The 101,608-nt window shown below is 33.0% G+C and overlaps 9 protein-coding genes and 1 pseudogene across 11 annotated transcripts in view; 6 read left to right on the top strand and 4 right to left on the bottom strand.

Moving 5' to 3' along the window:
• Positions 1 to 3,051: 3,051 nt before the first annotated feature.
• On the bottom strand, positions 3,052 to 6,590 carry LOC142529938 (uncharacterized). Its single transcript, XM_075635660.1, has 6 exons — positions 6,209 to 6,590; positions 5,445 to 5,537; positions 4,837 to 5,070; positions 4,485 to 4,587; positions 3,885 to 4,114; positions 3,052 to 3,580 (listed from the first exon to the last, which is right to left on the bottom strand). The coding sequence occupies exons 1-6, from the start codon at positions 6,553 to 6,555 to the stop codon at positions 3,358 to 3,360; spliced, it is 1,230 nt and encodes a 409-aa protein (XP_075491775.1). The 5' UTR covers positions 6,556 to 6,590; the 3' UTR covers positions 3,052 to 3,357.
• A 1,747-nt stretch (positions 6,591 to 8,337) lies between these two features.
• Positions 8,338 to 10,731, bottom strand: LOC142528477 (uncharacterized; annotated as a pseudogene).
• An 11,213-nt stretch (positions 10,732 to 21,944) lies between these two features.
• LOC142529972 (putative auxin efflux carrier component 1c) lies at positions 21,945 to 25,923 on the bottom strand. The gene is made up of 5 exons (XM_075635705.1): positions 24,465 to 25,923; positions 23,113 to 23,383; positions 22,808 to 22,893; positions 22,477 to 22,711; positions 21,945 to 22,381 (listed from the first exon to the last, which is right to left on the bottom strand). Exons 1-5 carry the CDS (start codon positions 25,585 to 25,587, stop codon positions 22,315 to 22,317), a joined length of 1,782 nt encoding a protein of 593 aa, XP_075491820.1. The 5' UTR covers positions 25,588 to 25,923; the 3' UTR covers positions 21,945 to 22,314.
• A 15,490-nt stretch (positions 25,924 to 41,413) lies between these two features.
• LOC142529678 (putative mediator of RNA polymerase II transcription subunit 26b) lies at positions 41,414 to 45,167 on the top strand. Its single transcript, XM_075635287.1, has 9 exons — positions 41,414 to 42,207; positions 42,469 to 42,537; positions 42,619 to 42,701; positions 43,196 to 43,251; positions 43,325 to 43,449; positions 43,563 to 43,590; positions 43,707 to 44,119; positions 44,203 to 44,293; positions 44,605 to 45,167. The coding sequence occupies exons 1-9, from the start codon at positions 41,734 to 41,736 to the stop codon at positions 44,730 to 44,732; spliced, it is 1,467 nt and encodes a 488-aa protein (XP_075491402.1). The 5' UTR covers positions 41,414 to 41,733; the 3' UTR covers positions 44,733 to 45,167.
• A 7,222-nt stretch (positions 45,168 to 52,389) lies between these two features.
• LOC142529584 (transcription factor MYBC1-like) lies at positions 52,390 to 54,186 on the top strand. 2 transcript variants are annotated; one of them, XM_075635152.1, is made up of 2 exons: positions 52,390 to 52,597; positions 52,926 to 54,186. In XM_075635152.1, the coding sequence occupies exon 2, from the start codon at positions 52,972 to 52,974 to the stop codon at positions 53,857 to 53,859; it is 888 nt and encodes a 295-aa protein (XP_075491267.1). In that variant the 5' UTR covers positions 52,390 to 52,597; positions 52,926 to 52,971; the 3' UTR covers positions 53,860 to 54,186. The 2 variants fall into 2 exon arrangements, with proteins under 2 accessions (XP_075491267.1, XP_075491268.1); XM_075635153.1 differs by having other exon boundaries at positions 52,430 to 52,597; positions 52,921 to 54,186.
• Positions 54,187 to 61,733: 7,547 nt separating this feature from the next.
• On the bottom strand, positions 61,734 to 65,828 carry LOC142528749 (uncharacterized). Its single transcript, XM_075633890.1, has 4 exons — positions 65,557 to 65,828; positions 63,323 to 63,941; positions 62,786 to 63,062; positions 61,734 to 61,909 (listed from the first exon to the last, which is right to left on the bottom strand). Exons 1-4 carry the CDS (start codon positions 65,696 to 65,698, stop codon positions 61,859 to 61,861), a joined length of 1,089 nt encoding a protein of 362 aa, XP_075490005.1. The 5' UTR covers positions 65,699 to 65,828; the 3' UTR covers positions 61,734 to 61,858.
• Positions 65,829 to 78,682: 12,854 nt separating this feature from the next.
• On the top strand, positions 78,683 to 81,925 carry LOC142528926 (bZIP transcription factor 17-like). Its single transcript, XM_075634216.1, has 2 exons — positions 78,683 to 80,652; positions 81,248 to 81,925. The coding sequence occupies exons 1-2, from the start codon at positions 78,720 to 78,722 to the stop codon at positions 81,697 to 81,699; spliced, it is 2,385 nt and encodes a 794-aa protein (XP_075490331.1). The 5' UTR covers positions 78,683 to 78,719; the 3' UTR covers positions 81,700 to 81,925.
• Positions 81,926 to 83,308: 1,383 nt separating this feature from the next.
• Positions 83,309 to 86,880, top strand: LOC142529372 (exocyst complex component SEC15A-like). Its single transcript, XM_075634897.1, has 3 exons — positions 83,309 to 83,567; positions 83,605 to 83,658; positions 84,197 to 86,880. Exon 3 carries the CDS (start codon positions 84,221 to 84,223, stop codon positions 86,585 to 86,587), a length of 2,367 nt encoding a protein of 788 aa, XP_075491012.1. The 5' UTR covers positions 83,309 to 83,567; positions 83,605 to 83,658; positions 84,197 to 84,220; the 3' UTR covers positions 86,588 to 86,880.
• A 1,115-nt stretch (positions 86,881 to 87,995) lies between these two features.
• Positions 87,996 to 93,015, top strand: LOC142528475 (uncharacterized). The gene is made up of 11 exons (XM_075633526.1): positions 87,996 to 88,088; positions 88,935 to 89,537; positions 89,763 to 90,131; positions 90,195 to 90,225; positions 90,528 to 90,612; positions 90,795 to 90,958; positions 91,238 to 91,385; positions 91,493 to 91,889; positions 92,032 to 92,149; positions 92,203 to 92,479; positions 92,643 to 93,015. The coding sequence occupies exons 1-11, from the start codon at positions 87,996 to 87,998 to the stop codon at positions 93,013 to 93,015; spliced, it is 2,658 nt and encodes an 885-aa protein (XP_075489641.1).
• A 5,039-nt stretch (positions 93,016 to 98,054) lies between these two features.
• LOC142529062 (protein NRT1/ PTR FAMILY 3.1-like) overlaps positions 98,055 to 101,608 on the top strand; it is a 6,836-nt gene continuing 3,282 nt past the window's right edge. The window contains exons 1-2 of one of the 2 annotated variants that reach the window (XM_075634443.1): positions 98,055 to 98,235; positions 99,322 to 99,539. In XM_075634443.1, the coding sequence (XP_075490558.1) occupies positions 98,124 to 98,235; positions 99,322 to 99,539 (330 nt within the window). In that variant the 5' untranslated portion in view covers positions 98,055 to 98,123. The remainder of the gene's footprint in view (positions 98,236 to 99,321; positions 99,540 to 101,608) is intronic. The other variant, XM_075634444.1, reaches the window with a different exon arrangement.

The following is a 101,608-nucleotide window of genomic DNA, read 5'->3' as shown; positions in this document are numbered from 1 at the left end:
GTTAAGTGGATTATCAGGTATTTGAAAGGTACTGCTAGTTGTTCTTTATGCTTCAGGAGGTCAAAATTGGGCTTACAGGGTTTTATCGATGTCGATATGGGTGGTGACCTGGATGGCAGGAAAAGTACTACTGGATATGTGTTCACATTAGGTGGTACAGTTGTAAGCTGGGTGTCTAAGCTGCAAAAGATTGTTGCGTTTTCGACTACTGAGGCTGAGTATGTAGCAGTTACAGAAGCTAGCAAGGAGATGATATGGTTGAGATCCTTTCTGGAAGAATTGGGTCAGAAGCTTGAAGATAGCACGTTACACTGTGACAGTCAGAGTGCTATTCATTTAGCAAAAAATCCTGTTTATCATGCTAGGACAAAGCATATACAGGTTAGGTACCATTTCATCAGATCAGTGCTGGAAGATGGAATCTTGATGCTGGAGAAGATTCCTGGAAGTAAGAACCCAGCCGATATGCTCACAAAGACAGTAACCATTGACAAACTGAAGTTGTGTTCAACTTCAGTCGGACTGCAAGTATGAATGGAGATATATGAGCTGCTGCAATGATGATGTGAAGACATGATTGAAATCAAGTCTTCAAGTGAGAGAATTGTTAGGTGAGTTTTTAATGAGGTGGGGCACACGTCAAATAAAATATTCAGAAATTGGAATCCCACATCGAAAACATTACAAAAATGATTGAGGGTTTTAGTTATAAATATAGCTCAATTCCTTCAGTTATTGTATCCCAAAATCAAAAGTTTTTCAGCTTTGATAAAAAGAGAGTGCATAGAAAAAAAGAGTATTTTTTTCTTGAGTGCGTGAATTCTCTTGTGTGAGTTAGAGAAATTATTTTCTCGGTATACTCGGGTTTGGGAGTGTGAGATATTTAGTGTATTGGTGTATACACTTGTTGTAATATTTCTTCTGGTTATAAAAGTTGCAGTGCTCCGTGGACGTAGCCTATCTTGGGTGAACCACGTAAATCTTTGTGTCCTTGTTGATTATTTTATTCCGCAATTTTTCGGCACTATATTATCATCGTGGTTGGCATCGCTTCGGGGTAATTTCCCAACAGCTGCCCGCCGGAGCACGACAATGATTGTGCTCGTCACACCTACATAAAATCGGGATCATATCTACATGTTCATATATTAACACATCAAATCCAATTTAATTAGAAAATTATTCCACAAAAATCTTATATATGTATAGTCTAGGTCTTTTATGCGACGATCTCACAAATCTTTATATGTGAGACGGGTCAATCCTATCGATAGTCACAATAAAAAGTAATACTCTTAGCATAAAAAGTAATATTTTTTCATAGATGATCCAAATAAGATATCCATCTCACAAAATATTACTCATGAGATCTTCTTACACAAGTTTTTGTCATATGTATATAAACACACACAAATTTCTACGTTGAATATCAAATCATCACAAATATGGAAACAAATCCCGATTGTCGGGAAAGTTATCTTAACAAATTTCAGGCTACACGAGGTAATTTGTCTCATCTGCATAGATGTCTAGGTATCGTCTCTAATTTTCATTTAGATACAATCTTTTCCAGTTATGACTTGTTTTTGCACTTTCTGACCATTTTTGATTTAAGTATGGGAAAGATTACGTCGAAAAACAAGCATGCCACTCTTGTAACCACTTTTTCATTTGTATATACCCTTTTCACCCGAAGCAATTTGACTCTACCCGACCCACGTCTAAAGCAAGTCCATTGGGAGTTGAAGATCCTTGCTTGCCGGATCGGCCCTACACATATCTGAGGTTTCAAAACAATTGACATTTCACCGCTTTTGGATATAAAAGGACTCATAATTTATTGACTTGTATGTATCTTAGGGTCTCAGTTGACCCTGATCGATATAAAACATACACTAAAAAATTTATTTTTGCTTCTAATTTTAGCAATTTTTGGAAGCAATAAATCTCTTTTGATTATTGTAACAAAATTTAAAGTAGCATAAAAGCATCATAGTCAGCATGATCACAATTTAAAGGATCGAAGACAAAGTGTAAAATAAACTTATATTTTCAAAAATAACAATTAATTTGTAAGTTTTTTTTTTTTTGTTATTTCATTGAGAAGGTTTGCCTTTATTCACGAAATGTCGATGATGAATATGGGTTCTGGTCAGGAAAAGAGATGGGTATTGGGTAGTTTACTTGTTGGTGATTAGGTTAATTTGAACAATTACAATGTTAATTAATGGTAGTTGATTTAAATAGTCATGTTATATTACTAAATAATTATTATACATCGCAAGAATCGGCACGCTTGCATATTTTTATGAGACTCGAACTCGTAACCACTATCATTCGGTGTGTGTTGGGTAAGTCCTAAATTGAAGATGTGCATGCATGACTTTAAGATCGATTTTTTCGTCGTGTGTATAATTTATCTAACTTGAAGATAAATCAACGTTTGTTCAGTTTTTTGAGTCTTGATTAATCCAAATGATGGATTGAACACTCACAAAACGTACTCCTCCCTGTTGCATCTATTCTTCCAACATGACAAAATAACCTCACGAAAGTCCTCACATGGCGGTGATGAAGTGGTGCATTTGTCCACCTTGGAAATCTTGATGGCATAATTCTGTTCAAATCCTCCCAGCCATTATTCTACTTCATGACGTTCTTTTGCGTATAGATATCGTGATTCTAGAATTCAAGCGATATGGTGTTGAATCGCGATGGAAGAAAGTGTCGATTTTTAGGAAAGACGATACCGAGACAGGCGATCAGGCGGTCGGGTTCTATGGTGGAAGAATTAGGAAGCTTTGCAAGAATGAAGAGATTGAAAAATGGAGACACCTTTGGCCAGACTGCACTTTGGAATAATAGTGATCAACTTTAGACTAGTTCACAGTGTAAATTCGGGCACTCTAGGATAGGGAGCGGGCCTAAGATTTATCAATTGCAGGGGTGACTCGATGAAATTAATACGAGTTTTTTAGAAATTTAATATTAAATTTCATTTTCTTTTTGGCTGAAGTTAATATCAATGTCAGTTCGGTGCTGCTCGACCAGTAGCAAACTATTGGTTATATTCATCGAAAATTCATTGGTTGATGCCGTCAGAAGCACAGAATTGGAAGGGAAAAAAAATTGAAACAAGCACATTCTTAGCTGATACAATTCCATTCAAGTCCCTTAAAAGCCGCCGCCGCAGCACCTCCAAGAACATCTTTGCCTTCTAAGTCATGATTTACTCGCTCAGAATCGCTGTATCGTTCATTTATAGCAGTAGAAACCTCCTTACACTGCATGGTGAGACGTTGAGACCAGCACGAGTAAACAATTCAGATAAAATCCACAATCTGCTAACTCAAAGAATCAGCATTCTTCTCCATCCTTGGTGTAAACAGGAATTTGCCACGTCTTCGTATTCTTTTTCGGATCATCTGTAAGGCTGAGATCCGAATCTTCTTCTTTATATGTTTTAATGTTCGTTTTAGCTCCCATTATGACAAGCCTTTCAACCATGAACAATTGGTAATTGTTCTCAATCAATGGATCTAACAGGCTGCTATAGTTCGATGAATAGGCTAATTTGTACCTGCCGATAGATGATATAAGAATCAAGATAGTAAAACAAAATAGTTTACATGCATATAAGTGCTAGTCTGTGTATAGAGGTTACCTTTAAAAAACAATTAAATTAATTACGACCTTTTTAAGTGTTTTTCTTTAAAAAAGTAAGGAGTAATTTTGCCTGAGCATGTAATAGTAATCTATTTTTGTATGTTGAAGAAAAAGCTTAAGAACCATATTTTTTGAATTCTAAATTTCACATTTTAAAGACTTCATTAAAAATTAAAGTCCAACAAACATCATATTCTAAAGGCGTTTAAGTCACAAACCTCAAAGCCAAAGGTGAAAAGAAGCCCGGAGTCCTTTCATTGGAGGCGATGAAAATGGTTCGTCCAACAGGAACCCATTTCGCAATTCGACAAAGGATAAACTCGGGACGTGTATCTCTGTCGATACGAGGATGTAAGGTCCTCTCAATCCCTAATCTGTCCTTTCTAGTTTTCAATATATCACCTCGGCGAACATGGATAGCATCGTAGTCTCCAAGAAGGGACTTGATCTGCATGAACATGCATCCGAAGTTGATAGCATGAAGTATAAAGCATCCTAATAGTAAAATCACATGACAAAAATGTAAATAAATGTAACATAACGAGCAGAGTTGTAACATCCTGATTAGTGACTGGCAAATGGCTTCATTGACAGCATAACATAATCTCAGTCATGGAAAAGGTTTTTCAGCATCTAGTTACCAATATTACTTACGTAGATCTTGATTTATTTTCTTCTCTGGGATAAGCAATTTTCCTCGCAATATCTGGCACATTTTATGATCTTTCTTCAAAAAAATTCCGTTTCCATAGCTAATGAAAGCAATTGGCGTCCACAAAAGTTGATAGACAGCAAAAGCACTAAGGCGTTTTAATTACCTTTTCTGCTGCATCTCGTAACTTTTTTGCTGCCATTGAAGGAAGAAATGAATATGGCAGTAAAACTGAGCTACGATTATTCCGATCCTTGCACTCCATGAACCTGAATGAGTATCATGATTAATACCTACACGAAAGCTATCAAGATTCAAGAACTTATCAAGTATTGAAGGAAACACGGGTTAATGCCAAACAAAATTTTTCCAATACGGGTTGAAAATTTGAGTTTTTATAGTTGATTTAAGTTGTTGCCAATTTAATTAGCCAAGGGAAAATAATTATGAATACTCGTAGAGCCGAATAACAGGAAAAGAAGAACGCGGATAGATGAAACTATAAATAGCATACTTGCCATGATAGAGGATTTGCAGACCGATTTACAAGCAAAAGATTTGAATACAAACTTTTGTCTCTGAGATCAGTCCGGCTGACTCCTTGTACATGTGATATCCCTCTAGAACCCAATTTCATGCTTGTTGTAAGGACATGATGCCAAGATTTTGAATTATCCAAAATCACAGGTACTGTAACAGATATGAGATCCAAATCATACAAAGAGTCCATAGCAGATGTGTTAGCATCCCACCTAGCAAACGAAAACAAATCATTTAAAATAACCAGTGGCAGCTACAAACCAATGCCGAGTCCTTGTATTTTTGCTATCTCGGCTAAAAAATTTAGTAGATTTCTTTTCCCGTATTATTTAAAAGCCCAAACAAAAATCATCGACTTTCACATCAAATAACAAGAATTTTGCATGTGTTCGATTCAGAGAGTGGAAAATATAAAAATGCATCCAATTAAGAACTTATCAGTCCCAATGATATTTGAACCAACAATACTCAAACAAAATCTGATCAAAATACTTGAGAACAATTTCAATACACAATCTACACGTCGAAACAGTGGTATACTGCTCTGTACAATGTAGTATCTGTAGCAGAATAGGAAAAAACTAACTTGTCCTCTGCAACCATATCTCCAGACTGGTGAAGAATCCCTTTCTTGTTGTGTATTGGATTTATACAAATCCTAGAAGGCATTACAAAAGTCCTGCAACCAGGATCAGAAATGTGCAAAGATAAATAATTCTGATAAAACTTAAAGCAAGTACAAATTAAAATTGAAATAGGAATATCAGTTCGCAATAAGTTGTATAAAATCTAACTCTCATACACGTGATAGCCAAATGTCTGAGATTTGAATCTTAAAAACCATGACCCGAGCCCAAGACAATTCATTTTGTCTAAAAAAGAAATGGAAGAGATGAGCCAAAACTATTTTTTTCTGGTTACCGGAGCACAAAGTCGCAGCCAATTGTGGATAATGGATTAAACTCAAAAATCACAAATACCACGACATTAGAATTATAACATGGATTTCTGACATCCACGTAAATAACTATAATTTAATTACCGTTCACAGCCTCCTCCCATTAAATCCCAGATCAAAATTCACATCTTCGTATTGCCAGATTTGCAGGGAAAAAAAAAGGTCATGTTTAAATACACTAAAAAACAGAACTTCCAAGAATTAGCAAATCTCGCTAGTTTCACAGCATACCTAAGATAGAGTTACAAGCGCTATTACCAGTTACTTCCACAAAACAATCAAAAAATTTATAATCTGCTACAATACCCACCATTCCAAATAATAAAAAGGTTCAATCTTGTTGCCACATATCCATAGAAGATTAATGAAGGGATGTATATCATATTACATACCTTTTCAGAAACAAGGCTTCTTCAATTGCACACCTCAGACTGGATTCCTGATGACCCAAACCCGCACAAGTGTCGCAGTGTTTTCCAGGGCAATCGATTCTGCTTCCCCAGTACAAATATTTATCGTGCATATTGTGACGATCATTGGGGTTATTTACAATGTTCTGCGAGCTTCTAGAAGAGGAGAAGGAGAACCCATCAGTGGAGACTAGAGATGAAGCAAGGTACAACAACGCAATGCATGCGATTGAAGCTGTGAATACGAGGATTGGAGATCTGGGCTTTGTTGATTTTGCTTTCTGATGGGTTTTTTGGATCGCCATGGGAGGAGTTGGGGTTTTTAGCATTTTCAATTTATTGGGGAAGGCTCGTCAAGGAAATAGATTTCTTTTTTATTTTAATTTGTATATGCTTTTCTTAATACTTTTATATTAAATAACTTTTGCCGGAGTCTATTCGAACTCGACTTAATTTAAATTTTATAAATTACAAATCGATTAAATATTTAATTTCAAGTTCGAATTCGACAAGTGAAAATTTCGAGTTACTTGAGTTCGTGATTAAAAAACTCGAAAATATTTGTAGCATAATTTTAAGGTTAAAATTGTGTATTTATGTTAACAAAAACTCTTTATTTTATAAATCTTCTGTTGAATAGATATCATATAGTTGTTACTCAAGTAAAAACTATTAAAACGAGCTTGGACAAATGATAAACTCGACGGTCATGAGATACTAATGAGTTAGTTTGACTCGCTTGCATCATTATTTGAACAGAAACAACATGTACTTGGAATCCGCAAATCTGGTATCTATGTCAGTTATAAAAAAATAAAGAAAATAATAATGTCAGTCTTTTACATTTGTATTTTTGTGATTTTGATCATTTGTATTGTTAAATTTTAATTTTAATATTTCTATCCTTTTAAACATCGATGGCATACGTTAAAACCACGTCAGGAAAAAAATTACTAAAAATTAAAGATAACGAGTTACATGACATCATATATGACAAAAATTAGGACAATTCTCAATTTAATCTCTCGTTTTATGTATGAATCCCGATTTCGTCTCCTATTTTTCAATTGACTCGATTTATTTTAATGAAGAACCTTCATGACTTGAAGACAGGGAAGAATGCTGAAGTCCACTATATATGAACAAGTGTAGAGGCTGATTGACGAAATTTTTTTAAAAAAACCAAACCAGTTCCATCAAGAACCGGTCCAGACTAAGTCTAATAACATTTTTAATGTCAAACCGATCTGACCGGTTCACCTCTTTAAAAAAAATTATAATATGATTATTTTCTTATTTTTAACAAATATATATAATTATTTAGATTTTGAATTCTTTTATTATAAATATTTTTTTAATAATATCAGATATTATTTTGATTTAATTTTTTCCTAAAAAAGCTAGATATAATTATATTTGATTATATGGATACTATTTAGATTATAAACATTGATAAATATATCTTTTTATTATAATTGATATATACATTTAATATATTTAGAATTTAAAATATATTATATTATTATTTTATATGATATAAAAGTTTTTAGATCTGATCGGTCGAATTATTTTGTTAAAATATATCGATTCGATCACTGATCCGATTGTGAAAAACATGAATAGTGACTTTTTCTATAGCGTGAAACTCGATTTTTCCACCTCGTGATATTTGGGTCCTAAAGTCTTCCTCGGCTGAGTTGGCTTCTGATTTCACGATGTGCAACCATTTAGTTTGTTGTATCTAAAATTTTCATCTGTTGGTTAATTAGGAGTGTTTTGAATCGATCATTTGGTCCACTGGTGACCTTAACAACCACAACTAAATCTGAATAATACAGTTAATATTTTACTATTTTTCAAATTAAACCACAAACTAGAATAGAATGCTACAAGAAATTAACAGTAAAACCAAATATACTTCATAATGTTTTGCGAATTTAATTGGAATATTTTCATAAAAAAGAAAAAAAAAATAGCTTCGACGGTTTAACAAGAAAAATTTATAAAATAATATTAATCAACTATTTATTTAAAAAAATGACATCATCAACCAGGGACGGAGTTAGAATTTTAATTCAGTGTAGGCTATGATATGCTATAAGTAATAAAACAAAAAAATCTTTTAATCATAAAACATCACAAAATAACTACCTTACAATTGTTCTTTTCGAGTCTTCATATTTTGAAACCTTTCTACAATAAATTCACTATCAACAGTCAGAAATATATCTTTCTCTACATAGACAATGAGACTATCATTCATCCAATCATCACTCATTCGATTGCGCAACCTGTCTTTCACAATTCTCATGGCAGAAAACACCCTCTCTACTGTCGCCGTTGCAACTGGTAGAATTAATGTCAATGTCAAAAGCTTATAAACCAATGGGTACACCATATTTTTCTTTGACATAACTAACTTCTCTGAAAGATCACCAAGTCCTTTCAATCCTTGAAATGCTTTGTTAGAACGCATATCATATATATAAGTTTCAAGTTGATCATCAAGTGCGAGGAGATCAAATCTTGAAAAATCTTGTGGATAAAATTCAGCTAGTTGCATTAATTTTTTCTTGTCAAAAGCATAAAACAAGTTTTGTGGACACAAACAAGCTACACAAAGGAGTAACTTTGTACATGCCTCTGAGAAACGATCATTTAACTCTTGAAGTTGCATGTCGATAACACCATAGAATAAATCCACACGATAATGATGCAAATTTGTCATTTCTGGTGGATTACAATGGGGACGACCACGTGGTGCCCAACGTGTGAACATATCATCCATTTTGAGAGCATCAATGTAATGTTGCTCTCAAAACCGGTGAACCTTTTTTAAAAATGAATCCCAACCATGATCTCTCATTTTTGGAGTCGGTGTTTCCATATTTGTTCCAAATCCATTGCATTCACAATGTCCTGATCTTTTTTTTTCAATGATGTCGACAATTCACTCGAAATTCCTAAGACATGTTTCACCAAGTGTAGATTGAATGCAAAATCAAATAAAAGTACTGACTCCAATAAATTAAATGCTTCGGTTTTTTTATCAGGAGAACTGGAATCATCTTCTGAAATTATTTCAAGCACATCAATGACAGCAGAGAACATGGAAATCTAGCTTATCAAAGAATTTTAATGTGACCCCCAACGTGTATCCCCAGCACTTTGAAGGGTAGTTTCTTGATTAAGTCCCCGGCCACTTGAAATCTCACCCTCTCCAATGCCTCGACAATAAAATCTGAATATTTCTCTCGAAGAAGATCAGAACTTTTGCAAGATGCTCCAACAATATTTAACACATCACCAACAACACGAAAGAAATTAGAAATCGGAAGATTTTTCTTGGCCACAGCTATAAGAGCTAGTTGAAGCTGATGGGCAAAACAATGTATGTAAAATGCACATGTGTTCTTCTTTAAAATGAGTGCTTTTAAACCATTAAATTTACCCTGCATATTACTTGCTCCATCAAAACCTTGTACTCTCAACTTAGACATGCTCAAATTATATCTAGAAAACATCTTATCAATAACAGCTTTAAGTGAGAGTGATGTAGTACTGGTAAGATGTTCAATCCCGATAAAACGTTCATTTACATGTCCACTACTATCCACATAACGGATAACAACTGACATTTGCTCCTTTGTTGAAACATCACGAGATTCATCAACTAAAATAGAGAACAACGAATCATCATCATCTCTGATAATAACATTAATCGTTTCAGTGGCACAAGCACTCACTATGTTGTTCTGAATATCAGGTGATGTCAACTTGCAATTTTTAGGAGCATTTTTCAATATCACATCATTAATCTCTTTATTATGAGCACCTAAAAATTACAATTGGATAAGAAAGTTACCTGGATTAAGAGAACTTTCAGTTTCATCGTGACCTCGAAATGAATGCCCTTGTCGCAACAAAACTCTAATACAATCAATTGAAGCATTGAGACGGATATGATAATCATTCCGTATTTGCTTTGACTGTTTGTACAAAACTGATTAAATGTGCTCATCTTGATTCATCAAAGCTTCACAATTCATTCGAACTTTATGATATTCGCTGTCATGCTGGCCAACATGAATATTTAACATATCTTTACACTTCTAATTTGTGAATCCTTCATTAACAAAAGCCTCCCCTTCCGCTTGTTTTCCCTTAGTTGTCTTGAAGAAATAACAATACAAACAATATGCAGCATCTTTTTCTACACTATACTCCAACCAATCACCAAATTCATTAAACCATGAAGGATTGAACCGTCTACATTGGCTTACTCCAAATTTTCTCTTTGGAAATTCATAGCTTGAAGGTTGACATGGACCTTTTTGCAAATATGCTCTTCGAACTTGATCCCTAATATTAACATTATATTCACAAATTGGAGTCCTAAGTCCAGGATCTGCTGGTAGTTGTGAGAAATCGAATTCTTCAACCCTAACATCTCCAATGTTTTGTACTTCTGGTTCTGGATCTTTTCTTTTAAAAAATCTATGCATGGTAAATATTGATTTCCTCATAAAATAAAAAAAAATTATAATATGTTTAGCTATATATATATATTTATAAAACAACTCACATTGATTTTTTTTTAAAAGTCGTTACATTTTTTTATGTAATGTTTTTCTAGTTTAATACTTCACAAAATGTGCCAAGATGATGGGAAAATACAATGTTGAAACAATTACAAAGCTATCAACATATAAATCATAATCAATATCTATCACCATAGTATTAAATAACAACCAATAGATTACATAAAAGTGTTAGAGGCGCAAATTAGGAACAAATGGAACACACTAAATAGGGGAAAAACAACATCGAACAAATATTAAGATAACAAACAACATTTTTGAAATTATAAGAAAATAAAATGAAATTAAAGCATAAAATTAAAAGTTCTGAATTTATACCTAACTCCACGTAATTAAAGCTAATCAATTATTGAAGCGTTCTTCGCCCCTAGCATTTGTTGTCTCCTGCCATCTGCTTTGACCCAAATCCAAGACTTTTTCAGTTTTCTCGACAGTATAATTCTAGGCTTCTAGCCGAAGGAACTGTATGTTTTCAATTAATTGTTTAGAGGGCTTTTTTTAAAAAAATTGACCCACTAATATTTATAAATACTATTTTTTTTTTTTGCCCAATGTGGGGCATCCCACATTTATAAATGCTATTAATTTTTTTTGGTCCAGTGTGGGCAGCCTTAATAAGCTTCACCCTTGTCATCAACCAAAGTTATTTCATGAACAATAATGTACCGATATGAATATTCAAGAAGGAGCGTTTCCCAACATATTCATCAATATTAACCAAATGAAAATCGATTCTTTCATAACTTTCATGAGTGTGTTTGGGAAGGGATGAATAGAGCTTAGGATTTCCAAATGAAAATCGATTTTGGGAAATAAAATAAGATGGCTTCTATGGTAGCACGGGTAAACAAAATTCATGTGATTATCACATGCCTCCATTCTGTCTATTTTAATAACAAATTTGACACTATGAGAGGAATAAATCGGGTCAATTGAAAAAACGGGGAAACGAAATCAGGACTAAGAAGGCTGTTGTTGATAAAATAAAAAAAAACGAACAGAAAATAAATTATGATGTGTGTATCATAAGTTATTGTTGTGTTCTGGTGTTGTTAACATCAGCACACAACATGCAGCGAAAATTAATTATTTAGCATACACGTAAACTTTAATAACCAGAACAAGATGGATTAAATTATGCACAAGTACGAATATTTGTACAATTGCTCATGACAAAAATTCACTATAAAATATGTAAATTGTTTACATAAAACAATACTAATGAAATAAACAAAACCAAATTCCTTAACAATCCCAAGGAATTAAAATGCATCAAAAACTCAAACCAAATACTAGATACATAAAACAAAAAACGTATTGCTTAAAACCAGATGAAACCATTCTTCACCCAACACTCCATCCACTGTTGTTCTTTGAATGTCGTCAACACCAATCAGCAATACAACAATTATGTGAATCAATCACACAAACTCTTCACATGAAAATCTTCAGCCCTGAACTCTATATATGCTCAGAAAAACTCCAGCAACTGCACAAAGTGATGAACCGATCACACGAAAAACTTCATAGCAAATATATGTTGAAATCTCGTAATTTCTACTCTACGAAAAGCTCTTCTATCGAACCCCCTCACGCGGTCGTGAAGCACTCCATATTTATATGCAATGCTTGACCTAAAAACAATTTCATAAAAGAGTCCTATAAAATATGGAAACAAGATTTCATTAAGGATAAAATTCTTTTAAACAAGGATAAAATATCTTAGAGATAAATATCATATTAAAAACAAATCCTATAATATCTATAGATAAATCAAGCAATATCTTATCATCTAGAAATAAACCAAGCAACATCTTATCATCTAGAAAGGTAAAATCTTAAATTGGTAATATGAATTTAGAAAATTAATAAAGGAATCTTCAAGGACGAAGACATAAAGCGAGAGACTAAATTGAGAATTATTTTTATAAAATTACAATTAAAAATACTATAATTTTGAATAATGTATTTGCAATTTGTTAGGATCGTAAATGAGTTTAGATAGAAGAATATACTTTTGAAGTTCCTTTCAAAATATTTAAGTTTGATATACATATCAAATCGGATTCAACAATTGTTAACTGTAAAAGTCTTTTTGTCAATGAACAAATGCGGCATGACCACTTAAAATGTTTTTTTTCAAATTGTAGAATGGTCCGACTAGATTTGAATAATGATATAATTAACATATTAAGTTTTTAACAAGATGAAGCGGATAAAGATAAGTGTGGTAATTAAAGCAACATGGAAAATTTTATGGAAGTTCGAATGTTAGATCTTTTTATGTTTCTTCTTCTTTCACTTAGAAATAAATGTACTAGAAGACTTTGGTTTACAATGGTTTGTACAATCCATTTCAATTTAGGACTTATCTCTTATCGAAATTGAAACTCCTAATTTCGCTTAAATAACTATATAACAACTTTAAGTAAATAAATCTTATATTCAAAACAATTATCGGCAGTAATTAAACAGCGGTTTGAGAAGTTGCAAGAAGGCCTAATTTGATCTTTGATAATCTGTAATGAACATGAATGAGGGGGATCGTGGGCGAATAAAGATCAATTCAAATAAGTGTGCTCGGAAAACTTGAGAAATTTGAGGGATTGAAAGGTTGTAATTTGTTCATTGATCTTCCAATAAATGAAGGCACTCTCAATTTTTAGTTGATATTGATTCTAATGCTCCATACTTTGCAACATTCTAATTCTTTTGCTGCAAAAATAACTTAATCTCCATTCATTCTTGAATCATAATACATTATATTTAATAATTTATTGGCGCCCTGCCAAAAATAGTGACCGATGGCTATGTAAAATTGATCTCATGAGATAAAAGACCGGAACACCTTTCTGTCTCATCGATAGACATTCTCTGGTTAAGGGATTGTGTTTGTTTCTTGTGGCTGATTGGTCAAGAAGTAGTAGGTAGGATATATTTGGAATTTATGAAGTTCTGTTCTAATCCAAAAGCACCGAAACATGCAGCGTCCGGTTGAACCGGATAATATCATGTTGTAGCACAAAGTAATCTAGTTCGGTTGAACTGTGATTCAATCTTGAAAGATCCAGTTGTAAACAATTCGATTGGACTACTTGAGCTTTGGTCCACGGCTTCTGGATCCTTTAACAACAAAGCATTTTTTGTTATCACCAAAATAAAGAATTACAACTCAACACAATTATTTTATTTGGAAGCTGTCGATCCAAATTGCAGCTGTCAAACCAGGCGACCCTTGTTCCCCGCCAAAAACCCGCCATTTAGCATGGTGGGCCGGTGGGATAGAAATCCCCAACGCAACCCAACCCAAGGTGGGTTGCGTGTTAGGCGGGACTGCCCACAAAAATTAAATAAATAAAAAATTATTATAATTAATTAAAAGTTCATTTCATTTCATAAATAAATATTTATAAAAATATCAATAAAATTTATAATTATCGATTTCACACGTGTATGTTTTATACAAAGTAATTAATACAAAACAATCACAATATTAATTAAAATATACATATATCAATATATATCTATAATGTAAAAAAATCTTTCTGGGCCTGCGAGCCAACCCAAGCCCGCTTGTGCCCACTAACCGCATGAGTTGACCCATCTAGATATGTCTCTTTAAATGGATTGAAAAAATTTGAACCCAACCCACTTAAATTGCGGGGCGGGGCGGGGCGGACTGAACTGACGAGCCCAACCTAAATTGACGACTCTAATCCAAATATGATTGATCATATACTCTATTTGGAAGGATGTATTGATTTTAGTTTTATAAGCCTAAATTCCATAGCCCAAATCCAAATATATTTGTGGCTACAAAAAAATTAAAAATTTTGATGTTCATCTTTTACGTCTATAATATTTAATTTTTAAATGCACTTGAAATTGTTATAAAAATTATTTATTGAAATAGGTGTATTTTTATTTTTATATAATTTGATTTAAAATATAATGTGAAAATTAAATTAATCCCTCCAAACTTAACCTCGAGAGATGGACAAGTATAGAAAACCGAGGCATCAAGCAAATATATGACGAACAATGTGTAAATTACGAGATATGGGCTTCATTGATTGCACTCATGTATGGGCTTGTTTTATGAGTACTGGGCTTTTGAATTGGGCCTTCAATTATTGAATGGCCTAAATGATAAATACCTGGTAAGAAGATTATGCAATGATATATATTTCATAAAAGTATTTATATTTATTTTCATAACATAAAATGTGTGTCGATAAATTACATGTCGTAAATCTAAATTATCCTTGTAGCCTGTAAACCAAGAATAAATTGTCAAACCTAACACATAACTTGAGACCAAAAGGAGTGAACTGGAATGGAAAAATATTACTTTTTATGCTAAGAGTATTATTGTTTATTATTAATATCGGTAAGGTTACATGTCTCACAGATAAAAATTCGTTAAACCGTCTCGACCTACTCATTTTTTCGAATTTTAAAAAGGTCACGTGGTGAGCCACACTAGTTTTATATTACAACTTAATAAACTACGAGACAATATTGGCGCGAAGCACGACCCGACAATTGACTGAATGCGCGTCGCCTACATCCTGACCCGCCCGCCTGCCTACGTACGCTACTTTGTCCCCTCTTTAATTCTGGAGATTGGGGATCTAAAGAATCCACTCATTATTCAAGTAGATATTATAAAATTAAAACTTTTTTTATGATGCAAAACTTTTATTTTTACAATTTCTTTAATAAACATTTTAATAAAAAAACTCATATAAAATTGTTATATATTTCTCCAACCTTATTTGATTAAGAAAAAATATTATTTTTATGTTAAAAATATTACTTTTTACTGTATGTATGGATCAAATCGTCCAGTCTCACATGAGACATAATATAATCAAAATTTAATTATATGCGAAACATATTACTACCTCGCTCCAGTTATATAGATTTATTTATTTTTCACATGTATTACTAAATTCATTAGAAATATTAATTAACAAACAATTTTTGAGTCTTATTCATATTTAATGATTGTTTATATAAATTAGTTTTTACATTCAATAGTTATTTGATTACAAGATCTCAAATTAACTACGGATATATTAGCCAAAAAAATAGAAGGAATTTGTTAAATACGGATATATATTTGGGAACAAAAAAAAGAAATATGACATACTCTTTCCATTTCAAATATAAAAATCATAATTTGTTCGTTCATCCTAAATATAACAAAAACTTGTGTGAGACGATATCACATGTCGTATTTTGTAAGACGGATCTCTTATTTGGGACATTCATGAAAAGTATTACTTTTTATACTAAGAATATTACTTTTTATTGTGAATATCGATAGGGTTGACTCGTCTCACCGTAAAGATTCGTGAGACCGTCTCACAAGAGACATACGCCCTAAATATATGATTCAATTTTCATATTTGATATTGTTTTATATTCTCTTTTTTCATTATACCACATCATTAAATTAGTTAATTACTTTCAATAAGTTTTTATTGTATTAAAATATTCATTAAATAAAAATAAAATATGAAATTTTTTTCCTAAAATTTACTTTTCAAGTACTGGGATGGAGTGAGTGTTATTATTAAGCCTAGTCATGATTTGTACGTTTAACTCCTAACATTTTAAATTCCGACACAAACATCAATATACCATTTTAAAATAAATTTTTCATTGAAAATTTGTACGAAAATGCAAGATAATTTTTTTTATCAATAAATATGATTCATCCCTTCACTTTTTGTTTTCTTCATTTCATTGACCAAATAAAATTATGTTTGAACAGTTAAATATAAAGAAAACTTAGCTTGAATTTGGACAGGATTTCAATTATATTGTTAACAATAAAACATTTTATAAAATCCTAAATTCATATTTTATTTATTTATACAATTGTAAAACAAAGCAGAATGAATTTCACATTCATTATTGAGAAAAGAAATCAGTCCTAACTAACACTAAACATTATATAAATAATTAAGATGTGTATTTAAAGTTTTTTATATTCATTCTCTGAGCTACAAAAATATATTTGAAATCCATGAATTTGAAATCAATCAATCCAAACATGACCTTGTTTTTTTACATTTACGAACATAAATTTGAAATAAATGATGATTTTTTTAAAAAAATTTGTTTTCCACGATAACTTTTATGGATTGTGTTTGAATATGCCGCAATAATCATATGATTAGCCAACAAATCACATCAAAGTTCGATTACATTCTGCGAAGTACTACGTACGATCCGTGAAAAACATGAACATAATTAAAGTTAAGCACTTGGATTAATGTCAATTAAAGACATAAGCCATTTGTCTTCTTTGATTAAGACAGTTGTAATCAATTTGATTCCCACTAATGATTACCTTTATTTTCAGAATATTCTATTTTAATTTCTATAGATGATAATTAGTTTTATTATTATTATTATTATTATTTATATGAGTTAAATTTGTTTGGATTGCTAGAAAATAATTTTGAACGAGTTACTTTTATTCGTATATGATGATATAAAAAATTTCATGTAACTTGATTTTGGTTTGGTGAGCTAAATACTTTCATCTTTCTTGTAGTTTTAATATTATCTAAGTAGAGACGTCTATATCGAGAGGTGACCGACCTGAATAAGGCCGAGCTAACAGTGGCTGAGCTAAATCGCGTGCAAATGAAAAAATGTTAGAGGACACCAAAAGTGTTTCCGGTGTAAACATTCTACCTTAGTCCTGATTGTCTTATCATGGACCAATCACTTTGATTAAAGGCTACAACACTCCAAGTCGGGTTGGATTTAGGGTCGTATCGATATCAAATAACATAACATAAGTTCATCTCAACCAAAAACTCTATTTTAAAGCAACTCTATTTTAAAATAGTGCAATTTTTGCACTAAATACAATATTTATCTCGAACTCATCTACTTCAAATCTTACTCTAAAAAAAATATTCTCGAAATATTCTTTTTATTTGATTTATTTAATTTTTTTCTTATTAGTTATTAAATGTGTATTTTTCAATTTAGTGATATAATTATAATTACAATTTATATTTGATATAATTAATATTATATTATTAATAATTTCGATAATATTACTAAAATGATTAATTTAATTATTTTAAATATATTATAGAAAACTATATTATACGAATTGAAAAAAAAAATTAAAATCGTTGAAATAAAATTAATATATGACATTATATTAAATAATATATTACAAATACACCTTCAAATATTTGAACGACTATATTCATCTCATAAATTATCAATTAAAACATTTCGTAATGCATAGTGAACGTCTTTGTCTTTTATTTTTTTTATATCGAGCGAGAAATTCTCGAAATATGATATGCTCATTGACAGTTATTTCTACCATTGAATTTCGTGCTTCCCTAGCATCTTGAATTGGTGCACTAAGATCACGTTCATCTTTGATTATCATATTGTGTATTATAATACATGCTTTTATTATATTATTCAAATGATTTTTTTTCCAACCACATGCTGGAGATGCCACAATCGCAAATCGTGATTGAAGAATGCCAAATGCATGCTCCACATCGTTCCTCCTATTGTTTCTTTGGATCATGTGAATCATGGATAGTTTGCACAATAGTTAACCATTTCGGATAAATACTACCAGCTAAATAATATCCAGTATCATATTCTTTTGTTCCAATAGTATAATGAGCTGGAGAAGCAATTCCTTGCGCAAGATTGAAAAATAAACTGGAAGACTCTAAAATATTTATATCATTATTGATTCCATGTATACCTAAATATGCATGTCATATCCAAATATTGTAATAACCTACCGCTTCTACATGATTGTTGAAGAACCACTATAACCTGCATATTGTCCCGCCCAAGTCATGGACCAATTTTTCTACCTCCAATGAATACAGTCGAGACTTCCTAACATTCCAGAAAAAACTCGTTGTTTGCCAATGTAGATAAGTCTAGCAACATCATTAGAAGTAGATGATCTCAATTACTGCTCCGCAAAAACTTCCACTATAGCTCGATGAAAGAGACGATACATTGAATTGCAGTAGATTCTCCTATTTAAATGTATCCATCATTATCATCCGCAGGTAAGCCATATGCTAGAATTCTCAATGAAGCAGTTGCTTTTTGACTAGTCGATAGCCTGAGCCATCCAAAACTATCACTTCTTTGTATGAAATAAACATCGTGATTCCTTTACATATCCGAAGACAAAGATTTCGAGACATTCGAAATCTTCGTCGGAGCATTGCTTCATTATAGACCAGATTCTCAGCAAAATAGTCGTTAAACAACTTATGATCAGCAATTTCACGTTCGCTTCGGATGACTATGTGACCTGGAATTGATCATCCTTGTGTGACTTCTTGTTCTTGTTGGATGATGTAAGCAGCAACTAAATCTTGTTCTCGAGCTATAAGTTGACAGTATTGCTCTTCTTCTATTTTCAAATTTTTCAACAAATTGAATATCATTTTTATTATCTGACAATGAAGATGAGCTAAATGAATTTGCATCAAATAGAGAATACAGATTCATTTTTAATTTATAAAGAATGTAAAATATATATGAAAGTATGATACTATAGTTGCATTGTATGGATGTGTCTTTGATTGGTAGATGAGTGTGATTTTGGTATATGAGTTTGGTATATGCATTTTGGACGGGTAGATGAGTTTGGAATGGTATATACGTTATTTACTAGTATGCGAGTTTGAAATATGTGTGTGAGTTTGGTAGATGCATTTTGGACTGGTAGATGAATTTGGTAGATATGATTTTGACTGATAGATGAGTTTGTACTGGTAAATGCGCTTATAACTAATAGGTCACCTTTCCAATATAAATAAACTTTTTGTTGGTTTATTAAATCATAAATATTACAATCTACAACCAAAAAATCTCATTGTTCAAAGAAATTCAATGGACTCCACTTTCCGAACAACTAATTACGCTATTGAAAAAGATAAACTCATGTGTCATGTGTATTTTGACGTTTCGCAAAATCTTATCATCGGTATAAACCAATCCAGAAAACGATTTTGGAGTCGGATTGAAGAAGCTTTCAATGCCGGCAAATGGAATAACATGCAATTACGCAATATCAGTTTATCGTAATGTCGCATGCAAGTTATCCGCCGTGCTGTTAGAAAACTTTAAGTCTATTTTTATACGCATCTGAAGAAGATATTGTGAGTTTATTATTATATTTACATGAATACTCTAATTCTATTTTTATACGAGTAAGATATTTATGTGCAGTTGAAAATGACAAAGGATTTGAAGATGCAAGATAAAAATTTCACTAAATGATTTAAGTTTGATCATGTTTGGCCTATAATGAAAGATATGGAGAAATTTTCGGCCAATGACAGTGCAGCTATGCCAGTATCCAAACAACATGTCACAAATTTGGATTATCACAGTCAGATACTCAAGAACCATAATCTTCAATATCAGGTTCCCCTGCAGTAAATTCATTTTCAATTAATTTAAGATTTGATGAGAATGTATGTGAAACTTCATCTCAACGACCTCTTAGAGTGAACAATCAAATTTTTTTTTTTAAAAAAAAAAGCAAATGTTTCAGAATTAATTTCTATGACGAAGAAAGAAAATCGCGAGCTTATTAATGTATTGCAAAAGAGATCTACGGATATGCAACAAAATTATGATATTAAGCTGTTAGCATTGCAAAATTAGCAAAAAAGACTATAAATTCGTCAACAACAAATAAAATTAGCTAAAATTCAGGAGGAGAATAAAGTTTTATACATGGATCTAAGCGCAATTGACGATCCAGAAATGTGTCAAATTGTTCAAAACGAACGAGAAAGAATTATGCAAAAAAGAGATAAAAAACGTCGTCGACATGAGGGAGCGCATTTGGAAAATATTTTGGTGATTTTGGAAGATGTGGATCTGGATCTGATTTTTCAAATTATTGATGATTTAGTTGGTTTATCTTTTATTATATTTGCATTTAAATTATCTTAATTCGAACTCGTATTTTTATTTTAGTTATGTGCTTGAATGTTTAAATATTATTCAATATATTTGTGTGGTAGATGTTATAAATTATTTGAAAATATATTTATTAATTTTTATAATTAAATATTTTAATTTTTATGATTAAATATCTATTTATTAAAATAATATAATAAATATTATACTATTATTTAAATATATCTAATTATTAAAATAATATAACAATATCATATTATTATTTAAATAATATTAATAATCTTTAATATAAATATTTATAATAAATAAAAACAAAAAATTTTAAAAAATAAAGGGGAGTTCTGAGCCAAATTTGACGCAGAGGAAACCAAGAGTCGTTGGAGATGTCCTAAATAGACATATACATTTGTAATATCTATTTTAAATGAAAATCTATTGTGATAATATTCTATATGTACAATTATTCATGACAAATAATGTGATTTTTTTAATATTATTAATGTAATTACTCATCGATACCGAAACCGTGAAGAAAACAAAACTTTACCTAAAAACCGGTTCTGAAATTATGGAAAATATTGTGTGTGGTGTCTCCACTATCTACTTTGTTAATTAATATAATAATAATAATAATATCATTAAAATCCAATTATATTGGGTGGGAGGAGGCTTTTTAAGTGTCGATATGTTTGACTTCTGTAATCTTTTATATTTCTTTACGTAGTATTAATTTATGCTTTCATCAAAAGAGATTAGGTTAAGTGGATTTACAATAGCGTTGTCATGAAGTTATTGTTATTTTTCTTTTCTTTTTTTTTAAAAAAAAGTCATAAAAAGGAAAGGAAAAATATATTTCAGTATGGAAAATAAAATAAATGCATTTTAACTGTATGAAGCTTAATTGTATATTTCTTTTTAAATAAATTGCATAATGATTCATTTTACTTCTAATAATTTGTAAATGTATTTCTTTTCGTATATTCCTTTTATTTTAACATATTATATATGATAATGAGATGTTATTTATAAAATACTTCTTAAAAGATACATTTAATCGTATATTTAAAAATTTTATTTTTTTATTATAAATATAAACGTTCTTCGACATTCTTAATAGTTAAAAATTTTTGAGTCCCCACCCTTTTTGAAAAAAGTAATAAAAATATAGTGGGATTCTCAACACAATAAACAAGCTTCACTTTTCTTCGTGAAAAAAGGAACAAAAAGTAAATAAAGGGCACAAATAATGACAATAAACAAGAAATTCAACTGCAAGGACTATAAATTACTACAGCACCAGCCGCTGGTTCTTTTTTCCTTCTTAATTTCTTTTTTCGTTTTAGTTTTAAACCAATATGGGAATCTGGTCGAAGACTAATGCTGCATGGCCTCTTTAGATTTACTTTTCTGCGAGATTGCTGATACTTTTGAGTTAGAATCCCGAAAAAATAGCATTGAGCAAAAGGGGTTAGCTCACTCATGATTTATATTAATTGTTGTGCTGCTGCTGTGCTGGCTGCTTCTTCAGAGTCCTAGCAAGATGTAGTAGACGAGAGTGATCGGGAGGGCGATTAACATCCCGAATATGACCCTGTAACATTAGCAATGCAGATGCGTTAGACATCTCTTGAATTGTTTGGATAATGGATGTGCATTGGTGTTGCAAACAAGCATATTTGTACCGACCCTGTGCTCAATATGTCTGGATGGACGTTGTATTCCTTGGCGAAAACGAAGGGAACTATTCCTTGAGGAAGAGCTGCCTGAACAATTGCAATGTGCAGCAAAACCCCTCGGAGGCCAACAGCAATCGAAGCGGCAGCCATAACTGCTGGCCCTGTCAGGAACCGAATTGCCATGGAGAAGGCAGCCACCGATTTTCCACAAGCAATCATTCTCGGCTGCAATGCCATAAACAGTCCTAGAAATCCCATTTTACATTAGTATTTTAGTCTTTATCATTAACAATCTAGTTGAACGGAAAACAATGCATGTATGAACGCTCGTTGTAACGTACCGAGACTGAACATTGCCATTCCAAGACCAGCATCAGATAAAATGGAGATCGACTTGGCAATTATTGCTGGCATCTCAACGTGCCATCTGCGAGAATTACAAATTTTAATGTGTTTACCAACGAAAACAAGGGTACATAAAAACCGATGGCTTAGCCAGAGGTGGAAGGGGAAGGCGGAGCAGTGACCAGTTCTGCTAATATAGATTTATATGAATATATGTGTATATGTGCCAAATTATGATTTTGCTTATCATGCAAAAATTCTGGCTTCACCATCATAAGACAAAGGATGTTAGTGCATATACTTGAATGAGACCAAAGACCAAGAGAGTCCAAAGAGGCTCGAATAAGTGTTGGGATTCCGAATGAGCTTTCGCCAAACCATGATCAGTATGAGCCTTGTCATCACATTGGCTGGCGGCATTGCAGTTGGCTTCGCATCCACAATCGTTTTTGGGTTAAGCTCAATAGTGGAGCTCGAACCAAGCTTGGAAAGAACAGGCCCTTCACGATCAGGACCATTCGGACCACGTTTGTTCCCAAAACTAAATTCATCGTGGCCGAAATCGTCGTAATCTAAATCATCAACCATGCACATCAAAATGGGTCGATAAGAACTAGTTCGGTACTAAGGCTTGTTTGCAGATGATTTTCATGAACAAAAATAATATATAATATCATATAAAAATGAATGGGAAGCACGTGATAACAGATGACAAATAAACCAAAATTTGAGGGACGTTGCAGTTTTGTTGACAAACAAAGAACAGAAGACCCATCCTAGAAGGAAATTCATACGGAAAAATACAACAAGAAGCTAATAATAGTAAAAGATATAGAAATACAAGAGCATCTCTCCCTAAATGACAAAAGCAGTTGCATTAAAAAATGTACTCAACATAGTTCCAACAAGAAGCATTAAATTTCATGCACTGTTTCTGTTAGATAAAATTACTAAAAACAGTAGCGTAGAAACCAACTTGTAGAGATAAAACAATAATCGAAACAAGTGTGATGTTTGCAGTATGACTATTGTGAAAGAAAACAAAACCAAACCGAGGCATGTAGCATGTACAGTTTCCTTAAAACAGATTCGTCCCCTCCTGTATGTGCTTCGAGGATCGTCTTGGACGTCTGTTTCCCAGGATACAACGGAACAAACAGCAGTGACTTAGCACGTGACACTACTACAACGAACTGAAAACGTACATTTCCTTTATCACCGAGATTTAACGGAAGCCAAATGAAAAGCTAACAACATGAAATGCAAGAGAATTCAGAAAAGATTATCATGTGTATGAAATGAAGAAATGAACTCATCATATATAAGCTCAAAATACACACCAAGAGTCAAATCTTCCCATTAACTCAAGAATATGAAGAACCAAAGGTCTTCAAGTATCTCAAAAAATGTGGAAAGACAAAAGACAATCCACAATAACGAGCCACAACCAACTCAAGAATTAGGAGAGTCAAAAGACACTCCCACGTTCATGAGTATAACTTTCGTTCAAACTCTAAATTTTATTAAAATTTCCAACCGTTTCATTTTCAAAATCAAAGAAATTAACTCAAACCATTAAAAAACTTGAGATTCAACTGTAGTAATCTGACCAAGAAAAAAAAGGGTCCAAATATTTTTTTTAAAACAATATACCTTTGGGATGTGCTCCAACATTAAGTTCGTTTCCATAATCGCCTCCTCTAAAAACATGAATCCCTCCTTCAGAAACTGGTGAAGCACTTGAACTCCACACAAACATGTGAAGATCTTTACCACCAACACCACCACCTTCAGTACCATTAGCCTTCTTCTTTCCTCCACCTCCGGCCGCAGCCGGAGAGAATATTCCAGCGCTGGCAGGAGCAGGATACCCCCCATTACACTTGCCTTGATTCATATGTCCACTCTCCTCTTCAAAACCACCCAAGTTCCCGAAATTTGATTGCCTTGGACTACTATTCTTACCATTCACCATTGAGTAAAAATCGGTATGATTAAAACTCGAGCCCCTGGGAGTAGGATTTCTTGAAGATTGCAGAGAGTAAATCTCTGCATTGGTTAAGTTAGACGGTCTTGGAGTTAAAGAAACACCACCAGAGTGTGGGCCACCAAGGGATCTCCTTGAAAAGATGTCTGATCTTGAACTTGTTGATTTCCTCACAGTAACATGAATCTTCCCATCTTCTCCGACCTCTGCCTCAGTCTGCAAAGGCTCTTTCCCATCTAAAGAAATTATATCAGAATCAACTCTGAACGAAATAATGGAGCCTGCAGTGTCGGGAAACTGCTCTGAAATGAGCATTCTTGCTCCTCTATACTCGAACAAAAACAGCATCAAAGTGTACCAGATTATGCACTGTAACACAACAATCTGAACCATTAAACTCCCTGAGAAATCGCCATACATTCCCTTTAACAAAGGGATTCCCATTACAAGGGTGTTAGGCAACGTGGAGACTGAAAAAAGAGTAATAGACCACTCCAAGGATCCTCTGGCGCTGGTTTTCGACCATATGGCAAGAACAGAGAGTACAATTATTTTCTGCAGAGAGTCTGCGGCAATGAATCTGTAGTTCATTTCGTAAGGATTGTTGGAGGCGATGAAGTGAAAAGAGAGAAGCGGGACAGCGAATAGCGCCACAAATCTGTTGATTCCTGAACATTGGTCCGGCGTGAATATTTTCCACCATTTTACCGAACCATAAGCCAAGATCATGGCCACATAGAGAGGAACCACAGCTGTAAGAACATGGTAGAGGTCTGTGATTGTGATCATTTTTTCCCAACTTTTTTTTCCAAAAGGGTGTTGAGAAACTATCAAGCTTGGATTTTTAGCCCAGAAGTTGCAAAACCCTTCTCAGATTTTAGAAAGACAACCACTTGGAGATTTTGAAACAACAACGAATATGGAAAATGGAGCAGCAGGAACTTGAGCTGAGTATGCTCTTTTTAATGGTTTTATGATAGAAAATGGAATGGTGGGGGATCAAGAAAACAGTGGTGTGACCAGATTTTCTGGCTCAGTTTGGGAGAGAGGGACAGAAGAAGCGATGTGAAATTATTTAATGGGAAATAAATGGCAGACAAAGAAAATAAAAGCAGAGGTCCTTTCATGGAAAAGCGAAAGAAAGGGGCCAACTCTTACACATTCAGAGACATTTATGCATGCAGAATCATAGCGTGTGTAAAATAATAATTAGATACACTATTATTATTATTATTATTATTATTATTATTTCTATATGCTAAAAATAGAATGTTTAAAAAATTGTTTAAAAGCTAAACAAACATCTTACTTAACTATCAATTTGTAGGAGATTTTGACATTTTAAGGAATATAAAAATTTGTGTGAGACGGTTTCATGGGTCGTATTTTGTGATACGGATATCTTATTCGGTCATATATGAAAAAATATTACTTTTTATTGTGAATATCGATAGGGTTGACTCGTCTTATATATAAAGATTCGTGAGATCGTCTCATAAAAAACCTACTCTTCAAGAAATATTAAATTGACTTGGTTGATGGTTTTTTATTATTAATTTAAAATATATATAATTTCAAAAATAATGTTGATGGTAGTGTTTTGCAAGATTACTGCAAACCCATCGGTAAGCGTCCGCTGTCACTGGTTTTCATTAAATTATATGAATTAAATTAAATATTGCACTAAAATTTATATTATGATTAAAAAAAATTGTAATATTGTACCAATTAAATAATATAATCCACTAAAATTTCATAAGTAAGATTTATATATTTTCGAATTATATGAAATATTCATTTTATTTTTAAAAAGTCAAATACAATATTTTTGTATATAAACAACTAAAATTTAATATTTAACGTGAATAGATGATTGATATTGATTTTATTTTGAAGAAGTTAAAAAAAATTATATCATATAAAAAAATATCATTTGTATCATTGTACCAATTAAATTATATATTACACTAAAATTTCATAATTAAGATTTATATATTTTTTGAATTATTTAAAATATCAATTTTGTTTTTTAAAATAAAATAAAATAAAATAAAATACAATACTTTTGTATATCAACAACTAAAATTTAATACTTAACACGAGGAGATTATTGATATTGATTTTATTTTGAAGAAGTTTAAAAAAAAATTAAATCATATTAAAAAATATCATTTGTACCATTGTATCAATTAAATTATATATTGTATTAAAATTTCATTACTAAGAGTAATATATTTTCGAATTATATAAAATATTAATTTTATTTTTTGAAAAATAGAAGAAACAAAAATATATATTATTTAAGGGGTTAATATACAATATAATCAGAGCTATAGGCAGCGTCCACTGTGCCACTGATGGCTGATGCTGCCACTAACAAAATTCTTTTTGAAATTTTATATTTTTTAAAAAAATTTAATTAAAAAATTGATAAATTGCTAGCTTGAATTCTGGTACGTTCGTCGCGTTCGATGCATTTATTGCAATGAAACAAATTATGTTATGAAGAAGTACATAATGAAATTCACCATTTGTTTATGTTAAAAGTACGTGAGCTACAAGCCTACAACCAATGAAGACCATGAAAACCGCATCACCTTTTTTTAAGTTCAAAAACTTTATTAGATAAACAATAAATTATATATTCCTCGCATTTTTTTACGAAGAAAGTTGTATTCAATGTAGAAGATGGTAAAATTTGTCTTAAACGATCTCACGGATCGTATGTTGTGTGACAGATATCTTATTTGGGTCATCCATGAAAACGTATTGCCTTTTATGCCAAGAGTATTACTTTTTATTGTGAATATCGGTAGGGAGGGTTGATCCGTTTCACAGATAAATATTTATGAGACCATCTTACAAGAGATCTATTTGTATGAGATTTATTGATTTTTAAAGATTCTTATAGATTTTAAAAGTCTAGATGTATTCAATTAAGACTTTTACATACTCTATAAAAAATTAGTAGTATTCAAAATAGACTTTCATAGAGTTTTAAAAAGTCAAGTGATATTCAACATCGACTTTTAAAAACTCTATAAAAGTTTAGAGATATTCAAATTTTCAATAAACTTTTAATAACTTTATGGAATTTATTAACATACAAACATTAAAACTTAATGTACAACTATAAATTGTCAATAATTGTATTTGGTTCAAACCAAATATTTGGATGGATTTTTAAAAATTCTAACTCATATACGAGCTATTTATTTCTCTCTTTGTCCCTTCACATCACATCTCTTCTTATCTTCTGTCCTATCATCTATCTCTATCATTTTCTCAAATTTTCGAATTTTATCTCTATATATATTTTCATCTTTCATTTTTAAATTTTTCATTTTTTGGCTGATTGTTCATTTAATATTTTTTATTTTAATATCATAGGAAATTTTAAATTCTAGAATTGATTTTGTGATTTTAAATTTATGATTTATACGAAGTAATGTAATATTTAATAATAATAAAAAGATGATCCAAAAAAATGTCGCTTAATTCTTAATAATTGAATAGCCTCCCAACAACTATGATTTTTAAAATTCTTTTTAGTATTTTTCAATTAATATGTAAGCTATGATATTTTTACACAAAATTATATCCACACAATGCTGAATTATATTCTTTTCACATGTATATTATCAATTCAAAAACAAGGTTACAGATTAACCAATTGATTATTTTAAAAAATGTACAAATATGCATACAAACCCACATATATATAAATGTAAAGATTAAATGATTTAATTTTTAATTAAGTAAATTTAATAAATATTGAAAAACTATTTCAAACTGAATATGTTATGTATCTCAATTAATTATTGGTTCAAAAAAAATAATATGTTATAATTAAGTACAAAATTTATAAAATTCTATTAAAAACAAATTTCACAAAAGTCTATAGAAAATCTTGAAAAAAATCTACATGAATCCATATAAATCTGTGAGATTCTGTAAAAATCCATAAAAGTCTATCAAATCCATAAAAATCTATCATTTGAAAAATCATTAAAAATCATCAAAACTCTGAATTGAATACACCCCATTAAAATTGATATATTTTGTGGACTATCTACCTGCCTTAATTTGTACTTTTATTTTATTTTAGTTGGAAGTTTGAGTTAATTATAATTGATCTCGAAATAGAGATTTCGTATCAGATCTAGGACATTGGTGTCATATGAGAAGGTAACTCGTCCGCAAAATGTCATAATAGTTTATATAGTACATAATCATATGTTTTTTTTTTTTTAAAAAAAAATTTACTAATAAAAAGAAAAGACATAAAACGAGGAGCATCATCACAAGTATTTCATTTTCATGAAAGGAAAAGCACCCAAGGAGCATGAGGAAGAATATACCAATTTCTAATTACTCACGAGTCAATTTTAAAAGACATATATTTTATTTCGATCATTAAAAAAAATTATTATTATTTATTGTAAATGTAAGTAGATTTAACCGATCTTATGAGTAAAAATTCGTAAAATCATTTCACAGGACATCTGCTCGATGAAAAAATAAAAAGGAGAAGTGATGAGAGATAAAGAAGGGAAACAGAAGAAGCGGAGAAGGATGCCAAGGGAGTGTGTTTGAGAAAGGAGCAATACACGGAAGATTCTCTCGACTTTTTCATGTAATTTATTTATGTTTTATTTTTCATCATTTTAGGTCGCCTTTACGGTACCACGTATATTATCAATATATTTTATCCCCTTTTTTCCATAGTCCGACCAAGGTTTATTTTGTATGGGTCGATTTTAAATCGAAAAATAGTGGTCATAAGTTTTTTTTCGTCTAAAAAAAATAAAATAGATAGTAATAAATATATAGATAGTAATAAATATATTTGAGTATATCATTTTTTTATTTAAAAAACGGTTGACCAAAGTTATTTTACGGATTTTGTCAATAAATTTGTGTTTGACAATTTTTTTTTGAAATATTAATTTAGATTTATAAATTAGAATTTTTATAAGGGAAAATATGGTATTCTTTTCTGGAAAATGATATATATAAACGAAAACAAATCACTCTGTTTGTATATTTTTTAACTTTCACACTTTGCTAAAATCATCTCCAACATATTTTATTTATTTCACATCTGTCTTTTTTCTAAATATTTTTTACATGTATTTAATTTATAAATATAGCATACTCAGAAAATAAAATTATATTTTTAAAAAATAAAATTAAATAATATTTATTAATACCAAATTGAGTTATTTAAAAAAAAAATGTGAGTTTTGTTCTTGATAAAAAATATTATTGCTTTCCAACTGGACAACCACGAAAAAAAATCTTTGTTTGAACACAAACAATATCTCTATAAATATTTTAAGCTTATTATAAGCATGTCAATTTTTTGAATTTGTTTAAATTACACGAATAATTATATATGGTGACCAAACAAGACGGGCTGGGCATGAAATTATAAACATTTTGAGTCCTATACTCCTATGGATGGGTTTGCGTCTCGAGATGAATTACTTGATCGAGCTCGAGCTCCATCAGACAAAATTTAAATTGAGCCGATTTCGATTCGGTTCGTTGCAGTCTTCGCAAAATGTTGTAATAATGGTATTCATATAAAAAGGGCATTGATTGTTAGTTGTCTCACATCGGTTAGATAAAATACATGTGAGTTGTATATATGATCTTGGACAATCACCCCCCCTTGAGCTAGTTTTTGAGCTTGAGTTAGGTCCAAGTTCCAATCTTCACATGGTATCAGAGCTCAGGTTCCACCGTTATGTGTTGAACTACCCATAATTGGGTCACCCGTTCTGTCAATAATTGGGTCATTTGTAAAAACTTCACGCTCCAGATGTTCATTCTTGGACGTGACGGGGGTGTTTTAATTGTCTCACATCAGTTGGATAAAATACATGGAAACTGTATATATGGTCTTTGACAATCCTCACCCGTAGAGCTAGCTTTTGAGGTTGAGTTAGATCCAAATTACAATTTTAACATGATGCTTGGACGTGGGCCCAGTGGCACCTAATATTTGGACTATTCCATTTCCTTTTTTTAAGAAGACCATTCCATTTCTTACTAAGAATCAAAAGACATATTTTCTGTCCATAATTTATAGTTTTCTAAAACCAATTTCAATATCTGATTATAATAAATCTCTCAAGCTCAAAAAAAAATGTTTCCACTAAAAAATAATTTAAAATTAATATGTATACCATAAAAGATTAAGGTTGGGTACAATAAAATGAAAGAATAAAAGAAAAAAGATGGATAGGGACAGGGCATGGAAGATGGAAAGGAAAAGGGAATAAAATCCTAAAATGCTGGAATAATAATGATTAGGGCGAACATAGCTCATGGGGAATCTCTGTCACACTCGACTTTCACTCCGGACATTAGGCACGTGTCACCACCCCTTGTAATCATTTCACATCATATGATATATATATCATATACATACATGTTTTTACAAACAAATATCGGCACGTGTGATATAATGTTATTTAATTTTAGATTTTTGAAAAAAAATCGATTTTTGTTAGAAAATAGCTTTTTTTTCTTTCTTTATGAAAGTTGGTTTTCTATAATTTATATTTTTGGGAAAAAAAAATATTTTTATTGGAAAATAGATTTTTATCTTTTTTCATGATGGTTAGTTTTCTATAATTATAGATTTTTGGAAAAAATTGATTTTTGTTGGAACATAGCTTTTTATATTTTTTTCATGTTGGTTAGTTTTCTATATTTTATTGTTAATATTTGCATCCGTTTAGTTGAAATAAAATAAAATAAAAATCTTTAAATTTAGTTTGATGTCACATTCACGTACCAAGTCGAATATTATGAATCATTCGGATTTAATTAATTGTATAGATATGTATTATATAATAATGGAAGCATTTGAAGTTCTTTATACTTTTTTATAATTAACTTGTAATTAAATATGATATAAATTTAATTTTTTTTATATTATTTCATTACTAACAATAAAATTATTATCGAAATTTCAAATTCATATCCTCAAATAATTGTCATACATATTTGAAGTAAACTTGTGTATTAATTAATATAGCATGCTGCCCATTACATGTGGGCTTTCTAAACATAACGAGATATGGGTTTTATTGCCTGATTCAATATGAAGCAAAAGCCCACATTTGCCAAATTTCAGACGCACAATTAATTACATTATTTTTATTTCTGAAAATAATTTATCTAATTCCATCCTTAATTATATGAAGGCATTATTTCCAATTTTTCATACAAAAATTCATGTCATTAAGCAAGTGTAATTTTTTCAGTGTTCTAAACGACGATAGGACGGACGGGGTGGGCAGTCCACCCACCACCGTGACTTTTACAAAGATGTTGCATAATTTTGTTTCGTTATTTGTTTAAAAAACATTTAGTTATTTTATAATTGAAGGATTACATTACAATAAGATGTAAGAATTTTTATTTTGAACAAAATTAACCGAGGACGTATATAGTACTTGATTAATAACAATATATTTTAAAATAATATTAATATAAATATCCCTATTTATTCTAGAAAACGTTTTGTGATTATATTTATAAAAAAATTCAATTTTTTTTTTGTTTACAAAAAGTCACAATTGAAAAATAAGATATGTGATGGAAAATAAAGAAAAATGAAATATCAGATAAAGTGATATAATTAAAATATAAAACATAAATTAAGTTAAAATAAAAATAATAATATCGATGACCGATGGTCTATCTAGAATCAATGTCTCAAATTTGAGACGAACTATTACTAGATCTAAGTATATGCTTAGCAAGGTCAAATTAATAGGTATAACAACTTCTTGACCGAAAGGATGAGAATGATGAACAAATTCAAAAAGTAAGTGAAATGAATTTCACCATCACGTTATAAGCATTGTACTTTAATATTATTTTCTCCTCAAAAATTATTTTCACTTATATCTATAATGTAATAATTATATATTATGTTTTTTTCTTTCAAAAAAATGCATGAATTTGATATAAAATGGTAATTTTGTAACAAGAAATGCAACAAATTAAGGATTTGGATTGTTGTGTGTATGAGCGAAGATTATTTTAATTTGGAGTCATATGTTTCGACGACCACTCAAATAATTTAAACAAAAAATTGTGTGAGACGGTCTCACGGGTCGTATTTGTGAGACATGTCTATTATTTGGATTATACATGAAAAAATATTACTTTTTATTGTGAATATCGGTAGGGTTGACCCATCTCACATATAAAGATCCGTGAGACAGTCTCACAAAAGACCTACTCAATAATTTATACGTCACATGTTATTTCTATATAGTTAAGAAATATCAGACAACTAAACAAACAGACAAAATCGATCGATACATGGCATGTTTACGACACTTTGTTAATATAAAAAATATAATATATGGACATTATATCTTATTTTTCAATCAAATAATAATAGCAGAATTCACCTCAGTTGAGATCTTCAGCAGAATGGTTCTGAGGATAAAGCAAAACATATCAAAAAAAGATTTACATGAAGAAAGAAACAAAAATGTTCAGTTCAGTTCTTGATCATAATAATTAAAATCAAGAAGATATTGTACTGCTGTAGATCTTATCTATTATGCAGAGGATTTGCTCCTGAGAAAACCCTCCTCTTCTCATCGCCAAAAAGATCGTCTCCAGTAATAGTATTCTGCTTTTGATCTCCATTCTTATGCACCAATTTTGGGCCATGTGCATGGATTCTTGCAGAACCATAACCAGTCCCGCTGCTTCTGAATTCTCCATTCGCCGGTAAAAATAATAAAAGTAGTAGGAAAAAACACGAGCAGATTAATCTTCTCCCTAATCCCATGTGAAAATTCTTCTTTTTTAAAAAGCAGAAATCATGGCTTCGATCCCAATATAGTAGTGGTAAAGATTATTTCTTGAACCAATTTCTTTTAGAGAAAAGTTGGAGGACTTTTTTGTTTGGCTTTTCTTTGTTTAAGATATTGGTTTGGTGTCAAAATGGTGGGGGGGAGGGTGTCTTCTTGGGAACTTCCCTTTTTGTGTGTGTGATTTCAGAGCCAAAATTTATGCACAATCTTTAAGGAGAGGGAAGATTGGACGTTACTTAAATTATATATAACCAAAAACAAATCGATAAATCGTCAATCTTATTGTCGGTTTTGACTTTACATGCTACATTTTGAAGGTTGCATTAATTTTTTTAATGTATATTATTTCTATGTGTCAAGTAAGTTTTAGGGTATGACAAAAACTTTTGTAAAACGGTCTCACATGTCGTATTTTGTGAGACGAATCTCTTATTTGGGTAATCCGTGAAAAATATTACTTTTTATGCTAAGAATATTACTTTTTATTGTGAATATCGGTAGGATTGACCCGTCTCACGGATAAAGATTCTTGAGACCGTCTCACAAATGACCTACTCTTTAGCTAAAAAATTTAGAGATTAGAGTAACATTTAAAACGTTAAATAAGATTTCGAAAATCAGTTTGAACAATTATTTAACAAGATGTGGGGTATTTTGTGATGATTCCGTAACACCAAGGTGATTTAATCTACGAGCTTCATCTGTTATGTTGGCTCTCATTTCATACATCACAACAAATAACGTGAGACGGTTTCACGAGTCAATTTTATGATGATCTTTCGTTCATTTATAGAGCGGATAGATGTGTATGGTTGAGTTTATAATTTTATGTGTTATTTAATATATGAGTTGAACAATCAATAAATATTTTATTAGCCAAACCAAAGCAAACTGAGCATCGTATTTATTTTCAGCATTTTTAGTACAATATCATTATTCCCAACCATTATGGCTATCTCAAGTTGATTTAATGATTTATTTGTAGTTGTTTAAAAAGATGTCCTAGTTTTTACCAACGGTCAGGAGTTCGATTTCTCATGCCAACATATTCATAGGGGTAGTCTATCGCAAAAAATTTGTGCAAGGCAGTTTATCTAATTAGTATCATTTGGAAATTACTGTATTAATGCATGTGTTTATTCAGTACACACAAAAATAATGAACTGTGTGTCCAGAGAATATTTATGTTTCCCTATTCCAATTTGTACATTTCCTCCAGTCTACAACAATGTTGTAACTTGTATTGCTCTTCCCAAAATTAAATTATTAACATAATTATACCCTAAAGTGTGTGTGTATATATATATATATGATGTGATCTCGCTGAAATGGGTGAGCCGGGTTAGGAGCTCAAATAGATCAAATCAACAATTTATAGTGTATGTGAATTTTGAGTGAAGATAATGGCTGTGATAGCACCTGCAAACAATGAGAAGAACTCGTGAATAGACGCCGGATGGGTGTCCGGCGTGGCCACTCCGATGCTAAAGTCAGCAGGTTTTCTGATGAACACAAGCAATATTTGAGAGAAAATATGTAAGTGATTTAGAGTTCAAAGATTTCAGAATCATTAAATGACATTAATACCTGCTATTTATAGTAGAAAATGGGATAGATACCTCGATTCTCTTGTCACCTAATAAGTATGGTAAGTCGGTTGCCCATACTAGCTTCTGATGACTTACAGGACACTCCAAGTCCAAGTAGTTCAGACAGATTAGACGGCCTGTATCAATCATACTCGAGTGTGGTGCAATTCTCGAGGTGGCCTGGGTAGTAGGTTACCCGGGTACTTGTATGAGAGCCCGAGCTATGATGACTGCCCGGGAAGAGGAGAAGTGTCCGGTGTATTGACTCCGATTCGGGCGGTCCAATTAATATTCCGGGTCATTGACCCGGTTCCTTATGGAGGTATCAATATATATATATATATATATATATATATATATATATATATATATATAAAATAGATCTTTAGTTTTTCATAAACAAAAAAAAAAAAAAAGAAAGAGATGTGTGCTGCTAAAAACATATAAAGTGGGGGACTACATTCACAAACACGTACATTACTTCAAGAAAAAAATTCAATTTGTCTTCAAAACCTCATTCAAATTGACTCTAACTACCTCCAATAATTTAGTCAAAAAAGTATGACAAGATTTCGTACATCATTCGTAGTAGAAATTAGTATGACAATGGCCTCAAGTTTTTATAAAAGAATTTCATTGATTCATGTAAAATTTACATAGTTGTTAGCATTGTTTTTAAAATCAGACCGATCGATCAATTCTAATCGGAACCGACCAAAATTGGTCAAGAATATGGTGGATCGGTCGTGAACCGATTAGAAATCGGTCCGATCAGTTCATCATTTTTTTTGACTTTTTAGAATTTAAATATTTTTTTATATTTTAAATTTTATTTTTAGTTATATATATGATTATTTGAATTTTGTTAAAAATATTATTTTATTAGTATTAGGACGTAAGATTCTATATAAAGTCATTAATGGTCCCTTAATTCGAAGTTAAAGTAAGATTAGGGCCCTAAATTGATTTGGGAATATCATCATTTATGGGAAGACTATCACAAATAAGGGTTTAATAATCAATGGGTCACAAAGATGGGATATGAATATCATAATTTATTTATAATAATATTATACAAACAACTTTCTTGATAGAAATGATGTTGTCTCCATATATAGCCCTTTCCTCATGCTCAAAGTCTACTTTCTTATATTTTTTCTTATTTTTCAATTACAAATTATAAACCCATCAAATTATTATAAACAAATTTAAAAATTTCGATGATCAAGATATCGTTGGTATGACTAATAATGACCGATGACTTATAGTCAATCTGACACAAAATCTCAAATTTAGGACAAAAACTTACAGATTAAGTATCTTGTGAGACGGTCTCACGAATCTTTATCTGTGAGATGGGTTAACCCTACCGATATTCACAATAAAAAGTAATACTCTTAGCATAAAAAGTAATACTCTTAGCATAAAAAGTAATATTTTTTCATGAATGACACAATAAGAGACCCGTTTAATAAAATGCGATCCATGAGACCGTCTCACGCAAGATTTTATCAAACTTACATCTGATACTCAATTATAATCTTTAATTCTTTTTTATTTTTATCTTACAGGAGATAAATATTTTTAAAAAAATTATATTTTCAGATGATAATAAATTAGGGTGATTATTTATATATAAAAACCAAGAAAAAGAGTGGTGAATATTTATGTTGGGTTGGCCCACTATATCTCATGATCCCAAAGAATGTTTGTCGAGGTTGTAATACCAATGGCTGGAAACTAGCTAGCATACCAAGTGCCAAATGCCTTTAATTGAATACCAAAAACACCATAATTTGAAGCAAAGAACTTGAATATCATTGCTCTACATGAATCTACTAAGGTTTCTCTTCATTTCTAACAGTTTTCTTTCCAAGACGACCTAAACAATTTCGATAAACGAACGAACTTATAAAATTTTGGCTCGAGTTTATGTTTTTTTGTAGGAAAAAAAATCCCATATCAAATTAAATTTTATATTTCATTAATTGGGTCAAAGCAATAGTGTGAGCATCATTAGAACATCAGTTCTACGTGAAATTTCCCATCACGGGCTTCTTTTATATTACTTGATCGGTCACCAATGTGAAATCATTTCGGATTTCGAAATATCCTATTTGATGGACCCCTTTCACATTTCTTTTCCTCTTACTTAAATTAATAATGGGCCATCATGGCATAAGGCACCCACATTGATTTGTTAATGGGTGTTAATAACATCCATTAATTTGTGGGCGCAAGAATTAATAATCTTGGCTGACATGGCAGCCAAAAAATTCATCAGAATGAACGGCGTTATTTCGAACTTTGCGACAATTTTTCGTAAACCGTCGCAAAGTGAAAAGCGTCTGTTTTTTTAAAAAAAAGGTCGTTATTTGCGACGGTTTTTTAACACCCGTCGCTATGTGCGACGGTTTTTGAAAAACCGTCGCTAATTATCACCAACGGCTATTTTCAAACGGCAAAATTATGCACCAACGGCTATATTCGATTATCGTAATTCGTTTTCTTTGTATTTTGTGTTTTTTTTAAAGAAATTGTGTTGAATAATATTTTAAATAAAAGAGTCCAATTTTTTTTTCATTTCTTAATAATATTTTAATGAATATTGGAATTAAGTTATTTTTAAAATAATAATACTATTTATTTTTAGTAATATTTGTTGTAAAATTTTAAAAATATTAGAAAGATATTGAAATATTAAAAATAAAAAAAAATGAGTAAGTGGACAGTGGGACCCATAACTAATGAAAGTTGAAATTAAATGAATGTGGGTGTGTGTTAATAATGGGAAAGTGTTAATGTAATGAATATGTGGCTCGTGGACCCCATCATTTTTGATGAGATGGAGAGTTATTAACATGGATTAATTCCGACGGATGCGGATGCCCTAGGGGCACTCATCAATTCGTTTGCTTTCATCTATTTTTTAATAGTATTTGACCAAGTAATATAAAAAATTTATAAAATAAGACATATATATTATCACAAAAACTCTTACGAGATCGTCTCACATATTAATTTTATGAGAATAATCTTCTACCTTATATGAATTATTAAAATTTATTATTATTTATGCTAAAAATATTAATTTAGACTTCAAATATAGACCGGTCGATTCGTCTATCCAATATAAATATGTGAGACCGTCTCAGAGACTTACTCATTATTATTATTATATATATATACTGCACAAGTATCGTGCATGCTTATGTGAACACCGTTGATGTGTCACTCACCTATTGGATGCGTAATTTTTGTATGTTTTATCACATCAAATAAATTACTGATACATCATCGATACTCACATAAGTGTGTACGATAGATATGCAACTATACATATTATATCACTTGTCATTAGATATTGTTCGAAAAACTTTGTATTTCATTTTTGTACAAAAAATATATATAAAACGTCAATTTTTCATAAAATTTATTGATTGATCATTTACATATACACCATAATATGAAGAATATCTTCATCATCCTGTTTTTCTCCTTGTGTTCCACCTGAGTTCAAGGGTACTACCAAACTATATTTGGGCCCGTTGTGGATCGGGCATGATTTCCTGGGCTATTATCTGCTTTTTGTGTTGGGCTCATGATACATCTGCTATGGTATTAAAAATGGGCCGGAGTCTCTTGAAAAAACATTTAAGCTCTATAATGGAAACTACAACAAAAATATACTTTTTTGCTGATTATTTATTTATATTTGGGAAATGATAATAAAATGTTTGGTGTGACATGCATGTATAAACACGTGATGATTATTTGAATAAAAAATTATTTTATCTAATAACTTAATTATAATTAAGCAAACTAATTAATATCTAACAATTTATTTGATAGTACTATAATTAAGTAAGAACATGATTTAATAAAAATAGTTTTACATTTTTATTTTATTTTTATGGGAACGTAGATAAACGTATTAATCATGTAACATCTACTTCGTATTCGTCGTCGTTGTACGAAAATGATTAAATCAAATTGCTACAGAACTCTATTGTAACTATTCATAAGTTATTTTAAAACTTTATTTATTTTTTCTCACGTGAGACAAGTGCATTACATCTTCCACCTTGTTCTGAAGATCATTTGGAATATGTGAGTAAAACTTAATCTTTACATTTATTTGTTTCAACTTGAGAATATTGGTTACATTTTATGTTGTTTACATGCTTGGTCCGATAGGAAAAATGTAGGGGGTATTAATTTGGGTTGGGTAATTTAGGTCCTGGCTCGACCTAAACCCGATCGAGTAGAAAAAAATTGTGTTTTTTCTCGAGTATGAGTAGAACCCGACGTAAGTATATCGAGTCGGGTATTGGGTAGTAAATCTCAACCTGGTAATAATTTTTTTATTTTTAAGTGTACATATATTTTAATTAATTAAAAACCTACAAGTTCAATTTAAAATCTATTTTTTAAAAATCAGATAATAACCGACGTTAGCCTGAACTTGAAAAAAAACCCGAAACCGAAAAACCCACTAGACATAGTTTTGCGTTAAAGAGAATTCTGGGCTTGGGAGGAATTTGTATTTTTGCCCAATGTTAAAATATTTAAATTCGTAATTAATTATAGAAATTGATTAATGATTGACACTTTTGAATTTAGACTTTCTAGTTGGCTAAATATTATTCCTAAGCTAGATCTACATATTCTTTGTGGTCAGATTTGGACATAGCAAATTATGTTGCTGTGTCTTAACGGATTGAATCGATATAGAATCGAGCCGAACTTTGTTCGATTTAATTCAGTTCAATCCAGAGTCAATATAATTAGTTCCAAGTTGAATCGAATTCAACACCAATATTAAATTTTACTGAGTTACTTCAAAATGAATTTGAAATAATTTTAGTTCAATTCGTTTGAATCCGATACCATAACTAGTTCAAAATTCGTTTCACATACAACTATATTCGATAGCATGTATACTAAACACACAAATATATAAAAAAATTCATAAATAAATTATTTAGATACAAAATTATTTAGAAAAATGATTTGAATTTGGTCCCAATCCGGTTTAATCCGATTTCATTTCATTCGATTTTCGGTTTTGGATTCAATCAAAATCCAAATTCGATATCGTACAAGATTGGTTCAGTTTCAATAGCCGGTAATTCGGAATTGTTTTAATCCGGTCCAACCATGTAACATGTCTAGATGTAACTTTATAACATGTTATGAGATTAGAATATTTTTAATATAAAAAATGCTAAATGCTTAAAAATTATTACTCCGTTTTTCGTAATATTTGCTCGATAGTTCGAATTTTAAAAATGGAAAAATCTTTTAAAATCTATTATTTTCGATACGTTTTCTCCATTTCTATTTTAATTTTGTATATTAAATAACCAAATAAACATATTTAAATGGTTGCTTTTGAGTTGGTCTCCTTTTTTACTCTTTTCGCCTTCGGGGTATGGAAATTTATTTCAAAAAATAAAAATTTGTGTGAGACGGTTTCACATGTCGTATTTAATGAGACAAATATCTTATTTGGGTATCGATAAGATTGACTCATCTCACAGATAAAAATTCATGAGACTGTATCACAAAAGAACTGTTATATTCAAAAATTTGTCGAAACAAGTGGGTCCCGATTGATTATGAGTGGACACCATTTGCTCCAGATGTCACAGGTGCGTTAATTTAGTGTTGTCCAAATAAAATCGAGTCGCCGAGTATCTATCCGAATGGGACGGTCTCGTTGCATGCCTAATTGTTGATAGAATCAAGATTTAAAACAAAAAAACAACCCAAAAGAAAAAAATAAAAAAATAAATTGATTTTATATTCAGTCGACATAAATTTTTTTTCCTCGGTTAATTTTATGAAATAAACTTTCAATTCGACTCAATTAATAAAAACAGATAATATTTTTTATTCTAAAATTATTAATTTTAAATATGAATATATATGCGAGATCATCTCGTGACAGATCTAATCTTCAATCGATCTCATAAAATAAAACTAAAAGTTAAACCAAGAATAAAAAATCAAATTTCCTACTTTTCAGTTTGACATTGTTGAGAATTTAAGAAGAGATTTGTGTAATCCAAGAACCATATTAATTACACCAAATCAAGTCTGTCTGTGGGTGAATTTATCACAAATATTTGTCTTAAAAGAGGGATACAAAGAGTTATCTTTGTGCACATCACCTGCCCATTTCTTCATTTTTTTCGATCTTTAAGCCCACAGAAAATATTCCTTCTTTTATCCAAGTAATACCTTCTGTATATACGGTGTTCGAGTTCAAGAGAGTGATATATGATAGATGGATAACGGAATTCTCTCCATCGGGCAAATGACTTTATGTTGAGTTGTTCTTTTTTATTGGGATTTGTGGGAGTTCTTTATTCTTGAATGGAAGAATTTGTGTTGGATACCTTATCTGTGATGAAGAATCGATTTTCTTTATCTGGGTAGTTGAAAAAAATTAGTTTCGAACTGAATTTAGTCTTCAAAATTTCACCATGGGTGATGCATCAGTGAGTCTTGATAATTGGAGGGATTATTTCAGAAGTTCAAATTCAGATATCTTTAATGTGATCGAGCATGCAATAATGGTTGCCGCCTGTGATTACCCTTACGACTTCAAATTGAAGAGGGATCGCATTGCTGAGATGTTATTCGTGAGTAAAATGACCAAGTGTTTTGGCTGCGACAGGACTGAACTTTTCGTCACAAATTGTGATGGTGTGGAGAACAATGGTAATAACGCTAAAAGTAGGACTGGAGAGAGCAAAGATACAGAAGAAAGCAAGGTGAACAATAACAGAGGTGGTGGTGATTATGAAAATAGAAGGGCGATTAAGGCGAATTGGAATCATGTTAGCAATTGCAGTTTTGGAGATGCTGAAGCATTGACTGATGAAATTGATGAAGAATTTAAGGTTTTTGAGGAGGTTTTGAGGATCAAAGAAATTTTGGATAACAAGGATGAAGAGGTTGGTTTGTTTCTGTTTCCTTACGGTTCATTCTGGTTCAATCCATGTATTAAATTTTGCTACAATTTTTGCATTTTTATCTAGCAGATAGAGTTCTATTTTTGTTGTTGTTTTATCTGTTGAACTGATGAATGGGATTCTTTTACTTGTTTTTCATTTGGTTTATGTAGCTGTTCTTTGTATAATTGTTGGTTCTTAGTTTAGCTGACGGCTGTTTGTTTTAGTTATGGTTTTGATTGTTGCCTTGTTTTTCTTGAGCAGTCAGTTGAGGTATTGTTTGATTCATTGAGGCGGCTTCAGCTGATGCATGTCTCTTTAGAGACACTGAAGGTTCGGCTCGAATCCTTGTTTAGGATTTTTTTTTTCTGGGACATTTTGTTTTTAATCTTGTTTCAAATGATCTTATCTCAGGTTACAGATATTGGAAAGTCCGTTAAGGTTTTGCAAAAGCACGCATCAAAGGACATTCAGAATCTTGTTACAGCATTAATGGAGTATGGACTGCATCTATCGCCTTGTTATGATACTCGTGGTTTTGTTTCTCCTTGGAGTATAGTTTGTGTTGGCCTAAAAAGAAAGAACCCAATTCCACTGAAAGTGTCAATACATCGTTACATATCTCTCTTATCTGGTATGTTAGATGGTGGCAGAGCTTAAAGACAGAGTAGTGGAGAGGAGTGAAACTAGAAGTTGAAATATTTTGAGAAAGTGAAACTATATTTCATTGTATATAGAATGTATAAAATTTTAAAATTCTGCAAGAGGAGCCGTCCTCTGCCGACTCAACTCCATTTGGCTCCCCCACTTTTGTTTGTTCTTTTGATGCCATACCACAAAATCTAATCAATCAGCTGGTTGAGTCGATAGTTATTACTTATATTTCGAATAGTGGCTATTGTTGTGTTAGTGAACTAACAATCTAGAAAGTTTTTATGGCGCTTTTAAATCTGTTAATGAACGTTTGTTTCTTGTCTGTTTGAAAATTCAGGGATTGGAGAATTATGATTGATGCATGGGTGAAAGCTACAGCAGCCATTACAGGGAGTTAGTCACGGAAGATTTTCTCATGATCTAATCGTTGTGTTTCTTAACCGAGGATAATGAATTATTTTCTTAGGTGGAGAAGCTGAAACAGAATCAGTGAAAATGAGTACAGCTGAAGAAGAAGAGGGAGGGCTTCCGTCTCCCCCGCTAGATGAAGGAGCTTTCTTTACTACTACGGCTTCAATGGAGCTGTCAAAGGTGTCGTATCTCCTCATTTTGATGTTAAAGTTCTGCAAATCGTGATTATTTTCTTTCTGATTTTATGACATGGTCAACTTATCTTGATTTTTTCTCTTTCATGATTCCTTAAGTTCTTTGATGGCATGGATGATGATGGAAGTGAGTTTCTCCCTTTAACGCTTCTTATGTTATATTACAATTTAGCTATTCGGCTCTTTAATAAGAATTGGCCTCTTAAAAAGAATAAAGACTCATGCTTTTGGTTACGGTTTCAGACCTGGGAAACATTGCGACCTTTAACAAGAACCAAGAAAATAGCAGAAAGCTGAACTTTCCAAAGTCGAAGCTCAAGAATCCCGGTAATTCAAGCATTCCTCCGAATTGCAGGAAGGTTGAAAAGGAAAAAAATCAGGAAGTTACATTGAAGAAGCAAATCCTTGAACCAAATAGGCTTCAAAATGGTGAATCTCAACTAGCCAAACCAAAACCACACTATATTGAATCTCGACTAGCAAAACCAAAACCACACTATATTGAAAATCGGCTAGCTAGACAAAACCCTCCGAACAATCAATCTAGTCCCATGAGACCAAAACCAGCCATGCAGCCGAGGGTTAAGAGTAATGTTAAGATTCAGCAGAAAGCAGACACAGGCACAATTCAGAAGAAACCAATGCCTCCCAAACAGGTGAGTGGTGCAAGTACAGGAAGGTATCAATGTGAACCTGTTGGCTCAATTACTATCTTATGTCTCAAGTTTTCTTGTATCAGAAGTTGGATTTTAACAATGAGGCTTCGCTTCAGATGAAATTAGAGGTTGCAAAAAGAAAGCTACAAGAGTGTTATCAAGCAGCTGAAAACGGTTAGTTTGCCTACTTTTCAATTGTTTAGCACTTGTGTTATACATTACATTGTGTCACACCTCAGAGCATAGATCATACAGGAACAAGGTCGTAAACAAGACTCTATGAAGTGAATCCTGATAGCAAATGTATTGCGTTTTTTGTTATCTGGCGAAATGATTGACCCGACTTGCAATATAAGTCTATTACTTAGGTTACATCACGCTGCAAAACTTATTGTACAAATCAATATAAGTTTCTATATATCTAGTGTGAAACTTGTAAATCATATGATCTATCATCTAACATTAATCATCACATATCTCAACAGCCAAGAAGAAAAGAACAATACAAGTGGTGGAGCTTCATGATCTTCCCAAAAGGAGTTTTGCGCAGAGGAATAATCAGCACAGGAAGACCGGCTTATCCAACAAGAATTGGCCAAAATTACGCCGCTAGCTACCGTTCTGTGAATATCAAATTTGATTTCACTAATCTTCCAGAATCTAGGAAAATCACCATTATATCAAGTAGAACGGTCTTGCCATTCACTAACTCCGCGGCATATTTTACACAAGTCGGTTGACAGCTGGAGAGTTGGCTTTTTATCCATGATATCTTACATTATCGGATGTAGCGTGGACCTATTAGTCGAGCATTTAGGACAAGAGAACATACCCTTCAATTCGGCTGAACTCTCTTTTTAGAAAAAAGGATCCTGGATCGTGTCATCCAAGCCATGAATTATTCCTTTAATGTCCATTTTTCTGTAACTTACTCTAGATTGTGGAGGAACACAAGGCGTGTCTTGTCTTGTTTTATGTCTCTGATATTGCTCATCATATTGAAGCCTTTGAACTTCAATGGTATTTTTCTTCTGCCTAAAAAATTATGAAAAGAAGTTTATAAAAATTTTTGGCCTTATAATACAAACCTAGCTACTAACTTCACTTGAGCAAAGCTCAAGCAATCTTTTTAGGTATTTTTTTTTTACTGTAGAAATCATGTATTTTTCTGTGAGAATGTATAATTGCGCCCTTTATCTTTGGATTGATTATGGCTTGTGCGATATGGTACTGGTGCAATAATTTGATTCCACCTTCATATAATTTAATTAAAAAAATTTAACATGCTCGATTTTACGATTGATATCATATTCAAAGATCATACATCTAATTTTCATAAATCGAGTGTAGTTATTTGAAGAGTTCTATTTGATCCAACGATGATGTTGTGCACTGTAAAAGATGCTTGTGCTTTTTTTTTTTTGTAATACAATAAAAAGTTATAACTTGTATTTTTCGTGATGGCTGCTCGATCCCACACATTGTATTATTTTTATTAAATGCTATTAATTTGAAGCATAAAATTTTGATTTAATAGTTGGTAAATTATGTTGATTTTTGTCACGTTGTAATTTAGGTATGGAGCAATATTTGGCTGCTGTCTACAGGTATTAGTTTATATCGGAGAACTATTGGTAACAAAAGTCAAAGAACTTACCCGAGAAAATTGTGATTTTAGATTTTAAGTTGATATGTTTTAGATTTTATTCTTGTAATTTGTCTAAGTTTGGTCTAATTTTATCTCTTACTTGGGAATTTTTTTTAAACATTTTTTTGGCCAGAAATCACTAAATCGAACGATTATCGTTTACTTGTCACCAAAACTCTAGCACGTGACTCATGTGACGATAATAAAACATGTATTACACATTTAAAATTTACCTAAACAAAAATAAAAGAAAACGACAAGATTTTTTTATTTTTATTTTGAAATATTGGGTGACGCTTTTTTAGATAGATTTTAATATGTGTAACATGAATATTATTTGCATTATATGAGAATGTATGACAATGTCATATGAGAAATATTTGATTAGTTTAGTGGCTTCCGACGAAAAAAATAACCCAAAAAACAATCCAAATTACTGAACAAAAACCAAAATTTTACATTACTAAAATATAAAACAAATCAACTTACTGCGACTAAAATTCAGTTTTCTCACTTAAATATAATATAAACTAGCTGTTGTTTGTCAACTAATCAAACTTATTTCTGAACAAAACAACCTGATCAACTTTTTAATCTCAAAAAAATAAAACTAATGGAATAAAATACAAAAAAATAGAAAAATTCCCACTTCCAACCTAATTTTTTGCACACCGAACAATACTGCAAAAATAATAAAACGCGATGACTTTATGTGTCATTCTACAGAAAACTTATATTTTTTTCCCTATAATTTGTATTGTTTCCAATTTTGGTATTTAAACATGAATGTGTATTTTTAGTTTTATAACTTGCACTTTTTTTTTTCATTTTTCCTTACTAATGATAAGTTTGAATCAAGAAGAAATGTTGAGGATCAAATTCCGGAAGCTTTGACATGCGATGATATCAAGATCATCGGGATTTATGATGCACAAGGAATTGGAAAGATGAGGATGGCTACCCGAGATGGAGAAATGGTTTGAAGGAAGGAAGATCAAATTTCGGAGTTATAATGACATGTGTCGGACCTCCCGCATGCTCTGGAGGTCTCAGTCATGATGGGAAGTTCAGCTATGGATATACAAGTTCTCCAGATAGAAGTTCATATTGGACTATGTACATTTGGGTCTATTGGGTTTTTTTTTTCTTAAAAAAAAATTTGAATGGAAATGGGATACTTTATGACTTTTTAAGTGGATGATAAATGTGGAACGAAAAATGTCTCACGTATGAAAATAATCTTAGCATGAGTGAAGTTATATTGAGTTACACTTTGTGAATGTATAAGAATGATTGGTCAAGATACTCTCTCTTGCACGCGCAAGCGCATGGGGTGAAAATTAAGGACCTGATTTGTACTAGAAAAGTCTTGATTTGTGTGCAAGTGTACGAGTGCGACCTGAGTGCGTCGGTCGGACTGATCAAGACTTTTGTTATTTTCCTGAATTTTTATTTTTGAAAATTCACTACAAATCTTTCTGGATTGTGACCTCTACCTACCTGACTTTTGGTGCTCCAGCTGAGCAACCTTTGGCCTTTCGAATGGCTAGTCTGTGACTGTCTATATGGAACCTAAGTGTCTATATGTATAGAAGCTGCCTTGAGTTCTTCAAGCACATCTCACACTCACATATTATTTCGACTCTATTCTTTTCCAGGCCTCTTGCTGCCTGGCAACTTTGTTCCTTCTCGTGATAAAGTTTAGATACTTCTTCAGTTCGTCAATGTTGCACCTTCATGCTAGGTTATTGTTTATTGTCCTGTTGTATCGGGGGAAACATTCATCCATCTTGATCATCGAAGCACATACCAGATGTGACAAATCTGTTTTAATGATAATATAATCCGTACAGACATCGACTTCCTTTACTGTTTCAGTTGTACATAATGTATTTTCTCACGACATCGTTCTTTGGTTTCTGTTCGGCTTTGAGTATTTTAAAAGTTTACAATATTTTATTTCTCTTTCAAGATATACGATATTGAATACCAACATTAAAACGTATATGATATACTAATTACATGCTTTCTTTCAAATGTGGCTTCTGAAACGAACGTACAAAGGGAAACTGGTCCTGTTGTCTCTCATGTCACTGTTCTTGTTATACCTCAAGTCGTTTCTCTTGTTTCCCCACATGCTGCTGTAATTGTTGTGTCAGCCGGTCACGGAGAAAAACCAGAGAAATTCACTGGTGTAGACTTCAAGAGGTGGCGGAAAAAAATGCTATTTACTTGACGACGCTGAACCTAGCCAGATTCATATATGAGGATGCTCCTAAACTCAAAGAGGGTGAGAGAGGGAATGTTGAATCAATCTGGATGCGTGGAATCATTCTGATTCCCTATGCTGAAATTATGTACTGAATGGATGAGCCGATTTGCTCTACAATGTGTTTTGCAAAAAGAAAATGACTAAAGAGTTATGAGAATCTCTTGACAAAAATTTCCAATCCGAGGATGCCGGTGCCAAGTGAATTATTGTGCTAAAAAATAATAACATTTTAATTTAAACACATAATAACAAAATCTCTCTTATATATATGATTTAAATTTAAAAGTCTAATTGTAGAAAAATAAAGTATATTTACTAAATTAAATAAACAATTGTTTAAAAATAAAAAATGTACAAAATAAATATTAAATTATAAAAATATATTATATAAACATACAATAAATATTTTTCAGACATACAATATATAAAAAAGTAGGTAATATTTATTAAAAAAATTTTTAAAAAAAAACCCGAACACGACCCAACCAGATCATTTGTTCCCGGGCAGCTATCGGGTCTAACCCGAACCCGAAAACCTCAAACCCAAATATGATTTTTTTCAGGTTGAACCAAGTCGGGTTGGTGGGTCGGATTTGATTTTTACACCCTTAATTCAATAAATGATTGCACATCTTTCTAATACTTAGTTAATAAGGATATATTAATAATAAAAAAAGAAGAAGAAATACCAGTAAATATAGAAATTTGACTATATAACTGGACAACCGAAAAAGGAAAAAAAATCTGTATTTTTGAGAGAAAGGTAATAAATTTTATCACGGTGAACTTATGTTGGTTTTATTTCCATCTTCAGATTTAGTTAAAACCAAGCTATTTATATTATCAAATTTGGGATATAATATATTAAAAATCGTATCGTTGTTTCCAACGTTGGTATTCAAAAAAAAAAGGCAGATAAATCAAAATATATGTAAATTAAGAAAATAAAACATTAACATGTATCTTGGCATGTCGATTTTTTTTATTAATAATTTTCTTTTTTGATGTAAAATTTAGCCCAATTTTGGGTCTCCCCGTGTTCAACCCACGTAGCCTAAATTTGTACGTTGTTGAGGGCACCATAGTCAACGTTTTCTTTTCGTTTTATCAAAGATTATGTGATTGCTGCTTCTTCATTCAAGTCATGGACTTCTCTGAGCATGTGGAATGTCAGCTTGTTGGATATATAAATTTCCAGAAGAAAATACAGTAGTTCATTACAGACAAGTTTCAAAATCAATATTGCTTCCTTTACGCTATTATTAACAGGTAGTTTTTGAAGTTCCCAAGGTTTCCTGGGAAGATGTCGGTGGCCAGATGGAGGTTAAGATGCAATCAATGGAAGCTGTGGAGTGGATATCTATGAAACTCGTTAGGACGGTTCGATCGACGACTATTGTGAAGATATATTCCACGCCCATTTGCGCCGAATGCCATGTAGTTATGATGTTTGCATCAGTGAGCTCTCTCTTCTATCTCAGTTATCTGCCGTGAAGCAGCAATGACTGCTATTGAAGTAGGCAGTACGTACATGGCTTTTAGTTTAGACCGCTCAACATATTACTTTTTTCTTATTCAATAGTCTTTAATAATTGAGAACCGTATCAGCATCAGAAATCACGATGGAGCACTTAAAAGCTGGAATTAACCAAGTGCAGCCATCTGATGTGCAGATATTATATGCAAAATTGCCATTGAGGTTTCACAAAGGTTCTTTCTTCCTTTCACCTCGAGTCTTTTGACTTATTGCTACTGTTATCTTTTCCTTCAGAATCTTTTAGTCTCTTTCAATTGGGACTTTAAAAACGGGAAAAGCATCTCTAGTCCCATGGAAAAGGAATTCTGTGATGAAGTAAAAGTGAATGGCTCCTTTTCGAAACTCGGTCTTATTTACCATGTTGATGAATATATGATTTCTTGTGTGTCTGTGAGTGCTTTTCTTTAATCGGCTCCGATTGCTTCTTCAATCGCAAAGATGTTTCCTACGGCCAGTACATGTAGCATTATCTTCTTCGATGCTGGTTGTGATATTTCTCCTGTAAATTATACAGAAAAGAACATAATATTACGACCATTATATTTCTGGGTACTACTAAATCCGACAAAGAACCATTTTCTTTGGCCAGTCTGGTTCATGTCATTGCCTTGGATCTTGTAGACCTATATGTTCACTTCCTACGTATACCTATTTTCATGTCATTCTTGGACGTTTGTCAACTAAGATAATATAAGAAATGAAATATTCTTTGGGTCGAATTTTTATATATAGCATTTGAGTAGATACATTGCTTGGGTTATTCAGTATGGAACCAGGACTGTATTTTGTGCTAAGCAGAATATCAGTGGGCTAAATTTTCATATTCTTAAATTAGTAGTTTTAATCTCTAAGATTATGCTTGGATTCGTTGATTCAAGAGTATGAATTTCAAATTCATACTCTTATTTGTACGGACAAAATAGAAATTGAGTAGGTCTCTTGTGAGACGGTGTCACGAATCTTTATATGTAAGACGGGTCAACCCTACCAATATTCACAATAAAAATTAATAGTCTTAGCATAAAAAGTAATATTTTTTTATGGATGACTCAAATAAGAGATCATCTCACAAAATACGACCCGTAAGACCGTCTCACACAAGGTTTTGCCATAGAAATTTAAATGATGTTATTCAATTTTAATATTAGTTAGGGTGAATTTCAAATCATTGATGTAATTTGAAATACATCCATTAAATCTTTAATTTTTAACTAAATTAAACCCATCAATTCTGAGATAATAAATAACGAATTTTTGTTTCAAAAGGGCATCGATTTTGATAGTGAAAATTTTAATAAAAATTTGAAGGTACGAGAAATTTGATTTTAATTTAGAAAAATTATGAATATTCTTGACAGTCTTTTTTAACTTGTACGTATGTATGTAGCTGAGATATATTATTTTTACACCAAAACTAATGTGAGATGGTCTCACGAGTCAATTTGTGATACAAATATTCTATTACATTACACATGAAAAATTATTACGTTTTACGTCAGAATCATTACTTTTTATTTATTTTATTTAGTTCGTATAAATTAAGAATATTATTGGAAAAACCATTCACATACACAAAAATCCTATGTTATCATTATTTAAAATACTATTTATGTATTTAATAAAATGAGAATCTTAGGTTAAAAAAATGAAGGAATACTACAACATTAAATTCCTATATATTATTGTGGGAATCAAATATTTAATTTTTAAAAGCTATTTTATATGTTTATATATTATAAAAGGAACTTTACTAAGCATTTTCTTCAAACTTTTCCCACTCGGGAATTTTCAAAGTCCAAACCGACAAACAAAGTACAAATATAATCTTATATACAAATAATAAGTGCCATAAATGCACAACTCTAGCTCAAAGACAGCACATAGGAGCGTGCATTACAATCGCCATATCATTGCTCCAATTTCTAAGACCAACCTCTTTGATTTGCCATTTTTTTTTTATTAAAAAAAACAAATTATAATATTCCTATAGTTGAATTGAATTTATTTCTTTCAACATATATTTCCTAAATTCAGACTCTGTTTAGTAGTAGAATTCAAAATTCTCATCACTCGAAGCAATAATTGACATCCTTAATTTCTACAAAAATATCATTACATTTTGGGTCCCAATTTTATTTTCACGTATCTTTCATGTTTATTTTCATTGATTCTCTAAATTAATGTTGACAAAAACTTGCGTGAGACGGTCTCACAGGTCGTGTTTTGTGAAACAGATCTCTTATTTTGGTCATCCATGAAAAAATATTATTTTTTATGTTAAGAATATTACTTTTTATTGTGAATATCGGTAAGGTTGATATGTCTTACAGATAAAGATTCGTGAGACTGTCTCATAAGAGACCAACTCATTAATGTTCATCCGTTTGCACAAACCTATGAGAAAACAAACTAGTCCCCCGAGTTTCTCCGTAAGACAATACCCTATTATTTTGTTTAAATCGATAATTTTCAAATTCATGAATTTTAAATATATTTTTATTATTTAATCATATTAATATAATATTTCATGTTAAATAAGATTAATTTCAAGTTCACCCAATAATTATATTATTTAAAATTATTTTACTTTGTATTATTAATGCATAAATAAATAATATGAAGATGTAATAATTGATATATTATTTTATTATAAACAATAAAATTACAATCGAAATTTATTGATTTCAAATACATCGTTGGAAGTACAATTTAATGATATATTTAACGATAAACATTTTTCCGTGATAAAAATCTACCCTTGAATAAACACATGAAGCATCTCTTTAGATTACATATAATATAGATATACAAGAATCCCGGAAAATATAATGTATATATAGATATACAAAATTGTGTGGAAAACGAAAACCAGAGTACCCTTTCCCCACACATAAAAAATCAGAAGAAAAGCATCTGCAACAGTAACATTAACAAAAGGTCGAAACAAGAAGACCAGATCCACCTCGATCACCCCTCCCCCTCTACTCTTCTTTCACAAATGAATATCTGCAGAATTCAAAGGTGAAAAATGAAGCCCCCCCATTTTTTCTACCTTTTTTTTTGTTATATTATATTGCTATCGTAATAATTTGATCTATGCTCGAGATTTCACCACCCTTAAAAGTTGAAACCGACTCTTCTTTTTTATCTGTATCTTTGTCAAGCACTCTCTTATAAAGGAAGTTAACTTTTTTTTTTTGTTATTTTCCTTGTGATTTTTGGTTATCGTTTTCTTGGTTTTAAGGGTTCTTGATCTTGAATTTCTGAAGAACAAGGGGTTTTGTTTTTGTTTTTGTTTTTTCATGATGTGAATTTTTGTACTGAAGTTTTTTTTCCTTTTCAAGAAAAGATTTGTGTGGAAGTGAATCCAAGAACTGAGGCACAAGAGGAGAGGAATGAGGGAAGAAGAATCCAATTGGTTTTCGAAATGGGAAGATGAATTGCCCTCGCCCGAGGAATTGATGCCCTTGAACCAATCCCTTATTACTCCTGATCTAGCGCTAGCTTTCAACATTTCGAGCCCACATCAAAACCTCAACAACCACCACACACCGGTTCCTCCTCCGCCGCAGTCAACTGCCCATTCCTCAGCTGAATTTGACTCGCCGGAGTTGAGTGGCGCCGCAGGCGGATCAGGTGGGGCTGCCGGGTCTGACGAACCCGCGAGAACCCTCAAGCGGCCGCGCCTCGTTTGGACTCCACAACTGCACAAGAGATTTGTTGATGCGGTTGCACATTTAGGGATCAAGAACGCTGTTCCAAAGACTATAATGCAGCTCATGAGTGTTGATGGTTTAACTAGAGAGAATGTAGCGAGCCATTTGCAGAAGTATAGACTATATCTGAAGCGAATGCAAGGTATTTCCAATGGTGGAAATGGCAGCGCCATCGGGAATAATAGTCCGGCGGGATTGTCTGGTTCTGGCATGGATCCGGCCATGGACCACTTATTCGCGAGCTCCCCCGTGCCAGCTCAGTTTTTGAACCCCGGCAGGGGGAATCCAGAGCATTTCTTGCCATTTGTACCGGTTGCGGCGCCAATGCAGCACCACCACCCGATGGCGGTGGCGGCGGCAGGTCCAGGGCATCAACAACAGTTCAGGCCATTTGGTCACTCACCGCCAAATGGGCAATTTGATCGTTCATTTTTTAGGCAATCACAGCAGCAGGGTCAGAGAATGGGTGGTTCTGTGGTGCCTCTCACGTATGTGGAAGATTTGGAACCGGCTGGCACCACGAACGGGAGGAAAGTTCTCACGTTGTTTCCAACGGGGTATGATTGAGTTTCAGTAGTTGATGACTTTTCCGAGGGGGATTATGCAGTTCATAAGTGATTCAAGGTTCTTGACATTGTGAAAAATCCAGTCTTTTGGGAGACTATTTAGTGTTTCTTTGTCTTTTTAGGTGTTCTGATGGTGTAGATTCGAGTTTATTGGCATTTAATGTTTGTTAAAATGATTTACTATTTCCGTCAATCTTTCTGATTTTCATGTGGACAGCAGTCTCTCCATGAGAACCAGTGCGTGCATAGTGTAAATTCTGTTGCTCCCCCTCCCCCAACCCCGAGTTTCTAATCCATGTATATCATTCTGTTCGAGTTGTTCTTACAAGGGATTCAAGAGACTGGTCCTGTGTTCGAGTCACTTGGATTTTTTATTCTGATCATGAGTTAGAATCACAAGGTTTTTTATTTGGTAAAGCACTATTGTCGGATCAGCTTAAAAAGAAAACAGATATGCCCACAATTTCCCCCACAACAGCAATAATTTACAGACATTCTTTTGAGTATTGTAAAATACAGTTTACCAAAACTATTTAGGCTATTTCGATCATTGGTTCGGTTCTCGCATTTTGATTTTGTTTTATTGTTTCAAAAGAAGCAAGCATACCACACTTTGGCGAACAATTCCTTCGGATCCTTTTGGTTATTTTCACTTCGTGAAAAATTGGTCCATCGATGAATTTAATGATCCATAGGTTTAATAGTCAACTTATTCCACTACATCTTGCTAGTTGACTCCATCTGTGGATATCTCATGTGTGAGTGTTCCATGCACACAATTTGTGCTTGTATAATAATGTTGTTAGTATTGTTTTATTTGGTTCATATCTGATTTTTGGAGGAAAAACGTTGTATCTGAATTAAATAATAAGTGAAGCAACTACCTACTTCACCTTGGTATATTCCTTTTATTAATATCTAGGTGGGTTTTTTGAGGGCCGGAATGGAATATCGTATGTAGCAATCGCACTCTCTGGTCCAATTGCTTTTCAAAGACAAAAAAAAGTCGAAGTTGAATTAGACAATGGCAGAACGGGCCGATCAAAGAAGCATGCTAATAACCTACTGCAGCGGATCTTTGCCGAAATGAACCCTCATAGATATCAGGTGCCTTTAAAATCAAGGTTCTTAGCAAACTCGAGCACTCAAGAAATGGTAGGACAGAAATCGTGTACTGATTGCCGATATGCAAATGCACCCTCATAGATATCAGGTGCCTTTAAAATCAAGGTTCTTAGCAAACTCGAACACTCAAGAAATTGGTAGGACAGAAATCGTGTGCTGATTACCGATATGCAAATGCTGGGAACCGCTTCTTGGCTTCAGGGATTTAATGAGATTGCCCATGCGGCCGTCTCGGCGGAAGAAAATGGACCTGCAACGGGTGAAGGCGGGGGGTTTTTTTATCAGCACGATTCTTGGAAGAATTGTTTATTCTATCCAAGCAAATCCCATCACCTAAGCACTCGCAGGATTCTTTGAGAAGGGCTCGTGTGCAATTATGGTGTATCTAACAATACATGGACAGGGTAGGGTGGTTCTTAAAAAATATATAACATACATTTTTCTGAAAATTATGAAGTTTTGCCATCAAATAACAAGAACTAAATTTCCCTAATTAAAATCCTGATTCGCTGACAAATAAATGAAAAAAAGAACTCAGGAATTTAAAATTGTGGAATAAATATTCACTTATCCATGAACTCAGAATTATATTAATTAATTTCCTAAAAAATTTGATTAATTAATTTCTTTGCTGCCAGCCAACCCACGGAAATCTCTGGGAGTCCGAGCAATTTCACTATTATTAAGGTTTGTGCCTTATTTCTCCCATTAGTTTTCTTTAAATCGAATTATGATTTTGAAGTAGTTTTTTTTTTAAAATTTATTGGGAAAATATGTTTACTTCACTATCAGATATAAATATTACTAATATCAGGTGAAGCCTGAAAAGAGCCGGAGTTATCCTCGAACTCGGACAGAGTAAGAGATTCGGGATTATCAGTGGGAGACCAATCCGGGTAAAGAAAATACTCTTATATAAACCATCCCTAAATATGCAATAAAAACTAGGGAAGCTAATTAGACCGGCACTTACTCGTGTAAACCTGGGATCTCAGCCTAGCCCGTGCGTGATGTGTGAGAAGGCTAAGATAATGGATCATGGACTGAGTATATGCCATCACATCATGACCAATGCCTGAGCATCTCGAGAGAGGCATCGGCTTTGGGCCCACAAGTATGGATCCTCTTGCCTAAAAATCATCAATATATCAACCAACGCATGTGAGGGAGTTATGACAAGACTAGAAGCAGTATGAGTTGTCAATCGTAATAGTGTCAGAAAGCAGGGCGTGAGCAACTGTCTGATCATGAGGAGTGGCCGAGAACTGAAAAAAGGTCATCATTATTTTTTCACCTATAAATACTCAGGTTTGATCGATCATTAGACAGATTCCTTAATATTTCACAAACACCCATTATATATTCTTCATACAACACTTTCCTTTGCACGGATACTCGACTGACCTGAGAGTCGGAGTGATATTGTCGAAAATCTATCTGGCACCCCACTAACGTTCTTTGCTTTTCAAGGGTACATATTACGTAGCCTGGGATCCATATTGGCAGGTCACCAGCATTCACAAGAAATGAACATAATCCGACCAGGAAAATTGCCCACGCAGCTCACCTAACTTAATCAGGTACCATCATTGACGTCGTTTGTGGGAAGTCAAGTCTATAGACGTATAAATGGTTTTCACTCGAAAATAATTTCTGAGGGATGAATCCGAATGAAATCGGAGGCAAAGAAACTTACCGAAAAAGTTCTAGTAATGTCCTCGAACAGCTTATGATTGGGACCCAGGCCTAGGATATGGGCCTCCTCGGCAGGAGAAGTTAGGATTTTCACGAGTCACACATCCACCAAGGAAACCCCATCTAAGAAGAGGTTAACTCGAGCTTTTGGGGAGCTGGGTTGGTGCTACTGCACGGTGAATCGGATGGAGGAGGAGGGGGTGAGACCGACCACCCGGGTAGAGTCTTGAGCCACCTCGTCAGTATCACTAAGGAAGACTGTCTCGGGGTCAGCTACAACCTTCATTTTTCGACGAATTAGGGGTTGGGTTCTCGGACTCCCGGGGAGAGAGAGGTTGTCTAGGGTCTTGTTCCTTGACTTGGGTCACAGTAATTCCCTCCCCTGTGACCTATTCAGCTACGACCTTCAATTGGCCTCAATTGTCGATCTATCTTCAGCTTCTCTGGCCTCAGCAGTCGCTTGGTCTTCCTCAGTCTCTTTCTTGGCCAAGGCCTTTTTTTCGGCAGCGGCCTTCCGGGCTTCAACCGCTTGCCTCTCAGCAAAAACTTCTTGCATCTCGGGCTTATATGGAATAAACATGAAAGTGTTGATATCAAAGCATAAAGAATCAAGGGGAAGTAGAAGAAAGAAAGTATAAAAGGAAGAGATATCAGGTTGAGTACCCGAGGCGTCAAACTTGTCAATTACCCTATATATAGGGTCCTCAGCTCGGGCACTCAACCTGTAGGCCACCAGATTTTTTCTCGAAAATCAGCTGAGAAGAAGAAAATTTATGCCCCTCCACGAGCTTCTGGCTCCGAAAATAAGGTTCATGAATCTTATAGTTGCTGGGGAGCTCGGGATGGATTGGCAGCTTGGATTGAAAGCCAATTGGGTAACTGAAAGAAAAATGGAGGTTAATAAAAAAATATCGTCATTTCTAGCCATTCAAGGAAAATGAAATGTCATCAAGGAATCAAATGTTTACTCGAGCAGTAAGAGAAAGACGTGGTCGCCAAACCGACATACAAAGAATTAATGGAGGGGGGTTAATTAGGAGATTATGCATTTTAAATAGCGCATAGGCCGAGGTCATACAGAAAGAAGTGATAGGAAACCAAAGACTACTACGGACTTGGTCTCAGAAAAAAAAGTATAGAACCCCTCAGGGGGGCGGGCAGCTCGGTCCAAAGGACCAAGAATGAGGATGGAGTAAGAAAAAGGGATAAATCCGAGAACTCGAAGGTCTTCGTTGGCCCTCATATGTAGATTACTTGCCATAATAAAAAATTATGGGGTACCCAGGGCCTCGGTCTTTGTTTTGGAGATAGCGCAGATTTTGCCCTTACACTTCTCCCGGGTACTAGAAGGCCTTGGCATCCTGGTGGACAATTTTGAATTTTTGGGATTTCTTGGAAAGAAAGGCGATGACTGATTTCTTAGAGGTAATAGGGGAGACGGTAGGAGGGGACACAGAGAGGGTAGAGTCGAAGTACAACGTGGTAGAGTCTAGGTCCCAGGAGCCACGAGCGTTGGCACCCAAATTGGAGGAGGTAGAGTTTGACGTGTTTAAAAGGAAAAGAAAACTTACGAGAATGAAGGAGGTCCATCGGGCTTCGATCGTCGGCTCCTCTGTCATCAGGTCACCAACTTCCTTGACCTTCCAGCATTGAGCATGTGTCACAAAGAGAAGCAAAGGACGCCGGAATCACAGGAACATGAGAACAAGAACATGGGAATGCAAAAGTGAGAAATGAGGTAAGACGGTTAGTATTTTTAAACGGGAGAAGAGAGATCATGTCCGTTGATCTCGAAGTAAATGGATGGAAAATATTCACCTCGGAAATTGAGTTAGGTCAACCGAGAAGACGAAAAGTCGGGTTATAAATATGAAGCGACGTCTGTCATATTTCTGTCTTCTCAACTGTTAGGGCTTCTGTCATGTTTCCATCAACCGTAGCCCGTCGTAAATTCAAAAAATAATTGATCCTTCACCCAAGTCCAATCTGACTAATCAAGACAACGAGTAGGGCCCGAGTATTTAAGGAGGAAGTGGTAATGCCCGGAAAGAGCCCGGGTCATGCTCGGACTCAGGCAGAGTAAAAGATCGGGAGTTTGGGGCTACCCGGAGGGGAACGAGTCCGGGTAAAGAAAGTGCTCTAATATAAATCATCTCTAAATATGCAACTACTAGGGAATTTTATTATAACAACACATACTCTTACAAATCTAGGCTCTCGGCCTAGCCGAGGTTGTGTAAGAAGGCTAAGATAATAGATATAGACTCTGTCTGTGCCATCACATCATGACCAGTGCCCGAGCATCTCGAAACAAACATCGACTCTGGGCCCACAAGTATGGTTTGGCATAACTCGAAATCATTAGTATATCAATCAACGTAAGTGGATGCGATGTGACAAGACTAAAAGCAGTATGACTTGTCAGTCGTAACGGTGTCAGAGGACAAAGCAGCAACTATCTGATCATGATGAGTGACCAACACTGAAAACAATATCATCATTGTTTTTTCTCATATAAATACTCAGGTTTGCTTGATTCGCTTAACATTTACACAAGCACTCATTGTATATTCTCTATACAAAACTTTCCTTTGCGCAAATACTTGGTTGACTTGAGCATCAAAGAGCCCTTTTGCCTTGTCACCATCATTCGTAAGAAAGAAACATAATCAGGCCCGATAAATTGCCTACCCAACTCATTCAATTTAGCCAGACATTGTCAACATAATTGATAATCAGGGGAAAAATGTTTTAAAGTAAATAAAAACACAAATAGAGAACTCAAGAAAAAAAAAATTCAGGCCAAAATTTCTTTCCCTTCGCATGCCTTGATGGTATGTATATACGATACAAATATAATGATCATTATTTTAAACAGAAACAAAATCTAAATATCCGACCCCAATGACATTGATAATATAACGATTAGCATAGGAAAAACCAAAACGAAAAGGCAAAATATTAAGAAGGTACTTCTCCTACAAAAATCTTCTCCATCAAATCAATCAAAGATAGTAAAAAGATGGTCTCCCAACACTTTACCTTAAAAATATACCTATTAATCCATTCCCTACCAAATATCAATGATTTTGGGAGTAATCAAAATTCTGTGGAAAGAAGAGAGCCTACAACAAAGGTTGAATAGGGAAAAATTATTACTACAATTACCGAACTACGCAATTCTATGTTTCATTTTAGTTGTAGTTTTAAGAAAAACACAGTCCTGGAAATATAAAATATTGAATGAGGAATTTGATTGATAATTTGTAAACTTGAACTGCCATTACATTGATTTATAACAAACAATAGAAAGAGGATTTCAAATTAGTTGAATTCAAAAAGCATCCAAACAAATGAATGAATTTAGATAGTCGATTTAAAATTCTACGAGGGTGTACTTAGATTGATGAATTCAAAATTATAAATTTCAAATCCATTTGATTGTTTGGATAATTTTTTGTTTGATGAATTTCAAATGCACCTCTTTAGTAGTTTATGTAAATGTAATGATAATTGTATTGGATTTGAAATGCATATAAGATGAATGTCAACAGAAGTCCAATGAAAACTATATTTTTTATTAATGTTATTAATATTTTATTATTTCATTTACTGTAAAATGTTTGTCTTTTTATTTTCCAATGCATGTTTTTATTTTGTGCTGCTATATTTCATGTGTGTGACTATATTTTTTCGTTGTTATTTTATTTTTTGTTCTTTGCCGTTGTTTATTTTTCTTCTACGTTTTGTTTAATTGTCAATAAAAGATCATAAGCTATCCATGTTGTGTTATTTAAATGAAAAGTTCATATACTCATATAACTATATTATGTGAGTTATCATTTTTTATGTGCTTGTTTTGTAGTTATTATGTGATCTGATTTATTCGAACTATGTTATGTCTTATTATTTTTTAAATGTTTACAAGATTTTCTGTGTGTTGCTCTCCTATGTCAGCTATCTTACAGATTTTTTTCTTCTTAAAACTCTTAAATTTTTGTTTTGAAATTTAAATCTCAAAATTCAGAGAAAAACATAATTTTTCTATAATAAGAAACTTGAAATATAATAAATTATATGTTCATGCATTATTCTATCACAAAATATATACAAACAAGTTCAATGTGAAACGAGAAACAAATGTTTTTTTTTTAAAAAATATCCCTAGGAGGCAATCTTCTTGTAATACTGTTTTAGCCGGAAAACATCATAAACGTAACAACTAATATTATACTTGTGTTATATTTTTTTTATTGTCATTATTTTCAATAATATTTTTGACGAAAACAATGTAACATATGAGAAACCCTCTTTTGATCATCAAAATACAAAGATATAAACCAAAAAAACGTTCATTTAAAATATTAGATGACACAAAAAATATGAAACCAGCTATGTTGACATAAAAACTAGGAATGTAAACGAACCAAACCGTTTGTGAACTATTCGAAGCTCGATTCGATAAAAGCTCGTTTGAGCTCGTTTAATAAGGCTCGTTACGATAAACAAACCAAACTCAAGCTTTACAGTATTCGGCTCGTTAGCTCGTGAACATGTTCGTTGGTAAGTTCATTAGTGATCTTTTAGATGAAAAATAATAGTTTTGATATTTATTTTATTGATTTTGCATATTATTCATGAAATATATAAAAAAATATATTAAATTTATTTATTATAATAAATTTACAAATTTTAATAAGAATAATATATTTTTCTTTAAATATATAATTTAATTTTTAATTAATTTAATGAAAATTTAAATGTATAATTCATATTTATTAAGCTTGTTTAGGCTCGATAAAGGCTTGAATAAGCTCGTGAGCCATACATATATTCGTTAAATAAACCTCGAGCTCGGCTCGATTATAAACGAACCAAGCTCAAACATTCAAGGGCTCGACTCGACTCGACTCGATTACATTCCTAATAAAAACTATATCTCACGTCATATTTACTAGTAATAAAAACATAAGTATCCAACCCCAATGACATTGATAATATAACGATTAACATAGGAAAAAGCAAAATGAAAAAGACAAACAAGTAAGAAGGTACTTCTGCTGCAAAAAGTATCTTCATCAAATCAATCAGAACAGTAGATACAAGATTATAACACCAAGTTTGTCTCCCAACTCTTCACCTAAAAAGATACCTATTAATACAGAATTCCCTACTAAATATCAATGATCCAGGGAATAATCAAAACTCAGTGGCTGCTGACAGAAGGGAGCCTACAACAAAGATTAAATAGGGATAAATTATAACTACAATCACCAAACTACGTAATTATATGTTTCATTTCAGTTGTATTTTTAAGAAAAACACAATTCTGGAAATATAGAATATTGAACGACTTTCATCAAGCACAAATGTAAGTTATATCTTATAAGAAAATCTTCTCGAATGCAAAACGTCAATTAAAATGATATGGAAGTACATAAAAGTAAGGAGAGAAGAGAGAAAATAATATCAGTATGGAGACTGCATAGCATACTTGAACACCAAAGTCATAAAATAAAAATATATAACGATCTTGAAAAAAAAAGTAAAAACTTGTTAAGGCGCTTGAGTGGTCATGTAAAATTGCGACGGTTCCATGAAAAGAAAGAAAAACTGCAACAAAAATGATTCAAAGTTGTGTTTAGACGACATGATTTGAATTCGAGGGGGATTTGATCGATAATTTGTAATGACCACATTTAACCATAACTTGAATTCCATTACACTGATTTATAAAAAACAATAGAAGAGGGATTTCAATTTCGTTGAATTCAAAAAGAATCCAAACAAATGAATGAATTTAGATAGTCAACTTAAAATTCTTCAAGGGTGCACTTGGATTGAGAGATTCGAAGTTAAGGATTTCAAATTCATTTGATTGATTGAATTATTTTTTGTTTGGTGAATTTCAAATCCATTTCTTGAGTAATTTATGTAGATGTAATGAGATGGGTGTCATTTCAAATTCATTCTTCAAATTGCTCTCCAAATCAAATCATTACATTCAAGCACAACCTAAATTCATATTCTTCAATTTACGCACACCCCTAAATTATTTCAATAATGACCGTTACTGAAATGCAATGAAAAGAGAAGATGGTATTGACCTGAAAGAGGGTGGGTCTCATTTGGTTATACGAATGCGCATACATCATGGTTTGGGTTTGCCATTGCATATATAAAGCATCCCTAGGAGTCTGATTCACCCCGACAGCACAGTAAGGACTCATCACTGGGCTACTGTAGTTAAGAGAAGCCTGAGGTACTGGTATTTGATGAAACTGGGGGAAAACAGAATCATATTGGACAAATGGAGACTGGAATTTCTGCAAATTACAAGGCGCGAAGCCGAAATTTTGAGTGTTGGGAGTGCTTTTAACATATCTGCAACAAATCAGAAAACAGAAAAAACTCAGATTTGTTTTCGTACAAATTGTACACGAAACATTATCAATGTTGATTGATGGGCACTTAGATTGGGAGGCTGGGCTAAAGCACCTACAAAAGTAAGGTTAATCGGTCTTATCCATTTAGCAAGTGCATCCGTATGAGGCCTATATTTTAATACTATAAGGTACCTCCAACATCAGCTTAATAATTCAAATTGCAAAGATTCCGTGATGTGAAATGCAAGGTCTCGTTACCTTTTATAACTGCGATCATAATCAGGGTCAGTGCGATCTTTTTCCCTGTCCCTAAAAATGGCTACTCTTAAGGAACTACCAGTATCCCTGCTGTAGATGCTCTTGTCAACATCCACATCCAGGTTCCTTGAAATCTCGTTCTCATCTAGAGTTAAGTTCTTCACATCAGAAGTAACTTGAGTTAATGCGTCTTCCGACTCAGAACCACCTGAACTATGGAAAATACGAGCCCGTGCTCTGTCATACTCCTCCTTCCTTTCTTCCACGGTTCTTACTGAACTACCTGTATTCCCCTGTTCATTGGCGTCAACTGAGGAACCTCTAGAAGCTCTATGCCTCATAACAATTTTGATTTGATCAGGTTTGTCATTTTCTGCCTCTTTCGCTGGCACATCTGATAAGCATATATGAGGGAACTTGCTGTCTGGCTTCTTTATAACCAAAATTTCACTTCCCTGGCCATCTACTACATTATCCTGAATCATGGTCTGCAAGCCATAATGTTGAGCGACGCGATGAGCCGCAAGACGAAGGTATGAAGTAGGGAAGTGTGGAAAGACAAACATCTGTAGATCAGAATTCTGAAAGAACTTCTGTAGATCGAGTTCCATCAGTAGAACTGGTAAATAGTGACAAAAGGAAATATATCAACTTTATCCAAATAATAAACAGAAAGGAGAAAAATAAATTTCCACGATGTGAATAGAAATTATCCAAATATCTTAAAACAATGTTATCATGTTCAAATCTCACCAGCCAAGTAGATGATTTTCCACACCCCAAGATCGTGACAACAAGAATGTAAAAAACTTCAAAGTTTGGTGGTATACATCAGTGGGTGTTAAAATAATTCCAGACATGATTTACATCATATGTAAGTGTAAAAAACACAGTGAAAAATATCTAAGCGGTTATCTTATAGAGTCAGTAACTCAGTATATAAGGAAAGCAAATCATTATGAGAATGTAAATAAAGTAGTATCTTGCCATAATGTTTTACAGTTGGGCAACTGCCAATTTTAAATATTGTTTCTGACAATCGTTTTCAAACAGTCAAAATATTCTAAGATTTTTGGGAGGAAAAATAGAATAATAGAACCGTTATTGAAAAACATGATTGAATTCCGAGATCTTGGCTGCAGGCCCATGCCCCAAGAGGACCTGTTAATGGTAATCGGATTTATGTCGCCCTGCCTCTATTAGGACGCCGAAGTATGGAAAAAAGCATAGAAATTAAGTATTAACAACAACAACAAACTTAAAAGAGGAAGTGAAGGAATAAAAATGAATTGAACATGGTATGTTTTACTACTGAATATACTGCCTTTATTTAGATGCAAAGAAAACAAAAAATTTAAAATTGATCAAATGAACTATTATCCATCAACATCAAGTTCTGATTCCCTTATATTTATTGACATAGGATAAATTGCTAGGCAATTTTTTCTCAGCTATTTTAAAAAAGTTAACTTTGCATTGTCCTCAACTATTGGCCATAACAGCCTTCAGGTTCTCATCAACTCGGCAACCATCAGGAGAAGAAAGGTCAATCAGTTCTATTATGTCGTCATTTACATGAAGGCCGTACTTGTCTATTTGATATCATCGATCCATAAAGTTATAGCAAACCAAATAGTTACTGAAAGAAAGAACTTTAGAAGGCATATTCAACATAAAGTGTTAATCATAATATTCACAGACAATTCATTCTTTTATATTAATTATAAATGAAAATTGTGCAGACATGTAATCAAGAGTACTTCTAAGAAGTTGCCAATCACAATTGCTGCAAGTACCAATACAAGAAGAACAAAATCGACACCCATCAGAAACTAGCTCCCGCAATTCAGGATACAACCAACAAAATCTGCAAGCAATACAATTTTGTTCAACAGCATGCCGGAAACAACACCATGCATTTCTGTTTCTTTGCCGACGCTCATACCAGTGAAACCTACAGTGGACAGTTCAGTTTCTCCCGACCCAGATCTAAATCAGCCAAGCACCGAAAATTCCCAACTTCCACACAGCCAATAAAACACAAACAAACACCCTAATTCACATAGCCAAAACCCCACTAGATCTAACTCAATAACTTCAAACCTCCAATTTCTCCGGACACAGAGCATAAATCCACCTCGAGCACGACAACATAAACAGATTAACGCACCCAAATACACAAAAAAATTGAACTTTTAACAAACAAAATCACCAAAACGGGAAAACAAACTTACTAGTCAGACGATGACGATGATTCTGAAGAGCTTCAACGAGGAACGGGTCCACCATGGAAACATAGGCCGGCGGTGGCTCCTTCATCTCCTTCTGCTCCGAAACGACAGAATTATCGTTAGCTTCTAGGGAAGTCATATTCATCCTCGAACAAATCCAAAAATTGATTTCTCCTCCGACAGAGGAAAGAAGAGGCGTAATTGGGAGGGAGAAATTTTGCGTTGGGGTTATCTCTCCCACCAATCCAAGAGAAGGAAGGAATCAGCGAAATAAGGAATCGAATTTATATCCGAATTTTGTGAGATTTTTTTATTTTATTTTATTTTACATATACAAATTAGGGAATCCTCGAAATATACAACCCGATGTTTTAATACCCATACCCGATTTCACGGGTCCGAATCCAACCCAAGACTCAAATCAAGTTATTTCTTTAATTACATGAATATGAAATTAGGGATGATTATTGGACCAATCAATCCAGAGTTGGTCCGGTTTAATTTGGTTCAACCCGAAACCGGTTTAGTCGGTTTCGAATCGACAAAACCTGCATAAAATATTGAACCGGATTTTACTTGCACGATGATGAAATCCGATAGAGTTTTAGATTTTTGGGAACAAAAATAAAATTTAATACCGTATAATAAAAATGTTGAATCGGATTTCATAGTGTTTGTAATACCCATATCCGATTTCACAGGTCCGGATTCAGCCCAAGACTAGGGATGGCAATGGGACGGAGCGGGGGCAGGTTTGCCATCCCCATCCCTGTCCTCGAATTTCATCCCTACCGCCATATCCGTCCTGATCCCCGCTTCTTCACTCTAAACCCGAAACTTCGGGGATCAACTTCTCATCCCCGCCTGCATCCTCGTTTTAAAAACATTAATATGGTGAGAAGATGATGAATTCACAAATTTTCTCAAACCAAAATTTATTATTATCTATTATTATTAGTTATAATATTAATATTAATATTAATATCAGTATTAATAATATTAATATTTTTAAAAATATTAATATTATTATTATATTAATAATACTATTATTTTATTATTGATATTATTTTTGGGACGAGTTCCGTGACGAGGATAGTAATCACATATTAATATTATTATTATATTAATAATATTATTATTTTATTATTGATATTATTTTTGGGACGAGTTCGCTGATGAGGATAGTAATCACATACCCGCCCCGAACTACATCAATTATTTAAAAAAATCCCCGAACCCGAACCCAAACCCAAACCCGAAAAAATCGGAGATCTTCATCCACGTTTCGGGTTTTCATACCCAAGACTCAAATCAAGTTATTACTTTAATTACACCATGAATATAATTTTAATTTATGGGGAAAAATAATTTTTTTAAATAAAAAAAAAGCTTCCGAATAAGAAATATTTTATCAATAAATATTGTATCCATATGTTACGATTATAATTTCCGTAATTAAGCACTTTGAAATGCAAATCAATCAAAATTATATTGAGTGATTAAAAACTATTTCATGATCTTATTGAATATTTACAGATTTTTTTTCAGAAAACAAAAATGAATATATAAGAAATTGAATCCATGAGATCATTAAATTTGTACACAAAGTTGAAATATATACTATGGATACGTTGAATTTATTCAATTTCGCCTCTTGCTATTGGCCAATCAACATAAAATATAATAATAAATACATGTCTGCCTTAGGATGGCAATGAGCCGGGGCCGGGGCGGGTTTGTCATCCTCATCCCCGAAGTCCATCCCCACCCCCATACCCGCCTCAATCCCCGCTTTTTCGTGTTTGGGGAATCCCCAAACCCGAAACTTCGGCGATCAACTTCTCATCCCCATCTCCATTTCAAAAATATTAATATGACAAGACAATGACGAATTCAGAGATTTTTTCTCAAACCAAAACTTTTATTATCTATTAATATTATAGATAATATTAAAATTAATATCAATATCAATATTAATAATACTAAGATTATTAATATTTAAAAAAATAATATTATTATATTATTAATATTAATAATACTATTATTTTATTATTGATATTATTTTCGGGACGGGTTCGGGGATTTCGAGGATGGGGATAGTAATCTCATACTCGCCTCGAATTACATCGGGAATTTTTTAAATCCCCGAACCCGAACCCGAACCCAAAAAAATCGGGGATTCTCATCTCTGTTTCGGGCTTTTCCCGCGGGGCTCCAAACCCGTGGGGAAAGTTGTCATCCCTAGTCTGCCTCAATTTGTTTAGAAGGGATATCTCAGTTGACGTAATATTTAACGTTTGATAAATAGTCCGGAGCTCGATTCTTTCTACCAACGTTTTCTCGAACGAGCTTATCGCACATGATTTGTCCAGTGTTGTTTACTTGACTAGCATGGTTTGCACGCTACTGCATTAATCTGAGGATTTACCCAAAAATAGCAACCGTGAGTTCTCTCATCAGAAAAATAAAATAAAATAGCGATCGAGTATTTTTGAAAGTTTCTCCTTTTCATGGCATAGTGTGATTCGATATTAAAGGAAAGTTAGCACTGAGGTATGTTGACCCGTATGAGATATTGCAGCGGATAGGCACTTTGGCTTATCGATTGGTTCTACCTCCATCTTTATCTGGTATTCATGATGTGTTTCATGTGTCGATGTTGCGAAAGTATGAGCCAGATCCTTCACATGTGTTGGATATTTCTAAGGTTCTGTTAGATCCTGACGTGTCTTATGTTGAGAGACCAGTTTGTATTTTGGATCGATATGAAAGGAAGCTTCATAGTAAGCTTATACCGATGGTGAAGGTTCAGTGGGAGTATAGAGGTGTCGAAGAGGTCACTTGGGAGACAGAGCAGTATATGAGAGAGCTCTACCCCTACTTATTTTGATGGTATGACGTATCTTTATTTATGCATGTTATTACAGTTGTTGATTAATTTCGGGGTCGAAATTCATTTAAGAGGTTAGAAATGTAATGTCTGAAGTAAATTTCACATGTTGTTGATTTAGTAATGTGATATTACTAAATAATTATTGATTTTTAAAGAGGAAAATATGACATATTTTGATCATATGAAGTCAAATGATTTGAAATTTGGATATAATGTAGAAAACTCAAAGATATAGAAGTTTCATGATTTGAGTTTTGGAATATTTGATCGTTTGACTGGTCCAAAGAGATATATCGGTGTTAAAATGTTAGATATTATATATTATATTATATTATATCATTTTATTAATATGATATAATATAATATTTAAAAAAAAAACAAGATAAATTTAAAATTCTTGAACGGTGAAATCATTTTCCAATTGACAGTAAGCTAACCGAGGAGAGAGGAAGAAATAGAATAGGATTTTGAAATTTTTTTTCGATATTGCGACTTATCGATTTATCCAATCGACGAACCGACTTTAGTTCTGAAATCATTGACACGAGGTCTTCGATTTGAGGTATAAATTTTATATTTTTGGTGATGTTTGAAATTCGTCGATTTTTAGAATAAATCCGATAAATTGTTAAATCATACAGAAATTGAAGATTGTTGAATATTGTATGATTTTAACGAAGTAGAGAAGATTATAGTGATTTTGTTTTGAATTATTCTTAATTTGTTATAATTAGGGATTTTTAATCGTTGGATTGAGATTGGAGAATAATTTGTCTGTTGTTATTAATTCTAATTATATATTCGGAGTCTACGAAGTATAGGCTACACGTAGATATAAAGTTTTCGTAATTTGATGGATGTTGTAAAATAGCCTATTATTTGAAGTTAATTAATTAAGGTGTATTTGATGGTAGTATTGTGAATTAAAAACACCAGAATATTAAATTGTTGAACAATACGAATTTATAATCGCATTTTATATTTTGTTGAATTAATTGTTTTTGGGCTATTTGATGTTATATGTTGATGATGTTATGATTGTGTTGATACGGTGACAATGATCTGATATTGTTGTTGAATTATTTAGATACATCACAAGCATCGGGATCAAAGAAATAACCAAATTTTATATATACTCGATTATCATGTACGTGTTGACGTACGAGCATATATTGTTATTGTTTAGTATTGATGAATACTATTGCGTTGAACGATGGTAAATCACTGGTATTGGGTGATTTGTTATTATATCTGTTGTTATTTATTATTGTTGATGTTGTTGGCTGTCGTTGTTGGGAGACGTCACGTTAATGTTGTTCGTTCAACGATATTGCTTTCGCCGGTGTTGGGGTGCGACGTATCGTCGATGTTGTTGTTCGTTCGACGATATTGCTGTCGTCGGAGTTGGGGTGCGACGTATCGTCGATGTTGTCGTTGCAGTAGTATGAGAATGATGATGTTGATTTCGTGGATGGTTGGTGACTTGATTGTCCAGAGACAGCAAAAGGAGTATTTCTGTTATCATTTCAGTTATATCTTATGTTGTTGTTAATATAGCTGTTATGTATTGCGATGATGATTGTTGTGTATGCTCACCCTTTGGGGGCTGTTTCTGTTGGACATGTTACAGGACTATGTTGTGAGACATGATAGAGGAGAAGGACTAGGTGTGTCTAGTAAAATAGTCCTGTAGTTGATAGTAGATAGAGACAATATAGTTTATTGTCTTATTTGAGTTGTGTGTATGTATTTATTATACTGTTTCTGCTGCACTGATGTAGATAGTGTGATGATTGCACTATTTTGTCGTATATACATTATATTATTACGTCATTGAAAAGAAATTTTTTATGCATATGACGTCACATGTTGTATGATTTCGTGGCTAGGTTTGGGGCGCCACAATCCCCGAAATAGATTATTCCGGGCTTGTGTAGGCAAATTTTCAAGGATCTTTTTGTCATTTCAGACCAGCAGAAAATTATTTTTGGGTGTGTTTATGCCATTAACGTTTTAAAATATTTTGTTTTGTTTTAAAAAACTAAAATTTAATTTATGAAATATGGAATTAAAATTCTATAATATTTGTTGATGGAATTGTATGATATTCTTTTTGGGTTTAAAATAATGGAAAAATACATACAAGTATAATAAAATTACTTATTAACTGTGGACAATAGAAAAGGTTGAAACATAAAGAGGATAGATAGAGAATGTCAAAATAATATATACAATTTCCTAACAATTTCAATGTAATTGTTAGTTGTCCTAGGTTGGTTAGATAAAATTTTTGAGAGTTGTATATATGGACTTGGACAATCCTCCCTCTTGAGCTAGCTTTTGAGATTGATTTATGTTCAAGTTCCAATCTTAACATGATATCATCGCTTAGGTTTTGCCGTTGTGTGTTAGATTGCCTATAATTGAGACATTCGTTATGCTCATAATTGGGTGATTTGTACTTCACGCTCCAAATATTCATTTCTGAGCGTGAGAAGAGTGTGTTAGTTGTCTCACATCGGTTAGATAAAATTCTTGAGAGTTGCATATATGGACTTGGACAATTCTCCCCTCTTGAACTAGATTTTGGAGTTCAAGTTCCAATCTTAACAGTAATAAAAGTGAGATATTTGTTAGGACAAGGTATCGGGGGTTTGTAATATAAATCCAATGCAAGTTGACCACAAACTAAAATTTTTTCATTTCAACAAGCGTTAATATTTTTTTAGGAAAAAATACATTTTTAGTTTTATTTTTCAATTTTAATTATTTATATTGTAAAATTTCTGGCTTAGTTCTATATCTTTCAAATTTTTAATAATTTTATCATTTTTAATCAATAAGATATCATATCAGTCCTACATCACTGTCACGTTGAAAAAATGTACTAAAATCACAAAAAAAAAAATATTCCAAACAAGTAGAATAAAGAAATATAATGATGGTATGATTGTATTTTTAAATAAGACATTACGAAATTAATTAGAAGAGAGTTAGTATACTGACTTCGATTTTAATTAACCGTAAAATAATAATAAAACAAAAATATTAATTTTTTAAATTTACTTTACTTGGTGTTAGGTAAGTTGTTTGGTTAACAATGCTTCAAACGTCTTTAATAAGATCCCACATTCACGCAAAGTTCGATGAACCCGACCATTTATTTTATAATACAAGTTTTCGGTGTAGTAGTGGGCATTGGTGGTGTCTAAAACATAAAGATTGATGAGACTAAATTTGGGCGAATTTGTCATCAAAATTTGTATAACGTGATTTTGTTGGTTAACACAATTTATAGGATATTACGTTTAGTCCGATAGTATATTAACAAATAACGACATCGACTTTCCAATTGTATTAAGAAAAAGTAAGTCTCTTGTGAGATAGTCTCACGAATCTTTATTTGTGAGACGGGCCAATCCTACCGATATTCACCATAAAAAAGTAATATTCTTAGCATAAAAAGTAATAATTTTTCATCGATGAATCAAATAAGAGATCCGTCTCACATTATACGACTCGTGAGACCGTATCAAGCAAATTTTTGCCGAAAAAAGAATGAGTAGGTCTCTTGTGAGACAGTCTCACGAATCTTTATTTGTGAGATGGGTCAATCCTATCGATATTCACAATAAAAAATAATACTCTTAGCATAAAAAATATTACTTTTTCATGGATGACCCAAATAAGAGATCTGTCTCACAAAATACGACCCTGTGAGATCGTCTCACACAAGTTTTTGACAAAAAAATGAATAATTTTGGATAAGTTTTTGTGCCCGATACCACCAAGTCAACCATATGCCAAACGTCCACTATTTTAAGTAAGTTGAGTGAAATATTCTTATATATCTCTCAATATTTTCATTGCCAAAATCTTAGCAATTTTCGATAAAACCTTCAATAAAATACATTAATCCCAAAAATACTGTTTCCGAATGAGAAGATAGATTGTTATAATTGAGATTGGAACTCGATGTTTCGTTCAAACTTGAGATTTTAAAAAATCTAATAGTGTAAAATCCCCCCAAAAAAAATTCCTTATCTGTTGAAAATTAATATTTAAAACATGTGTGTTGAATATTTGAATGTTGAAAATAAGAGTTGTAAATATTGAAAATTAGTGTGTGATGATATAGGTAATGATGAATTTATTTTTGGATTATTTGTAAAGAAATTCTATAAATAGCTTCACCATTTGTGAAGAAATTTACAATTGATTTGAGAGAAAAATATTATAAAGTGTGTAGTTTGATAATTTTGAGAGTCTGAGATTTTTACTTTTTACTATAAATTTTTACTTTTTCATAACACGTTATCAGCACGAAGCTCTAAAAATCCTCCATACTTTTCCAAACTCCAAACAGAATAAAAAGGTAACAAATGTAATGATATTTATTTTACTGTTATTTATTTATTGTGTATATATTTAATATATAATATAATGTTATTATATAATAAAAATTAGAAATAATAATAATAATTTTTTCAAAAACTTGTTATAAATCCTGGGAGGATGTTAAGACGACATCCCACACTCCCGGTAAGGGATACGATAAGTATAAAAGCCTATAAGATTTTTAAACAAAATAACTTGTGACACCGCATTATAATAATGTGATATGATATATATAATTATTTAAACATGACAATATTATATACATCATATTATTACCATAAAATTATACAAATGCATACATTTATTTTTTTGTACACCAACGGTTATAAACGGTAACAAAACGGCTAGTTTTTGCCCTATAAATATGATCTCACAAACACATTCAATCACTCCAACTTTCTCTTATTCTCTAAAAATTATTCTTCATTCAAAATTTTCGAAGAAAAAGAAGATGGATTTCTTAATGTTATTTTTAATTATTTTGGTTATCATACTCACGAGTCTTGTATTTATTAGAGAATATCATCCTCGTGTGTTTTCTTTATTTTTACGAATGCTTGTACTTGTTGTTTATCCATTACTTTGTATTGCAATATTCATTAACTAATAAAATGCATCGTAATTTTTTTTAGTACCACAATGTCAAATTTGACAACGCTCGAATTTGTTGCGCTCGACATCACGGGAAAAAATTATATGCCATGGACTCTCGATGTAGAAATGCATCTTGAGTTATTGTGTCTAAGCGACACCATTAAAGAAAATGGTATATCTTCATCACAAGAAAAAGCAAAAGCTATAATTTTTTTGCGTCGACATCTCGATGAAGGTTTAAAATGTGAATATCTCATCGAAAAAGATCATATGGCTCTGTGGAAAGGACTGAAAGAAAGATTCGAACATATAAGGGAAGTTATACTTCCGACCACCCGAGATGAATGAAATACGTTGCGATTCCAAGATTTTAAAAAAGTCATTGATTACAACTCGGCGATGTATATAATAATCTCGCAATTGAAATTTTGTGGGCACGAGATTACAGAATTAGAAATGCTTGAAAAAATATTTTTCATTTTTTACGCATCGAATATAACTCTACAACAACAATATAGAGTGCGTGGATTTTCGAGATATTCTGAACTTATCGCCCGTCTCTTTGTGGCAGAAAAGAATAATGAGCTGTTAATGAGAAATCATCAGGCACAACTCACTGGTTCAACAACATTTCCTGAAGTAAATGTCGTAAACAAAAATGAATTTAAATCTGGAAACCAAAATCAAAGTTATAGACAAGATTTTGGTCGAAGGACGAAATCGTGGACGTGGACGTGGAAGTGGTCGTGGTCGTGGACGTGGCCGTGGTTTTGAAAACAATCGAGATAGTTACTTCCATAACTCATCTCAAAAGAGTGTCCCAAACCATCCACAGAAAAGGCATCATGAAAATATGAATGTTAATGAGAATCACTCAAAAAGATTTGAAAGTTCTTGTTTCAGATGTGGTACTCCAGGACATTGGTCCCGTATTTGTCGTGCCCCTGAGCACCTTTGTAAACTTTATAAAGAATCAATAAAGGGGAAGGAAAAGGAGACCAACTTCACTGAACAGATTGAACCTTTGAGTGATTCAACTCATTTTGATGCTGGAGATTTTCTGAATAATTTCTCAGACAATGATCAATTTGCTGGTGGAATAAATATGTAAAATATTTTATTTTTCCATGTACTTGTTAGATAATGTTTTATCGTGTGTTATATTTTTATTTATGTATTGTATTTTATTTTATTTTATAAATGTATTGTCAGTAATTTTATTTCATTGCATATTTTTTTGAAGTTCGAACATGGAAAATGCTACGAACAAAGCTGAAGCTTATATACCTGATAGTGGTACAACGCACACTATCCTCCGAGATAAAAGATATTCTTGGAACTAAAACCAACAAAAACAATGATGAATACAATATCAGGTCCTGTAGACTTGATTAAATGATGTGGTAAATCACAATTTTTGTTACCTAATGGTACAAAATTTTTGATCAATAATGCTTTATATTCACCACAATCAAAAAGAAATTTGTTGAGTTTTAATGATATATATTCCCATGGGTATGATACTCAAACAATGAATGAAGAGAATGAGAAATATATGTGTCTTAGCACATACAAATCAGGAAAGAAATATGTAGTTGAAAAACTATCAATGCTACCTACTGGATTGCATTATATATATATAAGTCCAATTGAATCAAACATGGTAGTTGATAATTCTTCAATACTGATCAATTGGCATGATCGATCAGGACATCTTGGTTCAACAATGATGCGAAGAATTATAGAAAATACACATGATTATCCGTTGAAAGACCAGAAGATCTTTCAGAATAATAAGTTTCAATGTAAATCATGTTCTCTTGGAAAACTTATTATAAGACCATCACCAGTCAAAATCCAAACTGAATCACCAATGTTTCTTGAACGTATTCAGGGTGATATTTGTGGACCAATTCATCCACCATGTGGACCATTCAGATACTTTATGGTATTGATTGATGCCTCCAGCAGATGGTCACATGTATGTTATTGTCAACTCGAAATGTTGCATTTGCAAGATTACTTGCTCAAATAATAAAATTGAGGAATCAATTTCCCGATTATACAATCAAGAAAATTAGACTTGATGATGCTGGTGAATTTACTTCCCAAACTTTCAATGATTATTGTATGTATATGGGAATCATTGTTGAGCATCATGTTGCTCATGTACATACACAGAATGGATTGACTGAATAATTGATTAATGATTGCTAGACCAATGATTATGAGAATAAAGCTCCCTATTTCTATATGGGGACATGCAATTCTACATGCTGCCTGCATTAATTCGCATCAGACCAAGTGCATATCATAAATACTCCCCATTGTGGCTTGCATTTGGTAAAGAACCAGACATTTCTCATCTGAGAATTTTTGGATGTATGGTGTATGTGCCTATTGCAGCACCACAACGAAAAAAATGGGACCTCAAAGAAAGATTGGAATTTATATCGGTTATGATAGTCCATCAATCATTCGATATCTTGAACCTCAGACAGGTGACGTGTTCACAGCACGTTTTGCTGATTGTCATTTTAATGAGGAAATCTTTCCAATGTTATGGAGAGATTAGAAACATACCGAAAAGGAAATTACATGGTATGTATCATCATTGTTACATCTGGATCCAAGAACAAAACAATGTGAAAAAGATGTACAGCAAATTGTACAATTTCAAAGAATATCAAATCAAATATCAGATGCATTTACAGATGCAAAAGGAGTAACTAAATCATATATACATGCTGTAAATGCTCCTGCTCGAATTGAAATTCCGAAGAAACAAATTGAAGATACTTATGATGTCATTAAACGCCTGAAGCGTGGAAGGCCAGTCGGTTCCAAGCATAAAAATCCTCGAAAAAAAAAAATTCATAGAGAAACACGATGATCACAAAATAGAGATTGATGTTCCTGAAGAAACACATGATGATGAAAATGTTCTGTCAGAACCACAAACAGACGAGAATCGTGAAAGCTCTATCAATTATATTAATACTGGAAAAATATGAAACCGAAAAGATATAAAAGAAATTGATGATATATTTTCTTATAATGTGGCAATTGACATCATAAATGATAATGAAGATCATGAACCAAAATCTTTTGGTGAATGTAAAAATCGGCAGGATTGGATAAAATGAAAAGATGCCATCCAGGTTGAATTGGATTCGCTAAATAAACGTAAAGTTTTTGGACCTATAGTCCTTACACCTGAAGGTGTAAAACTTGTTGGATACAAATGAGTTTTTATTCGAAAGCGAAATGAGAAAAATGAAATTGTAAGATATAAAGCTCGACTTGTTGCACAAGGTTTTTCTCAAAGGCCTGGAATTGATTATGAAGAAATGTATTCTCCCGTGATGGATGCAATTACGTTTCGGTATTTGATTAGCTTGGCGGTATCTGAAAATTTAGAAATGCATCTTATGAATGTTGTTACAGCTTACTTATATGGATCACTTGATAGTAATATATATATGAAAATTCCTGAAGGATTTAAGATGCCTGAAGCACAAAGTTCAAAACCCAGAGAATGTTATTCTGTGAAATTACAAATATGATTATATGGGTTAAAGCAATCCGGCCGAATGTGGTATAATCGACTAAGTGATCACTTGATGAAAAAGGGATATGTAAATAATTCAATATGCCCTTGTGTTTTCATTAAGAAAACAACATCAGGATGCGTAATTATTGTTGTATATGTTGATGATTTAAACATCATTGGAACGAATAAGAAAATTCAAGAAGTTGTGTCATACTTGAAGGAAGAATTTGAAATGAAGGATCTTGGAAAAATCAAGTATTGTCTGGGTTTACAAATTGAACAAAAAGAATGTGGAATGTTTGTTCACCAGACAAATTATACAGAAAAGATTCTTAAACGTTTTAATATGGATAAATCAAATCTTTTAAGTACTCTAATGGTTGTTAGATCATTAAACATAGAAAATGATCCATTCCGTCCATGTGAAGATGATGAAGATATTCTTGGTCCAGAAGTACATATCTAAGTGCTATCGATGCCCTTATGTATCTTACAAATTGTACAAGGCCTGATATATCTTTTGCCGTAAATTTATTGGCAAGATTTAGCACATATCCAACAAAGAGACATGGGAACGGAATTAAACATATATTCCGTTCTCTACGAGGAATAACAGACTTGGGATTTTTGTATTCAAAATATGCTAATCCAAGTATAATTGGTTATGCCGATGCTAGATACTTATCTGATCCATGCAATGCACGTTCTCAAACTGGATATGTATTTACTCGTGGAGACACTGTAATTTCTTGGCGTTCACATAAACAAACACTCGTAACAACTTCATCAAATCATGCCGAGATTATTGCACTACATGAAGCAAGCTGTGAATGTGTGTGGTTAAAATCCATGACCCAACATATCCAAATCTCATGCGGATTATCATTCGACGAGAAGCCTGTGATACTATATGAAGATAATGCTGCATGTGTTGCTCAAATGAAAGAAGGATACATAAAAAGCAACAGAACTAAATATATTCCTCCTAAGTTCTTCGCATTCACCAAGGAGCTTGAGAAGAATAAATATATTGATGTTCGTCACATTCAATCAAGTGAAAACTCATCAAATCTCTTCACAAAGGCACTTCATACGACAATATTCAGAAAACACATATATTATATTGGGATGCGCAATCTACGAAATTTGTGAAGAATTGTTCGTGTCAACATGAGGGGGAGTTTACGTGACTGCACTCTTTTTTCCTTACTATGGTTTTTATCCCAATGGGTTTTTCCTAGTAAGGTTTTTAACGAGGCAGTATAAAAACACGTAATGAAGACAATCATTATGATCATCATCACAAGGGGAGAGTGTTGAAAATTAATATTTAAAACATGTGTCTTGAATATTTGAATGTTGAAAATAAAAGTTGTAAATATTGAAAATTAATGTGAGATGATGTAGGTAATGATGAATTTATTTTTGGATTATTTGTAAAGAATTTCTATAAATAGCCTCACCATTTTTTAAGAAATTCACAATTGAGTTGAGAGAAAAATATTATAAAGTGTGTAGTTTGATAATTTTGATAGTTTGAGATTTTTACTTTTTACTATAAATTTTTACTTTTTCATAACATTATCGATATATTTTATTTGCGACAAAATCATTAAATCAGTGGAATTTTAAATTCACGCACTAGTGCGTGCGATCACGCTTCCAAAGAACGCGTTTGGTTTATAGGGCTACCATTTATAAAACCCATTCTCCTAGGTCAGGAAACTCATGCAAAGTCCTCGCAGAGTGACCTGCGGTGGAAAAATGGTTGACTCGACGGTGGTCGCCGTGGATCTTCCGCCGAAGCCTCCGTCGACTACCGAATTTGCTTCGGCGCCATCGGTTCCACCCATCGACACAGCATTATTTTGTCAACAGCAATTAATCGACATCAACTGTAATTTGGACGAAGACCTCAACGACTTGAAAGGACTCGATTTCGATTTCGATTTCGTCCTTGACGATTTTAGTTTCACACCAGCTGATTTCGAAGACCACCTTCCGGATCCCGCCAAATTAAATGAGACAGATTCATTCAAAATGGAACCCGAATTGGACCCGAATTTCAATCGGTTCGATTTTCGCACGAATTTGGCTCCGTATCAAGTACTTTTTAAATCAGCCTCTTCGGATTTGCGTCATCATTCCGGCGACAGAGATTTATCTGGAGATCACGGCTCTCATGGATCCGGCGTTCTGAATTCCGCCTCTCCTGTTTCGGAGTCTAATCAGATTTCTGGCTATCTTAATCTGTCGTCTCCTGAATCGGATGGATCAAATCGAGAGATTTCTGATAATAGTGTCGGAGACGTAAAGGAGGTGAATTGCCCTTCGCCTGATACCCAGGGTTCGGGGATTCGCAAATCTCATGTCTCAGAGGAGTCTAATGACTGTGCAGCTCGACCGGTGAGTTCTTCTCCGTATCTGAGCAGTCCCATTAGAAATGTTTTGGTTGATCATGAAATTAAATCGGAGGATTCAAGTAATTGTAATGCTCCTAGTTCTTTGTTGAAAAGGAAAAAACAGAGAGATGACTGTTATGGTGAGTCTAGGATTGCTAAATATAAGAAATCTAACAGTAATGCCGAGAACGATGATTATAGCGGGTTGAGTGAAGAAGAAGAGAAAAGGAATGCTAGATTGATGAGGAATAGAGAAAGTGCACAATTATCGAGACAGAGGAAGAAACATTATGTCGAGGAATTGGAGGATAAGATCAGAATGATGCATTCAACAATTCAAGACTTGAATCTGAAAATCTCGTTTTTTATGGCAGAAAATGTGACTCTTCGGCAACAAATGGGCGGCGGCGGCGGTATGGCTGCCCCACCTCCCCAGATGGTGCCACCTCCTCCTGGAATGTATTCGCACCCAGCCATGATGTATCCGTGGGTGCCGTATACGCCACCTTATGTTCTGAAGCCACAAGGGTCGCAAATTCCTTTGGTGCCGATTCCAAGGTTGAAACCGCAACCGCCAGCTCAGTCACAGAAGGTGAGTAAGAAAGTGGAGAGTAAGAAAAACGAGGGGCAAAAGAGTAAGAAGGTTGCCAGTGTTAGTTTTCTAGGTTTGCTTCTTTTTATTATGTTGTTTGGGGGCATGGTTCCTATCATAAATGTGAAGTATGGAGGAGTTAGGCAGGCACTCACTGGAGGAGAAAGTTATGTTGGTGATGGATATTATGAGAAACATCATGGGAGGCTGCTGATGGTCAATGAGACTGCAAATGGCGAGAAATTTAGCAGTACGGGAGATTTTAGTCGTAATAATAGCAGTGTCAATCGTTGTCAAAGAGGTAACGGTGGTGGAGGTGAGCCAAATGCTGACGAGTTTTCTCATGTCGGCAATGGGACTGAACCTCTTATTGCCTCGTTGTATGTTCCCAGAAATGATAAGCTTGTGAAGATTGATGGAAATTTGATCATTCATTCAGTTTTGGCAAGTGAGAAAGCCATGGCATCTAACACAGAGGTGGATGGAGAGACTGGTTTGGCAGTTCCTGTAGGTTTGGTTTCTGCTATTCCTGTTCCTGGTGTGGGAAGGAGTGGTATCAGACATCCCCACCTCAGGGCCCTCGGTCCCACTACGGAAGACAGGGAAAATTTGAAGTCGACAGCAACTGATGGTAGTCTTCATCAATGGTTTCGTGAAGGCCTTGCCGGTAATCTTGACCTTTCTTTGCATTTGATTTTTGTTTATTCAGTATTTTTAATTAATTTGGGTTAGGACTAAAACACTTCACTGTTGACTTGCTTGCTTAAATTTTGACAGCGAGTTAAAAATCAAATATTGATACTTTTTGAATGAATAAATGTGGCTTGTGTGGTAGATATCATACTCGTTCTTGTGTACTATTCTAGATCTGCATAAATATTTTGCCAAGATATTTTTGTCCCACTTGTCGGTTTGCTATGCTAGAAGCTATTTAGTAATCTATTAACATTAATAGGAGTACATTGATTAAACCAGGTTATATATCGCCTCTTAATTCGTCATCCTTTTACTGCCTTCCATTCCATAATTTTGTGAACTAATGGATTGAAATAACCACCAGGACAATACTTAACCAAGATGAAGTGCTGTACATTATTTGAGTATACCCTTGTTTCTTTTTCTAGTTTGTGACAGTTTCACTTTGCTCCCACTTGCAAACAACTCTTTGATCTGTAATTTTTGGGTAAAAATAATCTGAATGGAGCTCTCATAAATATTTCTTTCCACAAGTGTAATACTATCTTGCTTTTATTTGTGATCAGGGCCAATGTTGAGCTCTGGGATGTGCACCGAAGTGTTCCAGTTTGACATATCACAAGCTTCTGTTTCAGGAGTCATAATTCCAGCCTCCACTCAAACAAACATTTCTGAAGAGCAGGCTCAAAATTCTACACATCTCAACAAGGGAAGAAACCGAAGGTTCCTTTATGATAACCCTATTCTCCTCCCCGAATCCCATCATAATACTTCTGAAGAACATAGACAAAGAAGTTCACGAAAAGATAATTTGGATGGTAATAATGTAACATCTTCAATGGTGGTTTCGGTGCTGGTGGATCCAAGAGAAACAGGTGATAGTGACGTTGATGGTGTTATGGGAAAAAACTCCATCTCACGAATTTTTGTTGTTGTGTTGATCGATAGCGTCAAGTACGTAACATACTCATGCATGCTTCCATTTCTAGGATCTGCGTCTCATTTAGTTACTAACTGATGATCGAATAGGAGAAGCTAAGAAGCATCGGATCAATGAATTTTGTAGATAGCTAAGTTATAGAAGTCCTTTGGGCTTATCCTAACTTAATCAACTCATATGTAACCTTACAGGCAACTGTAACTTTTGCTCAGGCATGTGCTTTATCATGTATTTATCATAAACGAACGATGGTAAACTTGTAGTTCCTTTTAAATAATGATATCTTCCTTCTATTTTGTGTTAATATTGGATATGAGAAGCTTATGGCTAGTTTATTGATTGAGCTCAATGTGGTTGTTGGATATCTTGTATTATGATTTTTCTAAATGATGGAGGTTTGACAGATCTTTATCTATTCATATATATCGGGAACAATGTGCCAAGGGGGGACGACATAATCAAAAATATAATTTTCCAGACGCTGCAATCGGCAAAACAAGCAATACAATTGCTAACATAAATCTCATGATATTTGTCTGGATCACTGGATGTTCAGATGTTTATAGAACAATTGAAACAAATGTTTATAGAGCCATAGTGTAATCCACATTTCGAAGTGCATGAAACGTGTTTAATACATCGTTCTATCTCTAGATCATATATCTCAATACCACGCATTATTCGTTGACTCTTGTGCTATATACTTGGGTATGCCCGATATTATGCCAAGCATTATCATTTGAGACTTCTAAAATTAAGCTTTATTATCTTTGGCAAAAATTTGTGTGAGACGGTCTCACGGATCGTATTTTGTTTGATAGATATCTTATTTGGATGATCCATGAAAAAATATTACTTTTTAGGTTAAGAGTATTACTTTTTATTGTGAATATCGGTATGGTTAATCCGTCTCACATATAAAAATTCGCGAGACTATCTCACAATAGACTATTCATTATTTTTTTATTTTTTTTGTTTTTGCGTAAAATAAATCTAGAAACGAATAACGAATTTATTAATGTTCTTCACTCATATTCAAGTACTGTGATCTCTCTCTATTTGAGAGTTAAAAAACTATGTTTTTTTTTTTTTTACTAAACCTATATACTTTTACTAGGATCCTCTAAAAGTTTATTTTCAAATGACAAAAATGGAGTGTATTACCTTAAAAACCCAATTGGGCGCAATAATTTCATTTATTATGAGAAGATAGAAACATGTCATTTTATTTATTTTATGATTTAAAATATTAGAATTACATCGATAATATCAAATTTTTTTTATTAAAATAAGAGAAGTTCAATGTATTATCTTATATATGTATTATTAAACTATTATGGATATATTGCGTTTGGATTGATGAATTTCAAAATCTATAAATTTCAAATATATTTAAATATATTTTTATTGTTTATGAAAATAAGATCGTAAACTATATAGAACTCTTACATGCTTATATAATATTGCACACTAATTAAGATGAATTTCAAGTTTAATTAATTATAATGTCATTTGAAATATATTATATTTTATGTTGATAATATGTAAACAATTAAAAAATATATTTAATACTCGATTTATTGATTCTCGTAGTTAATAAAATTATATTCAAAACCAATTTCAAATCCTTCTAAAAGAAAAATATAGACAATTTAATATTTGGAAAAGAAAATGTTTGAAGAGCTGGAGCAGCGGACTCACTTTTGCTTCAAGTGGGAATGTCTATCTCACTTTCTTAATCGATTTATGGAGTAGGATTTATATGTTGCTCACTTATATCATAGGCTACAGAGTTAATACAAACCCAATTCGAAGAAATTCATAAATTTTAGCTATTTATCGAATAATTAACTTCAGCAATCATAAAAATCATCGAAAAGAATTAGCAAATCCTCGGACGTGAAGAACCCAGAAAGATTAATCAATGCTCAGAACCGGGGATACAGGATTTGGGGCTCACATTCGATCGAAAAGTCAAATCAGAATTCTGGGGCTCGTTTCTTGACTTTTGATCGGAGACGAGCTTCTCTGTTTCAGGTAAATGGAGTAAATTTTTTTTTTTTAAAGCCCAGACCTTTTGTATTCTACTTCTTTTTAGGTGTAATCAGTATTTTTATTTATCGTCTTCACCATATCTTCGTTGTCTGGTATGCAACTTTTGCGACGATGAGAGTGAAACATTAATTCATGGAATGAAGTCCCCTTAGCTTGCAGTGTTTTGTTTTTTGGGTTCTATTTGGTTTTTATTTTGTTTGGATTTGAAAGAAAATATCTTAATAACGGGATTGCAAATTCCCCAAAAGGTAATTTCTTCTGTGATGGGTTATGGCTATTTGTTCCTTTTTTGCCTTTGGTCTAGGTATCAAATATAGAGAGGAATCAGTTTTCCAATTATATAACCATAATTGTGTGTTGCTTTACATAAACGGAATTATTTGTTTAGTGTATTAGTGCTTTTCCTGTCTTTGGTATGCTTTTGGCTTTTCTTTTTCATGAACAAAATTCATTAGGTGTGTGAGTGTTTGGAGGTACTGAATTGTTAAAGTCTCTTGAACTTTGTTTTATTTTTTTACAGGAATTTCCATTTGATATATCAACCATGGATTCAAAAATGAAGAGGAGAACCATGACTGAGAATGGTGATACAGGGGAGGACTCTGTTCTTGCGACTATGATCAGTAATGGGGAGGATTTGGGACCTATGGTTAGGCTTTCTTTTGAGACAGGGAAACCTGAAGCGCTTTTGCTGCAACTTAAGCATGTAGTAAAAAAGAAAGAAGTTGAGATTGAGGAGCTTTGCAAGCTTCACTATGAAGAATTCATTCTTGCGGTTGACGAGCTACGTGGTGTCTTGGTTGATGCGGAAGAGCTGAAAAGTGAGCTGGCGAGTGATAACTTTAGGTTACAAGAGGTTGGTAGCGTGCTTCTAATGAAACTTGAAGACCTTCTTGAATCTTATTCAGTCAAGAAGAATGTTACCGAAGCCATTGAGATGTCGAAGAGCTGTGTTCAAGTGTTGGATCTTTGTGTGAAGTGTAATAATCATGTTTCTGAGGGTCGATTTTATCCGGCTTTAAAAGCTGTTGATCTGATTGAGAAATATTTGCAAAACATTCCTGTGAAGGCACTGCAAATACTTATAGCTAAGAAGATACCCTTACTAAAGTTGCATATTGAGAAGAGGGTATGCAGTGAAGTTAATGAATGGCTAGTTCAAATTAGGAGCGGTGCGAAGGATATTGGACAAACTGCTATTGGTTATGCTGCATCTGCTCGGCAAAGGGAAGAGGACATGCTGGTTCGTCAAAGAAAAGCAGAGGAACAGAGTTGTTTGGGTTTAGGAGATTTCACCTATACACTGGATGTCGAAAAAATCGATGAGAATTCTGTTCTAAAATTTGATCTAACACCTCTTTATCGAGCTTATCACATTCACAATTGTCTTGGCATCCAAGATCAATTTCGTAAATATTATCACAAAAATCGTTTTTTGCAGCTGAATTCAGACTTGCAGATGTCGTCAACCCAGCCATTCCTTGAATCCCATCGGACCTTCTTGGCTCTTGTTGCAGGTTATTTTATCGTCGAAGACCGGGTCTTAAGGACTGCTGGTGGGTTACTTTCACCCACAGAGCTTGAGACAATGTGGGAAACTGCTGTGGCTAAAGTAACTTCAATCTTGGAAGAACAGTTTTCCCATATGGATACTGCAAGTCATCTCCTCCTGGTAAAGGATTGTGTGACCCTCTTCGGTGCTACCCTCAGGCAGTATGGTTATGAAGTGGCCACGATTCTTGGGACTTTAAACAGTAGTCGTGGCAAATATCACGAGCTTCTTTTAACTGAGTGCCGGCAACAAATTACTGACGTCATTGCAAATGACTCGTATGAGCAGATGGTGATGAAAAAGGAGTCAGATTACCAGGCAAATGTTCTGTTGTTCCATCTTCAAACCTCAGACATAATGCCGGCCTTCCCATATATTGCTCCTTTCTCCTCCATGGTGCCTGAATGTTGTCGAGTTGTTCGTTCATTTATCAAGGATTCTGTTAATTACTTGTCTTATGGGGCAGACATGAACTATTTTGATTTTGTGCGGAAACACCTGGACAAGCTCTTGATTGACGTGTTGAATGAAGTCATTCTTAACACAATTCATGGTGGCAGCATTGGTGTGTCTCAGGCAATGGGAATTGCTGCTAATATGGCTGTTTTAGAGAGGGCTTGCGATTATTTTCTCCAGCATGCTGCACAACAATGTGGAATTCCCGGCAGATCAATCGATAGACCGCAAGGTGGTTTAACGGCCAAGGTTGTTTTTCGAACCTCAAGGGATGCTGCTTATCTTGCTCTGCTGAGTTTAGTTAACTCGAAGTCAGATGAATTTATGACACTTACTGAAAATGTGAATTGGACTTCCGATGATGCACCTCAGCATGCGAATGAGTACATAAATGAGGTCATCATTTACCTTGACACTGTTTTGTCCACTGCTGAACAAATTTTACCTCGGGATGCTTTGTACAAAGTTGGTAGTGGTGCTTTTGAACATATATCTAACTCTATCGTTGGAGCTTTTCTCAGTGACAGTCTGAAGAGATTTAGTGTTAACGCAGTCATGAGCATTAACAACGATTTGAAGGCTTTGGAGTCTTTTGCGGATGAAAGGTTTCACTCAACTGGCGTACATGAAATATACAAAGATGGGAGCTTTAGAAGTTGCTTGGTAGAAGCCAGGCAATTGATAAACCTTCTTTTGAGCAGTCAGCCAGAAAACTTTATGAATCCCGTGATACGGGTAAAGAATTACGACGCTCTTGATTATAAAAAAGTGGCTACCATCTGTGAGAAGTTCAAGGATTCACCTGATGGACTTTTTGGTAGTCTTTCAAACAGGGCCTCCAAGCAAAGTGCTAGAAAAAAGTCCATGGATGTGCTGAAGAAAAGACTAAGGGATTTCAATTGAAAGAGCTTGGAATGTTAATTCTGGACTTCAATTAGCTGATTTTTTCTATTTATTTGACTGTTCAAAATTTTGCAGACGCTTTAAACATTTATGCTAAAACATTCTTTATTAGAATATAGTTTGGATAGAAATTTTCTCATGTCTAATCAGTCCATTGAATTCTAGTAACTTGGCTATTTATGTCTCGATTATTTGGAAAGTTACCGATGAGAGCTGAACCTAAATATTCCATGTGGCGATGGATAAATGTTTGGAATATTCCATGTATAGCTCTACTTTACATTTTTAGCTACAGGGAATGGATGATGGAGTGTTGTTAATTTATTATCTTTAATTCCCAATTGCTTTTATTTAGCTTTATGTATACCTGTCATATCTTCCAATGTGTCAGTCCAATTCTCCATGATTTGGAGAACACTAACGTACTTCAGACAACTCTAAAAACATATTTAGGTCATTTCCAATCACAAAATCTATTTTTGTGTAAATATTACACTAAAATAATGCGATTTTTGCACCAAATACAACATCCATCTCCAATTCATTTACTTCAAATCTCACACATATTAATTATTATTTTTATTTAATATATTTTTAATTATGACTAATGTGTATATTATATAATCAATATTATATTATTAATAAATTTAAATAATAATATTTAAGTTTATAATTTAATTATATAATTTGAATGACTATATTCATATCACAAATGATCAATTAAAGCATTTCGTAGTGCGATTGAACATATTTATATAAAAGTAGATTATTTATAAATCATTAAATCAAATTATTCCTTAATTATTAATATTAACATAAATAAATAAATATTTAAAAAATCAATAATTATTTTTAATTTTTATGTTTAGATATCTCGTTATTAAAATAATAAAATAAATACAAAAAAAATTAAAAAAAAAAGTGCCTCTGCTCCAGATTGGCGTAGAGGCCACTCTTGCGCCAAATTTGGTGCAAGAGTGCATCTTTTCATGAATTATCTGCACTTCCTGTGGCTCCAAATGTTAGTTCATTGATACTATAGAGGACATTTCCTGTAGAGCTCAAGATGGTTGCAATATTACTTGATCTATCAACTAACCAAATGGCCTAAAAAATGGCCAATGATGACCAAATGTCATGCATAATTCTCAGTTGTTCCCATTTCATTATCATCAGTTGAGTGACTGGGAATAGGAAGTGGCACTTAGACTCGAATGACTCCTCAATTCAATCTAAGTAGTGTTCCACTTGTAAAGACTAGGTGTTGTAGGGGCCATTTTCCTTATTGGCTTTGGCCTCCCTTCTCCTATTACAGAAAGGCCATGCATTATCTGTTATATGTGGTGGGTAGATGTCAGCTATGTGTGGAATAATCTGATAGACGAATATCCAAATATTTGCTTCAAGGATGCGTATTGGTCGTGGTATCATTGCTTCATTAGTGCCTGTTCAGCTTTTTGCCCCTTCTCTGGACAGTTTTAACAGAAGATGGCACATCTTGGCACAAATAAGTCAACTTTTGGGACACTAAAGGGCTTATATATTCGTGTATCTCATCACTTCAAAACGACTTATCAGACCGACTCACCGAGAGCAGTTGACTTTATCAAGTAACTACATTTGAATTGATGAAATTGAAGAATTTGATTATGGGAATGATTTGAGAATGGATTTCAAATGACAAATATTATTAAAATTGCTTTAACTTCGAACACAACCTTAAATTTTATTTGGACTTAAAACTAATTCTCAAGGAACCATTTGGGATTGTAACAAAGCTTATCAATAAAGAAGCCGATGCTCATGAGTCATGACTGCCCATGGCCACCATGCATCGACAAATATGAGGGCACGAACGATAAATTACGGTCGAGTTCTTGTTATTATCTATAGAAAACGTCCAATGTGTTAGAATATATTATTGTTAGGTCTTAAGGGTAGATTAGTCATTTTACTCTTTTTGTGTTTATCCTAGCTATATAAACATATTTCTTTGTATTCTTTCTTCAGTTTTATAATACCGCGTCTTGAGCTTTTCGCTCACTCTCTATTTATTCATGCTATCAGAGCCTTCATCTCATGGATCTGTCAATCGAAGAGAAGAACTGTTAATCTCATCCACATCTTTTCGTACAACTTTTTCGTTCGTATAGTTTCTCGTTGGTAATTACATACGATTTCTTCTCTGTATTGTGTTTTGTTTTACTCGTTCGATTTTGTTTGGTTCTGAAATCATGGCTACTCGTAAAGACGATTCTCTTCAGTTGATTAGTGTTCAATTGGATGGAAAAAATTATTCGTATTGGGGTTATGCTATGAAAATTTTTTGCGGGGGAAATCGATGTAGGGCTATGTCACAGGTGTGCGAGACAAGCCTACAGACCACACAAACCCTGATTATGCTGTGTCATTGAATGTTTGGGAGGCAGATAATTCGAAGATTATTATGTGGATTAATAATTTTGTTGCGCACTCAATAGGTGCTCAATTGGCAAAATACGAGACTGCTAAGGAGGTTTGGGATCATCTGACACGCTTGTATACACAGTCTAATTTTGCCAAACAATATCAATTGGAGAAAGATTTTCGTGCCCTTCAGCAGAAAGATATGAGCATCCAAGATTTTTATTCTGCCATGTCGACACTCTGGGATCAATTAGCATTAACAGAATCTGCAGAATTGCGAGCATTCTCACCTTATATTGCTCGGAGAGAAGAACAACGCTTGCTACAGTTTTTGATGGCACTTCGGAATGATTTTGAGGGTCTGCGTGGGACGATTCTTCATCGCAACCCTCTTCCTTCTGTTGACTCGGTTGTAAGTGAATTGTTAGCTGAAGAGATTCGTCTGAAGTCTCACATTGACAAAGGGACAATCCCGATTACACCATCTGTCTTTGCAGCTCCTCAACGACCTCAAGCTAATCACCAAAACAGGACAAAAATGAAGGTTTCTCAAGATGAGTGTGCTTTTTGTAAAGAGAAAGGGCACTGAAAAGCTCAATGCCCACTATTGTTGAGTAAAGGAAAAGTGCAGCCGCAACAACAACAACAACGCCCACACAACAGTCCATGGAAACCACAACAACAACATCAGCCATCTCTGAACACTCCATGGAAACCACAGTAGCAGCAGCAGAACACTCCATGAAAACCTGGTAATCCACCAAACCAGTGGGCATATCGACCACCTCAGTCTAACAATGCAGTTGCTGCACCGTCTTTGGATCTGTATCTGTTTGAGCAGTTTCAACAGTTCCTCGCTTCACGGCCTCATGCTATGTCAGCTTATTCACATATAGGTTTGTCATCCTCTCGCACTTCAGGTATATCTTCGTCCATCTGGGTCTTGGATTCTGGAGCATCTCATCATATGTCTCTTGATTTGTCATCTTTTGCTTCTTTGTCTCACAATTTTTCCATTGAAATTGTGACTGCTGATGGTACACCGATGCCATTAGTAGGCGTTGGTTCTCTTGTTACGTGTCGTTTATCTCTTCCTGATGTATACTATATTCCCAATTTTACACTTAATCTTGTTTCGGTCAGTCAATTATGTGAGTCTAGATACTTGGTCCACTTCTCTTCTTCACATTGTTATGTGCAGGACCCGCGATCCCAGAGGCTGATTGGGACAGGTCGTAGACAGGGGGAATTTATGTTTTGGATTATCTCAGAGTATCAGATGTTGCAGCATCTAGTGTGGATCTCTCTTCTTTTCGCTTGAGTCAGTCGTCTTCTATTTTTTATTTATGGCATAATCGTCTAGGACACGTTTTCGCGTCTCGTTTGAATTTTTTAGCGTCTACAGGAGCACTAGGAACTTTAAAAAGTCATGATATTTCTGATTGTAGTGGTTGTAAACTGGAAAAATTTTTGGCATTACCTTTTTATAAATGTCTATCTTTTTCTTCAACTCCTTTTGATCTTGTTCATTCAGATGTGTGGGGACCATCTCCTGTTCCCACGAAAGGGGGTCGAGATATTATGTTTCTTTTATTGATGATTGCACTCGTTATTGTTGGGTATATCTGATGAAACATAGGTCTGATTATCTTGCTATTTTCAATGATTTTAAAGCTCTTGTGAAAAAATCAACATTCAGCTGTCATCAAGTGCTTTCATTGTGATTTGGGGGTGAATACACTTCTAATGATTTCTTGCGTTTGCTTGCTTCTGATGGTACAATACATCAAACCTCGTGTAGAGAAACTCCTGAACAAAATGGTGTTGCAGAAAGAAAACATAGACACATTGTTGAAATAGCTCGCTCTTTCTTACTGTCTTCTAATGTTCCTAGTGCATTTTGTGGTGAAGCAGTTCTTACTGCTGTTCATGTTATCAATAGAATTCCAACTTCACACAATTCAGGTTTGTCACCCTTTAAAAAAATGTATGGTCATGCTCCTGATTATTCTTCATTACGTGTTTTTGGTTGTGCCTGTTTTGTTCTCCGACCACAGATCGAGCGCAATAAGTTGTCTCCACGTTCTGCTCTGTGTGTTTTCCTTGGTTATGATATTGGTCAAAAAGGGTATCATTGTTTTGATCGAATTAGTCAATAATTGTATGTCTCTCGTCATGTTGTGTTCCTTGAACATGTTCCATTCTTTTCTATACATGTTAGTTCGCATAATATGACACATGCAGATCTTATTCGTATTGACCCTTTCACTTCCGACACCGACGAGACCTTGCCCACGACCACACTCGAGACTCCTGCTCCTCCAAATCCCCCTACGACAACCCAATCATCTCCTGGCATCGCGGATAATACTCCACTCGTCAGTCCACTAGTGTTCGTAAGTCTACTCGACTACCTGATTTTGCTTACTCGTGTTATTCTAGCTCTTTTGCTTCATTTGTTGCCTCTGTTCATTGTCTCTCTGAGCCTTTATCCTATAGCGAAGCTGTTGATAATCCACTTTGGCAGAAGGTTAATGCTGAGGAACTGACTGCTCTTCATCAGACTCATACATGGGATTTGGTTCTGTTGCCACCAAGAAAGCACACCATTGGCTCTCGTTGGGTCTACAAGATCAAGACCAAATCCGATGGATCTATTGAACGCTACAAAGCTCGTCTTGTTGCTAAAGGTTACTCTCAGAAGCATGGCATGGATTATGAGGAAACATTTGCCCCCGTTGCTAAAATGACGACAGTTCATACTCTAACTGTTGTTGCTTCTGTTTGTCGATGGAAAATCTCTCAGATGGATGTCAAGAATGCCTTCTTGAATGGTGATCTTCATGAAGAAGTTTTTATGGCTCCTCCTCCTGGTGTTTCTCACCAACTTGGTGAAGTTTGTAGACTTCGTAAAGCTCTTTATTGTCTCAAACAAGCTCCTCGTGCTTTGTTTGAGAAATGTTCTATAGTGATTACTTCGCTTGGGTTTATTTCTATTCATCATGATTCCGCATTATTTGTCAAGTGTACTTGTGCAGGTCGTATACTCCTTCATGTCTTTATATGTTGATGACATGATAATCACCGGTGATGATATTGATGGCATTGAGGCTTTGAAGTCTGAGTTAGCTTGCTGCTTTGCTATGAAGGACTTAGGTTTGTTACGTTACTTTCTAGCAATTGAGGTCAATTTGCCTATTCTCCAAAAGGTTATCTTTTATCCCAGTCAAAGTACATAGCAGACCTGTTTGAGCATGCACGTTTAAGTGATAACAAGATAGTTGATACTCCTGTTGAGACCAATGCTCGGTACTCTCTGTCGGATGAACCTCCTTTGCTAGATCTTACCTTATACCGTACTATTGTTGGCAGCTTGGTTTATCTCACTGTGACTCGTCCAGATATTGCGCATGCTATTCATGTAATAAGTCAGTTTGTCACTGCACCAACTACAGTTCATTGGGCTGCTGTTCTTCACATTCTCAGGTATTTTCGGGGCACTCAGTTTCAGAGTCTTTTGTTTCCTTCTACTTCTTCTTTAGAGCTGTGTGTGTACTCTGATGCTGATTGGGCTGGCGATCCCATGGATCGTAAGTCAACCACTGGCTTTTGTATTTTTCTTTGAGATTCTCTTTATCTTTTGGAAAAGTAAGAAACAAGTTGTTATCTCTAGATCTTCTACCGAAGCCGAGTATCGTGCTATGGCTTCAACCACTTGCGAGATTGTTTGGTTAAGCTGGTTGCTTGCGGATTTCGGTATCCTTCTTCGTCATCCTACTCCGTTATATTGTGATAATCAGAGTGCAATTCAGATTGCCTGCAATTCAGTTTTTCATGAGAGGACAAAGCACATTGAGATCGATTGTCACGTCACTCGTTATCATCTACAGCTTGGCATCATCACGTTACTTTTCGTTCCTTCTTCTCTGCAGATCGCTGATATGTTTACCAAGGCACATTCCGCTTCGCGCTTCCGTTTCTTGTCTGACAAACTCTCCATGATTTTAGCTGTAGCATCGTGAGTTTGAGGGGGGATGTTAGAATATATTATTGTTAGCTCTCAAGGCTAGATTAGTCATTTTACTCTTTTTGTGTTTACCCTAACCTTATAAACATATTTCTTTGTATTTTTTATTCAGTTTTATAATACTGCGGCTTGAGCTTTTCGCTCACTCTCTATTTCTTCACAATGATCATCATCGATTCTCTCTTCGGTTTTTCATGCTGAGGTAAAACTTGAATTTACGTGTTTGAGTTGATGATGATCATTAAATTTGTAATGGGATAATACCTCCATTGTAGCATCTCGTTGTGTGAAACCAGCTTACATTGACACATAATAGGTCTTGTTTAAGTTGCCCATTCTGCTAAATTGATATTTTTTTTTTTGCTATGGAAGCAGAAAATGGTAGAGTTTTGGAATTATTTTCTATGTTTAGGGCAAAGAGTTCTTGAATAATATTTTGTGAAGATATCTAAAAGATGCTAATTTGGTATTGTTAGGGGTGAAAAAGCGCTTGTGCTACAGGGCGAATTCAAATGGACGTGGTGTCTATTTGCCAAATCAAACACACATTATGAATTTAGGACTGTGAGATCCACATGATATCAAATCATCACGTAAATTTTTAGAAAAAATCGTAATGTTTAGGATTATTTTGACCCAGTAAGAAGTTCGGTTGGGACTAAATCGAGAAATGTAACTCTTTTGTAAGATGATCTCACGAATATTTATATGTGAGACAGGTCAACCTTACAGATAGTCACAATAAGAGTACGTCTCTTGTGAGACGGTCTCACGAATATTTATCTGTGAGATGAGTTAACCCTACCGATATTCACAATAAAAGTAATATTCTTAGCACAAAAAGTAATATTTTTTTCATGGATGACCCAAATAAGATATCTGTCTCACAAAATACGACATGTGAGACCGTCTCACACAAGTTTTTGCGTCACAATAAAAAGTAATAATTTTAGCATAAAAAGTAATACATTTTCATTGATGACCCAAATAAGATATTCGTCTCACAAAATACGACGGTGAGACCATCTCACACAAATTTTTGACAATGGAGAAATATACTAAATATAAGATTAAATGGGGATTTTTCATGAAAATAAACTTGCCACCATTATATATTCATCAAGAACTCACGGGTTCGATGGTGATTGAAGTGGGCTCGCCTATGTTTCCCATAGTTATTTTTCTTTATTTGTCATTATTATTATTATATTCCATAGATGCATAAAAATACAACCAACTCAACCATAATTATGAGTTTTTGACGTAAGCAGATATGTCAGCAAATTCGTCGATTCCCTAGAATTATTGCTCAAAATTTCCCGCGTGAATTTTATGGCCAGGTTTACATTCTGTCCTTCACATGGGAATGTATTTATACGTATTCTACTTCATTTGCTCTCTCCAGGGATCGAGCCGAGCCGAGTCGAGCCGAGCCGAGCCGAGCCGAGCCGAGCTCTTAAATGTTTGAGTTTTGTTCGTTTATAATTGAGCCGAGCTCAAGCTTTATTTAACGAATATATGTATGGCTCACGATCTTATTCAAGCCTTTATCGAGCCTAAACAAGCTTAATAAATATGAATTATACATTTAAATTTTCATTAAATTAATTAAAAATAAATTATATATTTAAAGAAAAATATATTATTCTTATTAAAATTTGTAATAAATAAATTTAATAGATTTTTCTATATATTTTATAAATAATATGCAAAATCAATAAATCAAATATCAAAACTATTATTTTTTCATCTAAAAGATTACTCATGAACTTACCAACGAACATGTTCACGAGCTAACGAGCCGAATACTGTAAAGCTTGAGTTTGATTTGTTTATCTTAACGAACCTCATTAAATGAGCTCAAACGAGCTTTTTATCGAATCGAACTTCGAATAGCTCACAAACGATTTGGTTCATTTACATTCCTAGCTCTCTCTATGCATAAAGGTCAAGTAGTCGCATGTAAATCAGGTAAATTATACAAGATAAATTCTGTGTGACAGACTCAAAGTCGAGATGACAGAGACAGAAAGATTGAACGTCTTACCTCCTAACTCACTATATCCTACTATACAAACTACATCTTGGATCAATTGATATCGAATTGTTAAATTCTATGAAGGAAGAAATTTCTTTTAATTTGCAACCATCACAAACATTTTCATCATTATGTACCAGAAATTCAAAGCGTAGTGTTAGAATTCAGTGTGTATTCTTCAATGATCACACAACATGGATTTCAGAATTAAAACTATTTATTTTATAAATAAAATAATGTAATATTTGTTTTATATAAAATAAAGTTGTGATTTTTAATTATTATAAATCCCTCATACTTTATGAAAATATTTTTAAAATATAGATGATAAAGTGGGTTTTGTAATATGAGAAATGGCGGAATGGATTTTGTAATTTGTTGGGTTTTTTGAAAATTTTATATTTTGTAAGATTTAAAACTATTTCATGGGTTTGAAGACAACTGTGTTTTAAGTGGTATTATATGATCATTATTACGATTTTGACTTGAATTGATATATTTGATTTGGAAAAATATTAGATTTTGGGAAAATTTTGAGAAAAATATTAAATATTATCATATATTATAATATTATATAATATTGTTATATGTCTTAAAATCTATTTCATATACGTATGTATTTCCTTGCAACTAGCAATGGATTATACAAAGATAGATTATCATAATGTAATATCGACTATAGACAGAATTTACATGTCATCTTCACGTAAAATGGAGTCTGTTGAGGATCGGATTGAGTTTAGAAGGGGGAGTTGAATAAACTCAATGGCCAACTTATTAAATTCTTTCGAATGATGTGCTAAAATTCTGTTAGAGATTTTAACGATTCTTGTTCAAGTATAAAGATCAGCAGATCACAAAATAATGTGCGGAAAACGATCTGTTGGTTAGTGGGTGAAAAATAATAAAGCCGAAAAGCAGTAGATAGCACAAGGTTTGTTTCTGGAAGTTCGAAGATGAATCTTCTACGTCTCCCCTTCTTCTGTTTTCAGAAGGTATCACTAAAAGACTTTGGTGAATACAGCACAACAATTGTACACACCCACTTCAACAGGACTTACCCTTCGCCTATTGAAACTCTTAGCTTTACAACTCAATTTCTTGAATGATCTTAAGTTCTGGAAAAGACTCTTTTCCAGTTACAAATTCTTCTATCAATGAAATAGTGAAGTGAATAGTTTGAGAAGATATAATGAAAAATAGCTAGCACAATATGATCTCAATGATCAAGAGTATGCAATGAAGCGTGTGCTGCTTTTTCAGTGTTTGAGCTCTTTAGATAACTGAAAGTTCTAACAATGCTCGAATGATGTTTTTCAATTCAGATTTTTGTTCAATGCTACGTACTACTTCACGAAATCCTCCATCTCCATATATAGGCTCTATTCAACGTTCAAAAACTGAACGGTTCTTTTCTTTTTGGTGGTTCAGCTTTATTGCTTAAAATGGACCCTGCAGAATACATCAAAAGTAATGAGTCGCAGTTCATACCAAAAATGGTATACCGTCTTAAATGTTCTTGTATAGCATTTAATGACATTTAATGAAGCAATAAATGATGGTGTCACGTTAATAGATCAACGGTAATATTTAGAGACTTTGAGATACGCAAGATTCTGTTAGTGTATATTTCGAATTTTGTATCCTTATAGTTCTGGTTTTAGCTAAGAAACATTACTTGACAAGTGCTACAAGTGCTTCTGTTTTTCTGCTATTTTACATCTACTGATTTTGTACTAAGCCAGCATCTATTGGTTTTTACTAGCATCTCCACTTTTACTAACATCTCTACAACAAATTTAAGTCTAACAGAGTCAATTATAATTTATTTAGAATTAAAATTTCGGTTAATTATAAATTTATTAAGTTGAGCTTATGTTTTTAAATTTCTATTAAAATTCAAAATTTTTGTTCTCTTTTTAAATTTATTTTCGAGTCTACTCACACATATTGTTATGCTGTTGAAAAAAATTAGATTTTGTTTGTGTTGGGGCAATAATTTCCTCTGCTGGGCAATTACAAATACGTGACGTTTGGGCTGTTGTATTAGAGTTGTTCATTCAGTTAAAACCGTCCGAACCGAACCGAAAAGAAAGTATGGTTAACCAAAAATCCAAACGCGGTTTTTCAGTTTAACCGAATTTTCATTTTATTAATCAATTAATTTTTATTATTAGTAAAAATTAAATAAATAAATTGGTTTTCGGTTCAGTTGACCTAGCTAAAAAATCGAACCTAACCGAACCGAAAATCGAAACGAATTAACGGTTCGATTTTCGATTCAAACCGAATTTTCGGCTTCAGTTCTGGCTAGGGTCCCCGAACCCGAAATCGCGGGGATCAAATCCCCATCCCGGCCCCATCTCCATTTCAAAAATATTAACGGGACAAAACGGGATGGGGTACGGGGATTCTCCGAACCAAAACTTATTATTATCTATTATTATTAATGATAATAATAATATTAATACTAATATTATTATAATTAATATTTTAAAAAATAATAATATTGTTATATTATTAATACTAATAATAATATTATTTTTATTATTAATATTATTTTCGAGACGGGTTCGAGACATTCTCATACCGAATTATTTCGGGGATTTTCGAGCCCGAAAAAATCGGGTTCTCATCCCCATTTCGGGTTTTCTCTGCTGATCCCCAAACCCGTGGGAAAAATTACCATATCTAATTCTTGCGGTTAGCCAAATCGTGAACACCACAAGCGTTTGGTAGTATTACTAACTTAAAAACACTTTTTTGAGATCTGGTAATTGTGTTTATATATGTGTATACAATCATAAATGCTGCTTTAATTGAAATACTGATGAAATGGTAATTAACTTCTTATAGGTGATACTTATATTTATTATTTTAGGGAATTAATTCGTGGAGTGCTTTATCATCTGTCGTTCAGTACAAAGACAAGGATATCTATCGCGTACATGCCAATATTGAGGTCCCCGTGACCCCGTCAATCAATAAAACTCTCAAACTCGAAAGGCCAAGAACTTCCTATAAATTCCATCTTCATTTTGTTCCAAAGTCTCACATCTAAACCCATGGAGAAGCTCGACAAGTTTCAGAAAATGGGTAACCATGAAAATGGAGATAACCAAGAAGAAGGGAGGAAAAGGAAGTTGGGAGGTGTTAGAACGATGCCATTCATCCTTGGTGAGAATCCGTCCCTCTCTATATATAAATCGATCTTCTTGTTCGAATTCTCTATAATCTTCTTAGACGAAATATTTAGGACTTCGTTTTTTTTGGAAAAATCGAAATCATAATGTATCAACGTTGCTAGCTTCTCATGATTAACATCACACAAGAATCACTTATATCGTTACAACTGAGTTTTGAACCCGATATCTTGTCTCAAATTCGAGGTTTTGGTGTCAAATAGATTACAAATCATATGTCAATATATTTTTAAGGTAATTGGTGATAGAAAATAGGAATTTTAGTTAATTTCGAACTTGACGGCATGATAAAAGAGTAGTTTAATATCTTCACATGGTGAAATACACTAGGGGGTGTTAATACTGTCTGATATTCATAAGTTCCAAGTGAATATTACAGTGATTATTGATTATTAATACAGTTTTTGGTGCAAATGATTCTGTGTGAGATAATGAATAGGATTTAATGATAAATTACAACTAAAATTTTATTAAAAATAAATACTATTTCAGTAATATCAAATATCATGTTACCATTTCAAATAGACAAAATTTTAAAAAAACAAAAGATAATCGATTAAACTAAAGAAATTTTTGAAATCTTTCCTTGTTAAATGTGTGTAGCTTTTTCATGTAAAAATGACGTAAATTGTAATATATTTCAAAGCAATAATTGTATTCTCCAAATGTTCGTACCAAATATGCCCGATATGCTAGTTAAATATATACACTTCATTTTCTTGAATAGTTTAATTTCCTTCGCCTAAATAACTTACCTGATGGGTGATCATCTTTTTCTTTAATTATTAACAAAATCATAACTTATAAGACTAGAGAGATAGCTAGCAACCTCGAGATCAAATTTAAAATTTCACAAAATCGACTCACGAAACGAACATTTAATTATTAGCTTCCTACCCCGAGGGTCGTACGTACCCTTAACCGAGCGTCCGAGTTTTTTTGTTATGTGGGATCAATGGAAAATAAATATAGAATCTATATGACCAGATTCTTTTTTTAAAACCATTGAATCTATCGTTAAGCACGATTCGAGACTGACAAGAAATGAGCATTTTTACAGCAAATGAAATGTGCGACAGATTTGCCGGTGCTGGATTTCATGCCAACATGATCACATACCTCACTCAAATCTTGAACCTGCCTCTTGTCAAGGCTTCCAACACCATCACCACTTTCGGCGGAACCTCCAACTTCACCCCGCTTCTTGGCGCCTTCATCGCGGACTCGTTTGCTGGTCGTTTTCTGACCATCATCGTCGGTTCCATAATATACATCATGGTTTGTCGACCTCTCATATATATATTTTTCTTTCGGTGATGCATGAACACTCCCAATAATTGGTTTTGTGCCATTATAAAATTAGCTTAGTTTTAATTTTTTATATACATGGCATTTATTCCATTATCCACACACACATGATACATACGTACATATATATCTAATCTAATCTAGTCTAACATTGTTTATTTATTACGTATAAATATATGACTTCTAATTGTAAATTTTATAATATACTTTTATTCAGTTTAATTTAGCAAATTAAATGAATAATTTTTCTAATGGGTTCTTTTGTAATTTATTGTCTATCTTAAATGCCTTTAGATATTAATGCACATTGAATTTATCAATTTACCCATAATTTTTCTTTGTTGATACTAAAATTAGTGTATTTCTACGTGGTTGCTAATTAATATTTAATATTAATATATTATCTTTTCTTTTATTTTACTTATAATTACGTCATTTTTATAACAAGTTGATTTTAAAATATGTAAGAAGCATCATATTATTCTGTGATTGCAGTTTTGCAATACTTTTTCTCAAATTATTGTTTTAATGAATTATTTTTTAATTGTGGTTTTGTTACATGTACCTCTCATTGCGCGGGGGTGGAAAACCTTGTACCATATATGGATGTAACTCGCTTTAATTTTTAAAATATAACTAATGAAAATTTGTGAGTTCTTCAACTATATTTTTAAATTTTTTTCATACTATTATAAACACGCTATATTATTTTCTTATAAATTTTATATATTTAATTTAAGTTATTTTTATTAATTAATGTCTATAAATTTGTGAAACTCTTGATATTTTTATATAGCTGATAAGAAAGACGAAAATTTTAAAACTTCTAATAAAATGTTTAATATTTCAGAAATAACTAATAAATTTTGTGAACTCTTCAACTATATTATATATTTCCAACTTTCTTAGACTACTACAAGTATATTCGATTATTATAAAATAATTTTTTTAGGAATTTAAGAATTTTTTATGTATTTAAATTAATTTTTTAATTAATATCAAAGAATTTATGAAACTCTTGATATTTTTATATAGATGATAAGAAATGCTAAATTTTTGACAAATTCCAATAAATTGATTTAAGTAATAATTAAATAAATAGTTACTCAATAATTTAGTAATTTCACTTATGATTCATTATGTACTACGATAATATTTTAGATAATAATGTTTTTAAAATTAAAATTTCTATTATTATATATTTTGTTATCCAATTTTCAATTGTGTTCTAAACATAATACAAAGTATGATTATATTAGCATTATTCTATTATGAAATCATCATATATAATATATTGATTTGTTATCTTGTTTGTTCTTTTCAACCTATTAATTAATTTGTCATTATATATGATGAAATTACATACATAAAAAACATTTTTTTTCTCTTTTCTACATATTAAGTTAATTTATCATTATATATGATGAATTTATATATATAAAAACTATTTTTCACATTTCAAAATAAAAAAAATGTTATTTAATATTACGCACTTATTAAATTAATTAAGCTATGTTTACCAATTCATTGTGCATTATTACTGTGATTGCAACTTAATGAAGCATAGGTGAGGACATAGGGTGGTCACCCTAATAATAATATTTGTGTTTAAATTATTATTAGTAATTAAAACTACTTTGTGTTCGATGAAATTATTTGATTACTGAGAATGAATTTGATTTAGAGAAATGACTATAATGTAAAATAACAACCATATCATATTTGTTAGGTGCAATAATTGTTTATGCAAGGTTAAACAATCGAAATGTGACGTTTGAGTTGTTTTACTATTTTAAAAGATTTTAGTTAACGTTACATCGTTATCTCGGTTATAACTTTTGGTAAAGCGACAAGTGCGTGATCCTCATTTATTGCAATTAGTGTAATTATTGATATTGTTGGAGTGTAATAATTGTCTTTGTTGGATACATTGATTGAATCATGACGATTGAACTATTAAAATATTTGAGTGCAACGTACCATAAGCTATAATTTTAGTAAAACGACAGATGTCTGATTCTATAATTGGTATCAAAATC

Source organism: Primulina tabacum, chromosome 16 (genome assembly GCF_025594145.1).
Source record: "Primulina tabacum isolate GXHZ01 chromosome 16, ASM2559414v2, whole genome shotgun sequence".
Taxonomy (NCBI): Eukaryota; Viridiplantae; Streptophyta; class Magnoliopsida; order Lamiales; family Gesneriaceae; genus Primulina; species Primulina tabacum.
Note: the sequence above shows the minus strand (reverse complement) of the source record. Positions and strands in the feature narration are given on the sequence as shown.

Excerpts from the sequence above, each read along its gene's own strand:
- LOC142529938 (XM_075635660.1), bottom strand. The coding sequence starts at position 6,555 with ATGCTAAAAACCCCAACTCCTCCCATGGCGATCCAAAAAACCCATCAG. Across the intron at positions 4,115-4,484 it reads TACGAGATGCAGCAGAAAAG|ATCAAGTCCCTTCTTGGAGA; the intron begins GTAATTAAAACG and ends ATGTTCATGCAG. Across the intron at positions 3,581-3,884 it reads TTTTCACCTTTGGCTTTGAG|GTACAAATTAGCCTATTCAT; the intron begins GTTTGTGACTTA and ends ATCTATCGGCAG.
- LOC142529972 (XM_075635705.1), bottom strand. The coding sequence starts at position 25,587 with ATGATCACAATCACAGACCTCTACCATGTTCTTACAGCTGTGGTTCCT. Across the intron at positions 23,384-24,464 it reads TGTTGGAGCACATCCCAAAG|ATTACGACGATTTCGGCCAC; the intron begins GTATATTGTTTT and ends TTGATGATTTAG. Across the intron at positions 22,382-22,476 it reads CCAGACATATTGAGCACAGG|GGTCATATTCGGGATGTTAA; the intron begins GTCGGTACAAAT and ends CTAATGTTACAG.
- LOC142529678 (XM_075635287.1), top strand. The coding sequence starts at position 41,734 with ATGGGTGATGCATCAGTGAGTCTTGATAATTGGAGGGATTATTTCAGA. Across the intron at positions 42,538-42,618 it reads TCTCTTTAGAGACACTGAAG|GTTACAGATATTGGAAAGTC; the intron begins GTTCGGCTCGAA and ends ATCTTATCTCAG. Across the intron at positions 43,252-43,324 it reads TACAGCAGCCATTACAGGGA|GTGGAGAAGCTGAAACAGAA; the intron begins GTTAGTCACGGA and ends TTATTTTCTTAG.
- LOC142529584 (XM_075635152.1), top strand. The coding sequence starts at position 52,972 with ATGAGGGAAGAAGAATCCAATTGGTTTTCGAAATGGGAAGATGAATTG.
- LOC142528749 (XM_075633890.1), bottom strand. The coding sequence starts at position 65,698 with ATGAATATGACTTCCCTAGAAGCTAACGATAATTCTGTCGTTTCGGAG. Across the intron at positions 63,942-65,556 it reads TCATCGTCATCGTCTGACTA|TTCTACTGATGGAACTCGAT; the intron begins GTAAGTTTGTTT and ends ACTATTTACCAG. Across the intron at positions 63,063-63,322 it reads TATGATCGCAGTTATAAAAG|ATATGTTAAAAGCACTCCCA; the intron begins GTAACGAGACCT and ends GATTTGTTGCAG.
- LOC142528926 (XM_075634216.1), top strand. The coding sequence starts at position 78,720 with ATGCAAAGTCCTCGCAGAGTGACCTGCGGTGGAAAAATGGTTGACTCG. Across the intron at positions 80,653-81,247 it reads GTTTCGTGAAGGCCTTGCCG|GGCCAATGTTGAGCTCTGGG; the intron begins GTAATCTTGACC and ends ATTTGTGATCAG.
- LOC142529372 (XM_075634897.1), top strand. The coding sequence starts at position 84,221 with ATGGATTCAAAAATGAAGAGGAGAACCATGACTGAGAATGGTGATACA.
- LOC142528475 (XM_075633526.1), top strand. The coding sequence starts at position 87,996 with ATGCGTATTGGTCGTGGTATCATTGCTTCATTAGTGCCTGTTCAGCTT. Across the intron at positions 90,959-91,237 it reads TCCAACTTCACACAATTCAG|ATCTTATTCGTATTGACCCT; the intron begins GTTTGTCACCCT and ends TGACACATGCAG. Across the intron at positions 91,890-92,031 it reads TTTCTCACCAACTTGGTGAA|GTCGTATACTCCTTCATGTC; the intron begins GTTTGTAGACTT and ends GTACTTGTGCAG.